The sequence below is a fragment of the Echiichthys vipera genome, assembly GCF_963691815.1.
Source record: "Echiichthys vipera genome assembly, chromosome: 12".
NCBI classification, from domain to species: domain Eukaryota; kingdom Metazoa; phylum Chordata; class Actinopteri; order Perciformes; family Trachinidae; genus Echiichthys; species Echiichthys vipera.
In genome coordinates, this window is record NC_139837.1 from 17,746,945 (window position 1) to 17,883,152 (window position 136,208).

At 41.1% G+C, this 136,208-nt stretch overlaps 13 protein-coding genes and 1 long non-coding RNA gene across 24 annotated transcripts in view; 5 read left to right on the forward strand and 9 right to left on the reverse strand.

The window, feature by feature from the left end:
• Positions 1-4,837, reverse strand: part of ccdc9b (coiled-coil domain containing 9B) — an 18,189-nt gene extending 13,352 nt beyond the window's left edge. The window contains exons 1-4 of one of the 2 annotated variants that reach the window (XM_083924343.1): positions 4,634-4,837; positions 1,951-2,058; positions 1,532-1,636; positions 1,232-1,387 (exon numbers count right to left, since the gene is read on the reverse strand). In XM_083924343.1, coding sequence (XP_083780469.1) covers positions 1,232-1,387; positions 1,532-1,636; positions 1,951-2,058; positions 4,634-4,645 — 381 coding nt within the window. In that variant the 5' untranslated portion in view covers positions 4,646-4,837. Of the gene's footprint in view, positions 1-1,231; positions 1,388-1,531; positions 1,637-1,950; positions 2,059-4,029; positions 4,162-4,633 lie in introns of those variants that run through there. The other variant, XM_083924344.1, reaches the window with a different exon arrangement.
• Positions 4,838-11,942: 7,105 nt separating this feature from the next.
• Positions 11,943-13,308, forward strand: LOC310954733. 2 transcript variants are annotated; one of them, XR_014593423.1, is made up of 4 exons: positions 11,943-12,044; positions 12,135-12,876; positions 12,976-12,999; positions 13,083-13,308. It is a non-coding gene; the product is annotated as an uncharacterized lncRNA (long non-coding RNA). The 2 variants fall into 2 exon arrangements; XR_014593424.1 differs by lacking the exon at positions 11,943-12,044 and having other exon boundaries at positions 12,124-12,876.
• Positions 13,309-15,081: 1,773 nt separating this feature from the next.
• Positions 15,082-27,549, reverse strand: mthfd1b (methylenetetrahydrofolate dehydrogenase (NADP+ dependent) 1b). 2 transcript variants are annotated; one of them, XM_083924340.1, is made up of 28 exons: positions 27,443-27,549; positions 24,933-25,017; positions 24,599-24,658; positions 24,468-24,521; positions 24,079-24,215; positions 23,716-23,816; positions 23,449-23,585; positions 23,224-23,335; positions 22,993-23,120; positions 22,714-22,811; positions 22,317-22,490; positions 22,102-22,238; positions 21,922-21,968; positions 21,719-21,826; positions 21,546-21,620; positions 21,358-21,460; positions 21,199-21,275; positions 20,637-20,777; positions 20,472-20,540; positions 19,926-20,037; positions 19,587-19,726; positions 19,191-19,232; positions 18,879-18,979; positions 17,570-17,747; positions 17,263-17,370; positions 16,958-17,110; positions 15,805-15,902; positions 15,082-15,704 (listed from the first exon to the last, which is right to left on the reverse strand). In XM_083924340.1, the coding sequence occupies exons 1-27, from the start codon at positions 27,478-27,480 to the stop codon at positions 15,813-15,815; spliced, it is 2,805 nt and encodes a 934-aa protein (XP_083780466.1). In that variant the 5' UTR covers positions 27,481-27,549; the 3' UTR covers positions 15,082-15,704; positions 15,805-15,812. The 2 variants fall into 2 exon arrangements, with proteins under 2 accessions (XP_083780466.1, XP_083780465.1); XM_083924339.1 differs by having other exon boundaries at positions 15,796-15,902.
• Positions 27,550-30,395: 2,846 nt separating this feature from the next.
• dorip1 (dopamine receptor interacting protein 1) lies at positions 30,396-34,332 on the forward strand. The gene is made up of 5 exons (XM_083924363.1): positions 30,396-30,599; positions 31,254-31,778; positions 32,223-32,312; positions 32,399-32,533; positions 33,177-34,332. Exons 1-5 carry the CDS (start codon positions 30,517-30,519, stop codon positions 33,358-33,360), a joined length of 1,017 nt encoding a protein of 338 aa, XP_083780489.1. The 5' UTR covers positions 30,396-30,516; the 3' UTR covers positions 33,361-34,332.
• A 255-nt stretch (positions 34,333-34,587) lies between these two features.
• klhl28 (kelch like family member 28) lies at positions 34,588-42,582 on the reverse strand. Its single transcript, XM_083924342.1, has 6 exons — positions 42,483-42,582; positions 40,973-41,233; positions 40,248-40,885; positions 39,657-40,100; positions 38,224-38,432; positions 34,588-38,004 (listed from the first exon to the last, which is right to left on the reverse strand). The coding sequence occupies exons 2-6, from the start codon at positions 41,231-41,233 to the stop codon at positions 37,841-37,843; spliced, it is 1,716 nt and encodes a 571-aa protein (XP_083780468.1). The 5' UTR covers positions 42,483-42,582; the 3' UTR covers positions 34,588-37,840.
• Positions 42,583-44,402: 1,820 nt separating this feature from the next.
• On the forward strand, positions 44,403-57,786 carry togaram1 (TOG array regulator of axonemal microtubules 1). Its single transcript, XM_083924371.1, has 23 exons — positions 44,403-44,520; positions 45,616-46,793; positions 48,362-48,428; positions 49,323-49,451; positions 49,712-49,969; positions 50,074-50,357; positions 50,486-50,709; positions 51,212-51,312; positions 51,397-51,561; positions 51,659-51,724; positions 52,051-52,220; positions 52,323-52,500; positions 52,746-52,982; positions 53,413-53,536; positions 53,891-53,996; positions 54,199-54,434; positions 54,593-54,751; positions 55,315-55,441; positions 55,530-55,645; positions 55,815-55,998; positions 56,098-56,317; positions 56,421-56,507; positions 56,611-57,786. The coding sequence occupies exons 2-23, from the start codon at positions 45,762-45,764 to the stop codon at positions 56,862-56,864; spliced, it is 4,524 nt and encodes a 1,507-aa protein (XP_083780497.1). The 5' UTR covers positions 44,403-44,520; positions 45,616-45,761; the 3' UTR covers positions 56,865-57,786.
• Positions 57,787-59,447: 1,661 nt separating this feature from the next.
• ccdc28b (coiled-coil domain containing 28B) lies at positions 59,448-62,307 on the reverse strand (the record flags this gene model as incomplete). The annotated part of the gene is made up of 5 exons (XM_083924364.1): positions 59,448-59,502; positions 59,629-59,651; positions 60,788-60,942; positions 61,151-61,320; positions 62,072-62,307. 5 exons carry the CDS (start codon positions 62,305-62,307, stop codon positions 59,448-59,450), a joined length of 639 nt encoding a protein of 212 aa, XP_083780490.1.
• A 3,578-nt stretch (positions 62,308-65,885) lies between these two features.
• On the reverse strand, positions 65,886-71,026 carry tmem39b (transmembrane protein 39B). The gene is made up of 9 exons (XM_083924348.1): positions 70,884-71,026; positions 70,021-70,225; positions 69,643-69,862; positions 69,381-69,464; positions 68,983-69,137; positions 66,836-67,169; positions 66,572-66,759; positions 66,355-66,475; positions 65,886-66,226 (listed from the first exon to the last, which is right to left on the reverse strand). Exons 2-9 carry the CDS (start codon positions 70,149-70,151, stop codon positions 65,993-65,995), a joined length of 1,467 nt encoding a protein of 488 aa, XP_083780474.1. The 5' UTR covers positions 70,152-70,225; positions 70,884-71,026; the 3' UTR covers positions 65,886-65,992.
• Positions 71,027-71,918: 892 nt separating this feature from the next.
• On the reverse strand, positions 71,919-77,370 carry LOC310954720 (KH domain-containing, RNA-binding, signal transduction-associated protein 2-like). 3 transcript variants are annotated; one of them, XM_083924359.1, is made up of 11 exons: positions 77,037-77,370; positions 76,531-76,658; positions 75,887-76,003; positions 75,527-75,673; positions 75,249-75,376; positions 74,837-75,104; positions 74,648-74,727; positions 74,504-74,565; positions 74,165-74,336; positions 72,331-72,390; positions 71,919-72,253 (listed from the first exon to the last, which is right to left on the reverse strand). In XM_083924359.1, the coding sequence occupies exons 1-9, from the start codon at positions 77,176-77,178 to the stop codon at positions 74,227-74,229; spliced, it is 1,182 nt and encodes a 393-aa protein (XP_083780485.1). In that variant the 5' UTR covers positions 77,179-77,370; the 3' UTR covers positions 71,919-72,253; positions 72,331-72,390; positions 74,165-74,226. The 3 variants fall into 3 exon arrangements, with proteins under 3 accessions (XP_083780485.1, XP_083780484.1, XP_083780483.1); XM_083924358.1 differs by having other exon boundaries at positions 72,331-73,302; XM_083924357.1 differs by having other exon boundaries at positions 72,331-74,336.
• A 2,291-nt stretch (positions 77,371-79,661) lies between these two features.
• Positions 79,662-83,515, reverse strand: zbtb8os (zinc finger and BTB domain containing 8 opposite strand). Its single transcript, XM_083924367.1, has 7 exons — positions 83,349-83,515; positions 82,593-82,617; positions 82,375-82,496; positions 81,408-81,490; positions 81,232-81,284; positions 80,329-80,365; positions 79,662-80,150 (listed from the first exon to the last, which is right to left on the reverse strand). Exons 1-7 carry the CDS (start codon positions 83,428-83,430, stop codon positions 80,064-80,066), a joined length of 489 nt encoding a protein of 162 aa, XP_083780493.1. The 5' UTR covers positions 83,431-83,515; the 3' UTR covers positions 79,662-80,063.
• On the forward strand, positions 83,514-88,392 carry LOC310954718 (histone-binding protein RBBP4). The gene is made up of 11 exons (XM_083924355.1): positions 83,514-83,717; positions 84,763-84,910; positions 85,021-85,166; positions 85,653-85,826; positions 85,907-86,022; positions 86,449-86,609; positions 86,732-86,858; positions 86,966-87,043; positions 87,870-88,004; positions 88,082-88,192; positions 88,309-88,392. Exons 1-11 carry the CDS (start codon positions 83,702-83,704, stop codon positions 88,369-88,371), a joined length of 1,275 nt encoding a protein of 424 aa, XP_083780481.1. The 5' UTR covers positions 83,514-83,701; the 3' UTR covers positions 88,372-88,392.
• sync (syncoilin, intermediate filament protein) lies at positions 88,264-93,470 on the reverse strand. Of its 2 annotated transcripts, XM_083924360.1 has the most exons (7): positions 93,339-93,470; positions 92,505-92,568; positions 91,643-91,718; positions 90,913-91,389; positions 89,403-89,813; positions 89,200-89,324; positions 88,264-89,111 (listed from the first exon to the last, which is right to left on the reverse strand). In XM_083924360.1, the coding sequence occupies exons 4-7, from the start codon at positions 91,381-91,383 to the stop codon at positions 89,066-89,068; spliced, it is 1,053 nt and encodes a 350-aa protein (XP_083780486.1). In that variant the 5' UTR covers positions 91,384-91,389; positions 91,643-91,718; positions 92,505-92,568; positions 93,339-93,470; the 3' UTR covers positions 88,264-89,065. The 2 variants fall into 2 exon arrangements, with proteins under 2 accessions (XP_083780486.1, XP_083780487.1); XM_083924361.1 differs by lacking the exons at positions 89,200-89,324; positions 92,505-92,568; positions 93,339-93,470 and having other exon boundaries at positions 91,643-91,736.
• Positions 93,471-93,611: 141 nt separating this feature from the next.
• Positions 93,612-121,437, forward strand: LOC310954706 (uncharacterized protein). Of its 5 annotated transcripts, none has more exons than XM_083924331.1 (8): positions 93,612-93,744; positions 102,571-102,889; positions 114,314-114,457; positions 114,623-114,666; positions 114,779-114,914; positions 115,670-115,774; positions 115,966-119,790; positions 120,503-121,437. In XM_083924331.1, the coding sequence occupies exons 2-8, from the start codon at positions 102,595-102,597 to the stop codon at positions 120,565-120,567; spliced, it is 4,614 nt and encodes a 1,537-aa protein (XP_083780457.1). In that variant the 5' UTR covers positions 93,612-93,744; positions 102,571-102,594; the 3' UTR covers positions 120,568-121,437. The 5 variants fall into 5 exon arrangements, with proteins under 5 accessions (XP_083780457.1, XP_083780460.1, XP_083780458.1 ...); XM_083924334.1 differs by having other exon boundaries at positions 102,571-102,877; XM_083924332.1 differs by lacking the exon at positions 93,612-93,744 and adding an exon at positions 94,552-94,691.
• Positions 121,438-127,873: 6,436 nt separating this feature from the next.
• LOC310954916 (sodium-dependent lysophosphatidylcholine symporter 1-B-like) overlaps positions 127,874-136,208 on the reverse strand; it is a gene marked incomplete at both ends in the record, with an annotated part of 9,502 nt that continues 1,167 nt past the window's right edge. Inside the window, 12 exons of the mRNA XM_083924605.1 lie at positions 127,874-127,916; positions 128,173-128,349; positions 128,603-128,746; positions 128,866-128,978; positions 129,063-129,146; positions 130,719-130,802; positions 131,085-131,200; positions 132,034-132,124; positions 132,215-132,363; positions 132,452-132,530; positions 132,626-132,749; positions 135,906-136,030. Coding sequence (XP_083780731.1) covers positions 127,874-127,916; positions 128,173-128,349; positions 128,603-128,746; positions 128,866-128,978; positions 129,063-129,146; positions 130,719-130,802; positions 131,085-131,200; positions 132,034-132,124; positions 132,215-132,363; positions 132,452-132,530; positions 132,626-132,749; positions 135,906-136,030 — 1,329 coding nt within the window. The remainder of the gene's footprint in view (positions 127,917-128,172; positions 128,350-128,602; positions 128,747-128,865; positions 128,979-129,062; positions 129,147-130,718; positions 130,803-131,084; positions 131,201-132,033; positions 132,125-132,214; positions 132,364-132,451; positions 132,531-132,625; positions 132,750-135,905; positions 136,031-136,208) is intronic.

Genomic DNA, 136,208 nt, shown 5'->3' on the forward strand with positions numbered 1-136,208 from the left:
TTAATTCTTTTTTTTTCTTTAAATGAACTTGAGTGATCAAATTACTAATTTGTAATGCAACATTTTCAGTTCATGTGAACAAATCAGAACATCCCCCTGCCTCCTGCTGGTCTCTATACAGACACAGTCACAGACAGACAAACTTAAAATTTGTTCCAGAATCTCTCGGATTGAACAGGATTATATATTGTAGCTCACACAGCTGCACATTATTAGCCATGCTAGTGGTTTGTCTCTTTGGACAGCTATGTATGTCTGCTGGTCAGCCCCCCGCACTTTAGTCAAACCAGAATTAAATACCCGAACAACTACTGCATGCATTTTCATGAAATTGGTGGAAATATCCACGGTGCCCAGAGAATATATTCTACTGACTTTGGCGATACTCAGTAGTTTAACTTATGACCAAATCTCTCTGCAAATCTACTGGCATTCCCATCAATCTGAGCTGTGTTTTGTATCTTGTTATTGTGAGCATGTTAGCATGCCGATATTTGCATTTAGCTCAAAGCACTCTTTGGGGTCACAGAGCCTGCTGTAGACTCTTACGTATTGTGGACTAGTCTCACAGCTTGGCTGAGCAGGAAATAGGCATATTTAGCCTATTTTGTTATCTACAATATGTGTACATGGTGATGTATTAGAAAGTTGCAGTAGAATGAGTGACGGTTCAGAGACAGAAATCTTAATATGCATTAAGTACAGGCCCAATTCAAGCACTGACTGAAGAGTGCTCTGTATTATATCTAAACGAAACACTAGAAATTATGAATTATTAAGTAAACTTCATGGAAATAAAGCACCTGCTGAGTAGCTCTGAATGGCAAGGTTTTTATTTTAAGCTTTCTCATAATTACATCCAGGCTTCAGCCATGGTTCTGATATACAGTATATGTAAGTTGTTCATATTATATTAAGATCATAATATTTCTAGTATCCTCTGATTGTCTCTGTGGTCTGACGTCTCCTTGCCAGGAGGATACTTTTGCATATGCATCAGCTCATGAAATAAAGTCTACACTGCATATTCATCATACTTTAGTGCTCCTGCTTTCTTTGCAAGTTATCATACTTGTTTTCTGAAGGATTATTACATCATGTTCAGCTAGTTATACTTATTGATTTGAACAAGAAATTGCTTTTGTGTTATTCTTTCACTTATTAACGACAGGGGTTTTGGGGTTTCCTTTATTTGTCCATGTCGCTTGAAGTAGCATTGCAGTGTATTTACCTTTTTTCCAGCCATGGTGACCATTAGTTGCTTCCTTTGGCCTCGGTCTGCATTCTGCAGAGGGCCTTCTCCTCCCTTATTGGGCCCGGCCTCCTGCTGTCCTTTCCCAGCTGGTGAACCACCACTGAACGGCTTCGTCACCACCACACGACCATCCTGCTCCAAACCAAAGACATGAACATGTTTTATAATATTCACAGAGTTTGTAACATCTTTTTCACAGTAGTGCTTTGAGGCATTATTTAATCAAGTATTTTCTTTACAGTTCTTAAGTCTGGCTTTTAATATTGAGAAACTCACATTGGTGGACTTGCTGATTGTGATGGTAAGATCCTCAGCTTTACCCTTACGGCTCTGCAGCGCCATTCCTTCCTCTTCTGCCCTTTTTCTGTCCTCCTCCACTTCCTAAATGAAACAAAAAACATACATATATGACATGGGTTGTTGGGAGGGATAGTGGGATTTATGTTGGGGTTTTTGTTTTTGTTCCCGTTTCTTTACTTTAAGGTAGATGTATTGACACACTGTACAACAATTGCACTTTTTCTTCTTTGACCATCTGCAAATTCAATAAAAAACAACATACTAATCAAAGAACCTGAAAGAGCAGCAGACTTTTATAGAAAAGACACAAGCCCCAGACCTTCATTTCTACACTTTGCAGTGATGAGATTTTGTGCTGCACAGAAGCCTCTCTGCCTGCAAGAACTTGTCCTTACCTTGTGCCTCTTCATGAGCGCCTCATTCTTCCTGCGGAGAGCCTCAATCTTCTTGTCCAGCTCCAGATCTCTCTCATGATCCCTTTTGGACATCATGTCACTGGGGGTCTGGGAAAGGACATATCAAATCAGTGATACAAAAAGGTATATACACATTTCAAATTAGCCTTACGGTGCTTTAGTCTTAGATAACGGGCCTAGGACCTATTTACCTTACTTTAAGAAGTACAAAACCTTTTGTTCATTTAATAAAAGAAGCCAAGAAATAGTGTAACATTGGCAATATTTGGATTTGAATAATAAACTATCTGATTATAATAATAATGAAATAGGGATTATAAATCTGACCAGATACTTAATGCCATGCCTGTTTTCGGTATTTGAGGGTTTTCAATGCGATAACACACAGCACTAACACACACACACACACACACACACCACAGATGGAGCATTCATTAAGAAGCTCGGTTACACAGGGAGAATGCATATGCGGAGCATCCTAAACATCCCAGTGCGGTCAGCATGGCATGCATCCTCACACGACAAGAGGCCCCATACCGAAAATCTCCATGTGCTCTCATGGGAAAACAACAAGGTGCATGTTAACGCTTCCTTTCATTTGAAATCTCTCTTTCACTTGATGTACAAACTGCAAACGTGCAAAAGAGGTGTTGAGTTGAAGAGATGTGCACAGATATTCAAAAGAGGCAATACAAGGATAATATTACAGAATGATAATGGGGCGGTATCAACTGTGACCAACACAGAGATCTGCAAGATCACAATGATTTCCTCTGGCCTGCAGCCAAGTTCCCTCTCCAATCTGTTCTCTGTATTTCTGGATGTGTGAGTGGGGAAAGTACGGTTCATTTACTTGGCTCTAGATGGAATACACTCATTCACTTTCTTGCCGAGAGTTTGATGAGAAGATAAAGATCAATCTCATGTATGTAGGTAGATATGAAGTTACAGCTAGCAATTGGTTAGCTTAGATCAGCATACAGACTTAACTTACTGAAGTCTCGTTGTCACTGAGAAGTTGTCAGGCAGTAGCAAACAACTTATCATTTTTACAAGATTTTTGTATGGATTAAACAACACACATGTTTGTAGGTGGATTTTGTTAACTCTGGATGAGCCAGGGGCGACACGGTGGAATGAATGAATGATGGATGAGCCAGGTTAGCTTCTTTTCCCCTTTTTCCAAACTTTATGCTAAGCTAAGCTAACCTGGACTTGTCGGTAGCTTCCTATTCAGCATTTACAGACATGAGTGTGGTATTGATCATTGGCGAAGGAGCATACTTCCCAAAATGTTGAACTGCTCCTTTAAATCACACACCCATGTATATGAAATGACAGCCTGAGGACTGGTCACAAGGCCGGTCCTACCTCATATTAAATGCTACATATTATTATACGCTCCATGCAATGAGATGATACTAACAGAAAACAGAAAAGTTCACTTAAATGTACCACTTTCTGTTTTATAACAGAAAGTGATGTGATAGACAAATATGTTTAAAAACTTTGAAAAGACCGCAGATCACAGTTGTCAGTTTGATGATTGCTTATTTCTCTTCATATTGTCGCAAAGTTTTCATCCAGCATCCAAACAACAGTACAGGAGTTACAAAAGAAAAGTTACCACTACTGTTTGTTTTAAACGGTGAAAGCACATCATTCATTTCAAGGTATCCCAGTATGAGTTATTTGGGGTCAGACTGTCTTGACAGAAACAGGAAGTAGATGTGCAAGTGTGAGTAAGTCATTCTCCACTGTTGCCCCAGTCACGACAAAAGTCTAGGCTGTTTTTATGGGATATTACCAGCACAAAATAATGACTCATGGCTAGCGAGCGCACAAAGACCACCACATCGGGACAACAAGAAATTCCCAAGTGCTTATCCCATCGCCGCCACGGTTACGCCTGCAATGAATAGCTGCCACTGAGATGTTGCTGACTGGATGTAAGGTGTCAGCACAGGCTTTTAGCAAAATAACAAAAACTACCCATCCCGAGCGCACTTGTGTCGAACCTGCAAAGACACAGTGAGCATGAGAAAAGTTGGGACTCACTCAGAGAAGCGGCCGGCTGGAAAGTGGTTACCTCACAGCTTCTAGTTGTCAGGGTATCCAAACACAACAGACCATGAGGACATACCACCAAGAATAGGTGCAAGGGAGAGACGCAGCCGAATCCGAATCCGAATCCCAGCGAGGCCAATGGCAGTGACTGGATTGAACACTGGCCTCCACAAACCAAAGTGGGGAGACACTGTGTGGGGACGGTACCCCTCTAGGTTCGGGGCGACCAGTTCTGGCTAACATGCAATCACACAACCACAAAACACACAGAGACGTTGTGGGTCTGCCAGCAGACAGCACCCATGCTTGGACAGGCAGGCGAAAAAGGGGGGGAGGCTGCAGAGAGAAAGCTGCCAGAGGCTGTCTCCCTACCCAGCGTTCCTGCCACCTACAGCAGCTACAACGAGGGAGAGAAAGAGCCAGAGACATAACTGAAACGCTGCATATAGCCACAGCTAAATCTGCGACAGAGCAGAAGAGGGGGAACCTAACACCAGAGAGGGAGAGAGAGAGAGAGAGAGAGAGAGAGAGAGAGAGAGCGCTGGAGAGAGTGAGATGATAAGGGAGAGGGGGAAGCTAGAGAGAAAGCACTCACGGGTCTTTCCATGTCAGCGGTGAGAGCTGGGCTGGGTCCAGGCGTGAGGGAGCCGAGGCAGCAGAGAGGGCTGCCTGGAGCCGACGATCATGCCTCGATCACAATGAGCCAAGTTGGGCAAGCAGCCAAGACGTCTAACAAATGCACAGAGCTCCCCTGTTAACGGATTTTACAGCACCCATCCACTTGTCCTCTCTCTCTCTCTCCCCCCATCTCTCTCTCTCGCTCTCTCTCTCTCTCTCTCTCTCTCCCCAACCCTCCCACCCTCCTGCACATATGCTCTCTCACTCCCTCTCACCCTCTTTAAAGCACTTGCTTTTTCCCCTCCTCACTTATCCTCTGCTCAAAGCATGCTGGTTAGATCCTGTCACCCTCCCCACATGCACACCCTGTGTAAATATTAAAGTAAGTTAGCACAATTACTTAATTGACCCTTGTTTTTTTACTACTTGTACCTACTTGTCCCAGCCTGGTCAGATGCGTACATGAACTGATGAAGCCTCTTGGATGAGAGGTGAAACGTCTTCCTAGACAAACAACCAGTCCAGTTGTTTTTGACTGAAATTGCTTTGAGGATAACGATGACCTGGACGAATGAGAACATTCACAGGCTTACTTGTACCTACTTTTAAATATTAAAATAATAAAGTGGCAGAAGGATGATAGTTTTATAATATCCATAATCTTTATTCAATTCTCTTGTCTTTCTTCTCTGAAGCCATGGTCTGTATCTGTGCTGATAAAAAGTAGCAAAAGGTTTTGATTTCCATCGAATAAACAGAATTGAGAGGTTTTTGTTTACGTTTTTGAGAATATTTGTAAATAATCATATAGGCTAGTATGTGTTTTCTTTGTGCTTTCTAACCTCTTTAATTTTGGATCTTTGTGTTCCGACCAAACAAGATGTGGGAAAAAGGGTTGCCACTAATGTAAAAAATAAAATTAAGAAAAACATAAATTTTTTGAAAAGCGTCTTCCCATTCTGATGGGGCCCCATTCACATCAAAACACGGCACAATGTAAGTCAGGACATCATAAATGAGATGCGTCTGTTTGTTCCCACTGTGGTTTCAACAGCTGCGTCTCCTACAAGCTCCAGACTACATGTTTAGAGTACTAAAGAAGCTTCCTAAAGACTAAAGATGGTGCTGATGGAGGGGGGATTGCCTGCTGAATTTCCCACAGTTCTTCATGCACGTCATGCTGCCTTTACCAAAGCCAAGTCTGAGAGCTAATGACATGCAAACAGGCAGCCTGGCAGACAAATGCCACAGGCCTCTGATGGAGAGACGCGGCAGTGACGACTAAGTCAGTGCTCTGCAAATTCCAGAGCATTATAGAAACAAACCCATCTCTGAAAGTTGCCAATGAGAGCTACATTTTAAGCAAAGTCCTAATAGCTTACATCGCATGGGTCAATCCTGCACACACACACACACACACACACACACACACACACACACACACACACACACACACACACACACACACACACACACACACACACACACACACACACACACACACACACACACACACACACACACACACACACACACACACACACACACACACACACACACACACACACACACAGAGAGAGAGAGAGGACAACACCACCAATGGGAATTTCACCCAGGAAATTAGACTAGATATGACTATACTGTATACGTATGTATATTGAAATAATAATAATAAATGAAATAATAAACACACAAGTTCAATTTATACACAAAGCAATAGACGTGGTTCCGTTTAAAGACAATTACTTTATAACTACAAACTTGTTAATTAATAAAACCATTAAAAACCATTCACACCAGGGCTTTGAGGGACAAAGGGGGATCACCCAGTCAGGGCTGAGGCTTACCAGTGTGGGAGATGAGGAGATGTGGGGTCCAGAGGAAGTGTCACCACGATCACACATGGAAACACTCGCAGGCAAACACAGTGGTGGGAAATGGGGAGACATCCCCACCAGGGACACCAAAACCACATTCTTTGGCACTCAGCAACTGAGGAGGACAGGTAAAGGAAACACTCAATTAGTTGGTCAAATAAAACGAAAACAAAACAAGCAATACAAAATAAACTACAGGAAAGGTATTTGTCACCAAGTGGGAGAACACACACAAAAAAAACAGAACAGATGACTGCAGACTACAAAACAAAATATTGAAACATGTGTTATTATTTGTTTAGCAGAACTAAGCAAAATTGAAATAACAGAAGTCGTAATTGTAAATGCCAAGAAATTAAATGTAACGTATTTAAAATAACCAGAAGCAACAATAAAGTTATGCAGCCACACCAACTGGCCTACTTTAAGAGATTGATCTTTAAAAAAAAGCTGATCTTTGCTGAACAAGTTGTAGAAGGTTTGATTAAAGCAGGTGTCTCAAACTGATCCAGTAAAAGGCCGCTGTGGCTGCAGGTTTTTATTCCATCCAAGCAAGAACACACCTGTCTAGACTTATTCAACCAACTGAATTGCCTTCACACAATTGGATTTGTTGGATCAAGTGTGTTCTTGTTTGATTGGAATAAAAACCCGCAGCCACAGCGGCCCTTTACTGGATTAGTTTGAGACACCTGGATTAAAGCGTTCACACTAACCATTACCGACCAGATGGAAGAGGGTGGTACGAGACTGCGATGCCCTAGAGCCCACTGAGCTGAGGGTCAGAGAACTCTCAAGGTTGCAGCCCTGGTTCAAGTGTATACACCATTCTGTCACCAGAGCTTGAGCCACATTTGAGGCTTGTTGGTCATGGGTGGGAACAGTATTTGCGAAAACATCAGCCATGACAAGGACATTTTCCAGCCTGTTATGGGTGGGTTCATGACTGTGAAATCAATGGCTACAATCCCATTGAGCTGGGAGAATGTCCTTTGCACCTCTCAAGTCCAACACCATTGTGCCATCCCAGAGGAGATAACTGGCCCGTAACATCGCTGCCGTAGAAGCTCCAGGGTTCTTTCCATGCATCGATGACCATGCTCCTAGTGAAGCTTGGTCAGCACCTCTTCCGTCAAAGGAAGCAGGCAAGACCAGCTGGAACACCACCTCAGCACCATCAGGGCACAAAACCTGGCAATACAAGATCCCGCTCCTTTCAGCGAACCAGTCCCATTGTTGGAGCAATGCCAATGCCAGCTGTGGCATTCGCCTTGCTAGGGATGCAATAATGCTCAATTACGCGAGGGAGATCTCTTGCAGTGTCTCTCCTTGCTGACGTCTAGAAAAGAAAGCTTCCTGCAGGGCTAGGTAGGACTGTGAACACCCATACAGCTCCTGTTATACAGCCATTATCTTAGTTGGGTCACCCTGTTCTGCACTAGAGTGATATTTGATTTCTTAGGTAAAAAAAGGTGGCCAGACAAGAAAAATGCCTGATCGGAGGTGGACAGGTGGCATGCCCTCATGCATCTCATCAAGCCACTCCATCAACCATATGTCTGACCTGCCCTTCATTCACAATCAGTCTGACTTATGACTGATATATATATATATATATATATATATATATATATATATATATATATATAAACACAGGATCAATTTATACAATAAGCAGTGGAAGTGGTTCTGTTTAAAGACACTTTTACTACAAAATTTGACTAATAAAACCATTGAACACCATTCACACCGGGACTGTGAGGGAAGACGGGGGGGGGGGGGGGGGGGGGGACACCTAGTCAGGGCTGAGGCTTACCAGGGGGGGAGATGAGTAAACACGGGGATGTGTTGTCTCGAGGAAGGGTCACCCCGATCACACGTGGACACACTCGCACACACAAACACGGTGGTGGCAAATCAAGTACCGTGGGTGAGGAACACAGCACACAGGCAGGAGACACAGCAACACCACCACCTTTGGCACTCAGCAACTGAAAAGGAAAAGGGAAACACTCAGTTAGTGGGCCAAATCAAATGGAAACAAAATCAACCAATACAAAATAAACTAAAAAAAAAGAATTGATAGGCAGCAGTCAACCACGTATGTATTATGGGAGCACACGAATAAGAACACAACTGCAGCCTACAAAATTATGTCATTTTGCAAGAAGTTGATTTGTTTAGCAGAATTAGGCAAGTTAAATACATTTGAAATCACAGGAAATCAGTTGTAACGTCTTAAAAGAAACAGAAGCAACAATTTAGCAAAATGAACAATACTTATGGAAAGAAACAAAAACACATAATGCATCATTTAACAATACACAAGTCCTAACTCCCTGTCTGCACACGTACGACCGTAAACGTGACAACCACGTCAGCATAAAGAGAACATTAGTAGTTCAACACCAAGCAGGTGCAGGCAAAACACACGATAACCACACACAGGCAGAGGGATGGTGACCCTGGAGGTGGCGGGTCAAAGCAAAGCGGTACAGTTCCTATGACAGGAGACTCTGCAGGAGCTATGATGCACATTGTAACTGGCCACGTAGCGCAAACAATCTAACAACTGCTACAATACCTGCAGAAAGTACGGCCGCAAGACGAGGCGACCCGGAGAAGACACGGGCCTTTGGCATCCAAGAGTGAGAGGCTGTCAAGAGGACCCCCCCTTTACAACATGCGGTCAGATCATGGTTGGCCAAAGGGGAGAAGAGTGCGTCTAACTCATAGACAGTATAAATGTATTTAATATAAAATATACAGTCGATGGTCTCAGTCAGCGCAATCACCCTGCTACATTAGCAGGCAAACATTTGAAATTTAGCAGCACATAATGGAAAGTATTTGGTATTTGGGCATAATTTATGGTCACATGGGAAAGGGAAATTTTGACCTGAAGATGGCGCTAGATATATAAAAAAACACATCTTCTGTAAACCATGTAACCTGTAAAAAATAATAATTAAAAAATCAATTGAAAAGCCATGCCAATGTATCTGATGTTTATCAGGTTAATGTAGGATACATCATTAGTTAGTTGTGTAGACTTTTCTGTTTTGCCTTTTCAATATTATCAAGCAGTCTCCATTTATACCATCTCAGGGCAAACAGACAGACAGACACACACAGTCACACTTGTGGGGACGATTAGGCTACTGCAGCTTGATAACCACAGGGGGAAACACACACAACTTATTATAAATGACATTAGATTTAAAAAACCTGCAGTAACTCGAAATCATAATTTGAGGAGTTTTTTTTTTCTCTATATAGAAAAGTGAGACAACAAAGTAAAACTGTACTGACCTCCACTAAACACATTAACTGGGTTCAGTTAATTCAGTCTTTGTTCATAACATGTTCAACCTCCAACACATGAAGGAGAGTCCCTCCCTCCCAGCCTGCTTTCTGAAATCACGACTTTGCTGGATTCATGGCGGCTGAGGTCGTTAATAAATATAATGTTATTATTTTAAAAGAAGAATATAGAAAATATGTGTTTTCTTATGTTCACTTTTCAATAACCTGTGAGCTGTTTTGGAGGGTATAGAATAGCAATCATGCTCACCATAATTGGCTTTACTAGAAAAAAATGTAATTAGGTGTTTAATGCCAAGATCAGTTAGTGGCACGAATGTCTGCTATTTGACACATGAGACAGCTAGATCAGTATGTTCAAAGCCATAGCTCAAACAATAAAAGAAAAACCTAGAACAGGCTTTGGGTGTCTATCTAATTTTAATGACTCAAGATGGAGAAAGGTGTGTCCGTGTAATTACTGTACTGAAAAAACCCCAGGCAGACGATGACAGTTGTGTTATTGTTGGTGCACTTTGAGCTGATGGTTACAATGAAAAACACATACAACATTGTCAGGGTTACAGAGGCAGTTCTGCTTTTGCATTTATGACTGATGAAGATACATCCTCCCTCAAGTGCAATTTTAAAATACTGGTACTTTACTAGTGTTTTCATTAAATGTTACTTTACTCCAACATTTTAGAAGCTATATTGTATATTTTTCTATTGTTTTCTACATATACATGATTAGAAGTTACTTTGAAGAACTATATTTTACATGCAAAACATATTATCAGCTTATTAAATGCGATGCATTATAGCAGGTGAACTTCCCCACAGTATGCATGTAATTAAATCAACTTGGCCCTTGGTGTTCCTGCAGTGGTGAGTTCAAGGCCTGTTATTGTGCCATTTGTACTTGCCAGATTATCAAGAAACAGTGTGTTTTGCATAAATATGCTGATGACATGCAACTATATATTTCCCTGTCCCCTGATAATCGGGGCACCACACACTACCAGAATGTATCTGATGTATGAAGATATTGATTAACAGTAAACATCCATTCATCTTCAACCGCTTGTCCCTATCGGGGTCGCAGGGGGGCTGGAGCCTTTCCCAGCTGACATTGGGCATGAGGCGGGGTACAGCCTGGACAGAACACCAGTCTATCAAAGGGCACATAGAGACAAACAGAGGCCGACAAAAACATTCACACTCACATTCACACATACAGGCAATTGAGTGTCCTCAATTAATCTAACACATGCATGTGTTCGGACTGTGGGTGGAAGCCAGAGAGTTTCTGGAGAGAACCCACGCAGACACAGGGAGAACATGCAAACTCCACACCACCGTGCCGCCTAAACAGTAAACCGTAAGATGGAAATTTTAATTATATGTTTCTCTAAATCATCTTAATTGACAGAACTGTCTCTGAAAAGTGTCACACTTCAAAACTTCAGCATCTTCCTGAACACAGACCTTACTTTCCAGCGCCATCTTTGTTCAAACCAGATTTCATCAGTTAAGAGATAATGTAAAAGTAAGGAGCTTCTAAAACCACGAGCAGCTGAAAAACTCACCCGTGCTTTTATTTCTAGTCGGCTAGGCTAATGCTGCTCACAGGATAAACACCTGTGCTGAGGTTGTTGTTATAAAACTGGCTTCCATTAAATAATAGAATTGATTTTTACTTTGAAATCTTGTTTATAAGGCCCTACAGTGTCAAGCATGCCAATATCTCTCTGACATGCTTGAGAGCTATTAACCAGCTAGTCCGATCATCTGGAATCGACTGCAAGGCTAAGAAGTTAGCCAGACTACTTTTCTAGACAGAGTTAAAAACTTGGCATCACCTGTCAAGTGGCACGACACTTTAGAAACTGTAAATAGTGTATGAAGGAAATAGAGCAAAAGCAGGCCTGTTAATGTTGAGGTTGGCCCTATTCCACCCCTTTGGGTCCGCCCCTGTTGTTACTGATCTGTGTAGATCCTTTATTTCATGTTTTAAAGAGGATACTGTCGATACTGTTGTTTTCCAGGCCGAACCCAAATCTTACCTGTTCTGCAACTATTAAGCAGTCACGTTTCAGAGCCTTGTGTGCAGAACTAACTCAACCACATTCGTCATCTCAGACAACACCTTATAAATACAGACTGAACACAAACATCAGACACAAATCATTTTGATTTCTGCACCAGGTATGTAGTGGAACTTCAGCATGGTTGATTATTTGTACTTTAAGACTGCTATGTAAATGAATTATTCTTTTTTCTTTCATGTTTTCCCAGCAAAAGAAAATCTTCTGAGCTTATCAGCGAGACAAAATGAGTAAGTCTTTCAAATCATTTGTTACATTTTTTGAGAATGATAGTTTTCTGTGCATAAACGTATCTAATTATTTCCTGAGGCATTTGTGTTGTGTATAAAGGACATTCACAACAAATGTGCACACCTGACTCAGTCTGTATTTGAACATGTTTTGGTAAAAATGATAAAACAAGTATTTCTCTGTATGTTCAGTATTAACCAGTAGCTACATGTTTGATGTTTATACTGTACATATTTGTGCAAACACAATTCGTATTTGTAGAATTGTGCATGCATCTGGCATGAAACGTTAATGTGGCATAAATAAATCAGTGTGCTGTCCTTAACTTTATTAATTTATAAAGATTATTTAATCAATGAAAAATACCATTGCCTATTATGTATTGATCAAAATAATTTTATTCTGTGCTGCAGTATGATCATCCATTTTTTTTTATCTTTTGAAAGGTAGAATTGGCTCAAATTCAACAGACCATTGTTTTAGTTTATGTATAAGTTCTTTTTTTAAGTTTGCTCATTTTTTACTTTGGTTTTGTTTTTCGTCTTCCCATCACAGGTGAAAATAAGGTGAGTAAGTTACTTACAGTGCTTTAGACCTGTAACTAAGGGCATGAAAACATGTGTACTTATGAACCTGTTTCTCTCTCGTAGCCCGAGAAGGGAAATAAGGGGCAAGGATGCCAAGGAAATGACGAAGAAGGAGTAAGACATCTTCCTAATATATTCTTCAGACTGGTTTGTCCCATTGACTGATTCAGTATCTTTGTAGAGCTCATGTTCATTTCTCATTATCTTTTACAGGAAGGAAGAGGCGAATGTGGAGAGGTAGTTTTACAACTTTTTGAATTTAAACTATACTGCCATTTTTAAGAAAATGCATCAATCATTGTTCTTATTATTGTTAACAGGGGAAACATGGAGGAAAAGGAAAAGGGAGAGATTTTGGTCAAGGAAAAGCAGGAGAAATGAGAGGAGGAGGTGCTGATGGGCAGGGTCAGAGACACGGCCAGGGTCACGGTCGTGGTGGTAAAAGTTGAAGAAATGTTTCAATCACCATTCTAAACAGAATTCATATTAACTTGTCTGTGTAATAAGAGTTTGTGAATGCATTAAAAGTCATTATAAGTACCTTAAGGTGGTTTCTGGTTTGTTTGTGTTTCTCTAATCTTGAGGGTCCCTGTGTCAAAAACTAGTTTTAAATGAATAGTTTGATATATTTTGCTTTCATTGTCAAGAGAAATGTAAAGCATTTTTTTTGCTATGCTAAGCTAACAGCCTTCTAGCTGTAGTTGCATATTTGAGTGAAGAAAATATGTTGCCTTAAAGACCATCCTTTTGTCAGTTTCTACTTATATGTTGCATATTCTAAAATGGTAAATGACTGCTTTTAGTCAGCCCTCACTGAGTGGGACAATAAAGATAACCTTGATCCTTGAACATTAATTGCTGTCACTTTGTTCTCACTGAGCCATTTTCTGCAGCAGCATTGTTGTAAATTGAGAATGAGTCACCGTTAAATGTTGTGTAAAGTCTGATCTTGTCCGTTACTGCTGGATGCTCTGACGCAGTTCCCTTTGAGATGACATTAGGGGTGCTTTGTTGCTTGTGTAAATTGTCCACATTTTGTAAATGGCCATGACTCATCGTGCAGTTCTGGGCAGTGCAGGTCGGGAGATTATCTACAATCACACTCACCTAGATATCCTTTCATCCTTTTAATGTCTTTGTTTACATGTGAAGGTGTTTTAGAAGCTTCACTGTATGGTCTTTTAATTATAGTTATACCCTCAACTATGCCTGGTCCACAAAACTCTGGTGTGTGCGTGTTAATGATTGTAACAGCGTGATTTTCACTTTCATCGTGGCTGCCTTTCTCACCAGGTTTTCGTCTGACGCTTTTTCTCTGCACAGACATAGCACGTGCAGTTTGAGCCATTGTGTCTTCACACCTCAAAGCTCCCTTTTACAGTGTTTGTCCTTGATTTTTCTCAGGAAAAGACATTGGATGAAGTCAACTTTCCCTTAACCAAATTAAATCCAGTTTGAGCTTCAGTCACTGACGTAGCTCATGTTAGAATATACATTCCTGTTGATTGAGAAGCATTTGTTTACTATTGGTATCCCCCAAATATCAGAAGACACAATATATGTCCACTCTGCAGTTTGTCACACTGATGCACCATCTGCTATTGTTTCACAGCAGACTGACAACACTGAGTCACTCTTTCTGAACACTGCTGTCCGATTAATCCACTGATAAATATTTATGCTAGTAAATAGTTACTATCCAATAAAAAACATTTTCACAAAAGTTACTGTCAAGTGTATCCTGAACACGTGCACTCACAACATTCACTCTCAATTTTTAAAGGAAATATTTGAAAATATTCAACTTTTAAATTTGGACTCTTTCTACCAATGAACACATTTCAGCTGAAGATAATACACATGCATGGATAATGGTTCCTTACCTGTCAGTTATCTTGTTGATTAGCTCCATAACACTGTTTGTATATGTATGTATATCTCTGTGAATCAAGTGCTCGATAGCAATGGGGCACATTGGTTTCCGTGGTGATGCATTGACTGATGTGTTACACCATGCGAGAAATTGCCAACAACTCTCACACTGGTTTTTGCACTGACATATGGGTGGCCTACGCATAAACATACTAATGTGCAACAATAATAATTAAAAGATGAGGATCTGTTGGCAGATTATACATTTTTAAAAACTTGTACACACAGAGACAGAGGCTCTGGACAGAGTTCATAATCCCTGATGGTCTGAGGAAATCTTAAAACTAATAGTGACTGCAGAGAAGTGCTTAAAAGTGGTGAAATAATGCAACACACAAATCCCATTTTATAACAACAGGTTGAACAAAATACAGCAAAAATATTAAATGTGTGGGATTTCCATCAAAGACACTTTATTTGATCTTTTGTTACAGAAAAGGTGAAACCACTGATTTACAACATTGTGATTTCTGCAGCATGTAGGCAGAGTAAGAAATATTCAATTTGAATACAGGGCAGACAAAACAGGACAATTTACAGGCTGTAATCAGAACAGAATAGTTAAGATTACTCAAAAATAAAAACTTGTAAGGCAGCATTTGTTTCATATTGAGATGTTTTTTTACTAATACATTTCTCCCAAAGGCACACACAATTGTAAAAGACAGTGGCCTGGACGTGGAGGACATGCTCCTGGTGTAGTGCCCACAAAATATACACATGTAGTTAATGCAAGAGTCCAGATTTAAGACTTACTATTGTCACTGGGGTTGTTTGTGTTCAGCAAGCACTGAAACAACTGTCAATAGGACACACTGGCAGTCTCAGGGGGATGAACTGTCCTGTGATTAATGAAGTTTTTTTATTTACCCACCGGCAGCCTTCTTGGCAAAGCAAATCAGTTATTTACACATGGTAGTGTCTGAGTGACAAACAAACAAAAACAGCTCACGGTGCTTCCAGTTATCACTCCATCACATTTCATTAGGGCTCAGTCGGGGGCACTGGGTCTATACAAAAACAAACCAAAAAAAAAGTCAAGACATTAAGTATGTGCTCGACAACTCTAGCATGACATTGGTATCTGTATGTCTTAACTACCTGGCTCACCATCTGCTTCAGAAGAGCCCGTTGACCTGCTCAGTCTCAGGGTCCAGGTCAATGTCATAGAAACAAGGCCTGGTGGGCAGACCAGGGATAGTGGGCATCTAGGACAGAAAGAGAAAGCAGTTTTTATTTTTTTGTTAGTCATTCAAGAGTTTTTAGTTTAGCTTGGATTTCAGATTAGTTTTAAGAGTGCAAAGTGGTTTTCAGTTTAGTTTTAGTGTACATTTTTCAAATAGAACAGAACAGAAATACTTTATTGATCCCAAGCTGGGAAATTGCAGAAATAGAATCTTTTAGTCTGTCCTTTTCTAAATGTTTATAAGGAAAGCTTGGATTTATTGTCGCTGAAAATAGGGTTAAAAGGTTTTATGGCTAGGTTGCATTGCCACCACCTTCTGGAGCAATCTACTAAAAAGAAGAAAGAGAGAAAATGAAAGAGAAGCTTATTCCACCCCCAGTTCTATTTCATTTCAGTTGTGTTGTTCATTGTATTTTTTGACTGTCGTTTCTATTTTTATTGCAGCTAAAATGATTTATCCACCACTAGCTTAATTCTTACTGTTCGTTGACTATAATAACCCTGGTACACACAAAATGAAGCCTTTGAACAAAGCAGGCACAGACATCTCCTGTGCTTACACGCAGTGAATTTCAGGTGATAACAAGGAGACTTATTAGATTATTGCTCCATTAAAAACAAGTGGGATACCATCTCTTTCTCAGCACTTTTGGAGTTATTAGTCGTTTATGTAAAAAACAAAACTAAAAAATGGTTAAAATATTTGCTGGTTAAACATTTAAAATGTGAGGATTTGTTCTGGAATATAAACTACTTAAAAATTGAATTATTTGGGTTTTGGACTGTTGTTTCGATAAAAAAAATAAATCATGATCATGAACGGATGCAGCCCTTTACTTTTAGTCGAAGAATCTATACATGCCATCTGCAAACACTGATCACAGCAGTGTGCGTTTGCAACAAAGCTGCCATTGTATGATGTCATGTGTTATTTCAATGAAATGACAGTTAAGTGCAACAAGTCATGCTTCGATTTTAATGACAGGTTTCTACTTTATAAGAAGGACAGATGAATGTAGAAAATCAGGTTAAATTGTGTTGCGGTTGGATGTCAAAACAGTGGAAAGGAGAGCTTACCGTGCCAACCAGTGGGAACAGGAAACCAGAGCCCACGCTTGCTCGGATGTCTCTGATTGGCAGGATGAACCCTGTGGGCACGCCCTTCTTGTCTGCCTCGTGAGAGAGCGACAGGTGAGTCTTCGCCATGCAGATTGGCAGATTGCTGAAACCCTGAAGGAAGAAGAGGGGATAAAGAAAATCTATTTGATGTTGGATAAAGGCCTAATCAAGCATTCTCCATTCAAGAGGAAAGATTTCCACTGACAACAAACAGGCCTGACAAGACAGAGGGAAGAAAGAAATGGAGTAGGAGAGATGCTGACCTGTTTGGTGTACAGCTCCACCTTGTGTTGAGCCTCTGGGAGAAGCTCAATATCATCCGCTCCATAGATCTTCTGGGCTATGATTCGAATCTTATCAGCAATAGGAAGCTATAAATAATAACAATAATGATAAAAATAATCAATATGTTGTCCAAAGAAGGCATTTCTTAGTGGGTGAGAACATTATTTTTATCGTCAGTGTGGCTGACGTCTTTATTTTCCTTTACAGAAAAAATAAATATACGCTTTCTGTCAAATGTATTCACATACTTAAGAGTTCATTCACAGGAAACACAGTGGCCCATACCTCCAAATCATAGAGGAACTTGAATTTGCTGGGGGCCTCAGAGGCCCTCTGGACAGCCTGGCCCAGGGCAACCGCGCCGGCTCCACCTTCGGCCCAGTGGGAGCAGCGCACGGCGTCGAAGGCCCCGGCAGTTTTTGCCATGCAGCAGACCAGGTCCAGCTCAGCCTCAGTGTCTGTCCTGCAGGATGGGTCAGAACAACAAAATACAGTAGAAATAAAAGGGGCAAAATAGACAGGGATAAAAAAAATCTACACCCATTTGTTACCTTTTGTCACCTACTCACTTCACTGATACAATTGCTCTGCTCTGAGCTAAGATACTATTGACTTGAGATACTGAGAACTTTTTAATTGCTTCTCTCCAGCCGGTCAATCCTAACGGCCAAGCCACACATCCTGCATGAGCCGGATTGCAGCGTTGTTATAGCAGCTTTGTTATTGTAGTTTTGTTCTTGCAGCCTTGTTATTGCAGCGTTGTTATCGCAGTGTTGTTAGAGCGATGCCTGCCATTCTACACTGAGTTTTTAGACGGAGCAGGTTTAGATTCTGTCCACAGGAACAAAACAAAGTGTTAAGTACAAATATCTTCATTTTGTTCATGTCTGTGACGTATTCTACATAAACACACGGTAAATGATGTCAATATGACTGTCAAAAGACAATTCAGTCGTTTTTTGCTGCAAACGTGTTGCAGTAAATCAGGTAAGACCTCAAATCCACAGCCTTAGCCCCGCTGCTCAGGCAGGTAAGTATGGCTGCTCAAACCTGGTGACATGGATGCCGAAATACAAAGCATAAGGTTGCCGCTGCTGAGGCGTGCAGTGTGACCCAGCTATAATGCATTATAATTTCAGAGAAAATCAACTGTAAAGTCAATTTAAATAATGCACTTTAAATACTCCCCTGTTACTGCCTGTCTCGTAGCCTAGACTACAGGACCACAATGAAACTAAATCTTGTGACTTTATTGAAATATTCTGAAGAACTGTATTTTAATTTCTCAAATAAAATCCAGACTTGACTGTCTGCTGTTTGGTACTGGACAGGTAGAATACAGCTGGTTTATCGGAGATTTTTTGCCATCTACTGCCTTTGGAAACGGTGAACCAAAACACTAAAGTCTTGTTAAAACTAAAACAATGAGCTGAAAGTCTCTACCAAGCTTTGCAGAGCTGAGGGGAACTGTAGGAGATTATATTCTGTGAGTTACTTGCAATGGTTTGATCCATTATTAATATGAAAATGTGGATTAGTGCAGTCAGGTAGATCATATAAGTCCATGTCTACTGTGCCGTCATCTATCACTTACTTGAAACCATTGACAGCCACCACCACTGGCACGCCGAAGTGCTGTGCGTTCTCTATCTGCTTCCTCATGTTGTTGCAGCCCTTCTCCAGCAGCTCAAGGTTCTACATGCGGGTACACAAAGACTTAACATGAATGTTTCATGGAGATGCTTTTAGTGTGTTCACTGAATGCTTTGCTGTGCTGGACACTTGACGTGTTCTTGACAAGTAAGCAGACTTGCCTTAGGTTCTCCATACAAACATTGTTGATTAGCTCGTCAACAAACAAAGAAAAATAAAGTGCACGTTTTGGTAGGCTGCTGTAATGCATTACCTCCTCAATGTATTCCTTGGGTAGTGGCATCCCAGCAGTAACCTGAACAAGAAAATGAGTCAAATGTTTGATTAATTTAAATAATCCAACATACAACAGAGACTATTTGATTTTTTTGCGTCATGATTATTCAGAAGCTAACAATTGTGTGAATATGAATGAATCATTGCTCTGTGACATCCGCTCAGCAGGTAACGTAATTACACTCCCAGCTGTGTGCAGAGGAAATATTCATTGTGACTGTATACAGTAGATGCTGATTATGTGTTCAGAATTCACAGTTGAAAAATGCAAACATCATGCAAAATTATACGTAAATGTAAAATTTGCCAAAATAAAATCACTAAAGTAATTATCTTGTAATTGGGATGCCCAGGAAAGCGCAAGCAAACTCACTGTTGGTCCTCCTCCGTGCATCTTCAGGGCTCGGACGGTGGCCACCAGCACCACCACGTGGGGTCTCAGGCCCGAGTAGCGACACTTGATGTTAAAGAACTTCTCCATGCCGATGTCAGCACCAAAGCCAGCCTCCGTCACTGTTGGGAATCGACAGAAATGGTGAGCCAAAGAAAAAAGTAACACAATCATTGAATTATACAACATCTGCTACTCCATCACTTGATCTATCAACACAGCAAAGCACCTACTGTAGCACTGCTGTAACAAATCAGCCATGTAAAAGTGAATATTGGTGAAAACATACTACAATAAAGCCATCTTCTGAGCTCCACTTACCTACAAAGCCCTCGGGTCCCACCAGCTTTAAAGCTATTTTATCAGCCAGGATGGAGGAGTTGCCATGGGCGATGTTGGCAAATGGACCGGCATGGACAAACACAGGTGTTCCCTGTGGATTCAGACGACTTACATAAACCCATAACTCCTGCAGCAGATAAACCTATACTTAAAGCCACTGAGGGGCTGCATAGACACGCTCAGCGTAGCACAGCTGTGTAGTGTTGAATGAAAATAACAAATCCGTGTCCTGCTTTTTCATGGATTATATATTGCGTATTATTTTATTACTTGCATACAATCATCCATAATGATGACGCAAAAATCTCATCAATATAAACAATTAACCAGCGTGGCGTGGTGTTCTGGTGTTAAGCGGTCAAAAACTAAGTGCTTCTCTGTCTGGCAACACAATGCTTAAGTGCCCCACAGCTCAAAGGTGACACCTCGTCGACACTTTGCTTTCTTATGACTACATAGAACTTTTCAGGCTTGAAAAGCTCTTTTCAGTGGAACTGTACAGGTCGGCATGTGTGTTACACCCACCTCCAGGGTCTGCATGAGGTTGGGCTTGATGGCATCTTTCATCAGCACAGTTAGAGCACCACTCACACCCTTAGGGGGAAAAATATATATATTTATATGTTATTATTGAGCCTTGTTTCCACAATACTTGCATCTAAAGTCCCGTCATGAGTTTACACCACTGACCAGGTCCTCGGTGGTGATGGGCTGTCCGCCACGGCTGGTGGCTACGACCATCTTTGCCAGACGCTGACGCATGTCCTCCAGGCTGCTGGTGAGGGCGAGCACCGCCATGATTTCACTGGCCACGGTGATGTCAAACTGGGCCTGGAGGACAGTGAGGGGAAATGGGTCTTATTATCTTATTATCAACAGCAAAACTAGAATAAGAGAGGGAACATTTAGCTAACAGAAAAAAATGTATATAAGCAGAAGATTTTATTTTATGATTTTTGTAGCTAAATATACATTACTACTGTGTATTATGGATAGTTTGATTATAGCTCTCTAGCTCTCCCTATCGTGTCATTGTGGTTACAAAAGCCGTACAATTTTTGCTGTAAATTCCTAGAAAAGTTCAAGCTCTTTTTTTGTTTCTTAAAGAATCTTTCAAATGGGCTGTGCGGCTGCTACCTACCAGAGTGTCTTTCATGATACAACCACAGGGTGGAGCCAAATAAACAGCCTAAAATAACCCACGGTGGCTTTCACTGAGTGAGAAACAGCTTCATGGATGTTATCTCTTTACCTCTCTTGTGTAACCCTTTTCAGTTGGCGACTGGCCGATAGTGATCTTCCTCAGGAATCGATCATTGGTATCCAACACTAAATTGACAAACCATGATGAATACATTCACACATACAGCAGACTCAATGAGGTGCAAAATATCATTAAGAGACGTCATACCTCTGTGCCAGGTGATAGAGCTTGGGTCCATGTCCAGACGGGCAAAGCGGGTGATCTCTTCTTCAGTCAGAGCGGAGGGATCGGTCTTTTCTATGCCCAGTTTCTAAACAAATACAGAAAACTCATATGTGAGATATGCAACTTACTTACAGACTGTGAGTCAAAACCTACAAGTCACAATCACTTACCTTCAGTCTGTTGATCTGGATAGGGGAGAACTTCCTCTGTCCTCCACTGAGCGGGACCAAGCGGTTATACAGTGCCTGGAGATAGCATAGAGAAAGATAATGGTCAAAATCCATCCATTACAAAACTTTTTTCAATATTTTTTAATATAGCACTGACCAAATGGTGTACCCACCTTGTCAGTTTGCGTGGACTCGTGGAACATGCGAGCATCGATGGCAGCAGCCACCAAGTTGTTGGCAGCCGTGATGGCATGAATGTCGCCGGTGAGATGAAGGTTGAACTAAAATGAACAGACTCATCAATTAAATGCAACTTTGTATTTTTACACAAGTAGTTTGAAACTATATAACTTGACACAGCAGTTAAGTTTAGTACCTCTTCCATTGGAATGACTTGAGAATATCCACCCCCTGCAGCACCACCTGTAGACAAAAGACAATACTACAGATATATATACAGTACACACACACACTGTACAGGACTCAAAAATATACATCTCAACAGCGTGTAAACCTTTTCAACCTCTCACTGAGTGTACATTATTCCACAGCTCACCTTTAATGCCAAAGGTAGGTCCCTGAGAAGGCTGCCGGACACAAGCAAACACATTGAGCTTCATGTGGGCTCCCAGCGCCTGGACCAGGCCGATGGTGGTGGTGCTCTTCCCTTCACCCAGAGGAGTGGGTGTAATGCTGCGGACAGAAAATCTTATCAGCATGGTATATTATCGTCAGCAGGGCCGGAGATTCATTTTAAACTCTGCTGCATACCCAGTGACCACCACGTATTTGCCGTCTGGCTGGGCCTGCAGGCGTTTGATGATATTCAGCTGGACCTTGGCCTTTGTCTTGCCGTAGAGCTCCACCTCATCCGACAGCAGGCCCACCTCTCTGGCCAGACAGTCGATGGGCTTGGGCACACAGGAGCGAGAAATCACGATGTCGCTGTTGGGAGTTATAAAGACAAAAAAAAATCACTTTTTCATCTAAGCAAAAGGAGGAAACAGAAAGGATTGAAAGCCAAAGAGCACAATCAGAGAGTTCTATCGTGAGGGGAGGCATTGAAGCTGCTCTTCCTGCATGTGGATTATTGAATTTACACAATCCTCCAAGTTAACAGAGCATGTGACAGAGAAGTGGATGATTGCGGGGGGGGTGGACGACAAACCTTGGTACAGGCTTCTGGAGGTTGAGTTTGGTATAAGAAATGTTCCACTTCCCAGGTTGGTGGCTCTCCAGGAAACGCTTTGCGCTCAACACTGTGTTCTACGCAGAAAACACACTCACAGTCACTCTTAACATTTATGTTACAGGAGACTAAAGACAGAAATTCCTCTGGACAAAAAGGGTAATCAACCTTGTACATTGTGTTTTCACAGTAAGCATAGAAACTAATGTTTGTCAATAAGAGTTTAGTTCATGATTTCACTCTTCAGATGGACCTTACCGCCATCAGCATGGCCACAGTCATGGGTCCCACGCCACCGGGCACAGGGGTGATGAAGCCTGCCTGTTCCTTGGCTGAGGCATAGTGGACATCACCCACCACCCGCTTCCCACTTGCTTTAGTCTCATCTGAAAGACACCGAGGGAAACTTTGAGGTCAATATCACACAGTTACCTCTGATGCTTACAAATATTACTCCATGATAAAAGCAGACTGAGAAGCCTCAGGAACCTGGGATGTGGTTGATGCCACAGTCGATGACCACTGCTCCCTTCTTGATCCACTCTCCTTTCACCATCTCTGCTTTACCGATACCGACAACAAGGATGTCTGCTTTCCCCACCTAGACAATAACAGTGATGGACATTAGCATGTTTCATGTAGACACATAATGACTTATGGGAATACAATCCCCAGACTGTACTGCCGGGTTGGGTTGAGGCGTTACTGTTGTACCTCTCCAGGGAGATCAGCGGTTTTAGAGTGGCAGGTGGTGACGGTGGCATGGTTCCACAGCAGCAGGTCGTGCATCGGTGCGCCCACGATCTTACTGCGACCGATCACTACTGCTCTCTTCCCCGCCACAGACACACCTGTGGAGAACAAATGCTCGGTCGATCTATCATATAATTCTAGACATTTCTAACAAGTACTTTCAGAGCACAAATTATCTTTTTTTTAATTGAGCAACAGATGTTTTAGGGTGTTTAATGTTTGCTTTACCAGTCTGTCTGATCAACTCCATGCAGCCGTTTGGTGTGCAGGGGATGAAGCAGTCACCCATGTCCCCACGAGACAACTTCCCTGCATTGATGCTGGTCAGTCTGTAAATGGATCATCCAAAAATACAAATTTAAGCTGTCTAATGATTAAAATGATCCAAGAGATTTTTTTTTACTTTACTAATTTTTAATCCAGGTCTGTGTCCCAGAGCAACAGAGCATCAGAGAAATGCCAACATTACCCATGACTCAGTCCTGAGTCATGGGTAATATCTCTTTAACCAGACTCAAAGGAAGCAAAGAAACACAAATAAACAAACCCTAGAAATGAGCACCCTAATCTTTCGTTTATGTCTGTACCTACCCGTCTACATCCTTCTCTGGAGCCACGGCGTTGGTGACCTTCTCTGTGTCGATCTTGTGGATTGAGTCTAAGGGCAGCTGCACGATGAGGCCGTGGACAGATGAGTTCTCATTCACCTCTGTGATGCTGTGAAGAACCTACAGACAGACAGCCTGTTCACTCTCAGGTACTCTCAATTTGCCATTTACCTTTTTAACCTTTCCTACAATTGTTGTTTTTTTTACGGCACCAACAGAACTTCAAATCCCAAACTTTACCCTGGTCTTACACTGAAAATCATCCTTCAGCTATGTTAAGTTTTAACAGTGATGTATCTTACTGTGTGTGTGCACATACAGACAATTAAAGACCAAGCTACACTATTACTTTCTCTCCTTCTCCATTCTCACCTCCTCCTCTGTTGCAGTTTTGGGAAGTCTCATGTGTGTGGCATTAATTCCAATCTGCATACAAAGAAAAACAAATTAGACCAGAAGTTCAGTCTGCCTGCTAAGAGTGCACAGTAGAAGTGTGTTTTTACCTCTGCTGCTGCTTTCAACTTCATGCTGATGTACAGATTTGAATCCTCGCGGTCTCCAACCTGCAAAAGAAACGTAGCATCACCTCACCTGTCTGTATAAAAGATAAGGCCTCCTATCATACAAATTCATATGTGTTGACAACAGAAGACTTGCATAAATGTCTTCAACTACAATAAGGGGACTTCAGTGGAACACATTATACAATCTGGATCCATGCAAGGGCACACAACGGCACACGTGACCAAAATCCAGGGGAAAGGTACAATAAAATACATGGCTAAAATTAGTGAACAATTCATCCAAATATGTTTTAGTTCCCCATCTTACACTTACCTGTAAAACCACTAGACCAGGTCTGAAGTTTGGGTCCTGAAGCTTCATCTGCTCTACATCCTTCTTTAGACCCTCCCTCACCTTCCTGAGAACACAAGACAACAGAGAAAACCCAGCTTAATTTGTAATCTATATGCAACGAAAGGCATTGTAAAATAAAGGGATAGGACCATGTGGGACAAACCACTTCTAAACCATTCCCCTCTCTTGCAATGGTTACAGATTTTCACCCAGATACATGCCATTTGGCTGCTCAATGAAACGAATATTACAATTTTGGCTTCCAACTATTATGACAACAAGATAATCGAGACAAGCAATTATTGTGCTAAATTAAATTTCACAACAAGGCTTTTCTTTTGCCCTGTGTTATAAATCCAGAAAATTGAAAGTAAGTTTAGGAGTTTTCAGTAGGTTGAATTAAATTGCTGTATTGTATTTTTATAAAACCTCCTTTAACTTTTTTTAAATTTGTTTTTCAGTTGAATTATATATCTCTATAAGTTTAAGAAAATCCTGTTTAAAAGACATGATGTTGTATGAGGTTTCCAAAGTAATGAGAAATGGTCAAAATTATCACAATCTCACCATTGATCAAAATAATTGTGAATATGATTTTGGCTATAATCAAGCAACATTTGGATTTCTTATTGTGATATTGGTCAGAATTTTCCAGTCCTCAGCGGTCAATCTCCACTTCACATGCAAAGCCAGGGCATGGGAGAGTCAGTTTAGGAGAATGAGGATCTTATCTTTGATCTTTGTTCTTTGCTTTATCTTTATTTGTTTTATAGTATGGAGGTTTATCTGTCTCATCAACTCATACTACGGTTGATTGAGTAAATTTAACTAATAAAAGACAAGACAGACAGCAGTGACACAAAGTTACTGGACTCATAGCAATTCAAATATTTTAAGATACAGCATATCTGTCTAAACAAAGCTCAACCCTGACTGCATCTCTTTTGTACCTTTGTAATCATTCACGCAACAAATCAGCTTTCTTGATCTTGTCAAAAAGCTCATAAGACAGACAGGCGATCGAGTGTCTTTGTGCATCACATGAACTTCATTGGCATGAGTGATGAATGATTACATATACAGAACTATTGTGAATGCATGACACAATGACACCAAATTGAAACACCTTTTAATTACACAAAATTCGTGTTTTATATATGAAAAGCTTCATCCAAAGGTTTGTCCAAAATAGTGTGCCTTAATACCCCCAGCCTTTCTACTTTCTACAGGTGAGGATGCAGAGGAAACAAATGGCACAATACATATTTTAATCAATAGAGCAAAGATTAGAAAACATAAACCTACTGTTGAAACTCTGTTATTTAGGTGCAATATTTTACATATTACCTACACTATGTTGCTTTTTATTTAATCAGCACTGGAGAAACTAAAATATGTTTTGATAAAATCAAACATATTGCAGCATAACAACAATCCTAAACTAATTCCTGGTCATTGATTAACTAGGGCCATATTCCTATAAACATTAATACAATACAGACTACGGTTGCTTTGATTGTCGCCCCTTTGTCAATCAAAACACATTTTGTGATAACTTTGGGTTAGGGTTAGAAAAACTACACTTACACGCAGAGACAATCTCCACAATAAAGATTGGTCTTGATTAGTTGTATGTAGGCCTTTGTCAAGATTCAGAGCTAATGAATGTAAACCCTCCATCTGAAAGCTGAAATCTGACAGCAGGTCTGTGGATTTGATTTAACTAATAAGTACCGCGAGGAGCAGTTAACAAGGTGCATGCTTGTGTCTTGTGACAAGCACATGCAACTAAATTAAAGGTTTTGTCTCTTTGCCAAATATGTGGTCCTCTTTTAGGAGTAGTGTTTGGATTCATGCAAACATTTGAACAATTAAAAACACAAGAAATGCAAATTGTACTGTACATATCAAACAGTGACAAATACATGACGTTTCATGAGACACTGGACCAATAGGACAAAGATCATATCACACCACCACAGCATCTTGCACAATGCTGCAGCGTTTACTTTGCAACCATTCATTTCAAAAAGTTTTGCAATGATCTAAGCTAGCACCAAATTAGAAATGTGACAGTCACAAGTGATTGTATTTCGTGTGAACACATTTAGACTAATCCAACTATCAAGAAACAAACAAACCCATGCTACTTGAGAACCAGTCTTCTGTGATTTACCAGGCTGTTTACCAGGCTGTACTGTAGGTCGTTATCCAGACTGCTGCACACTTCACTCACGTGGACAGCATCATGTACAACTAAATGACGAAGTCGTGCAGAGCGGCTTCTGCTCGAAATATATAACAGTTGCATGTAAAGTGTGCATAAAGCTGGGATCATCTTTAGATATAAACTAACTGTTAACTCAAATAGCTAGTTAGCTGGCCAGTTAGCCAGTAACGTTACACAGACACATGTTTCACCAGGGTGGTTGCACCTATTTGACTATCAATGCATCTATAATGGTACTGGATAAACTCTTGATACTTACGTTGAAACCTCTTTCCCGCTTATGATTTGAGCTGCCATAGTTTGATCCTGAAAGTCCCTGTTCCGCGGTGCGTTTTGTCTCCTGCGCACACTGACTCGCTGCTTGACAAGAAGAGGAGAGAAGAGCGCTGAGGACTTGCCAAAAACTAAAGTTTGTTCACAAAAGCGTTGGGTCAAAGGTGGTTACGCGAGCTCCATTCACAAACGCAGCGCTATGGCTGAAAATCAGCGTATTCACTTTCAGGAATAGCGTCGAACGTAGCCACCCTGGGTATGACGACGGAGAGGGCGTGGCTATTGACACACTGTCAACTCCATAGACATATAAAGAGTAGACGCCGCATCGAACGTTGGGCCGCGAGAAATGCGGCCGCCATCTTGGATCGGTCATTCTACCAGATCAGTTCTATGAGTGACTCGTTGAGCCTATGAGTTGAGCAGCAGAAGGAACAAGATGCCAGAGCACTGTGCAGCGTATTCCTGCTCTAATCTAATATTACAATATTACAATTCATAATCAGTACGGTACAGTACAATTTTAAACAATTATACATAAATCCATGCATTTTTTAATGTTATAGTGAGTCCCTCAGGCTGTGGCAGGTAGATACATATTTAGCTGCCAGAGGAGCTGCTGTCCCTTATTATATTATTATTATCTTGTCACAGTAGAGGCATGGAGATTAGGAGATTAGCCTCTGTGGGAATATTAGTTAATTTACCCCCCGGCCAGATGTGTGTGTGTGTGTGTGTGTGTGTGTGTGTGTGCGCGCGCGCGCGTGTGTGTGTGTGTGTGTGTGCGCGTGTAGATATGAAAGGAGAAGCAGAGAGGAGAGGGGTTGTCGTACATGTGGTCTAGTGTAAATGGATTGCACATTTCCAGCAGTAGGTCAGCGGAGGATGTGCTGTGGTTTCATGAGAGGAAGACACTTCAGAGACAGTTCATCTCAGGTCACCTCAGATATTCTCAGTTTTGTTTTTTTAAAAATTGAACATGACATTGACATGAATTATGAGATCATTTTTCATGTCATGTCACTTTTTTTTTAAAGTTTAGACTATCAAAGGAGAAGTGACAGAATCTGACCAATATCCTTTGCTGTTAAACTGTTTCATCAAACAGGAGCAACATGATGTGGGGTTTATTATAAAGAATGAATTAGAGATTTAACATGTGTTTCCACTCTGTGCCCGATATTCTCACAGCTGAACAAAATGTCCCATACATTTTTACTTGGTTCTCCACATCTCCACTTAAAGCAGCACGAACGTCACATGTTTGTAAACCAGAGCTGATGAGTCCAGGCTTTTTTAGTTCAGTTGTACCACAGAAGTTGAAACAGTCTGAAAAGAAAAAATCATACATTTATTTAACTAAGGAAAAATCTTAAATGGTTTGTATAATTTAAAATGGATATTACTGAACTATGCCCCGTGTTTTTGTTTGCACATTAAATACAATTACTACATAATTAAAATATGTAATAAAGACATTCAGATAATTAGACCTTGCCTAAAAACAAAGGACACAGTCATTTTAGATACTATACAAAGTACTCCTCCAACATCACTGTCTTTACCAATTAGAGCTACACTCTAAACAAGAACAAAACAGTGTGAAAATGACGATTTAACAAAATGTTATATATATTTTTATACCACACACACTCGCTCAAATTCAATTCAATTCAATTCAATTTTATTTATAGTGTCGAATCATAACAAAAGTTATCTCAGGACACTTTACAGAGTAGGTAAAGACCACACTCAATGACTTATTTATGATTTACATAGACCCAACAATTCCTCTGTAGAGTACGGTGGAGACGAAAACCTTCCCTATAACAGACAGGAACGTCAGACAGACCCAGCTCTGTGGAGGACGCACATCTGTCTGCACCGGTTGGGGAGGAAGAAAAGGAGAGAGAAAGGGAGAAAGACACACAGATGGACAGAGAGAGACAGACAGACACACTTCCAGAGATGCAAGCAAAGCCTAACAGTAACTATAATATTTATAGTAATGTGAATAAAACGTATATGTTAAGACAGTTAACACAACAGAATAGTAGAAACAAGCACAGCTAAGTTGACAGAATATGAAAATGATAATAATTATGGTGGCAAACATGATCAATGATGAGTAGTGGCAATAGCAGCTAATGTGGACCCTCCCTCTCCTCTCCACCATGACTATGCGACTGGCAGAGCATGGATCATTTCTGAATATTTATAAACATAAAGGGTTCGGCTCTGGGTTTTGTTTTTTAGTGCATTAAATGGAAGTGTGTCTGTTTGACTTGTATTTAGATGTATCCAAAATGTCATCTCTCTCTCTGACCTAATTGTATTGATACTCTTGATTTATATGTATTTTAATTTTCTGTGTGTGTGTGAGAGAGAGAAAGAGAGAGTGAGTGAGAGAGAGATGTATGTATTCATGTATGAAATATAGCCTATTAATACTCTATAAATGATTTCTCTTGTTGTGTTTATATTTATAGTGTTTGCAAAACACCTATCATACATCACATATATCATATATCAGAATATTCTATTACTGTTAATCCCACTGTGAATATTAAAATACGCTGAACCGTGTCCTGTCCTTACACTGAGTGGAGCGGGCGACCGGTCCAAGATGGCGGCTCCACCGCTCGTCAGCGCCAATAGGCCCAACGTTCGATGAGGCGTCTACTCTTTATGTCTATGGTCAACTCTACATAGACGCACCTATGATGATAGGCCAGAAGAATCTCTAAACCAATAGCATTCGCTGTAACACTGAGGGGTGTAGAAAGGGGAGGGACTTCAGGGTGTGTGATGTCGCCGAGCAACAGCAGAGGGCAGCACTCACTTTACACACCGCTTATATTATCCGTAAAAAAAAAAAAAACATACAGCAGTGTTTATAGGTTTATATTATATGGGCCCGACTTGACGTTTGTTCGGGATTGTTTTGATCCTTGCAGAGACGTCATCACTCAGAAACTCAGACAGAAGGTGCCAGAAAATACTATACTCGAATATCAAGGCTACAAGTCCGATGCAAGACATGAAGAAATACAGAGAGCTATGGAGAGTAGATTCTGTGTTTTGAGCGACACCGAAGACTTCCAAACGCTAAAAAACACTGACAACAGTCTGCACTTCGAAAGGTGAATTCACAGCAGCTGCTAATGCGTTGAGCTAGCGGGGCTTTGGGTGGCTATGTCTAGTCCCTGGAGGATAACGACGCCTCTTTTCATAGCATGCATTGTTTTGCTAACTTCCAATCTGTTTGCATACCCTTAGATAGCGGTAAAGCCAGCCCCGTATCTCAACAGTATCCAGTCCGCGTCCATCTGTGCAACACACATCACCACCTCCGTCTAATCCTATGCTAACTCGTACGCACATTTCTTTCAATGTGAATCTACGAATATATTTTTATAGTGAGATTAAAGTGACTTATTAAATCCATTTCCCTAAACAACAAAACAAGCAACAGATTTATAGACTGTTACAAGAATGCATTTATTGAACTTCCTTGTCATTTCATATCGGGTCATTTACTTTATCCCCTATTTATTCTTATTGTATAATGAATTTACCTCTTTCGTGGTGTGATTTACTGTATATATTCTATTACCATTGTCCATTTCTGTTGCATGTACAGTATGTATGTACATACAGTATGCATGTCTTGTGTACATATACTTTATGTGATTTATTCTGCTCTCTGAAATTGTATTGTGTATTTGTTTGTCTGTCTATGATTGTTATTTTGATGAATAAAAATAAAAAAAACTCATATGCACATGTCCCTTTAGGTCTAAGACACTGTTTGATGAAATCCGTGCCTCTATCAACAACAGTGACGAAGAGGACCACTCCTTCTGGAGGCCCGTGCTGCCATGGGGCGGCGTCTTCACCATTAAGGCAGGACGGAAGGCCATATCATGCACCCCTCTGTACGTCAAAATCAACCTCAAAAACACCTGCACCATCGATGGCTTCCTCATGATCCTGTATGTGATCCTGCGGGACAACCAGGGCTTCCCCAGGGAGCTGGCTGTCTTCCTGGGCAAGCAGTTTGTGGAGTATTTCCTCTACCTGATGGACTCCTGTGAATACACCACAGTGAAGATGCTGTGGATCTGGGACAGGATGTCTAAAAGACAGTTACGGACTGAGATCCACCACGCGGCACTGGAGATTGACCTGTTTGGGAACGAGCATGACAACTTCACAGAGAACCTGGAGAACCTCATGTCCACTATACAGGAGAGTCTGTGCACCAACTGGAGCTGCCCGGCCCACTTCCAGGAGTTCATCAAGACTACAATCAACATCAGGTATACTGCCCACAGACAGTGTAATATCATGATGTTCACAAAGTGAACTTGATGCAACTTTTTCTCAGTTTAACTCTGTGAAAATTAGCTGTGTTTGTCAGGACTTAGTACATTGTGTACATTGAACCAACAGCTGCCTTTACCTAGTGTTGTTATGTATCAAATGTCTTTATGGACTTGTCACATAGTTAGCACTTTAAATAATACTAATGGTTCAGGTGAGCTCCTAAAAATGTTTTTTATTTTCACCTCTCATCAGACTAAACTTTAAAAATCTCAGCCTATGTAATTGAGGTGACATAAAAGACCATGCATGCCTTGCCGTCTTTATGTTAATCTGCATGTTCAGTGAACAGTGTATTATCTTAATTGTCTCTGTGAGAAGGTCAGTGCTATGCAATGGAGTCTTTTCTGATGGTATAATCTTAAGATTTTTCCCTCCAGCCCTCCTCACGAGCTGCCTCACAGAGACCCCATTCAGTCGGCCGTGGACGAGTTCTTCTACCCCAAACTCCTACTCTGCTCAGAACAGGGGTGAGACATAGGGAGGGTGTTCATCTTTTATTTTGGTCCAGTCTAATTCCACTTCCTTGACAAATCAATTACCTTTTTTTAAACAGGTGTGACGGGCTAAGGGAGTTCTCTCAGAGGGTCTTTTGCCATGGACCCCCACCCTTTGTTATTCTCAACATGCAGCAGTGGAAGTCAGAGGAACTGTCCTATGTTCCTTACCATCTGGCTCTCTGCCAGCAGAGGTATAGAGCTTTTACTGTATGTTTCCATTGGCTTCCATTGTATGGTTAGTCTAAGCAACACAAGATTAAAAAAAACAGATTGACTTTTCCCATATTAGTAAATGAAAAGAAAGCTCCTTTTAGACTAATAACTCAGTTTAAAGACACATGATTAAAAACTGGCTAATTAAAGCTCAACCTGTCATTAAAGAAGGAGTTTCTTGGTACAGGCTTTGCACCTGCAAGATGTAGTATGTAGAGGGAAAAAGAGATACTTCTTCATCTACAACTTCCTGCCTTTCTTTGTCTCAAATCAAAGAGAAAAAATGTTTGTTAGTTGAAAGAGTATAAGTAGAAACTGCATTTTAAAATATACCTATTTTTTTTAAATGGAGCCTTTTGTGTTTAATAACATAATGTTGGCAATAACTTCCTCTCAGTTTTTTTTAATTCAACAAGCAGTTTGTCGTAGTTTAGCACTTTATTGAAAGCAGCCGAAAAGCAGAAGTGATTATACTTTATTTTGTTTGTAAGTAATATTGCTATCGTTATCACATATTGTGTATTTTTCTATGTCATGCAGCCCCCAAAAATACGTTTGTGCTCTTACTTTGAGTTTCCTGGACATTATAAAGAAATATGGTATTAACTCTTTTCTCCACAGGTACTTACTGGAGGGCGCCACACTCTTCAACAAGGAGGAGCATCACTACTCTGCAGCCTTCCAGATAGACGGCTGCTGGATGCACTATGACGGTCTGAGGAGTGACAACCTGATCCTTTTACACAAGCCACCAGAGCTCCTGCTGCTGTCCTCTCTGGTCTACATCCGCGCCTCCGACAAGTGAACTCGTCCTATAACAAGTGGACACACAGATGAGCAGGAGTGAAACGCGTTCATCCACCTTTCCTACGGTTATTTTGCCTTAAACTGTTACTGTTTTTTCTATACTTATCTGTAAATTTCTTGTTGATTTATCATGAATTCCTATCAGCTGTTGCTTCCTCTGCTAGCTGTTGCAGAGTGCTGATGCTCCATTTCACCTGAATGCTTGCAGAAAGCTTACTGTGCAAATTACTTATTTTTGGGCATGCTTGGAATCCAAGAATATAATGGACTATAATAGTTCTGGGTTGATCTGCATAAATGACAGCAGCTGGGGTAATGCACATTGTATGCATTTACCAGACACACAAGGGAGATAGGTATGATTTTAAAAACATCATGGTTGTTACATGGATTACACTCTGAGGGTGCATTTGCTATTAAGCAGCTTTGCCTAGGTGAGACTGACTGTATGTCACATTTCTATCATAATTGCAAGTGTACAATTTTAGCAGTCTTATTTTTACATGTATGCATAGCAACCCTTTCTTTAAATTAAATTGGTGCTTTTTCTATTTACACTGGTCTGACGGTAAAAAACAACCAAACAAAACTCTGTTTTTGTTAAGATGCTTAAATTGAAGGCAAGGATTTAATACAATGAGTGAATGTTAAAATACAAAGTTCTTATAATTATATATAGAGGTTGAGAGGAGTCTGGTATGCCTGTTTTTTGACACTGCAAACTCAAATATTACTGTCTACACTAATTCAATTCAAGTATTTTAACACTATCTCAGCACACACTGCAGTCGCAAACACAGGAGGTATGATTATTAACATGTTTTTTAACCTTAAAGAAGAACTGAAATCACACAGTGCCTCTGCCAAGGAAAGTTTGTGAAAGGGAATCCTGTCGAGCATAAATCCTTGATCGTGATCAGATGTTGATTATTGTTTTTTTCTATGCAAAATACAAATATTTTGGAGTACACTTGTGTTGATTTATTTTGTTGCACTTGTATGGATGTGTAAAACAAGAGCCACATGAAAAGGAGAGAGTACCTTTTAAGGCAGGCATTTATTTTAAACTGGGTACAACTGCACCACACAAACTGACTTAAATGTATGTGAAATGTCTTCAATCAAAACATGATCAAATGTGAAAAGCTACTGTCTCTACATCTAAGGTTATCTTGTACTTCCAGTATTAATCCACAGGATATAAAATTCAAGATCATCACCTTAACTCCAGATGCAATGAGAAATGTAAAAGAAGCAGAGTGGTCATTTGGCTAACATTGACATCAGGATTCTTTTTTTCTTTCGGACACAGAGTGGCAGTTCATTGCAGACCAGGTGTTAGTCATCCATCTGCTTTCTTTGAACAAGCACTTTGGTGAGAGTGGTGGCAAAAGCATGACATTGGTTAGGCCATAATGAAAATGCACACAAACTCAATTTTAACATCCCTTCTTTTTGCAGATTCACGTTTGCAGATTTTCATCAGCATCACTTTCAAAATTCATTAAAGCAGTATTAAATATACACCTCAGAAATCATGACACTGTATACAACTGATGCTAGATGAATCATGGCAGCAGCAGCACATAATTACGCCAGCGTGATTTGTGCTGTGGCTGTTAAGTGACTAACAATTCTAGTGCGTAATAGACAAAATTAGCAAATCAGGTTACAGAACAGAAACAATACAAATTATAATTATAAATACAAAAAAAATAAAAATCACATTCACATCTTTCTAAAACAAAATGACATATTTGCAGGAAAACGCTTGGGCTGCTTATGTGTTACTACTTTTTCAAAATAAACCAGAAAGTACACCATATGGTGATGCAAATAATCTGCAACAAACTAAATGTCTCACCAGTGACACCCTGACCAATTTGCAAGGCAAATGTCATTAAAGTTCCCATCTGTAGTAATTCTTACCCTAATCATTTCACAAACACATGACATATAGAGTACGAGTGGAAGAGCACGTCCTGTCTAACGTTTACAAGACCTACACGTGGTGAAAGCGGCTGAATTTTTAGAAAAGTTGTACACCTCAAATTTGGCCATTAATTAAATTGTGAGCAATCCATCTTAATCTGCCTCAGTAAACATATGCTTCATACAAATGAACCTGTGTTCACGACAAAATGACAACACAAGATGTCTGGTAGGATGAGGCAAAGTCAATGGTAACATTTGATGTTTCATCAGACGTCCACATTACCAGTCAACAGTGTGAATCAACATACATGCCATGTGGGGTTCTGTTACAGCAATATGAGATGCCTTGGCTTTTTAAAGAGACAAACACAAAAGACATATTCATCCACAGAAAGAACAGAAGTCTTATTGCATTATCTAAATGCCATTATTCTAAATTAAAACACGTGTACAAATTACAATATGTATCAAATCGTTTGGTAAGTGCAATGTAGAGCTTGGTTAAAGTTTTGTGAACTTGTGTGCAAACATCAGTGCACAAAGCAACTCAAAGTAGACTTGAACATTAAGTGACTCAACAAGACACACCACACCTAACCTTTCCTAGTCTAATTCCCCCTGTTTTGCTATGCTTGCTTGACTGGTCTGTTAGCCACATAGTGACACCCTCAGCCAGCCTGGAATCAAATGCAACCAGGGGAGCACTCTGGTCGCTCACCCAGGACACTGGACTGGCGACAGTGGGAACATGGCCTGAGTTGGCTGGCACAGCCCTTGGTGTTCATCCATCTCCATAGGACAGCATGGAATAATGTCATGCCAATACATTTGAAATAAGTAACTAGAAGAAAATGTTTCAATTGTGGCACACAAAGGAAGCCGTTTTAAGCACTGGAGGTGGGATAGATGCAAAAAAATACGAAAAAAGCTCATGTTTTGGCACTTCACATGTAGCTGTGAGCGGATTACCTAAAACCTGAGCTTGCAAGCAAGACCTTGGCCACATGAGGATCACATGTTTGGTAGCAAGTAGGTGAGCAAAAAGAGCAAGTGTCAGACTCTATAACGGGCAGAGAACGCCTCGTTTGACGTTGTACTGGGAACAGGCATTGAGAAAAGGACGAAGCATGCTCATACCCAGCAACATGGACAATAGGAGGTTGAGGAATGCTGATGTTTTTAAATTAAAACAGGAAAAAAAACATTGTGCTAATTTTCAGACTTCTTAAATGTTTATGGAGAAAAGGAGTTTGTGGTTTTCCAACCACAGGCTTCCCTTTCAGTAGGACTTTTGTTTTATTGCATGGTGAGGGGCCATTACAATTTACGCATTTAAAATGCACATGAATTAAATAACCAACATTTTACACAGTAATGTAGCAGAGGCTGAACAGAGGTTGACCTATTTGTGTCAGGCAACACAGACTAACAGCTGAATCCTGAATCCTAAATATAGCACCAGTTGGTATTGTGTACAGACCAAAGGGTGAAGAGAGGGCCAAGGTCGATTTCAACTATTTTGAAGAGTAGCAAGTGCATGACCTGACCTTAGGAAGATGTAACAGAAGCTAAAACATGGGGGTTTCTAAATGGCTCCGAGGATAAAGCAGAAACTTGTGGCAAAGACTCTCAGGAGAATTTGTCACTCACCTCTACACTGAACCTTGGAATCAAACTACACATACATCCGCACGCACACTAGTGACCCAGTGCAGAAAAACATTTACAGGCATTGCACTAGAGGATATATTTCGTATCTATATATTTTATTTAGACTACTTACACGAGAGAAAAAGGTAGCCCTTTTTGAAAATATAAAGATTCCAACTTTTCTCTTTTTTGTGAAGCACTGATTTTGATGCAGAACTCCTGTGTGGCTGAGCCGGAGCATCAGCTCTGCACCCGGACACGTAACAAAACAAACAATCCTATCTGACATGCATGTACCCCTCGAGCATACACACAGACATACACACACACTACATGGCCAACAACCACATATTCATACAAATACACCAGCAAACTGCGGTGTTCTACAAAATCTGAACACATGGTTCCAGTTGCAGCAGGGAAATTAATTCATAAAAATAAAAAATGAGAAATTGGGGTGTTAAAGACAATTAATGGCATGAAGGAAAACAGTAAATGTCTGCTAACATAACAGAATTTTGAAACAAAAGTGACAAGTTTTCTCCTACAATCCTCTGGGAAATGGCTCAGAGTCCTCATTGTGGTCCAGCAGCAGTAGAGCGGTCGCCTCCTCGTGCCTGTGACAACAGCTGTCTAATCATCATCTTCTCTGTTCCGCAGAACTTTGCAGCTCTAACTCATCTCTGCAACCACATCCGTGGTCCCCCTCTAGCCAGCCAGCTAGCCCGGTACATCCATCCACCCAGCAGGCTCTCTCTCCTCTGGTGTTCACGTTGGGTGTGCAGCGCTCCTCTGCACCTGGGAGGATGAATGTGGGGAAGGAGGAGACAACAAAAAAGAAACGTCTTTGTGTCTAAGTTCTCTTATTGGGTCCTAGCTGGCTGGGCCATGGGTCAAAGGGCAGTCAGACCAAAGTTGCAACGGCAATACATCATGCCGCTCGAGTCCAACCAGCTGTCTGAGATGGGGTCATAGCGCTGGACAGTGTTCAGGTAGGATGACCCGGAGTGACCTCCCACCACATAGAGGTAGTTGTCCACGATGGCAGAGCCCACACCTGCAAGATGATGTCACAGTCTTACATAACTTATTACATGCAATTATCACCATTTTCTGAACGCAGTTCTCTCAGTCGGTTCACAAATGATACAGAGTCTACACACACAGACAAGATGCAATTTCTATTTTAGCATCCATGTGTAGTCTCTTTAGATATTATCCAATTTGTAAATCCTTTAAATAGCTAAGAGTTCAGCTAAAGTATGATGTCACTCACCAGTGCGCGGTTCATTCATTGGCCGACAGGCTGTCCACTGGTTCTGATGCGGATCATACCTCTCAATGCTAGACAGGTGAGACACTCCGTTGTGTCCGCCTACAACGAATATGAAGCCGAGCATGACGCCTACTCCGAAGTTGATCCTCTTGTCTGCCATGGGGGCTACCATTTCCCAGGCATCCTTGCTGGGGTCGTACCGCTCCACGCTGTGTGGAGACGACGAAGCACAATTAGCAAGTCGCACAATGGTTTAAATAATCCAAATGCAAATTGATGCAACCTCCCTGCACTCTGCATTTCCTCCACAGACCCCCATTCACATTCTGTAATGAATGATTTAGCAATTCTAAGTTTCAAGAAACTATTTTTATACTCTACAGGCATAGTGACACGATATCTGGAAAATCTAACAACATGTGGTAAGCTTTAGGAAAATGTCTGAAGTAAGTTTATGCAATTAGTTTCTTTAACAACATGCAAAAACAATTATGTACCTTTATAAGATGCATTTCAGGAACGGTGAACCTATTTCATGTGCAAATGTAATTTAGAAATACAGTACCTAATGGGCTGATATTTAGTTATCATGTTTAAATGTATTAACAGTTCAGGAGGTCTGATCACACACATGGTGCAACTTGTAACAGGGCCATCAACGGTCGTGGTGAATTACAAGAATCAAATGAACCCCCTGACAGCAACTGGAGCATTGGCAATCAGGGATTGTTTTGCAGTATGCAAGGACATACAAGCCATTGGGGGAAGAAAAAAAATAGTCCCCAAAGACTCTCTTTCCAAACACATTCTCCTGAGGGGTTTCGGGAGTCAAGGAAACAAGCAACAGAGACACTGCTCTCTCGAGATCCACGGCAACAACAGAGGTCCAACCAGCAGCACACAGTCAGGAGCCCTCTCCATGAAACATCAGCAACCACTTCTGTTATGACTCCTCGTCACTCATTAACAGGGCCCTGGCCATTTTCTCAGCAACACTTGACATCCTTCACTTGATTACCAGGTCTATTAAATAACTAACAAGACCTTGAGAGAAAAAGCCAGGTTTGAAAGGTCTAAAATAGCTACAAGCTATTCACTGAAATCAAAGAGTTTTCAAAAACCAGTGTAGTAGCGCACCACAACCTTACGCTACTGATGTCAAATGTCATCAGGTAGGAACACAGAAAGGTTAGTTGTGTGTTCTGAACCTTTTTTCACATTATACAGAAAATTGAATGAAAGAGGTTACAGTAGAAGGGGAGGTTTACCATGTCAGCTATAGAATGAATGATTCAGTGGGTAATCTACAGAACAAGATATACTGTAGTTATAAATAACTAAATACTCCCATTGTTAATGTTCACCAGCCAAAAACAAACTATATTTCCACAAGTAAAACAAAAAAAGATCATATTCACTCCAAGTGGTATTACCTGTTCATATGGGCTGGGCCATAGCCTCCAATTGCATACACCATGCCGTCCAGCACAGCAGTGGCAAAGCAGCTGCGAGACTTGGTCATGGGCGCCACGGGCTGCCACTCCTTCAACTTGGGCACATATTTCTCTACCGACTGGAGGTAATACTGGCCATCATAGCCTCCGAGGGCATACAGCTCACCAGCCAGGACCACCACTCCAAGTGTACTTCGGCACTCTGCCATGCGCTCCACCGAGGACCAGGTGTTGCTTTCGGGGTCCCAGCTTTCCACGGTGCTCTCGTGTCTCCGATAGCTAATGCCCTGTCTCATGTGTGTGGCGATGCCTCCCACCACATACACCTTGTGGTCCAGCACTGCCACTCCAAATTCATATCGGGGTACGCTGAGAGGGGCCAATCCTATCCACGAATCTGTCCGAGGGAAATACATTTCTATGCTGCAAGAGAGAGACAGATATTATTGGATAGGTCAGTTTGTTTTTAAACATGGAGCATAGTGAAGGCATACAGACAATAAAGAATTTGGAAAGTTGCCTTTTCAGAAGGGCTTAAAATTATTATCTATATTATATATATTACTTTACCTCTCTAATGTTGCAAACAGTCCAGCCTTGCCTCCTACTGCAAGCAGCACCTTCGGGGCACACCTGGGCCGTGCCGACAACACAGTCTGATAGGAGAGCCGGTGCTCAGGCATAAAATGATATTTGAGGGCCTCATTGAGCAGGTGCTTGCATGCGTGGTCATCTCGTATAAGGTGGTTGGCTTCATATAGGCGAGTGAGAAACTTTACGCTGAGGAGTGGAAGGCGAACACAGTGCAGCAGCTGAGCCAGATGCTGCTGTCTCTCAGTTACATCATATTTGATCCACGATTCCAGTGCGAAAAATACAGTCTCCTCTGTGACCACCTTAAGGCAGTCATTAGACACAATTTCATCCAACTCAGCCCTTGTTAGTTCAAAAAACTCCTCTGTCAGACAAACTTCCTCAAAGTTCTCACAGATGAACTTAGTTGCAGCCAGGCACAGGTCATGACAGCCATACGTCTCTGCGAAGCGGGAGATGCCTATACAGTTTCCAGCATCTAGTTGGCTCTCTAAGAAGGAGCAGCACTCCTTCAGTACTAGCTTAACCTGGAGTAGGTCGGCAGCCGGTAGCAGAGATTCAACTGTTTCCTGGGAGATAAACACCGTGCCAGTGTAGGCATACTCAACAATGGCCTGAAAGAGGGAGAGTAAAAGGTTCACATAAACAAAAAACTATGGTACATCAGTTAATCAGTATAATTAATACGTCTTCAAGCATACCTGCAAGGCAGTCTCATCGATGCACTGGAATTCCACCTCAGAGGTCTCCTTTTCTGACAGGTTACCCGTGAACATGGCCTTGAAGTAAGGGCTGATGCTGGCCAGCACTACCTTGTGTGCATGGATCTTGGCATCACCGACACGCAGGACAATGTCACATAGTTCGTGATCCTGCCGCAAGAGCTGGAGGCCTTGCAGCAGCTGCTCCGAGTGAGGCCGTTTTAGACTGGCAAACATATAGGACGGGTCCTGCTGGTCCATCTGCGAGCAGGAAACCCACACATCAGTGCATTGTTGACATTTTTGAAAAAGCTTCTGATGCAACTGATTAACTGACATTGGACCAATAGCCAATGGAAATACTGTACACTGATCATTTGTGTGCATCCCTGAGACTACAAGCCTGAAAAGTCAACTAGATATAGGCCTGTGAAACATGATGTAATTACAGCATGTGTTAAGGAAACATGCCTGGGTAGTATGATGCATTCAGGGATGTTTTGTAGTAGAGTGCAGTAGCTATTCCGGCCTGCTCTGTTAGAAGTCTACTATGAGGATCTACTTAATCCACTGCTAAGACTACTTAAAGTTAACCAACCATACTGGCTGGTAGTAACTAAGCATACAATGTTTTAGGTTAAGATCAGGGTGGCTACACCTCCTCCAAAGTCAAATTCAAGCACTTTGCACTTATTTCAAGGTTTTCGGTAAACTACATATATGTATCCAGTACAATACTCAGTATTCAGTCTACTTTTTATTGCACTTGTTCATCACATTGAACTAGTTATCATTGTCCTATAAAATACCAAAACAATGTTTTGATGCAGCTTTCTATAGAAGGACGTCAATTTTCATGCAAGAATTCTGTTTTAAGTCCCTCAAATGTAGAGATATTCTTTTCTCTATTTTAAAACATGCATGCCATCCCATATAGCATATATTTCAAGCAGTTTCAAATACTTCTTTCAAAATCCAAGCACTTTCCAAATCCTTGAAAACACCCCACTAAAAAAGTCAAGTGTTTTCAAGGATTTCCAGCACCCGTAAGAACCCTGATACACGCTTTCGGTGCATTTATGCTTTTTGACGTCCAGTCCTAATAACGGGAACTGTAAGTTGTGTTGACCGGGGCCTTGGCTTAGCTAACTCTTAGCTTAACAGCGACAGACAGCTTGGATTTTTTGCAGAAACACATTTTTCGGGATATCATATTTATATCAACATCCATGTCACCATCGTATCGTAAAAAATGTCCGCCTCCAGCATATCACACACCGTGCCTAACTATATATGTATCTATATATAGATATATATATATATATATATATATACATGTTTCATTTGCACTGCAGTCGGCGCAGGTTAGCTGCTAAAAATAAACACGGTTCCTGTGGCTAGCTGCATCATTGATTGATATACAGTAACATGGCTGACAGACACAAAACGTGACGTTATAGCTAGCTGTCAGATAGCATTTGTATTCCGTCAAATAAAGGTAAAAACAGACCTGTAGCCTATACGTCCGTCTGGTGTGCCGCTGTAATGACAGGATTTCTGCTGTGGCGTTCAGCGGTGAGTGGGAACCCAGGGGCGGCTATCAAGAAAACAACCTACTGCCAACCTAGCCACAAAGCTACAGATGAGCTCTTCTAATGACGACCTATCGGAGCAGCACACCCACTTCCGCTTATTTCAAAATAAAACCACATTCACGGTTATTTCTAAGGAAGAGTTACGTTCATGTTACGTTTTATTTAATTTCATTCTTTTTTTATTTAATTTATTTATTTTAAATCTGTATTATATCACAAAATTATATATATATACACATTTTCAACGGAATTGTATTGCTAGGCAACAGCCTTGGTCCTTGGTAACTTCCTGTCAGTTGATGTCAAATACACTGCAATAGGAAATAAATCAGGACTGTTTTGAAATGTTTATGTTTACATCCTTGAAAAGGTCTATATGATATATTTAATATGCATATATATGAGAAATAAGTGTATTTTGTAAAATACTTGTTAAGTAAAGTTTAAAAAATGGTTGAATTTGGAAATAATAATAATAATAAAGAAATAAAAAATAAATATATGACAAAGGAAGCAATGGATTATGGAGAAGGGGTGGGATTAAATAAGTGTCTACTTCTTCCCACTCCTTTTCGGACATGTCAAAAAAGAAAAAAGAAAGAAATCCAAGTATTTGTTATTCATGATGATTCATAGGAATGATTGATTTTGTTATTTTTTTACTGCAGTTTTGTACAGTGTAATTTATTACATGTCATAGTGTCTTTTACAGAAAAAAATATGTATCTCCATGCTTTTAGTTGTGTAATATTATTATTTTCTTTATGAATTTTTCTGTTTTCTTTTTTATATGGTTGAAATCAAAATTTAAATCAAATAAAATCAAATGTGAGTAAGCGACAAGCCAAGAAAAAAATATTACCAATATTTTTTTAAAGGAAATAAAGACATTAGTCCAAATACCTTTTCGTAAAGACAACATAGAGTGTGTGTATCTAATATGACAGAAAAATATTTGAACATACACTGGAGATCAAAATTTAAGAACAGATCATTAATACTTGATAGATTCTGAAATACTGTTATTTTTCATTATTCAGAATTTGACACAATTTTAGCTGTGGCTACGCTGACTGAACTAGCATGTTTTTTTAAATATCCAAGGCACTCTCACAAAAAACTCTATTTTGTGAAAAAACAGTGAGCAAAATTAGAGAACAGTAACCACTGTGTCAGAAGAGAAGTTTTAACAATGTTGTCTTAGGGCTATAGGATTCAAAAATGAATAAAAAGTGCAGAGGCCAATGTTTTGAATGACTTCAGTACATCTGCACCCACAGGACATCACTAGTTTCTCACACTGCTCTGGTTTTGATCTTGGTCCATTCTTCTTCAGTCTCTTCCACAGCGGTAACTGTAGTGGGTTTCTTAGACATTACTATGTTGCCATGGGTTTTCCAGAGATTCTCTATTATATGTATAGTGTCCAAAAATAAACAAAAAATAAAATGTAATGTTAATGTAATGTAAATGTAAAAAATATGTGTGTGTGTGTGTGTGTGTGTGTGTGTGTGTGTGTGTGTGTGTGTGTGTGTGTGTGTGTGTGTGTGTGTGTGTGTGTGTGTGAACCAGTCAATGTCTTAAAACATATTCCACACCTAACTAAAATAATTTAACACATAAACACTCATGAGATAGGTGTTATACATATATTCTGGTGAAGTGATGATGCCGCCTAGAGGAGCCTGGAACTCGCGTCACCATGGAAGCGCTCAGTTTGCGACCTGTATTCGCCATTTTGCTGCCTCGGTGTGTGGATGTGTGTGTGTTTGTGGGTGAATACCTCTGTAGCTCTCAGATATTCGGCACTCCAGATACCAGCTGAAACAACCAGGGTAAAAATGTATGTCTCCACTTAGTAGGGAACTGTAGCTGCCGCAGCATGACATGGACATTTGGACGACATAACATTAGATAGTTTCGTCGAGGAAGAGGACCAAGGAGAAATGCAAGGTATATTTTCTTGCTGTTTTCCCAACTTTGCTAGCACAACACAGCCAGCACTTGACCACTGTTACAGTTAGCGGAGTAGCGAGTTAGCACCGTTTGAGTGGTGTTGCAGTTAGCTACAATGTAGCTAAGTAACGTTAATGTTGGCTGCTTAACGGTAACGGTGCAGTCAGGGATTGATACATTGTAAGCCCATTGAGTTACCTTGCATTGTATAACTGGCTATCGGGCTCCAATCGACACATCATATGAACTAATGTCACAATAGCAGGGAATAATGTAAGGTACAGCAGTATCGTTAAAGCTTATCTCAACCATTGTGCTCATAACTACCGTGCTTGACAGCCACAAGTGGTTGTGTCCATAACGTAGTTCACCCTGATCGATCGCAGCCTAATGTTGCGGAGCAATTACACACTCCTATGGCAAGCAGTTTAAACATTAAATAGCTAGACTGGCTATGTATTGCATCTGTAATTCAATTATTCCCAGTCAAAAAGAACATTTCAGATATCCACAATTACATTTTAGATATCTAGAATGAACATTTGTGATATGTTATATATTTATATTCTCTCGGAAAAACTCACATTTTAGATATACAATCCGATTGTTAATGGTCAGAATTTGAATCCCAGATGAAAAATCATTACAGATATCCATAATGTAATCTTGACTATCCAAAGTCTGACTGGTAAAAATGTCATTACAGATGTGTACAACTGCAATTTTCCTCGCATAAATAGATATTCAGCATGTTCATTCTAGATATCTAAACTGTTATTGTGGATGTATAGAATTGAAAGCCCAATAAAGATGAATGGCAAAAGTGACGTTATTTGTACTAGTAAAAATGATATTGTGGATATCTGAAATTTACTTTTTGACTAGGAATAATTGAATTACAGATATCTGCAATGCTTATCCATTCTAGCTATTGAATGTTAAAAAAAAAACCTTGCCATACACTCCCTTGGTTAAAAAATATGACATTTGTGGCTACGTGGCTATGAAACATGTTTATTATATTGCAAAGCCACATTTCACCCCAAACTAATTGATTCAGTCATGGTAATTCTCTATGTTTTGCATTCACAGCTTGACAAATTGGAGAGTGGTTTTTCCATCACCAGCCACTCAGGATGAAATCACAAAGCAAAGAGGAGGAATATTATTGTCCTCACAGGATTGTGTTTGCTTCTTTGGATTCTCAGGTTTGACCACAACCATAAGAACCATCAATAATGATACCTGGATTGATCTCCCAGGAGTTACATGAGCTGCTTCTGGACCTGAATAATTACCAAAATCGCACAAATGGGGTGGAAGAACTCAAACAAATCCTCTCAGAAGTGGACATGAAATCAGTCCAATCTGGCAGTATTGTGGAGTTCATCAATTTTCTCCGTCGACTTCTGGATGACAGTAATTTTAAAGTGTTGTATGGCACCTTACAAGTTTTAAACTTACTGATTCAGAAACTAGATACAGCTGTAGACAAATACTTAAAACAGATAGTCGTAGTGGCTCTGACAGCCCTTGGGGACACTCGCACTGTCACCAGAAATGAATACATGAATGTTTTTCGACAGCTGATGAAAACTGTTGCTCCACAACAAGTATTGGATCTTCTCATTGGCAACTTGAAACACAAGAATTCAAGGGTTCGGGAAGATGTCCTCAACATCATAATGGCAGCTATGCTCACTCATCCTAGAAAAGATTTCAACATCCCCACACTTTGTTTTGAGGTTGCTCCATACCTGGCAGACAGCAAAAGAAAGGTCCGCCATGCGGCACTTGAGCTGTTTGCTGTCTTTGACTATTGCCTTGACACAGGGAAAAAGCAGCCCCTAATGAAAGCTGTGGACATGGTTGAACTTAATGAGGATGCAGAGGGTCTAATGGCAGCTGTACAGGCAAGACGAGCAAGGCACATCCTTCCCAAACTCTCCTCAGAGGGGATAGTGGAGTATGGCCTGGTGGCCCCCAAACCAGGACATCGATCCTCCCTGCAGTATGGTTCTGGAGCAGATCTGGACTGGGTGATGAACGGAGGTCGAATAAGCAGTGCTAGGAGCCACAGAACTGAACCAGACTGTGATCAATTGTATGGTTATGGCAGCTTAGGCTCCCTCACTGATGACCTTCCACTTCAGAGGAGGATTGTCAGTGCGGGTAAAGGGAAGAACAAACTACCCTGGGAGATGTCAAGCTTCTTATCCACCGAGAACAACCAGCAATGCAGTACCCTGAATGGAAATTACTCCGAAAAGGTGGGGTCCATCATCACTCGACTTGCATTATTCCTGCTTATCGCTTTTTAATAATGATTAAACTACCTGGGACCACCCTGAAATTTAACATTTATTTTTACTAACTCTATGATCTCTCTGTTATAAGACAGCTTACATGGATATTCTGGTATATTGTAGGTTGATTGACCCAGGGAACTGATGGAAATGTTGCCCTTTGCGCAGCTGTTGACTCAACAAGCAGTATTCACCATTTTGCCCTCTCAACATATTCCTTGAAAATCCAGCAATTAGAGCTTAATCAGTCATTTGTTAACTGTACAGATGGTTTAGGAGCACCGGAGTGCTTTTATATTGACTTTTAAATTACAAAGCATCTCAGTGACCAGGCAGCTATGTTGAATTGCTCCCAATCAGTCGGCAAGTGCAGTCATTGCAAAGACCCTGAAAGGAGAGGCTATTTTTGTATGCTTGCTTTTTCTGCCTTCCTTTAGTCTTGTTTAGTTTACAGGACGATAAAGCTAAACCTCGTTAAGAATAGATTTATCTTTAACTGGAGACCATCTCCAGCTGCGCTGCCAAATCGGACCAGGGGCGCAGAGTGGTGAGGCAATGGCCCTTCTCTACTTATTACGCCGCTACTTCCGGCAACCTTGTTGAACCTTCATTTCGATCTCAACGTCACACTTTCATGACAATAGTTTGCACGGTTTTGATGCAATCGCCAAATCAGGCCACAGGCATAAAGTGAGTGGGGCCCTTCCCTTTTTATAGCCCTCTACTTCTAGCGCCTTTGCTAGGACCACCGGAAAACTGATTACCTGCCCTACAAACGGATATTTAAATAGTCTTTGTGTGATTGCATTATTGTCTACTAAACTCATAATGCTTATAATTTACATTATAAGAAATAAACCTGTATTTGTTGGCAGGGTAACAATAGTTTTAATTGTATACTTAAATATAGGTCTCTCAATTCATTATAAACAGAGAGAGGGGAATAGATTGGTAAAATCTGAGAGCACTCTGGGATCACTGACACTATTCCAGGAAGAAATACAATAGGTGACTCATATGCCTGCACAGTGACAATGACACTGCAAAGGTTGAGCATCCAATGTCTTGAGTATAAGTTGTGTAGAAAAAGGTTAGCCTACCACTTTGTTGGGTTAAAGGATGTAAATTGGAATAGATGCTATATCATATTTTATTAGCTAACATCCTAGAATGATTTGTTAAACATAAGCCACTTTCAGCTCCATTCTAATATTGTCCACTGGTTGAGATAAGTGGCTTTGTTTCATAAAGTATTAATTAACCATATTTTGTTCTGGAAACTATTATCCAGCTTAGGGCCTCCATTTAAAAAAACCTTCTGTTTACAGCAGTGTCTGTTTCCCAGCAACCCCATTACGACGCAGCACACTTACCGAAGTGGGTGTGACACATAATTGGTAATATCGCAGGGTTATGCTTGTAAAACATGGCTTATTTACTGCTCTAATGTTGATTGCGATTACACTAAGTGCTCCACAATGAGTGTTAATCAGGTTGTAGGCAGCTCTCTCTAATTTTCTGCCCACTAACAGGTCGCCAGGGAGGATTTCCTTCCTCTGTCCAGGAAGCGGAGTCCAGAGACCTACATACCAAGTTTCAGTATGTGCCTAACACTTTCTTTTTCTCAACATGACACACACTTTTATTCCATATGAGGTGACAAGTACAGCTGACTGGTTGTCATGGTCAACTTCAGCTGGACTGAATTTAGAGTGGCTTTAAATTGGATTAGCATGTTGAGTCAGGGGAGTCATTGTGCCACATGTCACCAAATGCCCTGAGTTGTTCACAGTTGCAAGGCAGATAAGTGTTATACCAGTCTTACACCATACCAGAAGAGGCCATTACATTTACCAACTGCTGGAATGTTATTGATCCTAACAGAAAATAGTCCTCATACTTTATTAAATGTACATTGATTTGTAGATATACTCTGCTCTCCATGTAACAACTTTTACCTGCCTACTGCCTAGTACATTCAGTAAATGGTTTTAGAGCATGTCGCAGTGAGGCAGGATTATTGTGTGAGCATAATTCACCCCTAAATGTCACTCATGTTGTAAAACATAGGTCCTACCACTACATATTTATTTGGATGAAGCTTTTGTAATTAGCCTACTGCAATCCAAAATCAAGCCCAGCAAATGTGTGGTGTTACTGTACGAAGGGGTCGTTGGTTAGATTTGTTAAAATTAGTTTCCAGTTCTTAACAGGAATATGTACTTAATTGCTATCCCTAAACATAACGCTTCAACATTCTCAAATAATGGTGTGGAAATATTCCCAAAAAATGTATAATTTACCATTTTATCATAGAGCTTAATGACAAAACGTAAATGAGTAGTGTAACCGTAAGAAATTTAAATAAGTAAAGTATAGTATTTAAAGTTACAATAAAGTATTCCGCCTTTGTAAAAAAAAATATTGTGTATCGAGTATTGTGCAACCCTGTCAGGTTTAAAGCATGAATGGCAAAATATACTTTCCATCTAGGTTCTGCACAGCCTCAGAAGCCACAATCCTCCAGAAGGAGGGAGTCCTCTGCACGCCTCAGAAGAAGCGGAAGTCTCAACTTGGACCCCGACATTTTTAAAAACACCAGTTTCTCTGATCAAGATGTTGGTAAGAATCCTTTATTTTATCAAATGTGAATCCCTAACTTTAAATGATCAGCTATTTTTCAAAAATCTCCAACACCAAAAGTTCTTTTTCAGAGTTTTTACTTAGAGATGGCAAGAAAAAAGTGAGGATAAAAAGCCATTTAGTCCTTTTTAAATGGTCAATTTTCCACATCCAGCCAGTCATGAACAATATTTCCAACTTGCTACCTTTTTATCTGCTCAGTATTTCATGGTTCCTGACGTGTAAATACTGTCTCATAGTTGCACCCAAGGGACGCATGCTCTCAAGAAATCCCAGTGTTGAGCGCACATTTTCCCTCCCCTCCAACCCCACTACATCCGGATCCTTCCTTCTGCCCTCCTACCCCCTGGCTACACTCCCAGGAGGCATGCTTACTCCAACACTATCCCGTCGCCATGCAGACTCCTCCCTCTCTATGTCCAACACATGGCCCAACAAGAGAGAAAACACCCCTCGAGATGCCAGCCCCTGGAGAGACACAACAGGCCCAGCAAAGGGTAATTTAGTAAAAAAACCCAAGTTGACATGTGCGCTGAATATAAAAATGTTGTGGCCTCTGTTGATCATCTGATTTTATATCCTCACCGTTCTACCACTGTAGGAGACCATCTTTCCAGCAGATGCTCTCCCCGGCCCCTTCGTGCCTCTCTTGTGAGTTCTTCATCCACTTCATCTTTCCGCCGGGCTCTGAGCAGCCCCAGGGCAAACCTGTCTATCTCGCCAGTTGTCCCAACACCAGAGCAGCTCCAGTCCCATAATGACCAAAAGTCCAATGCTCTAGGCAGCCCTCAGAATAAGCAGCAAGAAAGGGACCTTCATCTGGACCCTGATAACGTCAGTGTGGCGCAAGATCCTCAAGAGGATGATCCTCTGGACATTCAGGAGGTCAGCAAACACACAGTACATTCTCAAAATAACACACTGTCTGTCTTTTGGTCCAGGGGTTGACGTTTGGCTCCAACAATAATATTTCTATCCATGCTCATGTGTGCCAAATTGTGTGTGGCTCACAGATGCTGAACTCTCTGCGCTCGTTGCGCAACAGTGCTGCCAAGAAGAGGGCCAAAGTGAGCCTGAGCAGTTCAGATCCAGACAGCCCCGACTCAGCTGTAAGGCTGGACCTGGGTCTTGACTCACCATCACACACCTCTCAAATGCTTACCAGCTCAGCCAGTGAGAGTGGTCTTTCCAGTCTGAGCTCAGTAGCCAACTCCAGCTTCAATGGCATCAAAACCAGGTAAAGGATCTGCATTTTGCTGTACTTAGCACATATTTCTTTTGAAGTTCCTCCACCAACACACATGTTGTCTGTCTTTGAGTTGACTCAGACTACAAACTACAATAAATTGATATTGTGACACAAGCTTAATGCTTACACCTTAGGTTCCTCCTGTAGACTAGATCGGATTCTTTAATATTAATATTGAGGGGGAAAAACCTCTGCATGTTTTATCACGGGGGAGTTTTATTTTTGCATGTCTTATGTAAATACAGGCAATTAGGATACTGTATAACATGTTTTCATTTTATGAGGATTACTACGAGGATTACAGTATGTCGGGACATTAGTCAGCCCAGGTACCTTGTAATATGTGAGTTAATTAAATAAATGTTGTCACAGATATGGTGACAAGTTAAAGAGTGATAACCTGGTATCCATCTGGTGGTGTTTGACAATTTGTTGAACAGTGCAAAGCAGTTTTCGAGCATAATTTCTCACTTGTCATATCTGTCAACAGCTCCGGGAACTCTGCACCTTCAGGAATGAAACCTCGCATTGCAAGAGTGCCTTCTGCAAAACTGAGGTCTTCTCTGTCCATGGACTTCAGCAGCCTTCAAGGTATAAAGGGGATATCGTGGTTTTGTCTAATCAGTTTTATTGTTAAGCTTATCTTATTTACATTTTTGTTTTCTTTTTTTTTAGGATTGTCTCAGAGAAACGAACTGGCGTCTGAGGTGGGTGTCGTTGGGCAGAGAGTCACTTACTCCAACGGAACAATCAAAACTGAGGAAGAGACAACAAGGCCGTCCCCTCCATTGGTCAAAGCAGTTTTCCGTGAATCAGTCAGAGCTCTGAAGCCTGCAAAAGGTCAGATTCAGCGGTAATGTCAAACAGAACAGAGCTTTTTCCTGGATCTACCCGGTAATACTTTTTGCGTATACCTTTTTTTTTTTATTATTCTTAGCATCTCAGAGCCACAGCAGCAGGAACTCACCAGCCATGGATATGCCTGAAGGAGTGATTGGAAGAGGTCAGTCTCTGCGGATCTTGATTTGTGCCCATAAGTCATTATTTATTTGTCCAATATTCTGTTCTGTTGCCAAGGCATTCTAGCGGAGTGCTGTTTTACAACAGATTGAAAAGCAAAATACATGCTTCACAAAGCCCTGTCTGAGTCACGTAGAAGCATAGCCAAAGTTATTAATGGGCATTGTTTTCCCATAATCACACTGTCCCCTGTTGTGAGTCTAAATACATCTCATTACAGATTATTTTAGCAACTGAGAAGGTTTTATGTCCACCTGTCTGGCAATAAATTTAAGTTCTCTGCACACATCCCTCTCATGCTTCTTTTAGGCATGTTTGGCACTGCAGTATCCTCCAGCCGTCCAGGAGTCGCCTCGTCACTGGAGCAGGGTGATTCTGTGGCCCGACCCCCCACTGATCCCTCAGCAGGCGTCTACAGCCATACCCTGTTAGGAGGTCATTTAGACAGTGATGACAGCCCACGTCCAGATGAGGTGCAGGTTAGTCACACTGTCCAATGGTAAATCATAGTACATCAAATCACATATCACAAAAGTGTCCATTTACCAAAGTCCCACCTGGTGTGTTTTCTAACAATGCAGGTGCAGCAGAGGGTGAAGAATGCGAGGTTTAACCGGGATAAGATGCAGCTGCAGTGTCTGGATCAGCAACAAGGGCAGTTCAGTCAAGAGGACCACGCACGAGACAAGATTCGCCACCGAGTCAGACAGATGCTGTCAGACTCACCCACGGAGGACAATAGAGTATTAATCATCAAAGGCAAGAGAAAAAAATGGAAACCTTTTAACTGTTTTTTATTTAGCCTGAATGTATATTTCTTCATAATGTAGAACTTAAGTCAGTTTCAATTCTAGATAGTTTTACTTTTTCTGAATTATCATATTAGTTATAAGTGAGCAAATAACACAGCTCATATTGGATCTTGCTGTGATGTATTTAATTATATCCTCATGCAATGTTTGCACACAGAGACTTGAAGTGTGGATTTCTTTTTCCTGATGTAGATTTGCATCTGAACGGCAGCCAACTGACTTCCCCCAAAGCAGACCTTGTCTCTGATGAGTCCCCTATCAGCCCCACCAGTCCTGTCAGCCCACCAGGACCCCAAAGCCCCATCAAGTGCTTCACTCCGCCTCACCAGCCGAGTCCCCCTACAGTCCCGCCCAACCCCAAAAACCTGCCCCGTCTTAGGAGGGCTCCTAGTCTCAGCAGAACCAGACCGTCGCTGTCCCACAGCTCAGGTTAGTGAATCTAAAGACCTAAGACTTCCACTATCTGCTGCACCAAGTGTCAAGCTCAATCATCTGTTTTTTAAGCAAGCCAAAAATGTCACTGTGTATCTTTATCATGTTGCTATATATCATCTTTCAGTTAATCTGACGCTGGCTCGCAATTTAGCAATTTTCGACAGCATTATAAATAGATGAACCAGTGCTTCAACAGGTCTTTGTATATAGAAAATGTTGGAACATTAATTAGACTCTCAGAGCCATCAGAGCATGGGTGAATAAGATGTTTGCTTTGGTTAATGTGCCACAATGCTTTGTTTTGACAACCTACTGTTAATGCACCACCGCCCACACACACTGCTTGTTTTCAGACTGATAGAGATGTAACATGAGACCGAATCTGTGTGCGTGTGTGTTGTGTGGTGTCTGACGGGCCATTTAGATGAGCTGTCCCCTGGTACTATGGTCCAAAAGAAGAATCTCTCAGAGCCTCCTGAGCTGCGTCCGTTTTCCAAGCCTGACTTGGCACTGGCACAGAGCTTTAACTTGCTGAGCTCCGAAGACTGGTGAGAAACACTTTCATATTTCAGTATCTTATCTGCACTGCATTGAATAACATAGTTCGGATCCATCATACTCATAACCCTCATATCCAGGGGTTCTTTAGAGGTTCAATAGAACAGCGGGTATTTATTAAAGATAATGGGAAAATATTAAATTACAGCCATTCCAAATATCATGATATTTGTGGGTTAACATAATCTTCAGGTATAAATTTACTGTATGTGAAAGGCATCTACAAAAAGACACCTCCACTGTTGGCATATATCATACTTAACAGGAACCGTATCTTTAAATATGGTCAAAAAAGTCTACCAAAAATGGCCACCGACTGTGGGTTTTTTTTTTTATAACTTCAGGGAGAAGAAGATTGAGGGTCTGACGATCATGCGCAGTTTGGCTCACTTCCACTCAGACACACTCCAGGGAAGGCTTCATGATGTCTGCCTGTCTCTCATTCAAGAGGTAGTATCACTTGTTGTATAACACTCCCATATTGTTTTACTTTTACTACTCTATCTGAAGTCGAACTGCTTTGCTTCTAATTTATATATACACTTCTCAGTGTCTAAGAGCAGTATACATATTCTCAGCTTCGACTGACTACTAGGAATGCTGGAATGACCCTGTTTCCCCATTAGGTATTAATACAAATCCATCTGATTAGGTGAAGAACCTGCGGTCAAGTGTCTCCAGGGTTGCGGTGTGTACGCTGGGTGATCTGTACACCCACCTGCAGAAGGCAATGGACCAGGAGCTGGAGGGGACAGTTAAAGCCTTACTGCAGAAGGCCGGGGAGAGTAACGCCTTCATTAGGCAGGATGTGGATGCAGCACTGGGCTGCATGGTGCAGCACTGCACACCAAATCGTGGCATTAATGCTTTACTCTCTGGGGGACTCAGGTCAGTATCTCTACATACACACTCACACACAGTGGAGTGCTGTTTCACAACACTTAGAATTCAGAGTATTCGTGGGTACCTTTGCACTATTTTCAGCACCAAATCATTTTGACATTTTTAATATTTGATTGCTGAATTGGTTTAATCTCTTCTAATAGTCATTTGAACGGAGTGGTGAGAAAATGCACCGCCCAGCACCTGGCTAATCTGGTCGAGAAGGTTGGTGCTGCCCGTCTTCTGTCTGGAGGTAAAGACCTCACAGACAGAATCTTACCTGCCATCACCAAACTCGCACAAGACTCCTCACAGGAAGCCAGGTACGCCACTTTGTTTTGGTTGCTGCATTCTTTTTCAGTGAGGTTTTTACAAGTTGGAGCCATTGGGACACTAACTTTTGCATTGCACACATTTTGTGAGATCCATAAATGTATGAATGAAGTCAAGTGGTTGGCTCTACCAGCTGGGTCTACCAGCTTAGAGATAATCCTAATCATGGTTTGTGGAAAATTCTAGGCCATTGATTAACACAACTCATATGGGAAAATAGGAAACATGACATTTTCCAAAATATAGGTGTTTTCAACCGTTGTAACTTCTCTGATGTTTTTGAAAGGTTTGGTTAGTAATAGTAAAAAATTAGATAGAAGTCATCTGTAATCTAATATGCATTATGTGATGCCATTGTATTTTGTGTTTGTCTATTGGATTGAAGTTGCCCCGTGTATGTAAATTGTAATTCCACTAGGGAGACACTTCATCTGCCCACACTGCCATGATACAGACCTAGAATAAAATCAGCAAAATATCTCTTTAACGGCTGTTTTAACACCTGCAAGGCCAAAGAGACGGTTAATATTCATCATAGTGGTTTAACCCACAGGTACTTTGGCCGTAGAATGCTGCTGTCCCTGTCATCCCACCCTGACTTTGACAAGATCTTGGAGAAATATATTCCCACCAAAGACCTGCCGACTGTCAGAGACACCATCTTTACTCTTAAGACAAAGGTTCAATGTTTTTCCTCTCTGTTCATGACATTTATGGTGCCGCTGCTAAAGGTCACATAGTCATCTTACCTGGAGATTGTTCTTTTAGGGTCTTGGTGAAATGCCCCAAGACACCCAGTCAGCCAGGGGTCGACGCTCCCTGCCAGGCAGTGGTACAGTAAGGGCCTCATCTCTCACCAGAGAGCCACTCAACCAGACCAACAGGTTGGTGTAAATATCAACCACACAACACTGTATAACTTTAAATTCAGCCTTTTAAGCTGAGGTGTGGCTAAACACAAACTGTATAATGCATACAGAAAGTACATTTTTCATACTTTACTTACAGATTTATTTTAAGTAAAACACTTAATGTATTTTGCATCATCTACAGGGACTCTAATAGTCACTACAGCTGTAGATCTCAGACACAGAGTATTGCAGACAAGACTGAATACATACAGCAGATCTCAGGTTTGCTGGGTTCAAAGGACTTCAGAGAGAGGATCAAGGGAATCGACCAGCTAGTGGCTGACTGCCAGCACAACCCTAACATTGTCATCAATAGTATATTTCCGGTTAGTATATTTCTGTCATGCTTCTCAATTACCATCATACAACTCTGTTGAAAACATCACCAAAGTGTCTCTCTGTCACCTTTTGTTGCCTTCTTTTAGGTGTTCGATGCCTTCAAGGCCCGGCTGCAGGAGTCCAATAGCAAGGTCAACCTGTATGCCCTTGAGACTCTACGGAAAATCATCCATTTGTTGAAGGAAAACCTATCCCAAGTGGTCAATATCCTGGTCCCAGCAATCGTGGACAATCACCTCAACTCCAAGAACAACGCCATCTACTCTGCTGCTATTGGAGCTATTAATGCACTCATCTTAAATCTTGGTACTCATTTTAAGCATTCAGATGTTTCTGGTAGAGGTGAAATTAGAGGCTCAGTCCAGTTGGAGAATTGTCTTTGTTTGACTTTTCTTTGTTTCCATGACAGATAATGCGCTTCTTCTACAGCCTTTCTGTACCAAGGCTCAGTTTTTAAACGGCAAAGCAAAGGTGGATCTTATCGAAAAGGTTGCAGGTAAGTTTGTTTGTAATAAGTCTGATAGTTAGTTTCATCCTTGGCTCTCAAATTGGTCTGTATTTCTGACTACCAATTGTTTCTTCTCGCTTCCTATTTCCAGATCTTGTGACAGAACTCTACCCTCGCAAGTCCCAGATGGTGGAGCAGAAAGTGCTTCCCTTGCTGTGGCACCTCCTAGGCACCTCTACCCACAGTGGTACAATTCATGGCCGGGGCGGTAGCGTGAGGGGTGCTACCGCCAACCTGTGCCAAGCCCTTTATGCCCAGATGGGTCCCAGCCTGACTGAGTTTGCTGCATCCCAGCCTGCCAATGTCCATAAAGGTTTAAATGAGGTCCTGAGGACCTTCTCCTAAAGGTAAAACAGAATCCAAGCACAACCAAATGTTGGAACAGAAGAACATTAAAACTGACCTTACTTGAAGACAGAGATGTTCTACATTTCTTATTGTGCCTGCACTTTTATATCAATAAAGAGAAAGTCCTTTGAAAAGTAGGAGCTCTTAATCTTATCTCAGTGAGATTTCCTCTGGTACAGAAGCATGGACAATTGTAATATACTGACATCAGGTCTTACACACACTCAACCTGCTCTCTTTGCACTTTGAAAAGGTAGCTCATTATCATGATAGACTTCATGAGTTTTACATTTTACCATCCTATGATTGTCATAGCTTTTTTTCCTAATCTAAACATGTACTGTAGTCAAATCAGACACTATTGCAGAATGTAAGATTGAAATGCACAAAGACGGGGACCTGAAAGGTGTATATTTTTGCTGTTTCATCAAATGTGATGTGATGTTTTCATGTAGTTGGTTTTTTTTGTGAATTGAGATTAATAACAGTACAAAATACGTTTGTACAGCTCAAATGTGTATTTGCACAGTATTAGCTTAATCTGTAATCGTATGCTGTATAATGGTACAGTTTATAATTTATCTATTGTGTACTGGTTTAAAAGTCTTGTTAATGATATGCTAAGCTGGTACCGTTTGTCTTTTTTTTTTGCATGACAAAAATTTACTGGCAGGATCAAAATTGTTTATATTTTTGTTAAGGAGATATATATGTACGCTGATGCCTAGATCAAGGTTGGGTTGGATCCAATTCTCCTGGATGATGACAGCATGAAAGAAAAGGAGTTTTACTCCATCAGTTGCCTAAGAAACAGAGAACATCCAGATCTGATTGTCTCAGTATAGTGCCAGTCTTCAAGTAGCCTTTTAACTCATCTATTGTTAAATTATATTGAACCAGTTTGTGGAAAAAAGCAAAGACGGATTGATCTATAAATAAAGTGTTTTATTTCTGTAAAACCAACTTCCAGGTGCTTTATTCAAATTTGAATGGGATTGGAAAAGGGTCATTGAGGGGCTTTGACCACATCTATTAAGGTCTAATATTGACCGTTACATTTTGTTCTGAAAAGGGACTTTTTATCCAAGAAACACACATTCTATGCCTTTATAAGTTACATAATGTATCTTTATTAATGGGTAGATAGTAAATATACACAATATTCTTCACAAGTTTCCAGTTGTTTTGACTGTGCCTGGTACATATGTAAAGATAATGTTGATAATCCCTCATAATGTGTAAAATAACAGAAAATTACTGACTGTAAAGGATCTTTGTCACTATAGAAGCTCTCCAGGTCAAGGCCTTAGAAAGAAATGTTAGGCTTAGAAAGCAGTTGTTTAAGTCTCTTATCAAACTTTAAATAACCAAATGCACTAATACTTTGATGTTTCAGATTGCCACTTAATTTGGCTTGTCAGGGTTTAAATATTATGGCCATGGTACATCGCTGTCAAGCTTGGAATTAGAATACAACACAAATTATCTCACCCCCTAAACATTTAATTATAAAAGTAGCTGCCATTTTTTAAAATGGTACTGTACAGAGATTTATGCCAGCCGCATTACTCTGTAAGTGTGACGTCCAACAGAGTCTCATGAGAGACAAGTGAATGTCTTGTTGTGACAGACTCCCTGTGACCTGCATGTTACAGTGAGGGATTTTACAGCATTTCATTAGCAAGGTTGACTAGCTTGTGCTTTGAGGGGGGCCTCATACACAAAAACAAAGCCTCAAGGCAACCCTGGTAAAGCACTAACACATCCTTCAACTCAAGTTATTTTAACCCATTAGAGTCGACAAATACAGTAGCCGGCTTGCACATTGGTAAAAGATAACCTATATAACATGTAAGATTACCAAACATGCATTTTGAATCTTCTCACTTAGCCCCTTTAAAAATGCAGTCATACTAAAGAGTCACCCATCTTATTTTAAATCCAGTCTGCTTTCCGGTATTAAACTTTAAAAGCAAAGCTATAAAAATTAGTATTAAGAATAATAGCAAAAGTGAAAACTCCCTTTTAAAGTTCAGAGCTAACCACAGTGGCATTGTCAACAAGGGACAAATATGTTTGCTACTTAAGTATGGCTCACATTTCTCACCTTTGCTAACAATAGACACATATCTTCTAAAATGACAAAAACAGACAGGGCATACTATGAAATAAACAGTCACAAAATGTGCTTTTGATGCTTCGTGATGGACATTGGAACACAAAGAACTAAAGACTACACTTGGATTCAATTTTATGTTCCCAAAATGATGTAACTTGTAAGTTGAGCCAAGAAAATGCTGAGAACTTAGACACAACCTATCTCATATAACAACCGTTCAGTAAACATTTCTTGTGCCATGAATGAGGAGTTTATGGTTTTGGTTGAGTATTTCTTTTAAATGCTCTGCTGCTTTGAGTCACTATATTGTTGCCCTCTGCAAATGGAAAAAAAAATAGCTCCCCCTCCTGTGTCTTTCCATTTCGTCACTAAGGCAGCTGGATCTATGCCATGGCAACCTGGACTGGTTAGATGTTGGGAGAAGTTGAGTGTGTGGTCTCCATCTTCCGCACCTCTCTTTGTCACGGACCAGATGTCTTGGGCAGGTCCTGGTTCTCAGCCAAGTGGAGCTTTTGTCTAAACGCGGACACATTAAGGATTCACACTGACGTAGTTTGAGCTGAAAACATTATTATTTAAATTGTTTTTGAGCATTTAGTGCAACGTGATTCCCATATAATACATTCAATTAGAAAAGGATACATTGAGGTGCTGAGCTCCTCCAGCTGCAAGAAGAAATGGGGGATGTTATCAAAAAGAAAGACAAAAATAGAACATGATGTGGTAACACAGGGGACTAATCACTGACTGTGATCATATTACATCACAGTATGTGTGTGTGTGTGTGTGTGCCAGGTCAATATTTGAATTAAACTCCCATCATCCGGCAACTAGTCAACTTCCGTTCTTATCCACACATATAGGAAAGTCACTTCACAGTCAATCTGCTCTGAGACCCAATTATCCACCGCTGCTACAGCGAGCAAGTATTCCTGGCAGCAGTATCTGTCAGGAGCTGAAGGCCTTTTTCTCACCTCCCTCACATATAACACTGCAACTTCCCCCTCATCAGAGAACATACCAGCCCCAGACGCTGGTTACTTAGGAGCCACACAACATGCTAACAATAGAAACTCTTTCGAGGCATTCTTGGACTACACATCACTGTTTGTGCTGAATAAAATGTATCATTTAAAACAAACTAGAAACCTATCAGAGCATACAACAGTTGCAAGTTTTAATCATTAACACTGCATACATGTGTTACTGCCTTACTCTCTTGACCCTCAAGGCACTTAAAACTTAAACATTTCACCATGGCCCTGAAATATTACATGCCACTTTGTGGGCAGTTAGTAACTAAACTTCCATTACTTAAAAATGTAATTCTCTCTTGGTTTTATATTACATTTCTTTAAATAGTGGTTTGTCTGTGGTCGGAGTTTAAGTCATAGTAAAAAAAATGCCCTGATGTTCTTTGATGGCCTTCAACCCATTGAAGTGCATTTTTAAAAAGTGAATCTTTGGTTTAAAATAACAGTAATTTGCTAATGAATGTTAATGGAGGGGTTCATTGTTATTTCAAGTGTCTCACAGGTGAAATAGTTTCAGTGTTAAGTACTTTATTCCATAGCCTCGGGCCTCACAGTTTGTAAAACCAACAGTGAAACCAACTAAATACTTTCAGTGGACAGCTTTGTTGTCACATGATACCATTTCAGTGGCTTGTCCACCTCGGCAGAGATAATGATAATGTCATTTAGGGGGCAAAAGTTGAGATTAAAAAAGTACTGAATATCCAAAAATGTTTGTAGACATGGTTAGATGAAGGTGACCTTTTGCTGCTGTGGTTGGTGCTTACATTACAGAGCAGGTGCTCCAAGTTGTGGTCAGAGGCACACTTCCTCTGGTCCTCTGAGAGCTCCTCCACATGACTGTCGAGGCTGAAGTGCAGTCGCGCCAGCTTCTCCTGCATCTCACGCACATGCTCCAGTTGCTCAAAGGAGCACACCTTACCTTGAAAAACAGAGGAGTTAAATCAGAAAGGTGGGAGGGGATTACAGTAAATTCATAAGTATTTCCATGGCACCAGGTGTGTAAAAATAGCACCCCAGCTATTTGATTTCAGTCTGATTCGTTTAACAAAGCCACTTTTCAACTGGCTTTATCTTCAGCCTGTAACAAAATATTCCCTCGGTGGCCTCTCTAGTCAAGGTTGTCTTACCAAAAGCCTGGAGTTTGCCTGAGTGGAAGTCATTGAGGAGGTTGAGGAGGCCTCCCTCCATCTCTCTCACGTCGGAGACATCTGTGAGAAAGGAGTGCTGCAGGGGGGAAGACTGGACTACTTTACTGGGTCCTGCAGGCTGGGGGGCCCTGGGCTTCTCCTTGTGGGGCCTGAGGAGAAAAAAATGGAGTAATTCTTTTACTCATTCTTCTAAAAAATCAGTTTAAATTGTCTCATCACAGCATACAGTACAAAGAACCCTTTGAGTATTTGTTTCTTTCTTCTGTCACATTTTAAAGTGAAATACAACCTGCCTCATCTATTTCTGCCAGAAGGGCTTCTGACAATGTGAGACTACTGTATGTAGCTTTCACATAAATAATAACGCAATCTATCCTAAAAACAACCATTTTCATAAACATTAAAACCAACCCATGCTTAATTCAACACACTCAGGTTTTTCCGCCGCAGCCTTACTTGGTCTGATATAGCTCATGGAAGCTAATATTACAAATTTGAATGCATAACAGACATAACTGAGTCAGGTGGCTGATTTTCTGACTCTGTAACAATGAGCTTAGCATTATAGATAAATGCTTAACAGTAGTTTTACAATCACCCTGTATCCAATAAATGTCAGTTAAAAGTCACACAGCCATGACTTAAAGAACAATTCTGATGCAATACACCGATGCAAAGTTGGTATTTCCCTGTATTTGTAAACATCAGAGCAAAATGGTGGGTGCAGTGTCACTTTTTCTACTGCTTTATAGTCAGATATAGCTGTGGTGGAGACACTGCACACTGCATGGGGTCTGACATAATCTAATAGAGCCAGTTACTTCCTGTTTGAAAATGACTCAGATGATACTACTGGTGGTTTCTGTAGGAGTTTTCCTGTTAAATTATAAAGACACAAACCTGGTGATCTTTGGTGGAGCTACGACGGCTGTGAACACCTCTTTGGGCTGTCCTGGCGCTCCTATGGACCTCTTATACTTGCCTCTGTTCTTGGGGGAGGGGGGCTGCGGCAGGCCCAGAGAGAAGGTGGCACTTTTGCTGGCAGGCAGGACGGGGAGTTTGCGAGGGTTGATGGGGGGAGGAGGGGGCTGTGGGAGAGACACCTTTGGGCTCCGCTTCTTGCGTTTGTCTTCCATAATTTATCTTTTCTTATCTTTTAAGATAAGTTGTCTGGGGTACGACCCAGGGTGGGGGAGGGCACTGCCTGGCTGGTGTACAGGACGTCCTGAAGCAACAATAGGTAAGAAGTTCAAAAAAGCAGCAGCAGCCTTCCCCTCCCTGAGGAAAGGGGCTATGTGGAGGATGACAGTGCCGAAATCAGTGCTGCAGCTCTACACCAAACAGATCAAATTAGTGATGCTTTTATTAGTTTAGCAGTATCCCCAGGTTATCACAACAATATATCTGTCAGATAATCTAAATCATCAGTACATCTTACACACTAATCTTCCTATGTCAATAAGATTGCATTTAGATGAAAGTAGGAAGCAATTTTCTTGCTTTTTTACAACTCTACCTGGTGTAAAACTAAAAGGGGGAGTGAAAGAGTGACCGAGAATGATATTTTTAGAGCAGCCACAAAGTGAAAACCCCCTAGACAATGTGTGTGAGCTGAAGGACACCCTCTCCATTACTGTTTGGAGGACATTTTCCCAAGCAAACCAACTATATGATTGATCAAGAAATCCAAACAAGCTACTGCCTCTGAATAACTGAGATGCAGACAAGTAAGTTGAGTCCTAAGAGGAGCACACTGTACAAATGGGCTTTCAGATAAACTTTCAGACAAATGGCCGAAGGAGAAAATCAATATACTGCATTTGTATTAAGACTTATTTGAGTTTAAAAAGGTCTTACTCTTAGATATCTACAGTGTGAAGTGATGCATACATTCAAATATTTTACTATAACTGAAAGGCAGCATTACAAGGCTGGTAATGGATTGCATTTAACACCCTTATGTATGGCATTCTATATTAGGCTCTCATATTACAGCAGTGGAGTGAATGTGTATTGTATTATCAACAGATCATGTGAGTGCATTGCAGCCATTGTGGTCCCTGCACTTGGCCTAGATGTTTATCCCATTACAATGAGCTGAAATCACAATTACAGCTGGTATCTCATTAACACTGCAGTAACATTAGAATCCAAAGATGGCCACTACAGTAATACACAATGGCAACTTTATACGCTGAAATCCGTCTTTACTGGAATTATATCAACCTTGGAGAAAAAGCTGCTTCATGACCAATATTTGTTTGTTACACTATTATTGAATTCAGTGTGAGAGGATACAATAAACAGATTTATCGTATACGAATTGACACAAACACGACTTACCGTATCAATTACGCACCGGAGAGCAAACCGGCTGAGTACAGCGTCACATCATTTAAGAAAACGTTTAAGTACACTACTTATAAATGAATCTTTGTAAACCACAATGGTGCTGAATTCTCCCCGCAGAACCACAGCAGCCTGTAAATCACTGGTGAGATTTAAAGCGCGGCATCGATGCGCTCGGCTCCACCGTGCATTTGTCTTCTCTTATCCGTCTTAAAGGGCCAGTCCGCCAGCACTGCGGGGTCATATCACCAAAGAGTCTCTATACGCAGGAGATAGTACACTCCAGGCAGCGCCAGAGGGACGATATGACACTCCTTGTCTCTTGCGGATGGATGAAAAGTTAAATGTACATTATTTATTTTTATTTTTATTTTTCTAACATTAGATATCTGTACAGCTAGCATCCAGTTAATTGTCTAAATATCAAATGTTAGTAAATTCAAAACGTTTTTTTCCTTCTTCGCGAACGTTAGTTGACGTTTAGCCTAACGGTTTTCACAGATCTCGCGAGATGTTATTGCTGAGACAAAAACAGGTCTCAAACAGACTTTATTTTCTCCCGATCCGTCGGTCTGAAAATTACTGTTTTGGTGTCAAGATGTTCAGGCGAGATTTGGCTTGTGGAAAATGGGTCCGATATTTACTTCAGTGATTATGGGGCTAAGGGAAATGGTATAATCTGTGTTCACGTTCACTTATCCCATTGGGGTCAATACACTCAGGACATGCGCTAGTCTCCTAAAGAGGCGGTGCAGTGACGGATCACTAGTGACATAAAAACAGGAATTTATTGTGAGTTTGTCTTTTTTTTTTTTTTTAATCACTGTATATTGAACCATAGAGTTAAACCGTCTTGCTCCTAATCTTTTTGTTTACTTCTTCTTTATTTTTTTATACAAACTTTATTTATTTCATACAATATTAAAAAACAAATGTATAGGAAAAACTTTTCAAAAGTACATTTCCTCTTGCTTATAATCCATAATCCATAGTCTCTGATATCACTTATTTACTGTCAAATGCCACAAGATGACAATCACTCATTCCCCTTGATTAGAAGCTTCAAAGAGGATTTCATACATTAAGACCCCATACTCTTCATAGCCATACACTGCCAGTGAAAGTACTCTCATAATTAAAAATAGAAAAACAAGTGTGGAAATAATGTAATGTAAAAGTCATGTATCAAAACCTCACTTCACAGCAAAATAGAGTATCAACAGAAAAAGTACTCATTATGCAGATTGGTCCATTTCACTGGGATTTGATTAGTGATGCCATAGTTGGTAAATGTGGAGCTAATTTCAAATACTTCATTATACAGCTGGGCCTCTTAATATTATAATAATACATCATATTGTTTTCATTGATTTCCATTTTGTATCAATACTCTGAGGAGGAACTACCCGGTGAGTTCACTGGTTCTCAAACTGTGGTACTTGTACCACTGGTGGTACTCAAGCTCTCTCTGGTGGTACTTAAAGGAATCTTCAAAATATAAAAAGGAATTCATTTCTAAATTAATAGAATACTAAGAAAATACTACTGAAATGTAATTTAAAATAAGTTTAGCATTTCCTGTCATATTTTTGTTTTAATGTCAGCCTGCTAGTCACGGTCATGAATTAGGAGCTAAACTGTGATGGAAGAGAGTAAGCAGAGGTAAAATGATTGGTTTGAAAACATCAACATGTCAGTTCTGATGCGACCCTTTCATACAGCGTGGCTGAAGACAGTCAATAAATAATCTTCTGATTAGGAATAAGCCTCCCTGTCTGTAGCTGAATATTGTCGGCCTACACTGCTGTATTTTAACATTGGTCTTAGTGGTGGCACTCGGGCGCCTGGTTTTAACTGAGGTGGTTCGTCACGTACAAAGTTTGAGAACCACTGATCTGGTTGATTTGGTTTGGTTCATATTAAACTTCAAATTTTGGTGTTTGGATGTCACCAATCCAATTCGAAGTATTTGTGGACTTTCGACTTAAAATTTTCAAATCTAAGAATGACCAACTGAATTTGAGAAATTAAAAATATATATACATGCTTTAAGTGTTAAAGAGCAAAATTCAAACCTTCAGTTTTCAGTGGTGATTAATTAGGTAATGAGTTTTTAAAAAACAGAATCCTCAGCTGTTCTTTGCTTCCATAAATACCGGAGAGCTGGAAAAACTCATAAAACATTGTAATTGCAGCAATTGTGCAACATATAACATTAACCTTTGTCCTCTGCAATTAAGAGTCAAATAGTGCACCAACTCGACTGAGGCCTCTTGTGGTCAGAATGGAAACACTTTTTTAGAACCGAATAAAACTAAAGCAAACATTTAGAGGAATACAAAAATATGTCTTTTTATTATGGCAGATCAGAACAAAAACGTGACACAAAATGCAGTTTGTAGAAAAAATACAGAGCTCTTAGGCATGTTTGTGTTGTTCCAAAGTGAATGCGACCAACAAGAACTCTAAAGTCTAACTGACCTTCTGGTCTGAGGAGCTGTTTGAGTACGAGTATGCCTTTCCTAGAACTATTCTGTCTCTGAGAAGCTTGAAAAAGGCGTAGTAGTTGCTGAAGAGAATCAAAGCCAGTGATATTGTCTGATGCCACTTTTCTGAACATATCAACGAGTAGAGCTGGTAGAATATCATGGCGCCTTCCAGGATGATGAGTATGTTCAATATCCGTAAAGGCTTGTTGAAGAAGAACTAAGGGAAAGGGAAAGACACAGTCAGTCATCAGATAAAGGACGCAAATATTTAACAAAACAGGCAGAACATGAAATCTCTGGGGTGTAGTGTTGTTCTCCAGGGCCTGTTAATTTAGGAATACTCACATAGAAGCGATAATGGGATACATCTGATGGAACGGCAACATTGTAGTGACCCATGGCCTTGTAGACGTTCTTATTATGTTTGACCAGGACTCCCTGTGGCCACATGTACTCTTCCGTCCATCTGTGCAGAGGGAAAGCAGAGTGAAATGAGGATTAGAATCAAATTAGTCCTAATGGACCTAAACCCCCCCCGTTATAAACCATGAGCACTACATACATGTGCTGAAGAACATTGGAACAGAGCGAGGGGTCTACTTTCTGCCAACAGCCCAGGTGAGCTGCAGCTTTGTGAAGCAGGTCACAGTATCGAGGTGGCAACAAGTGCCTCATGAGGATGACTGACGTACTGACCGACACCAGGATGAACAGCTCGCAAGACCAGCGCTTGTCCACATACTGTGTACTCTGAAGGAAAACACACAGGCGTAAAAATGAGGAAATATCAAATGATTATATTTAAAAAGTTAAGACAGTTTCTTACCTTGACAAACCAGACGGGTACAAACGCCACATAGTAAGCACTGAGCATGGAGCTGACCAGAACCTCCTTCATCCTCCAGTTGAAGTCCATCTTCAGGTACTCCACCTCCTTGCGAATGAGATCCGGGGAGAGGCAGCAGGCATGAGTCGGCATGGCCTGGACGCCGTACAGCTGGCTGGTGTGCTGCTTCCACGTCTCCTTCAGCACGGTCAAATAGTCCCTGCCTCGGCCCATGCTGCCCACCTCTTTGGAGCCGATGCTAGCGATGGGGGAGAGCGGACCGGCTCGCCGGAAGTCACAGCTCAGTCGGAAGAATGGAATATACATCCCGAATCTGCAGAAAACAACAGCTTTTACAATACCTCCCTTCCTGTCAACTGGCTTTTTAGGTGATACTTTAGGGTAGGGCTGGACGATGTGGACAAAATCTTGTGTCCCGATAGAGGGTCTTTATAACAATATACACTCACCGGCCACTTTATTAGGTGCACCTGTCCACCTGCTCGTTAACCCAAATTTCTACTCAGCCAATCACATGGTGGCAACTCAATGCATTTAGGCATGAAGACATGGTCAAGACTATGTGCTGCAGTTCAAACCGAGCATCAGAATGGGGAAGAAAGGTGATTTAAGTGACTTTGAACGCGGCATGGTTGTTGGTGCCAGACGGGCTGCTCTGAGTATTTCAGAAACTGCTGATCTTCATGGTTGTGCGATTTTCACGCACAACCATCTCTAGGGTTTTTACAGAAAATGGTCTGAAAAAGAGAAAAGATCCAGTGATCGCAGTTCTTTGGGCTTCTGGTTGGAGCTGATAGAAAGGCAACAGCAACTCAAATATCCACTGGTTACAACAGAGGAATGCAGGAGAGCATCTCTCAACATGACCTACTTTCTAGCAGATAGGGAACAGCAGCAGAAGACCACCCTGACACTTTATTAAGCACCAGGTGCACCTTATAAAGTGGCTGGTGAGTCTCATCTCATCTTCATCCGCTTATCCAGGGTGAGGTCACAGGGGCAGCAGCTTTAGCAGGGGACCCCAAACTTCCCTTTCCCGGGCCACATTAACCAGCTCTAACTGGGGGATCCCGAGGCGTTCCCAGGCCAGTGTGGAGATATAATCTCTCCACCTAGTCCTGGGTCTTCCCCGAGGCCTCCTCCCAGCTGGACGTGCCTGGAACACCTCCCTAGGGAGGCGCCCAGGGGGCATCCTTACTAGATGCCCGAACCACCTCAACTGGCTCCTTTCAACACTAAGGAGCAGCGGCTCTACACCGAGTTCCTCACGGATGGCTGAACTTCTCACCCTATCTCCAAGGGAGACTCCAGCCACCCTCCTGAGAAAACCCATTTCGGCCGCTTGTACCCGCAACCTCGTTCTTTCGGTCATGACCCAGCTTTCATGACCATAGGTGAGGGTAGGAACGAAGATTGACCGGTAGATCGAGAGCTTTGCCTTCCGGCTCAGCTCTCTTTTCACAACGGTGCGGTAGAGCGACTGCAACACCGCCCCCGCTGCTCCGATTCTCCGGCCAAACTCACGCTCCATTGTCCCCTCACTCGTGAACATAATCCCGAGGTACTTGAACTAGCATCTTCTCTGGAAATCCAACAAATAAATAGTCTATATGAAATAACCACATGACAATGCCTATATTTGTTTACTCCTCCTTTGCTAACACACACACCATGGATAACAGTATCCAAACACATGCTATCAGGCCTACCAGTTAACGGGGTAAATCATTCAAGCTTCATTTCAACTCGCTGTAAGTTATTGCTACACTGTATTATAAACCAAATGTTAAAAAGCTCTTCACTCAAATGATCAAGAGAAACACCAGGAGAGAACAAGCACCAGGTCACAAACACCAGGTCACTTTCACCTCTCCATTCTCGGCCTGGACTACTTTTAAGCGAGCACAAACCTTAGCCAACCATAGCTTGTTGCCGCAAAAACACATTTCATATTCAGATGAATCAAATCTAGCTAATGACAGTTGGTAAAATATGAACACACGAGCAGGAACCAAAACAACCGAAGCTGGGTAAACACAAGCTATGAAATACAAGCAACATGCACTGGAACATCAATATATCAAAAGTATTTCCTAAGTGGACTCCCAACTTCTGTGGATACTTACGGGTAGCAGAGGAAGAGCAGGCTGAGGACAGAGTAGGTTCTGAAGAGGTAAATGAGGGAGCGGCACAGGCTCCAGCCCGTCAGCGTTAGCGTAGCAAACCGAGCCATCACTAGAAAGATCGAATGAGGGAACGATAGTTTCCCACTCTGTGATGCCTAGTGGAGGGGGCAGAGGAGGGGAGAGGAAGACTTGTCATATACATTATACAAATTTTCTAATCAAAGATGTAAGAGTGAAAAACAAAGATAAACTAACACAGTACACTGTGTTTCCTTGAGAGTAGAAGTTTAAACCATTCACTTTGCACCCTTGCATCAAATACAGAGGAACAAGACTTGTGGCCTTTCATATTTGAATGTAAAGAAACACAGTTAAGGGATATAAGGCAATGTTCTTACCTCTTTAACAATTGCGGCAATTAACCTCCTTGCCAGTATGATGATTGTAAACACCAGCATGTTATAATCAATAAGGTGGAAGTTCTGTAAATAATAAGACTCAGATTCAGCATTGTTGTTCTCACAGCCCTAGAGTATGAGATCAGGCTACCAGCAAAATATGCACATTTCAAAACAATAGAGATACAGTGATCTATGACAGACAAAACAACTGTTGAAAATAACAATAAACATGATCATCAGTCAACAGCTGAGTGCTCACCAGTGATGTGTGTGAGGGAGGGTGTGACGGGGGGTACCACCAAACGGTCTTGTAGATGTTGACATAATGGACAAAAAGGGCGATGAGGTGGCAGAAGAAAAGATGGAGCTCGAACAGCACATTGCGATCCATCGATAACTCCGGGATTTTGCAGTGCTTCAGAGGAACCACCGTCTGCGCAGCCAGTGGGGGGCTGGACATGCACGTCCCCGAACCATTCCTGCAGGCAAAACAAGCCATATCTTATACATCTGTTATAATGTGGGACAACTGGAGTAAGACACATACATGTCACATTGCATTCCAGCAGGCCAACTGAGAGGAAATCCTTCCAGTCCTCTTAGGCTGCAATGATCCTTTGCCTTCACCGTAGCTTACCTTGTACGAGATCGCACCCCTGTGACCGGGGAGCTGGTCGAATGGTTGCCATTGCTAACTGAGCCTGGTTCACTGCTTAGTGGAGGTCTGCAGTACGTGGTACGGTTCGCCCCTCTCCTTCCACCAGCCATCGCAGACACACCCACGGCTTCGCTTCTCCCAGCTGTGCGTCTAGTTTTTAGGATTTCTCTCCTTATTCTTGTATCTGTTTCACAACAAGGAAGCAAGTCAGACACAGTGTGATTGAATAGGCTGATCTAAAACATCCAACAAATAAGGAATAATATTTATTGACTAATATGTGTAAATGATTTTTAATCGGTCTGTGATATGTGTCACATAGGGTTGAATTCACTGTCACAGCATCAACCTGTTGGTTATGTAATTATAAGGATAAGACACAAAGCTGATAATTAAAGGAGTGGTTCACACACAGAACCATAACAAACAACACAAATCCATATTTGCATGATTGCCTGGCCAATCAAGGCACTTGCAAAGTTGAATAGATGTGCAAATCGTCTTCCTCGCAACTATGCATGACGCTCAGCCAGCAGGTTTGCACTAGCTGCATATGTTGTATCTTTTTAATATGGTGCAAGTTTTTGCGGAAGCTGATACAAGCTAGCTAAATAGCAACAGACTTTGCTATCTTCATGGGTCAAACATCATTTCATGAGTGTCGTTCTGAGCTTGTTGCGACATGAGGCATAAAAAAACGTGGACCGGCACAATGAACGACGGATCAGTCCGCCAAGAAGAGCATGCTTGATTAAATACAAAGATTGAGGCCTATGCTAACAGTAGCTAGCTTCCAACCAAAGCTACCAAACAGGCTAGACAAGAAAATACATTAAGCTTACCCAGTGGCAGCCTCTGTTGTCTGTGTTATACGCTGCTTCGCTGCATAGGTAACGAGTTAAACGCAATATATTTTCAGAATATTTATTGAAATGCTGGCTTGTTGTTTCCCATTGAAATCAGCGCAGACAGTCATTGTTGATGTGAAAGTGGCCGCTGATAAATTGGGGGCGCGGATTTGCAGCGACCTGTGGGAGGAGAACCATTTAAAGGGACATTCCGCCCATATTCAGACAAGGAGGGGGAGCTATTCGTTTTGATCAGAGTTTATACAGACCTTTCAACATATGTAGAAACATAGACATTATAAATGTGCCCGAATTTATTTCCTGTTGCGGTGCATGTGAATGACATCAACTGACAGGAAGTTAACAAGGACTAAGGCTGTTGCCTAGCAATGGAATTCTGTTGAAAAGATCTATATCCGTTTTATAGTGTATGGTCTGTACTTAGAGAAGTTTCTTTGATACTGTGTTCACAATTCTGCATGTATGTTGCATCAGGTTATGGGCCCAACCTCTGCACTGATTGAAGAAAGTGTATCATTCATCATTATTTTGGAAATGTTTATTAATGACTCATTTCTTTCTCAATTAGCACACATTTTGTGTGACTCATAATTGTATAACCTCCTCCTGCAGGCTGTCCCTATGATGAACACTTAATGTATATCCATAGTGTCAAGATCCCAATCCCAATAAAGCCTGTTGTTTATTAATCCCATATTACAGCACCCTTTGCACTCATGTTTACAATTTTATTGCCGTTTTTTATACAACTTCTATCTATACCAGTACACAGTAGTTAAATGTTTATGTTGACCTTTGTTCATTTTTATTATCCTTGGTTTTAGTTGCATGTCCATTTCTGTGTATGTAAATTGAGAATGACAAAAGCCAGACTACATGATTAATGTATTAGAACTGATCTTTTACTCAATGAAACCTTCCTACAACCAGCCTAATACATACACAGCCATCTGGCTAATACAGGCAGAGATCCAGTCAAAATTAAAGACAGAAGAGCACAATTTATACTAAAAAAAATCTTTATTTTCTTTTTTTCATGAAATAACCATTTAAAATGTCTTGGGTAAAAAATATTGCAACTTTGGACGCATTAATAAAAAAGGGATACATTCCAAATGGTCTCTGATCACACAGCACATTCTCTTAAAATGTTATAAAAAAGTAAAAAAAACATCGCTACAGTATTATTTCAGAAGAACAGGGCACTTTCTCAGTGGTGGTGGAGAAAGCTCCCTCTACACTTTAAACCACATAAATCCCTTGATGGACTACTATTGTCAGAGAAGCAGTCAATCGAAGAGACACTGCAAGGCCTCTGCTCTTTCCAGAGACCTTCAATGGACCTGTTGAAGAAAGAGGGGGGTATTAATCAAAATCAAAACTGAAGAAGTGATGCATGTCTACACTCTTTTCAACTGACCATAAAAGCCTGGTAAACTGGTCTTCAATGTGTCAACTGCACCTACAGTTTTCTGACAACCTAAGAAGAGAAACAGAAATGAGATCTTGGACAGACCAGAGCCTACAAGCACAAAGTGATTAACACACATGCAAAACTAACTTTATACTACTTAAGTATCATGCAACTCAAGCTGAAAGGTTTTTGTCCACCAATAGGATGTTTTTAACGCTTTGAGTGCAACTACTAATTTTCATTAATCTACAGTCTACAGAAATTATCAAGATGGAATTTGGTAAGTATTGAGTGAAATGAATGGACCATTGTTGGTTTTATTTGAGCAAGAGTTGCATCACAACCATTTCTGATTGTTTTGTACGGCTTATTTTGCTCGGTAATAACTACAGATAGCATAATTTTGTAGTTCAATAATTTTGAATATGTTTTGGATGACTTGCATTACTTGGATGTTTTTCACAGAACAAAACAAAAATCTAACAAATGAGTGTTGGGGTTAGTTTTACCTTCTTGTGGCGATCTTTAGGCTTTTAGAATCCTCTCCTCAGCGATTTTTTTCTTTTATAAAAACCAGCCAGCATGACTTTGCATCAAAGTCAAGTAAGATCCCTGCAAGCTTGATTTGAAATACTGTTGAAATTCAGTTATTTCAAGTGGCTGAAGATACATGGCTCTCTTGAGAGCTTGAATAGATACACTAACTTAAGATTAATCACAATACATGTTAAAGCACTATATCATTCTCAAATCAAACATGTATTTGGCAGAACATTACCTCATGGAATGATGAGCTTTATTTGTTTTTGAAGGTGATATTACAAGTGTCATTTAGATACGTTTTGCAAACAGACTAAGAGGATAAGCTCATTGTGAAAACAGTGCTTTTTTGTTTTGTCAGGCTGACGTGTATACATACAGCTTTTTCAGCATTGTTGAGAAACCACTGAGGACCACTTTCACAAACTGAAGGCGTTCCTTTGGTACAACAAAGGCAAAATACCATGTTTAGATTGATTAAAAAGAAACTAGAAACTTTATTGAAACACGCACTGCAGACAAACATTTTGGGATATATTTAGTATCCTATTTAGCCAAAAGGTACACAAGCATTATGCATTTTGGAGACGGCACGGCTTAAAGCATACACAGTTGCCCTAAGGTTATGTACAAAATATTGAGTTGGCTGAACCCTTCCTAACACACAGTAAGGACCGCTTATCCTCCAAACTTTACAAGAATTAGTCGATCAGCTGATTTTGAAAGTAATAGTCCGACAGATCATAAAATACCAATTGTAGAGTGTGGCAAAAATAGAAGCATTTTTCTTTGTCAAATGGATTGCAAATCATATTTTAGGAGATTATATAACTTCACACAAGACTAGATTTGTATTGTAGTATGAACAAAAATATGATACGACTTTTGTTTTTTATCAAAATCGACTCAGGGCTGTATTTGAGTTTGCGACTTAATCTATTCTAATTATAATAAACTAACATTGAAGCCTTATGAATATTTTGTGTCCAGTCATAAAGCACTTTTTTGAACAGTCAACGTGAGAAGAATTTATCGCCACAATCACATTTTGTTCAGGAACAATTAAATAAAATATGATCATCAAATATCACTATAAATGTTTTCTTGATCCTTTGTTTGGTTTATGTAACTAGGACCTGCCAACTACGCAACTGAAACATTAAATGGATACAGGTAAACAACGAAAAACCTGGTGTCCACGTTTCTCCACTGGCACTCTGATACATCCAAAAAAAGTCTACGAGTTTTAAAAAAACAAAAAATAAACCATAAAAAAAGGAACAAACGAGAGGGAAATTACTTTTGAAAAAAGTGAGTTACAATTGGAGACAGTTGCCATAGCAACTCTCTACCAGTAGCCGTTCAGTATCTTCCATACGGATGCTCTCTATACGATCCCTTTGACTGCCTGGCTGCAGGGGTTTTGCCTCCAGCCCCAGAGTTGGACCAGGAGTTGTCCCAATCATCCTGAGCTACAAAGACAGAAAAGGAGAAAAATAGTGAGGAAAAAATAAATGTAAAAAAAAAAAAAAACTGAGGTAGACAGGAGATTCAATCACTCCTTCACAAGTGTCATCACTGTATGCATGTGCTATTGGACAGAGAAAATGAAAGACAATTTAACATTTTGCAATCTTACCATATGGCTCATATGAGGTTTCCTGGGCTTCTCCATGTCCATAATCATAATATTCTGTGTCCCTGTGGGCAGTAAAGATGTGTTAATACAGAAGCGTTTCACATTTAAAGGACAGGTAAGGTCACCAAATTTAATTTGACCTACGCAGGTGCAGATTGCTGATTGTAGTAATTGTCGTATCCCTCGTAGGCAGGCTCTGCGCCATATGATTCATCATATGGGGGCTAAAAAAACATGAAATTTATAGTAAGACTTTGTCAACTGCGTCAGCAGCTAGAGATCACTAATCACTTACTAAGACAATTCATGCAAAATGAAGAAACTGAAACTTACATAGTCCTCATAACCATCAGCTTTGGGCTGTGACCCTGAAGGACCCTGGTGTTGCTGGTGGGACATGCCAGAAGAAGGGAGCATCCTGGGAGCCCCTGCTGCAGGGGGCCTAGAGCGGGGAGCAGAGCCTCCTCTATTAGGAGCAGAAGGGAGTCCGCCCCTACCAGATGGTGCACCCCTAGGACCGTTGCCACGCCCTAATCCTCCCCGTGGGCCGCCACCCCGCATCGCTCCTCGAGGAGCCCCACGTGGCCCCATCCCTCGACCCCTGTGGAAAATCAGCCAGGGGTTAATTGTGATCACTGAAAACCCAACAAAGCAAGAGACTAAAGTAATAATATCACTGATATGCTGTGTGTGATTAAGTGCGTTGTAATCATCACCATGACATATCTACAGTATATCTTATTACCTTGGACCTCCAGCACCTGGGGGTCCACCTCTGCCCCTTCCAAGGTGACCACCTCGCCCCCTGCCTGAACCATCCTGAGATCCATTCAGGAAGTGAGGATCCATGTATGGGTCGTGCTCACCGGGCTCCTACAGGGAGGGACAAAAGTGTCAGTTATGCATGACATTCCCCTTGGGTAACCAGAGAATAAACTTGTCGCCTATCTGGAATGCAAATCATGGGTTTGAGGAACACTAAGTGTTTCTGTAATTGGGATGTGCATGGTTCTCTTGACATACCGGGATAAGGAACTTCTTGACCTCCTCCATGGCATGAGCCATGCGCATATAAGCCTCGGGTATGGGTGCCATCACCTCGATGAACACGTGCAGTTCCATGGACAGGTGAGCATACTTGGCCTCACCACTCTTCCTCAGCTCTTCCTCCTGATGAACACAAAGCGTTAATTAAGATACAAAACAATGGAAGGGGCTGGTTTCACAACGAGGTTTTAGACTGTTTTTAGTGTTCACTTTTGACAAATATCTTAAGTTTGGCTAGCAGTCAGATCTAAGCTGAAGTATCGATGTGAAACCGGCACATGAAAAATATCAGGAAGCGTCCTTTGAGACATGCCAGGAAAACGTTTCTACACGTACCTTATTCTTGTCCCTCATGGAACCTTTACCCAGAACTGAAATTTTAGCACCAGTCTCTTCCTGGAGTCTCTTGATTGTGCTGCCCTGGGGTCCCAAAAGCTTACCAACAAAGTTGACCTGTGGGAAGAAAAATAAATTGCATTATGATTCATTACAACTAACAAAGACAAGCAGATTATCGGAGAATATGGTGGCAGGTGGTACAGTCTGCATTATTAAAGACAGAGTAATGGCAGTTAAGTTCAGCACATGGATGCCCTTCTGGGCTCCATATTAAACGACCCACGTCCCTCTTTGACAAACCGCATTTCTAGACCACTGTACAATTGTTCATGCACAAGTAGGGCACTGGCCACATGACTTAATTAATTCTGGAACAGCAACGCTGGAGGAAAAGAGCTGCTTCAATCAGACAGACAGGATTAGTCTGATGCTACCAGGCTTACGTGCAAATGATGTTTACGATCAAAGGCCTAGCGCTGACCAAGAGTACTGCCTCCATTTAACCCCAAAGTAGTGAATTAAAACCACAATATATGTACTCTTATTGGAACCACTTGGCTCATTCACTAAACAAAGCATCCCCGGTTAGCTGATCTGCCAGGGTGATTCACTAAACTAGGAAACAGAGATTAAACACTTACCCTGGGGTACTGCTTGGTAGGAATGAGAACCCGCTCTTTCAGTTTGTGATTCTTGTTTGCAAACAGATCCAGGTACGTTTCCTTCTCTGGCTCTTTCTTGATTTCACCTTTCTGGATCCTATCAACCTCTGCAGGCGAGAAGTGATTTATAAGCATGCAGGCATTTACTAGCACGTATTACTTTATTATACAAGCCATAAACGACGCGCCTCGCAAAAAAAAGGAAAAGGGGAAAATTTAAGCTATTCATTCAAACTACATGTTGGGTTAAACAAAAAATATTTGTACATCTTATCGAATACGTCGATTGTTAACTAACAAGGCCTGATATATTTTCAACAATGGAGGGTTTGACCCACATCGCTAAGAGCCACGTGTTTATGAAACCATTGTTCAGGCCGCTTTAGGCTCGTGAAGAAAAAAAGACACTAGGCCTCGCGCCATGCTACCGTTAGCTCGCCTGTTAGCATCGGTAAAAAAAAAAAAAAAATAGTAATCATATTTACCTGCAGAAATAAGTTTCATTGCATGGGTGAAAGACGAATCCAGGCTGTCTTTCTCAGCCAGGAGCTCCGGTAGGTACTTCGTGTCTTCCATTTTGTTTTTCTCCTGTGGGCTCGACTCCGTGGCGGCCTCCAAATTAAGCATTCGTGTACTCGGTAGATTAATGTTAGCTTCGCCTTAAACGAAACTATTGCTAGCGCAGAATCGGGGTTCTTTTTTCGTAATGAACTGCGGCACAATTGATGACCTAGTTGCAACAAAACAGGCTCCTGTGTGTTCCCGTTGCAGCAAGTCACGTCGCTCTCTTCAATGGACAAAGGAGCAATGGCGCAGCTGTATTTCAGTTCGGAGCGAGGAAGAAACAGAGGAGGAGACAATGACGTCGCCCCCAGAGCACACACCCAGGTACACACTCTGCCTTTGTGCCCACGTCTGCTTCTGCCAAGCTGTTTTAGAGATCAACATTTGAGAATGTTATTTTTAATATTATTAATATATATATTTTTAATTTTATTAAGAAAAACTGTGTTCCCAACGAAACCAGAGAGGTGTCATTTTCAATGATACACCTGATTAATCCTGTAAATCGGGTGTTTTCAAGATTCAGAGATGATATTAGTGGGAATTTGTGGATTTTTTGTAAAAACGAAATTGAGTCTATATGCTACTTTTAATGATTATTTATCCGTTGAATTATTTTGATTAGATATGGGATATTTTTGTAAGAAACTGACTGGTTGAATGTGTTTGTCGTAAATAGAGATATTGTATTTCTTTCTGACAAGATTACTTTGATAGTAAACAAAATGTTTTTTTTAACCTATTTATTTTATATTGAAAGTCCTTCATTCACAAATGCAAATGGTCTGAACAGAAACCAAGAATACAACAATTTAAAACAGATTTTGGACATTATATTCAACCATTACATGGACTTCTGGAAATATTAAAACCGTTTGTTTCATAGTTTCTGCTTATTTTCCTCCATAATGTAGGGCCACTCGTTCAAGGTTATTATCAGGCATTAAAACAACTCTAACCGAGGCAGACAGAGTTTGACATCAGCAAAAATATAAAACTGAAACAAATGCATCTTTTCCCCAAATATGAAGTGGTATCCGATTGGTATATAGGGAATATTAACTAAATGTGCCTAACATTTGTTTCTTTACTTTCTGTTTTAAACATGGTTTTGCATCATAAGCCATACATGCGCACCACAGTGTGTTGGGGCCAAGCATGTTTTCAGGGAAAGGCAGCAGGGGCGTGATCTCATTGAGCCATTAGCCTGCCGGTGAAACCTATTGTAGTGGATCCAACATCCTCCACAAATGAAATTTACATACTAGTTGATCAAGGTTCTTTATACCCAAAACAGTCTTTGAGTGTTTTGGGCAGCAGCAGCTAGGTTTGGTTCTGTCAAGGTTTTTTAATTGTCACATATTTAACATATATCTATTAAGCAGTGAAATGCTTTGATGGCCTTTCCAGTACTGCTTGAAATATATTAATATAAAATGTACCATACAATATATAGAGAAACAGACAACAGAGAAAATATACCCTTGCTGAAAGCAATAAGGAAACACTAGTGACACTTATCATGTTTGCTCACTGTGCCAGATGCCCCATGGCATCCACACCTTTCCCAAAAGAGAATTTGGCACAGATTAATGGAGTAGTAAAAGCACAGGTGAAATTATGACTCAGTTCCAATAAGTGTCCCAGTGAGCTATTCCAGTGTCAGCATGTACCAGGGCCTCCCCTAAATTAAATGCACATGTCCTCACAAAGGCATTTCTTTCTGCCTCTACTTTATTAACCAGAAAACTGCTAATTTCTGTGAATAAAATTTCCCCTCACATCATACTGGATACATGCATTTTACAGAAATTACTATTAAACTTGAGCATTACATCTTATATCCTATCTCTTTGTCGGCCTGGACATGAACATCCTCTATTATATAATGCAGAGTGATGTCTCACTGCAGAGGACTTACTGTGGTCATGCTTGTCTTATTGTTTTTTTTCTGGCTGCCTTTATGGATGTGGTTTAATGTTGGATAGTAGTTAGGACATTGGTGTATTGTATCCTAAAGGAACCAACAAAACCCAGGTCGAGCTGGGATACAATGGCCAGAAAGAGGAATATAGGATCAGTATGCTATAATTAATCTATTTCAATTAAGAAATTAGTCTGTTTGTCTTTGGCATCCAGGCAGTGTACAAGAGAAACCCCCTTTGCTATAGTTCTGTTGCCTCATTGGAAGCAGTCTTCCTTTGAAATGACAGTCTCAAGTTTCAATCCCTTTGAACAGACACACCACAAATCCTCAGTGCATCTTTATCTTTAGTGCTATCAACACATATCAGATACCGTGACTGGATATCTGCATGTTGAACAACTTAACTCTTACTTTTATCAACAATAATAAGGCATATTCTACATTTACATGTCAGTTCTCAACATGTTGCTGTTATTATGTACTTATTGGTTCTGCTATGTCATTCTAAAGCTGCTGTTTATCTGTTTATGTTCTCCAGAATGATCAAAACACCCACAAAATATTCAAAAGCAAGATTTTATTTCAAAGTACCAGTAAACATGATGATTTATTTACAGTGATTAAAAAGGCATCAACACAATGAATGTGTTACATAAGAATTTGCAATAGCGCTTTAAATAAAACTGGGTTTACAAAAGAATCCTTTTAGTTTTACTTTTCAATAGTATCTTTAAGTAAAGATTTCTATTATTTCAGTAGTTTTTGATTTCTGAAATAAAGCAATTTATAATCAGTGTCATATATTAATAATCTGTAATCTGGTACGGTGTTTACCCATAATCACAAGAAATGTTCACAAGAAATGTTGGGAAATGCTCCTGTTCCATGCTCCAATTCACCTTACAAGTAAAAAATCAGATTGTACAGGTCAATAATCAGTGCCTTAGAAAAAGGGCCACTTAAATTGGCCAAGAGGATATTCCAGTTCCATTGAACCAGGACTGTGGTCTGCCTCTGCAGGTCAGATATCTACGATGGCAAATATCTCTGGCTTTTCCTTATCGTGGATCTGCATTGCCGAATATGTGATGGCTTTCACCTCAGTTCCCTGGATTTACAAGACAGGACATAACACTTAAGGTAAACTTTTTTTTTTTTTTTTACATAATTTTCCTATAAGTGTAAAAAAAACAAAAACATGATTCCATAATTTCATTATTTATAGAATTATAATCTGAATAAAGTTACATTCAAGAGTAATATCTTCAAAAGTTTAACTGTCTCACCTGTGGATGCTTTACCAGAGAGAATTCTTCACCCCAGCTTTAAAAAAACAAAAATAAATTAAATGACAGTATAGGAGAGTAGCTCAAACATTACAAAAATAGGAAATTAAGGTGAGATAGCTGAGGAAGGGCACGGAGAGAGGGGCAGCCAAGATGTCACAGAAAGACTGGTCTGGGAGGGGCACACGGTAGGTTTTAAAATCTGGAGTAAAAGGCGTTGAGTGTGTTTGGGACTGGGAGAGAGGAGTCAACTGCAGTATTCTGAGGTTTATAATCTGCGCATGTCTGAAGTCCCTTCCAAAACAGTCACCAGTAGAAAATACTGTTCCAGAGAGTTCTTATAACGTTGTTTCACAGCCTTATTATAGGCCTGTTTTGCACTTTTTTACCCCACATGGCAACCGATTATCCTCCTTCTTGTGCTGGATACCTCTTATAAACTGGTCTACTATTGAGATTCTTACAGAGTGGGGCCACGGTCTGCTCTGTACAGAGAGAAGCCCAGTAGATCAAACGCGGCGTCGGGTGTGATGTACATTTGTAAGAAACGCATCAGGAAGTGTTAGTCGGAAGATGCGTCTCCAGAGTTGCGCGAGTCATCTTCCTCGTCTCTCTCCTAAAATTTTGTGAAAATGGGCCTCCAACTATTTTTTTTTTGATCAAAAGTAAACCAGGTGGAGTAGCTGGGAATTTAATCAAAATCAAAAAAAAAACAACACTGTCGCTGCCTCTGGGGGGGTGTCATCATAAAGTCTTGTAAAGTAATGTGTATACTAAGGCATTTGTGGTTCATAACATTTTCACGTCTGTTTCATATATGATTAATTGTAGGGCAACTAAGGTTTACCCATCCTTGTTCTGCTATAACCTTTCATGTTATTGTGAAGAGGTAACCAAACTTACCCAATAGAGCGGATCTTGAAGTGGATTCTGTCTATGTGCAAAACTTTGACCTCCTGTGGGATAGATGTAACAAATAATTGTGTCAGCAGAAGAACATAGGTAACCATACCTTCCCTGGATGTTTTTTTTTAAACTACATGTAAAAAATTACTGAGATAACTGACCAACATACTCACCCTTGGAACAAAGAAGAGATCTGCACAAAACTTGTATAACCAGTCATCTAGGAAGTGGAAAAGAAGGGACTCCATGTCGTCACCTTTTGAGAAGGGAAAAATGATGTATATGCATTTAAATGTTCTCATTTGTCCAGGTCATCGTTATCCCCAAAGCAATTTCAGTCAAAAGCAACTGGACTTGGTTATTGTCTAGGAAGACATTTCACCTCTCATCCAAGAGGCTTCATCAGCTTCATCAACAACTGTCGTTAAGTTGGGTCGGCAGTAGCTCAGTCCATAGGTGACTTGGCTGGGAACCGGAGGGTCGCTGGTTCGAGTCTCTGTGTGGACCATGAATGGAGCATGGACTGGTGGCTGGAGAGGTGCCAGTTCATCTCCTGGGCACTGCCGAGGTGCTGTTGAGCAAGGCACCGAACCCCCAACTTCTCGGGGCGCTGGTCACTGGCAGCACCCTCATTCTAACATCTCTCCATTAGTTGCATGTATATAGATCCTGTCTGTGCATGTGTGTGTATTTCAGGCCTGTGTGTATGTAAAATGAAAAAAATAGAGTGAAAATTGAATTTCCCCATTGCGGGACAAATAAAGGAATTCTTCTTCTTCTTCTAAGAGCCATTAGAGCACTAACAAAGTCGAAACCAACTTCCCTCCAACAACGATCGTTGGCACGTGGAGCACAAATCGGCTTTGTTAAAGGTTAAATACCTGGATCTCCACACAGGGGATAGTTGGACTATCCCCCGCCTGGTCAGATGTGTACATGAACTGATGAAGCCTCTAAGATGAGAGGTGAAACGTCTTCCTAGACAAATAACCAAGTCCAGTTGCTTTAGACGGAAATTGCTTTGGGGGTATATGCATGTGGTTTTAGTTTCAGTGATTTGGAAACAGCACAACTGACTACGGTATAAAAAAGGTTGATTGTTGCTTATATTGAACAGACAGCGACAGACTGGGCTCTCACCCTCTGATTCCACTTCAACAGTATCAGTCGGTTCCACCGTCTCTGTGTCCGTCATGTAGCCGAACATCCCCATAGCACACTGCTCGAAGGCCTCCTCTAGAGAGTTTCCCCAGGAGTGAATTCTTGGAAGAGAACATAAAATATAAAAATGATGACTGAACAACACAGCAATGTGAGATCTGACAAACAGTTTACCATGATATCAAAAACACACTCACTGCACATCTGCTGTATGATCCAGATCTGTAGTAGCAAAACATAAGGTGACAATAATGAGCTAGGGCATGATGTCAGAACAGCTGGGCAGATATGATAACACTCTTCTCTCTCACTCTAAATAAACATTGTCATTTAATTAAAGTGTGAAACTCATGTTTACTACAGTTAGCTTTAGTTTGAGAGTCTATGGCAAGCGGTTTAAACATTTCATAGCTAGACTGGATATGTATTGCAGATACATAGATAGATATATAGTCCAGTTCTTCCTAGTCAAAAAGAACATATTAGATATCCACAATGTTCCCTTTTAAATTCATGTGTTTTATGCTTTCAATTGTAGATATCCAAAATAACATTTTAGTTTCCAGAATGAACATTCTGGATATATCTATAATGTCCTTCTTACTAGGAAAAAAACCCCTCTCATTTCAGATATCTACAATCCAACTGTTACTAGTCATAACTTTTCAGATATCCCAAATGAAAAACACTCCCATAGATCCATCATGTAATGTTGTCTATCTAAAAAACATTCTGACTAGTAAAAACGCATTACGGATATGTACAACTGCAATTTTACTAGTAAGAATTACATGACGGATATCCAGAATGTTCATTATATTTATGTAAAACATCTAAAAACCGCTTGCCATAAGAGTGTGTCAATAGTTTCTTTCAGTGTTCAAAGCAGTTAAGGAAAAGTAAACAAGCTAAGCTAAACTATGTATCATAACTTTATAACTTTATAAACTTACACTCATATTTCTTGTTGATTGGCGGGTATTTTGACTTGGTAGCTTTCTGTGCCTCTGTCAGGTCTAGCTCACGGTCGTCCATTGTAACTGTAAGTTTTGGTTCAACGGTTTAAAACATATTTAATCTTTACCATGTCGGTTAGCACAACCTTACAACATGCACTAGGAAGAGGTGTACCGGATGTAGTCATGACTATCATGCAACTTCCTGTCTGGTTTTAGTGAACGCTGATTGGCCAGTCGCGCTATGCGGAGTTGGCGCCATTGCAAGCACCCGCGCTGTCTACAAGAGCGCTTCCCCCTAAGATTTTCTACTCTTTTTGGCCGGTATAAGTGGTTTTAATCACAACACAATGGCGGATAAAGACGGTAAGGGGTTTTAACTTTTCTTAATGAGCCGATTACATGTGTCTGTATGTTGCCCAGCATGATAGAAAGTACCAGTCAGGGGGATGGACCGGTGGTGGTTGGCGCGCCAGCCTGAAAGCGTCACCTTTCATTGTTATAAACCTGCCAGCTAGCTGTTAGCTAGCGGTAACTGATAGCAAGTTGGCTATGCAGGGGGTTAAATAATAAGTGCAGGTTCACTTGTTGATGACACATGAAGTGGTGTATTACTGAAGCCCTATATAGTTATTTGTAACCATGCCAACGTCTTAATACACTTCAGTGCTGTACGAAAAAGATTTTCCTGAGCAGGACTTTTTTTCTTCAATTGACATCAAAATTGTACATCAACAGCACAACATCTATACAGAGTATTCTCTTTTAATAAACTAAATAATGCAATTAAATAAGTATTAATTGAAATATAGTATCAATACATATTTGTATTATATATTAATATATGCATTAAAATAAAAAAATACATATACACCCAACCATAAACACGTACATAAATATAAATGAGCGAAAAAATATGATAAAAGCGTAGGGCGAAAACAAACAGACCACTCCATGTTAAACCTAGTGACACTATTGGGCAGGAAAGGCAAAGATACCAATCAGAATCAGAAATATTTTAATAATCCCATGGGGAAGTTATTCAAATTATTATTATTATTATTATTCAAGCTGAAAATCAAATTGTATCTTGTAACTCAATACACTAACGTTTGCCGCTAATCCATCTCCAGACTGCTTACATATTTTTCATAATCACTTATACATGTTCCACTGGCTCTCTGAGATAAAATCTGTATGCTCACAGTAAAACAAGATTTAATACTGTTAGGACTTTTAGGAAGGAAGAAAAGGAGATAAACTATAAATCAAAATGAATAAGCAAACATAAAAGGCTCCTAATTGTAAGTGTACAACTTTTATGTCACTCTTCTATTGAGCCCAAACAAATTAGGTGCTGCACGACTCACATCATTAAAACATAATTCTGTCTTAAATGTCACTTTTGCAGCTGCGTTTGATGATGCTGTGGAGGAGAGGGTGATCAATGAGGAGTACAAGATCTGGAAGAAGAACACCCCTTTCCTCTACGACCTGGTCATGACTCACGCCCTTGAGTGGCCCAGCCTCACTGCTCAGTGGCTGCCTGATGTCACCAGGTGAGAGATGACCCGCCTGCTGCACTCTGAAAGCCACCAAAACATGACATGAGAGAAGGATCCGTTTGTTTGTTTTATTTAAATGTATTTATATGTATCCCTCTTCACAGGCCAGAGGGGAAAGACTACAGCGTACACAGGCTGGTTTTGGGAACACACACGTCTGATGAGCAGAATCACATTGTAATTGCTAGTGTGCAGCTCCCTAATGACGACGCCCAGTTTGATGCGTCACACTATGACAGCGAGAAAGGAGGTGAGGGATATAGTGTGTGTGGGGAAAGAAGCTGTTTTCTGTAGTATACTATACATTGTGCCTGGAGGCTTATTGCTCAAAATAAATGGATTGATATAAGGACATATGAGATATTGGCCAACATTCATATACAATTCCATGTCACATGGAGTAAAGAAACTGATTCACATTGTGATATTTCAATATTAACATTATTGTCCTTCAGTGTCAAATTGTCTCAAACAAGTTATTGTATTTCCATATTGTTGCACACAATCCTTCTCAGTGAATGAATGAATACATTTAAATCTTGCCGAAATTTTTAAGGCTTCAGAAAATTGGGATGTATTTTTGTTTTGGATTACGTTCTAGGTTATAAAATACGATAGACCATACTTGTATTTATATATATATATATAATTTAAAGAACTTAAGTAGAACAGGATTTTATTCGACACATATTCATTTATAACAACCATGTTATGTAACTACTATCTTTAATTTCAGAATTTGGAGGCTTTGGATCTGTAAGTGGGAAGATCGAGATTGAGATCAAGATCAACCACGAGGGAGAAGTGAACAGGGCGCGCTACATGCCTCAGAATCCCTGCATCATTGCTACCAAGACCCCCACCAGTGACGTGCTGGTGTTTGATTACACAAAGCACCCCTCCAAACCCGGTAGGATTACAGCCCAAACACATTGTCGGCAGAGTTGTTAGACGATTTTTTTTGTAAAATTAATTGTATTTACATTTCAGACCCTTCTGGGGAATGCACCCCTGATCTGCGGTTGAGAGGCCACCAGAAGGAGGGCTACGGCCTCTCCTGGAATCCAAACCTCAGCGGTTGCCTCCTCAGTGCTTCTGATGACCACGTAAGCAACCTGAATTCTTCTGTCTAGTTCTGTCTGCCTTACCATGTTTTGGTTTTCCTCTCGCACATGGTGTTTTTGACAAAAAAAATGTTGGTAACTTTCAAGCCTTAAATAAGATTGGACAGACAGGAAATGGGGGGGCAGGTCGTGAGTCGAACTTGCTGCTGCTGCCTCAAGGACCCTCAGCCTCTTTACATGGGGCGAATGCTCTAACCACTGTTCCCCCGGCCGTCCCAGCACATGTTGTTTCTAACCATCACTGTTAGATAATGAAATATAAACTAATTATTGTACTTTTATGCTTAACTAGTCTTTTGTCTGTGTTGACCCATCTGTTGCTGTTATTGCAAAGCATTGTGTAACTTAGATTGGAATTATTTTTACTGTTGTAAATACATTTCCTAACCCTTCTCTACTCTTTTACAGACAATCTGCCTATGGGACATCAGCGCAGTGCCCAAAGAGGGAAAGATAGTGGATGCCAAGACCATCTTCACAGGCCACACAGCCGTGGTGGAGGATGTTTCCTGGCACCTGCTCCACGAGTCGCTCTTTGGGTCTGTGGCCGATGACATGAAACTCATGATGTGAGCAGCTCTTGAGTTGGTAACAAAATTCACAAGTAACCACTGTGATGACTCACAAAAAAACAAAGTTGCTTTTCAGTTCCAGTTTCTAACAATGCTGCTTTTGTCTGTTTTTGGCACAGCTGGGACACGCGGTCCAACAACACCTCCAAGCCCAGCCATGCAGTGGACGCCCACATCGCTGAGGTCAACTGCTTGTCCTTCAATCCCTACAGCGAGTTCATTCTGGCCTCTGGCTCTGCAGATAAGGTGGGTCCACTCTTTCTCTGTAGAGCTGTTACATAGCATGATAGTTAGAAGTTAGTATGATGGATGCGTAGTTGAATCGGTTGAACTGACTACTTGTATTTTTTTAGACTGTGGCTCTTTGGGACCTGAGGAACTTGAAGCTGAAGCTGCACTCGTTTGAGTCTCACAAAGACGAGATCTTCCAAGTAAGAAGTGACCCTCTGATCACTTAACTTCATCTGGAATAGTTTGTTGCAGATCTGGAGTTATGTTGAAATTTTGGTAAACAAAGCTTCAACTGAAGATGAACAATGGAATCACAAGAAGAAACAGAAAGCACATCTGCCTTTTAAGCACATTTTCCACTCCTATGTACAGTATACTTAGCTTCTGACTAAAATAGTCATGGGTCATTGGTACTTTCTACACCACTTGCCACATTCACACGCACGCACACACACACGCAAATGCATATTCTGATGACAGAGACTACATCTGGATCTAGTCTAATCATCCAGATTACACATTGACACACCGATGGCACAGCCCTCGGGAGCAATTTGGGTTTCATAGTCTTGCTCATAGACACCAAACCACTGGTCTTCTGATTGGTGCACGACCCACTCTACCTCCTGAGCCACAGTTGCCCAAATCATGGAAAGTGCTTGAAGTGAGATATTTTGTGCAAGAATTTAAGTTTCACTTAATGTTAGTAAAGGCTGTGCTGTGTTAGAGAAGGCAAGATACCACATGCACAATTGAGTGTTCACACATCCACACTTGTCTCACTTTATAATTGCTGTCTGTGAGCTTCTATAAAGGCTGCTAGTTCTATTGTAGAGTAATTAACCTAGATCGGGCCGTGTTGGGGTCTTGAATTTGAGAGAACTGGGCCTGAAAAGTCCTTGAGTTCGATGTTTAATTAGAAAGTGTGGGGACCCTGGTTGGGATCCAATTGATTAGACCCATTTTAAACCGACCAGTTTTGGTTTTAGTTGTTGTTGTAACTTTTAGCCCATCTCCACCCAACAGGTTCAGTGGTCTCCTCACAACGAAACCATCCTGGCCTCCAGCGGCACCGACAGGCGGCTCAACGTGTGGGACCTCAGTAAGATCGGAGAGGAACAGTCACCAGAAGATGCTGAGGACGGTCCTCCTGAGCTGCTGGTCAGTTGTGACCAAAACAATTAATGCGTTAAATTTAATTTAAAGTGCTGTATTGATTCCTGCTGCTCTGTCTATAGTTCATCCACGGCGGACACACAGCAAAGATCTCAGACTTCTCTTGGAACCCCAACGAGCCGTGGGTCATCTGTTCTGTATCAGAGGACAACATCATGCAAGTCTGGCAGATGGTTAGAGCTTTGATTGTCACATTATGTCCAATGGATATCAAACACAGCATGGATAGATATTTGAAGTGCATTTAATTCCATTGAACACCAGTTACAGTTGATCTATTTTTTTCCAGGCTGAAAATATCTACAACGACGAAGACCCAGAAGGTGCTGCAGATTCAGAGGCCCAGCCATGAGTCGAGTCTCCACATCTCTTCATTCCATCTTCTTGGTAAAAATGGATCTCTTTTCCAGTGCTGGGAACATAAGCAGTAATCTCTTTTTGAATACATCTTGTGCGACTGTTTTTCATTTTCTTGTTGTTTTTTTTTTTTTTAGACAATTTCAAGAATAAAATGCTGCATTGTCATCATGTTGTGTAGTATTTAAAGGAAGTCCGTATTGGTCAGATTTTTATTTATTTTCAAACTCCCAGTTCTCAACTCTGTCTTGTTATCAAACCATCACAGATTTGCTCAACATTCAGGTTTGCTTTTGGATAGCTGTATTTTTTTCTTCCGGATTTAATTGCGCTGAAAACATTTCTACCAAGATACATTTTTTAATACAATTGTACATACTGTTGTTTTTCGTTTGATATTCATAGTGTTACTTTTCCAGATTGTGTGTCACTTTTATGTGTTCCTTTTCTCTGCATTTATTTTTTTTTTCTGTGCTGCATCTCTTGTGTCCTTAAGTATATTCATAATAAAATATTTACAGTAAATCTGTTTGATTTGGGGTTTTTTTGCACAGTATGTCAAGTTGTAGGTAAGAGTAAATTCTGTAGAATGATTGACTTATTTGCTCTCATCTTGCCTATATATATTATATAGGTGGTTTGACCTAGTGTAGGTAATTCCCTTAAGAATATGTGCTGGCAACCGAAAATTAGGGATCCTCCTCTGCAGTGGTTTCACTGGGTTCATCACGGCCTCTATAAAAACAAACCATTTGTTAGTCTTTTTTTTTAAATCCAGAAGTTGACATTTAAAGTAAATTAAACAGTACAAAGTTCAGAGTACCTCAGAAATGTCAGCTCTTTTAAAAGTTGATCATTACGATCCTCCAAATCTTTCTTTGATTTTCTCTGAACCTCAAACTCCTCCTCTAGTTCTCTCAGAGACTCTTGTAGTTTCTCCACAGTCTCCTGCCAAGTTTAGAAACGCCTAGTTTTACAAAACATCCTTTATATGTTTTGTGTCCTACCTGACTTCAGTCACCCTACCTTGTGTTGTGTGACACTCTCCTCCCTCTCCCTCTCCATCAGAGCGACCCTCTGCTCGAGACAGGCTCTCTGCATCTCCAGTCTCTGTATGTCCTCCCCCAGGGGCCCCAGGCTGGCCCTCAGGTCCATAGCCTGCTCCCTGCTCTTTCTCAAGGCGTCCTCCCCAATCTGCCTTCTCTTAAGCAGGACCATGAGTCGAGGCTCGTACCAGCCCTCCAGTGCCATCACGCTGCCACTGAGCCGCCGCTGCAGCCTGACAGAAGCCTGGCGGCACTGGCTGACATCACTCATGGTCCTGGGCCTGCGGGGTTTGGAGGACCTGTCCCTCAGGGTGTTTAGCTGGTTCTGCTGGGCCTCCTGGAGCTGGGACAACTCCTGGGTCAGACTTTGGATGTGGGCCTTGAGCTCCTCCTGTGGATGGAGGTAAAATTGATTTAAAAAAAACAAACACCACTTGACACTGGCGCATAAGGGGACAGTTTAAGATTTTATTTGAAATAAGGTATATTACCATAGGTGATTAAACAATTAATGCAAAAAAGGGAAAACAATATACACATTTACAACATACAAACATTTTTTTAAACTTACAAATTGTGTTACATGTTTAAGCCCCTTACTGCAGCTTTTCCATAAATTCATTTTTTAGAAACATAATTCCTGGTCCTGCATTTCTTACAGAGTTATACTGACTTTCTCTCATTTTCAAAAACTTTGGGATCTCTACATGCTGTCAATTTTTATTTGTATTTATTCCATACATATTTCCTCATATTTAAACACAGCATGATTAGTATAAGTTAACAATATAACATGTATAATTACGTTTGATTATATCTTATTTATTTATCATTACATCATTATATATTTTATATATATTTCAATAGTGTTGTTTAACAAGTTATTAGTGGTCTCCAACACATACATTTGTGATGATTTAGCTGTTATCGTCCCCAAAATGTTGGTTTCAGACACTTTCAATTTATACATTTATGATCAGTATAAGTCAGCAGTTGTTGTGAAATGTTGGTTTCAGTATTTGCTGCAAAACCAATTCCCCAGTTGGGAAACAATGAAGAGAAAATAATTCACTTTAACTAGATGATGGAATGGAACAACTCTTGGGTTTTTACTAGAACATGTTAACATGCGTTAATGTTTAAAAAACATTTTATTTTCCTCATACTCTGTCTGAAACATTCTGTTTCAGCACCTGTCTCTTTAAGCCCCCCAGTCTGCTCTGATTGGTCAGCGTTTATGGGTCTTCCACATCTGCCTGTCACTGCAGCCGGGCAATCACTGTAACGGCACTTTCTACCTTTATAGTATAGCTGTGACATCCCAACCATACAGAGGTCCTGACGGCTCGTTTAAGGACACAGCTTCTGAATACGGACTGTGTGCATTTTTTACAATATGGGAACTTTAAACTGCAAAATAAACCAAAGTTATCTGCTATAACCTGCCACGGAAATCAATCGTCCAGGCGTCATCGAAACCATTGGCTGACCTGTGTAACAGCAGACTGAGCCACCTCGTACTCCTGTTCAGTCAGCGTCACCTGGCTCTGGATGCAGTCTCTAGCTGTGGCAAACAGTTTCCTCTTCACCTCCTTCACTTCCTCATAAACAGCGATATAATCCAGTTGAGCCAGCGTGAGCAGCCTCTGTGTCTCCACCAGCTTCCCTCTCAGGTGCCCCACAGCTCGCAGGATGGGTTCCTGTAGGCGGAGGAGCTCTTGTATCAGCTCGTTCCTCTGCGTCTCCAGATGGGACACTTGGTGGATGCAGTGGTCGAAAAGCTGCCCCAAATCGTCCATAACCTCCTGGTTCATTTGTAGCATGTCATGTGGTGTAAACTCTTCCAGGGGGATGATCGTCTCTGTTTCCGAGTCAGTGGGGCTACTGTCTGTGACTTCCTCAGCAAGTCCCATGTGTGAGTCCTCCATCATAGATGTCTCTGCTGATGTTTGACTGTCCATAGCCTTCTAAGAGACAAGCAAGAGAAAAGGAGGAGCGAACGACCGTTAATCAAATATCCCGCTATAACTGATGAGATTATGGTTTCAAAATCCTTCTTATTTTTCTTTTAGGTTGTTTTGCATAACAAAAGCAATTTCGTGTAAATGTAATCATGGTTCAAACTCTGATCATCCACACAGAAGAGGACTTTAGAAACCTTCCTTGTCAAAATCTATATCTTATACAAATCAGTAACAATTCATATCGACATTTACTTACTTTGTTTGGAGATGACAGTCCATACAGCTATGAACACAGTTTGCTTTTAAGGACAGCTCAGCAGTGTGTCCTGTCTCTAGCAAAACAGAGGCACACTTTGTGTTTATTAATAACACTAGAGGCACAGGGGAAACTCTATCTAAGACTCTCTCATACCCCCGCAGGGGATCACAAACTGTGTCAGTGCTGAAGGCTGACTGGCCTACATGATCTGGATGCAACAGCTAACACATGTCTGGACCAGCCTGGGTGCCAGCCAGGGCTATATTTATACAGCTGTTTTCATTTGTGCATCTATGACGGTGGAGGCAACATGACTGGAAAGTGTTTGAGCAATAATGTTCCTCAACTTTTTGTCTCAGACTTCTGCACATAGGTGGTAACATGAGCAGGGCTATTCTTTTAATAGCTTCTTTCAGTATCTTGCTCAGCTACCCGGAAAGTTTGCATGGGTCATAAACAGTATTTGATTGGACCGTTTGCATGCTGCCTGTCAAATTCCTCACATAAATGGAAATATCACATACACCAAACACACTAGGGTATGCAAGGGGCATTTCATGAAGGAGGTTATTTGAGAGACGTGGAACAAATTAAGAAAGTTATATTTAGTATTATATAATGTCCCATATTCTCCATGAAAAACACTAAAATAATGTAAAAGAGTGTTGAAAGAAATAGGCACTGTGTGTGTATTCAGAGTACCTTTATGATTACATGACAGCATCATTTGTGTTCATGGAAACATGGTGTCATTGTTAACTAAATATCATGGTGACCATCCATCCATCCATCTTCAACTGTGAGATCATCATAGTGACATGTAGGCAAATCTCTACTTGTTTTCATTAACTAGAAATACCTGTTTTTCACAGGACAGCAACATATCCTTTACAGTGTGGTATAATTTCATCTATTTTCTTGTTCTGCATAAAAAACAAAAAACAAAAAGGATTATGTTTACAAATAATAGAAACGGTGTTGAATTTTAACTGTAGACGTAATACTGATCATAGTCAAAAATATATATATATGCAATACAATTTACATATAACCTCATTGTCCCTCATATGTTGTGCATGAAAGCAGTTCATATCCAGATGTGCATACAACATTTTAGGATACATTTTCTTTGCACAAAAAAGCAGTGGTGGAAAGTCACTAAGTACATTTACTCAAGCACTGTACTTAAGTACAAGTTTGAGGTACTTTTACTTTACTTGAGTATTTCCATTTTATGCTACTTTATACTTCTACTCCTCTACATTTCAGAGGAAAATATTGTACTTTTTACTTCACTACATTTATTTGGTAACTTCAGTTACTCTACAGATTCAGATTATAAATACAAAATATGATCAACAAATGAAATAGCACAACATACTGTTATAGATTAAGCTACACAGCAGTATATAAAGCAAATCAAATTAGCCCCACCTTTATCAGCAGCAACATTAAAGTGATATTTACATCATTAATGTATATATATATTGATATACTATTCTGAAATGGGCCATTCTGCATAATGAGTACTTTTACATTTTCTACTTAAAGTACTTTTTGATGATAATACTTGTGACATTTTGAAAGCAGGACTTTAACCTGTAACAGAGTTTTACTACTCTTACTTAAGTGAAAGCTCTGAGTACTTCTTCCAGCCCTAAACAAATGCTGCAAATACAAAACTAAGTGTGACCTGTTGTTCTGCTGCCTCGCCGCTAGATGGCGTCCCAACACTGAGCGCATCCCCCGCGCTCTCACCTGAGCGCGCCCAGCTTCCTCCAGGTGGGAGCTGCTGCAGGTCGACGACAACTTCCCTTCACTTCCCCCTGTGCGGTCCCCTGGAGAGTCCGCAGACGCCACTGACAGCGGGACAAGTCCGTAGAAAGACCGACAGCTCAAACAAAACGGAACTGTTCCTCGCGGGCACAAAACAAATCCACACTCCAGTCGCTTCCTGAAGTACTTTTTTTCACGGAAATGATTCACCTGAAGTTTTCCTTCGGACGGTGAAAGTTTGGAGCTGGAGAGGAAGGACTCAGCAGGGAGACGCTTCAAATGGAGAGAGGCTGAATCAATCTGGATCATAAAAGTTCATCAAGGTATGTGTTGGTTTTCTTAGTCGTTTTAACAGAAAAGCACAGCCATTAATAGCCTCTGTAACTTTTAATCCCAATCCTCGTCCAAGTTAATTTCTAAGTGAAGTGTTAAATTAATAGTTCAGATCAGACTATAAGATAAAGAAAATAGTCCCCCATATGTGAAAACAGTGTTGTGTAATCCGATCGTGAGGTGCAAATGGATGGCAAGAGATCCATGTTGAGTATAGGCATGCATGGAAAACTAGGTGTGGGAGATTTGCTTAGCTTGGCCTTAAGGGATCCTAAGCAAAAGGTAATTTAAGACCTGTAGTTCTTCTCTCAGTTTATGACAATGAACACTATTGTATTATTTCCCGTGTCTGATCCAGCAGCTTGTCTGCAGTATGTAGTCTGACATTTGCTTTAATTAATGCCAATTAATGGCAGTCTATGTTCTTATATAGACACGCCGCTTGTTGATTAACCTGACCAGAGATAACAGGACCTCCTCTCTTAGGGGTCCCCCCCCCCCCCCTGTTTGTCTGCTGTCTCTCCTGGACTTTGAACTGGAAGTTCTAAAAACAAACTCTTCTGCAAACTCTGCAGCACTTCCAGCGATCAAAAGTTGACTGCTGTTGTGCTTTTCTTTTTCCTGCTCCATGGCTTCAAGTTCTCTTGTACCCATGGTAGGTGAGGCTGAGACATAGACATTTGTTTAGAAAGGGTGTGTCCCGCTCCTTCTTCGCCAGCCATGCCAGGGCTTGTACCCATGGAGATTACAGGTGTGTTATGTAAGCAATAGAGGCACAGCAGCACCTGGTTAGATACCTGAGATTCAGAGGTTGATCAAGGTAGAGACTGGGTGATAACGCAGAGGCAGTGAGAGGTGAGGGATGGGACAGGATAAAGAAGTCACTGGAAAGAAGGACAGACAGCTACATTCTGTATTTGGGACATGGTGCAGGCAGGTAGGCAAACTTTTCAGTTGTTTGCTGTTCATCCGTCAGTGATGAAGCGGCAGGGACGGGGAAAGCTGTTAATCAAGACAGGACAACAGGAGGAACAATTGGTGTTGTAACGGACAATACACATGACCATGTGTGTGAACACTGAGTGATGTGTGTGTCATGCAGGGTCTGCAGTGAGAGGGAACTTTCCTAAAGTGAGTTGGACACAATGTGCTGTTAATCAGAAGGATGGGCTGATGAGTAACTCATCAGTCAGCCCTGATAAATGTAATCAATAGCTGTTAGGGGCATGATGGCCGTTTCTGCATACTCTTTCTTCTCTTGTCTTTTTGAGAGTTCATACAAGTTCTGGTCTAAATAGGGGACTTTTTTTATCCCTGTACTAAATATTTATTTGACAACCTTCCACAGTCAAACTGAGTGAACTACTGATTGAAATGATTTCAAAGCGGCTACACAGTTTCTGTTTTGTTGTCTGGGATAGGGTAGAGACACTGAGATGCCACGATGTATTTTTAAACCCCAGTGTCCAGTTGTGTTTGCCTTTCGCTGCGAGTTGGTCACTGCTGCTGCACAACACTTTCTTTTTTCAGCCCTGACTGACCTGTCAGTTCAGGGGTCTTAAGCTCCACAGAGGCTGCAGTCCAGACTTAGACCCCTGGCAACCCCTGGAAGCAAAGCAAACAACACACTTTACAGAGCTCTGCCAGTGTCACTATCATGTAAAAAAGGGAAAGTGCTAGAAGAAGCTAATCAGCTGTTGAGCGGGGGGTGGAGAGGAGGCGCCAACTCTGAATGCTGTGTAAGTAATACTTCCTACATATTACACCTTTTGATGAAGAAACCTATAAGCATATTCATCGTTAATGAAAAAGATTGTTGGTTGCAGCCCTAAAAAGAAACATTTGAGGTTCTTAGGCGTGTAATACATACATCCTGGGGTAGGCAGTTTGTTTTTGTTGGCGATGTTGGGCAAAAGATCCATTAAAATCTTTTAATCATATTGTAATTCAAATGTTCCGGGAGAGACTTTTGCACCTCCTCTTGGCTCGGTTTTCATGCTTTAGAAAATCTAGTCCGTGACAGGAGACTTTGACCAATACCGGTCGTTTCAGAGAGAGAGAGCTCATTCCTATTGGCTCAGGGCAGAGAGGGGAGAGAGAGAGCTGCAGGAAGAGATCTCACTCTACTTCCACTTTTTTTCTGGCTTTTTAATACTGCAGCTTTAATGCGGTTCTGTAAGTGAAAATCCCATTTATATTGGGCATCATGATTTTGAATATTAGCCATAATATTTGAATGTTTAAAGAAAAAATATGTTTTATTCGGGATCTCATGCAGAAGTACTGCACTACCCACAATCCTAAGCGTAATAGCGACGTCTCTGATTGGTGGAGTTTGCAGTTACCATGGTTATGTTGACTGGACCCAGGAACGGCACTAAACTCTACGGTTGTATATGTGCACAGCCTTTTCTTCCGTTTTTCCAGATCAGTTTTAGCGCCCAATCAAATGTTTTACGGTCACGATTGATCTCGTAGTGGGTTGGCTTGGTGCTGGGCTTAAAACTCTTTATGGAAGGTCTTCCTGAAATGTCAATGGAGTCAATGAATGGGGAAAATCACTTCTGGAACCACAGCTGTTCAAAGATTGGACAGTGTTGAGCTCTATTGGCTCTATATATTCAAGTAGTATGAGATGTTTTTTCATACTTTGATGCCCAGTTTTCCAAATGTTCCTTAAAAGATACATCTGTCCTGTTTCCAACGAGGTCAAATATTTGTGACTTCTCTCTAAAAAAGAATACACAGTGAGCAATTGTTATCTTGGCCACTGCACACAACCTCATGGTATAATGTTATCTCAAAATAACTCTCATGCGCAAGTCATTATCCTTCTTCTTTCAGGGCTCGGCCATCTTGGTCACTGTACTGTATGAGGGATGTGTGTTAGGGAAGGAGGGGTGGTAAAAGGGAGAAGGAGAGGAGGGGTGTATGTGAAAGCAGATTTGGAGTGAAGAGTTCCTCAGTCGGTAATTATCAATCTCTCAGGAATGCAGCCGCTGCTCTTTACCAGACAAGCTGCTGCATGGCTACAGCGGCCTCGCAGCACGCCAACTTGCATTATGCCCTCCACAGATCTATACACACACACACACACACACACACACACACACACACACACACACACACACACACACACACACACACACACACACACACACACACACACACACACACACACACACACACACACACACACATACACACATAGTGTCTGTAACCTCAGTGAGTTCAGTTACATAGCATTTTGGTTTATTTGTGTCTTTATTGTCTTACAATGTTTATTTTTATCAGTCATTACCTAGATGGTCTTTTTCTGAAACTTTATCCTTTCTGCAGCAAACAAAGGGACCGCATAATGTCAGTATGGGCTTGAGTTTCTGTCCAAGTCCTGTCACCACAGTGTGTTTATGCTGATATGTTGGTATGGAACCAAATCGTAGGAAACTTGTGGCCACCCTGAAACACAGAAGTTACAATTAGACTTTCATGAGCTATTTGGTCTCATTAGTTACATATCTTGTAAGCCTCTCTGTCAGTGAAAAAAATACCTCCCTTAAGATGGGAAATCTTTCATTGTCCAAATCCACAAAGCTCTCATAAAAAAAAAGACGTGGAACTGAGTATTTCCACTTTGTGTGTCGGTGGCCTCGTCATCCATCACAGTCGCTTCTTGTACGTGGAGTGTTTGAACACGAGTGTGCAGAGCTGGGTTGCTTAAGTGAGTAGCAGTGCTCGTCTTTGTTTTGATAATGCCTAAAGAAGACAGCCAACGCCCTGATTGAGGCCTTCAGGTGCTGCACAGTAACACCAGTTTTTAGATTGCAGAACACTTGCAATTTAGTTACAGAGTAACTCTAAGCGTGGTTTAAAAACTGTTATTGCCAAAATGAACTGTTACTGTAAAGTCTGCGTCTGTGATCGCAGCAGGAAGACTTGATCAGAAAAAAGGGAGAATATTAAGCTTGTTGATCTTATTTCCGTCTTGCAGAGACTAACCACAATCAGGCTGACCTTAACCCTGCTCAGTGACTGCTGAATCATGTCATGTGAAACACAGCAGGCGTAGATGTGAATGGCCTCCTGGTTAAACTGAGCCAGTCCTAATTCAAACAAAGGTGGCTGCCTGTATCACTGCCGCTCCCTCTTGGCTTTGCCTTATCCCCATGAGGCATTGGAGTCTGCTCCGTCCGCTTCCTTGTGTGACTCACCGCAGTCAGAGTTACAGTTCCTGGAGACCCTCCCTCACCCCTCTGCCAGTTCCTGTGCAATTCACAATGTTCATATTGGCCAGAGTTAAGGGTGTCAATACAATTGGGGATCAAATCAGTTTTGTGTGAGTTTACCATACTTTTTGGACTGGATCTTAACCTACTTTTTATGAAATTTGTGAATGGAATTCAACACATGGTTGACGTTACACAAAACAGTGGGTGTCAAAATGTTCACAATCGTAGGAAACAATTTCAAAGTCACTATACTTTCCCAAACTGTCTTGTGGAGTAAATCCCTAAAACAAATACAGAGAATTATTTGCTATTCCTCTTTCACATGGATCCGTTGAGGGTGTGTACAGGCTTAAGTGACCTAAAGTACTTTTTAAATATGACAAGAACTGGCTTTACTTCATTCTTTTTGCACAGAAGTTTGTCAGCGAAAGGTACAGTAGAACGCAGTTTAAGATGGAGATCTTTCGTTTATTCCTGTATTTGGGTTTGGATTTGCCAGTAAATTATGCTTCTGTGCTTTGCTTTAGGCAAGGCAGGTGTCAGTGCTTTGCTCTGCTGGAAGTCTGTTGACCTGCCTGCATAAAAATGGAAAAAAAAGACGCACATTCGCTCTGGAATTTATGTCCTCAAGCTTCACTCCAGGACATATAGCAGTCAAAAGTACACAATTGATACATTTCCAGATATGCTCGCAGTCTCACGGTCTATTTCATGACGGTGCATAAACTATTATTGGCCCCCAGTTTACTTCATGCTGATGTGTACACACTGCTGTCAATGTCAGATAATCAGTCAGTGCTGCAGGTATTGACACACTGCGAGGAGGTTTGCTGTGTTTGAGCGGTATCTCCCGTCCAATGTGAGAGCCTGCCGTCTTTTGTAAAGGATAAGTAAACAGCATGTTGGAACACATGCCTGCTCCGGCAAGGCTGGGGCTGGGCTGGGAAACTGCAACAGGTTTCATGTGTGTGTGAGTGGCAGACAGAACATACAACTTTTTTTTCTAAACCAGCTTAGGGCACATGACTTGATCATGATCTTTCTGATAATGTGACTACAACCCTGATGTGGTGTAGTGTAGGCAATGCTGGTAGAGGTTTTAAACTAAGTTCATGCTGCAAATCCTGAAAAAAAATGATTTTCAATTCTTCCTTTGTGTCTATGGTTTGTGTATCAACTTTTATGAATTTAGGGGTGAGTTAAGGGGTTAATTAAGTGCTGGGACAATAAAGCACCTCTGTAACGTAAGATCTTGGCTATTGTGCTTTTAACTTTGAAGATGGACTGTGACAGTTACCTTTTACCTAAATAAACCCCAGAGATGTGGCATTTTCTTCTTTAAATAAAAGACAAGACAACAAAAACAGACATCATCAGACAAACTGATAATTTCTAAAGACGTCACCTCATTACTTGCAAAACTGAAAATTGCAGGTTGTTATGGGTAACCACAGCAATGGTAGAATGAGTCAGCTCCTTGTGACCAGATTGCACAGACAGCGGTCTGCTGGGTGGTCCTCCGCCGTGCCCCGAGCCCTTAGCCTTACTCTGGTCCCTCTGTGCTGGATATTCAGATGAGGAGTTGTTACACTTAGAGCAGCATGGGGGCTATAAATAAATGAGCCAGCCCCCTCTTCTCTGGAGAGAAGCATCTGATTTTTGGCGACTGTAGCAAATACAGATGCACAGATCTTAGTCATGCCCGAATGACTGTAATTTTGAAGCAGGAGAAACACAGGGCTCAGTGCAGGGAGAGGTCTAGTTCTTTTCTTCTGGAGAAGATGGATGCTCATTCTTGTTATTGGCCTTTCACTACAACTCACTCCTCACGTCTACGCCATACACACCGTGCCACATCAAGATATGCTTAAGTTCAGCTGGGCTACACTAAGATAGCAAATTACTTCAGAAAACACCAACATACTGTATGTTTAAAGTTTAGAGAAGCATTCAAGTACTTTCAAGTATCTCATCTTAAGCCTCTCACGCGGGGCCACATACCTCTCTTCCTGGACAGTGCAAAACACCATTTTCAAAACATTGTGTTTTCATGTAGACGGCCCCTAAAAGGCTTCACAGTTAAACTTGCTTATCATTACTCAACCATCCGACATGACAAGTCTGATAAACGTTTCAGTTGTCAGGAGTAGGAGTGGAGGTAAGGGACGCCCATTAAATAGTTTTGTCTGACTTCTGATTCCCTTTTTGCTACACACTCTCTCTTAAACACAACTGACCCATTTTTGTGTTTCTGTGATTGTTTCTGTGCACATTCTGAATCAAAACATGATCATCTGCAAGTTAACTCTAATAAGTTAGTCTAGGTTCTTAACACAATGCTGTGCATGTAGTAAGCACGTGGCAGTAGATTTCCCTCGTGTGTGTGCTAAAACCAAAATGTGTGTGTGTTCACGGTAAAGATGGTGTTGAAAAATTAATGGCAGAACGTGACACCAGGGACGGAGGCGAAACTGAACCCCTGCTCTTAATTATGCATGACTTTAAGCGTAGCTATAATTTAAAAGGTTAATTTAAATACACATAAACGGGAAGGTTAACTATATTTGTACCAGGCTGTGAACATGTTTATTTCTTCTGTAAAGTTGGGCATTTTAACCTGGGGGTCTATGGGGATGGATTCTGTTTTGGAGCCAGACTCAAGTGGCCATTTGAGGAACTGCAGTTTTTGACACTTCCGTATTGGCTTCATTTTCCAGCATCAGATGTTGCTGCTTGCAGCCTCACAGAGCAGCTAACATGGATGTAGATTTACAAACAGTGACGACAAATGCCTCACACTCAGTCGCCGGTTTATTAGGTGCATTTTGCTAAAGCTAATGCAGTCCAATACCAACAGACCTACAATATACAAGACATTCATGAAGGTTCAGTTTAGGGAGTCAAGATTTGACTGAAAAAAAGTTAATTTATGACCATCTGGCTTTAAAAAAAGTGTCTCGAGTAAATCTGCTTGAAAACTTTACACGGTACATTCCAAACCAGAGCCTGTTCACTTCCCATCACAGCTCCCCCTGTGTATTACACAGAGCTGGGATGACGAGGAGCATTTTGTAGAAGTCACATTTGTAATCCTCATGACATAGGTTTCTGTGGTTTAGCATCATGTCTCGTAGAGGCCGGGAAAGTATTTCTAGAGACTGTGAAAGCTATTTTGTTGTAACTGCTCACACACATTGCTCATGCTAAACTCCTGCCTGAGAGTGTTTTTCATGCGTGGCAGTGAAGCAACACAGCAGCCAAAAACTTTTCATGAACTTTGTCGACAGCAAATCATCCAGGGATTCATAGTTCTCTCACTCTGACTCCGCTCCCACCTTCCTCCGGTCTTTGTGTGCTTATTTACAAGCTGCGACTCCTGTCATCTTAAGAGCTTGCTCCTGCTTTTAGCCTGTGATTTTTGGAGATAAGTATCTAATAAAGTCGACAGCTGGAAGAAGCCCGGGGTAAGCTACAGATCTCCAGGAGCAAGGCTGGGAAACCTGCCTCAAAGTAGAGGAATTCAGCAAGGTGAAGGGGTGGAGAAAGGCGATGAGCTCATTCTACTGAAAAAAAAGGAAGGAAGACAAGGAAACATTAAACAAAAGCTACATTGATATATAAATGGACGCTTTTCGTAAAAAAAAAACACATTGGTGACTGTTTATTTGTCTATTCTCTCGCTCTTCCTAGTGTGTAGTTGTGTCAGTGTGCAAAAGTGCAGGAGTCTTACGGGTGCGGCTTTGTGAATTATGACTCCATGTTATGGAATGAAGGGAGCGGTGCCAGTTTTCTTTCTTTGCAGAGCTGTGAAGTTTGGTCCGGAGGCAGGAGGGGGTCTGTGTGGGCTGTGTGCCCACGGAAACACACAAACATAGTCATAGACGCACGCACACACACATACCAGTTGGGGTTTTCTAAAGAATATAAATGTGCAGCTATGGATGCCGTATTTATCTGCAGTACAACTGGATCAGTCAGATTTTTTTCACTTAACTTTATTGACAAGCATTTTCCAAAGGATACCTTACTTGATTTTAAAATATATAACTACTTTGTTTTCTTTTATGTGATGTTTTTATCGTCTTTTTACCCTATCATCTGTTAATTTTATTTTATTTTTAGTTAATTATTTGCTGTTTTTACTGTCCTTTTAAAGGTGTCCTATCTTTTATTTCCATATTACAAAGACGTGTGTGTATATATGTGTATGTGTATAGATATGTATGTGCTTTTATTTTTGTTTTCAAAGTGTATTATTATATTTGTTAAAAATCATCTTACTAAGAATTGAAACCAGGCATAGATGTAATCCATTATCGTGAACCTTGGTGTGTTGTATCAACTACATCAGCTGTAGAAAAGCATGCAAATAATGGCCTTTGATGATGGGAAGTGAAACCTGGAAGGCAGACAGCAATCAGATACCGTCATTGTTGTAAGAACAGTGAGTTTGGCTGCTTCTTGAGTTAAAAAGGTTTCTTTGCAGCAGCTGACATTCAAATATCATATGTTGCACATGTAGTGTTTTGATGATGATGAGACTAAAATTTATTTCTGCATTCCCCTCTCTTCTCTTTCTTATTTCAGGACGTATCTCCAGTGTGAGGTGGTATGTCAAACCGTGACTCAATGGGGTTTGGGGACCTGCTTCCCCAGGATGTGGTTGATATTTTTGCCCATGACAAGCACGGCAAAAGGGCCCGGAAGAAGCGCAGTCACTCCCTGGGCCGGGCTCTGGGCTGGCTGAAGGGCAAGAAGAGGAAGAATCTCGGTGCTAAGGGACACAGCCTGGGTTTAGGTCCTGCACTCGACTTGGCTTTGGATTTCCATCCTGCTGGGCATCAGGGTGGACACAAGGCAGGGCAGAAGTCAGGAAGGCAGGCTCATCCACAAGGTAACGGTTATGGTAAGAGCCTTCAGGATGCTCGACAGCCACGTTATAAGTGTGTTTGTAACTACTATTTGACAGAAAACATGCTATATTGCTAACCCTAACCCTAACCCATGCTATATTATATTATATATTGCTAGATTGTGGCCATATCGCCTAGCCCTAATCTCTATAAACATATTCTACATAGGAATGGGACAAGATTTGGGTAGCTGAATCATTCTGGTTCCCGTTTGTAGTCCGAGTAGTATTTACCAATCACGTTTGAGCTGGCTTTGGTTGCATGCAGGTAAACTGTCCGTGTGGAGAGCAAACAAGGCAGAACTCATCGGCCGTCATGCAGTCACAGAACCCATCCACTGTTGTCTGACGATGATTTAAGTTTTCATTAGCGTTTTCTTATTATTTATCTGCATTCATGTGCAGATATGTGTTTTAAAAAGATGCCTTCTCACAGCTCCAAGAGCTGGATATCCGCTAGCTCCACCTGAAAGCTCCTAATATTAGCAGTTGCCCCAGAGGCTAAATATTCGTCAAAAGATTACGAGATTGGCACAGCCCCAATCTTAACAATAAAACAATAAATCAAATAAATAATGTACAGATTAATTGAAATTACTTACCAAAAGACAGTGTCAGCAGGTGACAGTCAGTTTTTAGATGTTAGAGTGTCCTTGAATGCATCACCGCAGAGGCTCTACTTGCAATTGTTGTATTGTACAAGATAAGGTACAAACACAAAAAAGAACATTTAAACCAAAACTGTGGTGAATTCCCTATCTCAGTTGATAAACATTTTGTTCTGACCTGAAAGAAAGCATCGGGGGATCTCTTTATAAGACATTTGAAAACATCTCTATGAGTAGGACTTAGTTCCTGGGAACCATTTGAAAAGCTGCTCCTTGGCTCCCAGGCATGTGTGTTTGTTCACTGGAGGGATGTTTGAACAGACAGACTTCCTTCTCCCCCTCTGACCTTCAGCTCACTTTGTTTGCTATGAAAAAAAAAATCTCTGTCCGTCCTGTTCTGTGATACTATCACTTAGCTTACCTGGTCTTCAGGTTACGTGTAGGGTGCTTCACTGTGGCTTCTATACGCATGAAGTGGAGAGTGTTTTATATTTGAATCTTTGTGAACCCACACTGTCAACCACTAAAGTCAAACCCAACTCACACACATAGTGAACTTAAAAAAACATTGTATTGTTCACACGCTCCTGGTGAAATGGCAGAAACACACTTTTCCCAGAGCTGTGGGATCTTGTTGTAGCTTGCACATGTGCGCTCATATCAGCACGCTGAGCTATATCCGTCTTGTTTTTTTCCAGAACTGAAAGTACTTACTTTTACACCCTCATTAATCACACCTTGATGCAGTCAGACCTGAAACGCAAAAAAACATCAACCAGCACAACCATGTTCTACTCAGTCGGCTTATGCAAAAACAGCAAAGTACACACAGCGGACGGTTCGGGCTGTTCTATGTGTTTGTGTGCCAGTGCTTGTGCTGTCTTGGCTAATTGCTCTACAGACAGTTGAGGTTCTACCTGTTTCTTTTGCTGCGTCTTATCCATGTGGAAGCTCACACCTTTTAGCTCACCTGGGAGGGTGTCGGGGGGGTTTCCACAGGATTCACACTCATTGGCGCAGTCAGCCTATACCCACAAATGAAGGTGAATGTGTATAAACATGTTCTCAGTCACATCTCTGGCTCTGTAGGCGACGGGTGCATAGACAAACACGCCAGTGTTGACTGGAGCATGCGTAAGTAAACTGCATTACACAATCTTTGCACTATATTGTGCTACTTATGGTTAGTTACAACAGAAGTGTGAGGCTAAGAGTTTTGTAAGAGAAAGTAAACTGTGAAGAGAGATAAGGCTTTTTCTCCTCTGCCAAGGTCGGCTTTAGAGGCTACCTCCCACATCGGGCAGAGGCCGTGAATTCTTCTCCTTTACTTTTCCACACATGCACCTTAAAAGAATTACTAAAAAGGGTAGATTTCTGGATTTAAAAAAAATTGGCCCATTTTTGTAATGACAGCCACAATAAATATTTTAATATCTATTGCCAGAGTAAAGGATTTATGAAGATCTATAGGCAGTAATGGAGTATAATATTCAGTGTTGTGCATCATTGTTCGTTCATTTAACATGCTCATGTTTTTGGTCTACGGTGAACTGTCACTTTTGGGACAGTTAATGAAACCTTATCCTTTAGTCGCGGAGAGTGCTTTGCATTTTAACAGGGTGGGAACCCTATTCAACAGTGCAACAGACTTCAACACACCACCTGTGTTAATGCAGCTACCGGTACTGCTGTAGCCAGTTCATATGAATATTTGAAGGAATTTTATCAACAAATCAGTGCAGATTCCAACAGGGAAAAAATGCAATCTGGAATCTCACCGCTAGATGCCACTAAATCCTGCACACAGGTCCTTTAGTGTAATAAGGTTTCAGAAATATATCACTGCACTACTCTTCAGTGTGACCTATGTGCCAGGTATAAACATATGCGGCTATTGAGCCCTCAGTAATCAACGTGTTGTGTGTGGCATGCAGATTGTTGATGCTGGCAACAACAGCAGCAACTCCTCGCCAGACGTTTCCTATGATTTGAGAAGGAGCTCAGCAGCAGTTCCCAAAATGCATCCAGAGGAGGTTTATTGCAGGAGCAGAACACGGTGCAGTGAACACGTTTGCCCAGAAAATTGAATACCTCCAGCTGAGCCCCTTATGATGATCGGTATTGATGCCAGAGGGGCCTCCTGCCCACTTAATGTCTGGTATGGCAGGCCCAGTGCCAGTTAATTAAAAGCTATGCCAGGACCGTTAAAGTGAGGGAGGAACAAGGGGTTCTGTTTTTTCCAGAACCCTCCACACCCACTGTTCCTCCTCACACCGAGACACTGGTACCATAGAGGATCACATGTATGTGTATGCAAGATTGTCGTAGTGATAATGATCATTGTAGTATCAGACCTCAGACTTTTTTGTGACTTTGAAAATGACCTAGACATGAAGTGTACAAAATGCATATAAATATAAATAAATAAATAGTAATATAAATCACCATACAAACAAAACAGAAGAAATGCTGAATGTTCCCTAGTTCTAGTTTCTAAACTGTCAAGATTTTCTGTTTAGTTTTTTTGTATGATCTTAAACCGAATGTCTTAAACAAAATCAATGCAACAAGCAATTGTAATGTTATCACCGTGGGCTTTATGAAATCTTAATGGCCTTTTGTTTTTCACCATTTTCCAGTATTTTATAAATTAAACATTGACTCGGTTAGTTGAGATGAATCAGCAGGTTGATTGATAATGAAAATAGTTGTTTGGTGCAGCCCTAGACAATGGTACAACCAACTTTTCTAAAAGATTTGTTTGGCCCATCAATACATTTTGCTGTTTTTCAAAACACAGTGAAAACTTTTCCATCTCTCAAAACTTCTGGACAACCAAAACTAATATTGAAGGTAAACTACAGTTGACTTTAACTCAAGTCTGAAATTGGAAAGCTTTAAGCTTGGGGAAGCTTAAAATAATCCATGGTGCCAAAAGCTGTTGAATGCTAGATGTTTCACGATTTTTATACTGATACATCCCTGCCAAAGTAACCCCATGTGTTTTTCAGTTTCATTGAAGGATGACAATACAGGTTGATCTAGTTTCCCCGTCACAGTGGGGTTATCTTATCCTTTGCTCTTATAGGAAAACATTTTCGTAAACATGGACCGTGGAGTTTGACCAGAGAGGGAACTGCACAGTAGCAGGTTTTAGAGCGATAAACTCTGACCTTTCAGTGTGATAAACCCATTAACTGACCATTGTCTTCTGTGATTACCCCGAAGTTTCATCCTGAGCCAACAGACAGAGATTATCTGTCATCACATGTTAATTCCCTCGCATTTCCTTACACTGTTAATGTGCAACATAAATCTCTGTCAGTTTACTCGACGCTTGGCCTCTCTTATGCAACGCTGTTTTTTGCTTCATAAGGGGCTTAGAGGGGAACGTCTTTGGTTCGGTAAATAGAAATAGGGTGAAGGGAAGACTGATTAGGTCATACAGTTCTACCAAGGTTCGCTCAGAAGGTCACCTGTGCGCTCAAAACACTCCCTCAGATTCCTCACATGTTACATGTTATTTCAATGGTTTTAAGACATTTCAACAATATAAATATAAATATATAAATTATTCAATATATGAACAACATTCTCCCAAATCCAAAAACTAGAGAGCAAAAATAGCGCTCTGGCTATTTTAAATCGCTGATTAAATGACTTATTCTTGTCGCTCTTCTCTTTTGAAATGTTATCGGACCGAATGGACTAAATCCTAGGGAAAACAAGTAATTTTGTCGGGGTTGTGATGCTCTAGAAAGTATATCCACTGAATTTCAGACCCTTTTTGCCATGTAAGTCAATGGGGAAGAGGCTGTTTGGGTTCACGTGAGAGACCTGGTTCCACTGTTTGGCCTCTTTGTCAAATTGGCTCGAAAGCCCGTTGCACTTCCTGAAGGCCTCGCTGATGCCTGCAAATAAACATTCCTGCGCAGAATTCCCATGTTTTCTTCGTCACATCTAGCGGATTTGCGATCTAGCATCTACCTTCTGGCTCCGAGTAGCCCAAAGTGGCAAATATTGAACTTTCCTAGGCGATGGAAATAACCTATGGGAACTCTTAATTAAGTTGGTGAACAACAATGATGTTGCTGTTAAACACTGTAGTTTTGTGCATTTGTGGTTATGTTGTGATGATGACACGATAACAATGAAAGGCAGGAGAACAGGTTTGAGAAAACTGATATCTGAAGTGTCAGTTTCTTTTTCTCATAGTGGGAAGTAATCAACTAGCTCGCCTTTTTATACACCGTCACGTCAGGGAGCTGTATGCCTCTGAGAGATATTATTTAGCCTGTTATATGAACAGCAATTGTTGATTCTGTCATGAGCTTTTGTAGATTAAAACACTGTAGTGGAGCTAGTATTGGGTTGATTTCTGTTTTACTTGAGGTTGTTTTTGTCACTTTGTGTATAAAATATCAGAAAATTAAGCTGACACAACAGGAGCACTCATCCTCTCAGTTGTTGTGTGAGAATCAAGCCGATGCTGACGTCGTGGGAATTTCTGTACATGAGGACTCGACTACCTGTATAGTAAACAGTTGTACAAATATGTGTTTACATCACAGGGTTTTGGGGGCATTTAGTATGATTTTATTTCAATAGGTGAAGAGTAGCCACGCCCGAGTGGCTCAGGAGATCATATTTAGGTCACTCGAATGGTGAGAGAAGTTTTCCAGTTTGCCCTCTAGTCCCAAATCAATAATGCTCTCCAGTTTCATTTCATCAAGTTCCCTTCATTCTTTGCAGTCATCTAAATGTTTGGTGTCAGTATTACCGAACCAAGCAGGATGGCCAAAAGCAACAGTCGTTATTCATGAAATCATACATTGTTAAGATGTGCAGATATGCTACTGTGACTTTGCACCAGCTGAACAGACTACTCTCACGATTGGAAAGTGTTTGCTAACAAGAGACTGACAAATATGTGCTTGGGAAGCTTTGTGAGTCACAGGTCATGACTTTTTCTGTCAGATGAGGCAGTTTTAAGCAGCAGGTCTAACTGTACAGAGTAGAAATTGACCGTACTGTGAACCAAAACTTTGTGAAGGTGCACACACATGTTTGTTCCTCTGCAAGAACATACTGTTCTTTCGGGATGTATTCAAGGACTGGATCTGTGATAAGCCTACTTATAATAGAGGGAAGTGCTCTAGCATTTCATTTATTCTGTAGAATTAATGAGTCTAGCAGCTCTGTGAGGCTGCATGTGCAACAGTGTATTGAGCTAAATGCTGATGTTTACATGCTGGCATGCTCACAATAAGAATGTTAACATGCTGAGATTTAGCAGGTAATATTTACCATGGTCACCCACCATCTTAATGTATTGTGTAAGCACCTTATCAGAAGACTCCTCGCACCCAGATGACCTCTCGGTAATTCAGACTCAACCACAGACAATCTTGGATCTTGTATATACAGTACTTCACTACTGTGAATATTCATTTCTGTAAATTCAAATTTGAGTCTGTTCTAATATATGTTTAGTCTGTATAATATTTGTTGTTTGTATATCGGGAGTTTTGTAACAAAAAATAATTCCCCCCGGGGATTATTAAAGTATTTCTGATTCTGATTCTGATGCTGATGCTAACATTTCCTAATTAGCACTAAACCAGCTGAGGCTGACGGGAATGTCATCAGTTTTGCAGGTATTTGGCATAGACTGTATAAAAGCAGTCTAAGTGACTCCACCCATAGGTATCCGAAGAGCCAAAACGTAGCTCAGTGTGGGTGGCAGACAGAGCCTGACTCTGCCTGCTCCCAACTAATCAAAATCGGCAAAGAGGTGGATCTGTAGAGCTGTGGCGGCCGGATGAAAGCACCCACCTCTTTCTCCTTAATTATGTAGATCTTTACGCTTCAATATGGTTTAAATGGATGAGTTCACCCTCTGTACATTTGTCATGAACGGGTAAATTAGCTTAAGAGAACAAAACCGCCTTTTTGTACCAGGCTGTAAACATGGTTTGGGCATTTTAACATGGGGGTCTATGGGGATTGACTCGCTTTTGGAGCCAGTCTCTAGCGGCCACTCGAGGAACTGCAGTTTTGGCACATGCCGGTGGCGCTAGAGGAAAAGTCAGGGGTTGACCTAAGTCAATAAGATTCCTCCTCTGGGGACCATAAATGTCTGTACGGAAATTTCGTGGCAATTCATCCAATAGTTGTGTTAAAATTTAAGTCTAGTCCAACACCGCTACCTGCTAGCATAGCTAAAAATGTTGTAGCAGTTTGTTTTTTATCTTGTGCTCTAAAGTAGCTAGTAACAACAAATAAAACAGTGTTTTTTGTCTTTAATTCTGATTTAACTTGCTAAGTATTGTACCTTAAATACACCAAGTACACTATTTCTGTCTCGTTCCACTAATAAGACTGTGGAGCTGTTTTAATCACATATAGTGGGAGCCTGTGGCAATGATTAGCTAACGTTAAAAAGGCACTAGCAGGCCTGAATATTTTACATTTTGAATGTGATTTGATTTGTTGCTATTAAGAGAAACCTCATCGCTAACCAACTATGACTTTGCGAACGTGAGTTTGCTCACTCTTCACCTGTGATGTGACAGATGAGGGCTGTTGAGAGGTTCAGGATGTAAACTGATGTAATGATGACATGTGCATCTGTGTGCACCTTGAGATATATTTCTGGAGATATGTAATAGTTAATGCTTTATGCTTGCATACAGGCTGTTTTGTCTTGCAGTGAGTTAGAGTGTAACCCTGCGTGCCAGATGATATAGGTGTATCTGTTACCTGGATTGCGGTCCTTGTCACATCGTGTTTCGTCCTTCCTTTCTTTCAGCTAGGATGTTGATATTTAATTCATTGAAAACCAAGAGCGTGAAAATGGTGAATGGCGCACAAAAGCTTTGACCAGGATGTGTCCAGTCAGTGTATCGAGACCGGACTTGCTTTTAGAGGAACTGTGAGCCTCCAGCCCTTTTCTTTTCCCACTTTCATCGCAGTGTGTTCAGTTGGGTTTGTGCTGATTAGAGGCTTAAGCACCTGGCAGACAGCACCCTCAGAGCTGGAGAGAGCGTCTCTGCAGGGTTGTCTGCCTGGCGTTGCAAAACAAGAGAGAGGGGCAAGTTAGAGCACAGACGTGAGGGGTGTGTGGGGGGTATTTGCATGTTCCCATGAAGCCGTTCTAGGTAGAGTCCGATCAAGTCAGTGGTTGACTTGACAGTGACTTGATGTCCACTTTCCTTCTACTCTTCCTCGTTCCGGGCTTTCTACCTGTTTAGTAGATTTAGATTGTATAGCTTGAATGATATTAACAGCAACTTCACTAAATATAATCAGTTGCCCATAGGCAGAGCTGTAATCATTGAGGACAGTGAGAGTTCAGTGATTTAAGCAACCCGGAGGGAGGTTTACATTCTACATTTAAAATAAAACATCATATTTTTAAAGGCTGTCACCAGTATTTCTACACTGAATAAAGTTAGATTTTAGTCTCTTTTAGATCAAAATAAGTTAAGGATTCAGTGATTGCTACTCAGAATCTTAGTCCTGGCTTAAGCTCAGACTGCTGCTGTCATGGATAAACTGTTCGTGTTGCACAGCTAGTCAAAGGTTACTTGAATTCAAATGTTGAATGTGAAATGTCAATGCTTTTAAAATTGTTTAAAAAAAAAGAATTACATTTCTGATACTTTACTGAGTAATTTATCGGCCTTTTTTTTTTCTAAATCAAACTGTATTCACAGATCAGCGCTCTTCATCTACAATGGGTAGTCACAGCTGAAATTACAAAGTATTGCCATGGTTGCATGTCATAAACACTCTTCACCGCCGTCTGTGTCACTGGTTGTAATTTGTTTACAGAAATTGATGACGCAACATTTCTCTTGATCCCTTCTGTCTCTGTTTACTGCCAGAGAAGCCAGATTTTACCAAAACAAACTTGCCAACAGATGTTTTCTCATTTAAATTGTTCCACTTTAAATCCACCATTAGTAACATGTTATAAAATGTAATCAAAATTCCCACCATGGAGCTGATTTTGGGTTTTTTTAACACATTGTTTTCTCTCATTAGAGGCTGACGTCTGAATGAAATGGTCCCGGAGTATCACATGCATTAGATTTATCCAAATCCGAGATGTAAACATCAGTTTTGGGTTCATACATAATCACTACCAGCCTGTTAATACCGCCAGCTTCAGCGGCAGATGGTGTCTTTAATATGTCAGTGATTAATTTATACACAATTACAATGTGATCACAGAACCAGTGAGTCCCTCGTTAATGTACAGCCGTGCCCCACCCATCACTTCGAGCCTCTCCAGTCGAGTGTGGGCTGTCATGGTAACCAGATAAGTGTTGTTGTCCTTGACTGCCTTTACCGTACACATGCATATCAACTTTCTATTACAAACAGTGATCTTTTCCTACTTGTTACTGTGTACTGGAAACACATGCAATTCATTTATTTTCTTTTCTTTGTAAACTGCTTTTGTCTTGAGTCACTTGGTAGGATCACGACCATGGGAATGTTTTCCATTTGTTCAGATGGGATACATTCCATGTCGTGTCTGCTCAGAGCACCAGGAAGTGAACAAACCCCCATAACCGCAGATGTGTTTGAGGTGACCTAAATGGAAAACAAAAAGAAAACAAAAAAGATGAAGAAATTGACTCAAATCCAAGATTAAAAAAACATTTTTAATGCTTCTCCAGATGACACAACTCATCTCGACATAACAGCTCTTGAGTAATCTAATGAATCCTCTGTCATTCTCTGTGTTCTTGTTGCACAGTAACAAATCTAATGTAATGCTGTTTGGAACAATAGGGAACATTTTTCATGAGTGACAATGTTCTGTGGAGCTACAGGCCTCTTTTTAAACATGTTTTTAATCTTGTTTTAGGAAAAGATCCTTTAGGAAAAGATTGTTTTAATTCACCTACTCCCCCTTGTGGAAAAAGCAGTAAAGTTATTTGTCTTATAATGAAGATGGCGTTTTCTCTGAAATTCCACAGTGAAAACAGTGTATAATCTAACACAGCAGTGTAGTGTTATTTATTTACAGTGCTAAAGCTTTGGCTCAAGAGACAGGGAGCCACCCGTGACGCCCTTGTACCTCAAATCCCTGACAACAGCTTTCTCTTCCCTTCAGTGTTTACATGTATGATCCCAGTTTGATCTGACTGGCCAATCGGGGGTTGGCAGGCCTGCAGATGGGGGGCAACAGGGATAGGATGCTGGGTATCTTGTTGAGCAGCAAGTGGGGGAGATACAGTAGAGAGGGATGGCAGGAATTAGGCTGCTGAGGATTAGTGTCTGAGCTCTGATTGTCTATTGGCTGTATAGACCTTCAACGCTCAGCATGGATCTGAACTGACAACAACAACTTCATCAAAAACAAGCAAGGCTATCATCCTTCTGTGATCACTCCAGGATGTTTTCTTGATCTGACGGACTGCACATTGAACACAACTTGGGCATAGTTTCTGTGTACTTTTGGATTACTTTACAAGAAAACATGGTAGTGCTTCTGACTAATAACTCCAGTACTAATTTCTACTGCTTTCCAACTCTCTTCAAGAGGAAAGGTAAGTGAAAAGCAGCACAATTCTTTGAAATTACAAGACAACAGATCTGGTTGGTTTATGACTTAAACCAATTGCTGCTGCAGTGATTGTTAAAACTGCTATTCAAGTATGGCCAGGACAGGCTGGATAAACTGGCTCGCCTAGGATGGGCAGTAAAGTAATTAAAGTATGGTCATTCACTGTAGCTGTGGACCATAAAAAACTACTGTCAGTTTATGTTCCCCTGAAATATGCTTTGATTTATAGGATCTAGCAACAGCAATGGTCTTTAGCAGCTAAAACTCACTGGGAGGTTATTAGAATTTAGCATATTTATAGATAATTGCTTATTGGGAGCACCTCTAATGCTGTTACAAAAGAGACAGTGGTAAAAATTAGTATCACTCGCCGAGCACATGGTTGCTGATGCTAATTCCAGCGTGGTCTTACAGCAGCAGTCAGTAGGTGGCTAAATGTGGAGCAGCTGTCACCATTACATAAAAGTGTCCTAGCAGGTTGTTAGCCCAATGATCCCAGACTGTGTCATGGAAGCGTGAGGACACCACGGATCACAGTTCAATCACATGCCAATTGGTCAGCAAATGTAGAGCGTGTAGTGTAACATTAGCCTTTGTCTTTTATCTGGATTTCCTACTTTAATTTTGATATAAAGTCTCTTTTAAATGCACATTTATACACAGAATTTTGCACTTTCTAAGTAAAAGTATTAAAACCACTAACTAACCTCGATTGATTTTGTATGACAGCAAGTCATTAGAAGACATTATTCAAGTGCTAATTGTCAATTTTTGGATGCTTCATGAGATGGTATTTCAGGTGTTTTATAATTGGTTATTGAAAGACCGAACTGATGTACTTTGCATGCTACAAGATGTGACAGCAATTGAATTAGTGTCCTTCTCACCGCGTAATTAAATGATACTCAGGCTTGAAGAAAATAAGTATAACAGAGCATACATTTCTGATGGTAGATTTTTGATGTGATAATCCCTTCTTAAAAGTCACTGTCAGAGTCACTGGATTTTAATCCTGCATGAGTGGAAGGAACAAGTTCAGCCTTTTTAATCGGACACTCTTGTCTAATTAACCCTCAAACATATTTACTATTCCTGTGCTTAAATGTCCCTAGCAGGCACCTGAATGCACTCATCCTGTCCATATGGCCCCCTCATGTACTGTCACAGTAACACAGAGCTTTGGAGTTGATCCAGACTGATCCCCCTCTCCCCTCTCTCTACTTCAAGCTGTCCCAAAGCGAGATGACGATGACAAGACCCCGGCTCCGCCGTTGCTCCAGGAGAACGTGTTCATCGAGGCCAGCAGGCCTAAATACCTGGAGAACCTTCACACTGAAGCCCTGGAGGGATTGAAAATGATGCAGCAGGAAGGTACAAAGCACTGTGGTGATACATTCTTACTAAATTATAGAGGTGTGCCCTGCCAACATGTTGACAACAGTCTGCATGTTGCTTATGAGGGTGTGCACCAGAGGATATAAACACTGCTAAGACTGTTAAATGTCATTATAAATCTGCATGTTACTCTCCTTCCAGAAACCAACAATGGAGTGGAGTTTCGGGACAATGAAAGTACAATTGTAAGTGACACATCACACCCAGAATTGGAGTTTCTTATTGCACTTCCAGCAAATGCACAGTCCTTATACAAGTGATTTCTTTTACAAAATGATTGTCTCTTTTTTTTGCCAGTCGACAATGACGGTCCACACAGACGGGGAAGGTGGAGGGTTTATGACGGACAGTACCATTGCTGACACATCTTCTGTTGTCTCTGTGCAATCATCTGTGTCCACAAGATCTTCCCGCTCTGGACTCACCAGGCAAGGTAACTTCACCACAAGCGTAAAATACTATTTACATCCCATCTTGGTCAATATACAACATTAGGGCCCGACCGATATAAGATTTTTGAGATAGATACCGATTTCAGAGGGGGAAAATTCACCAATTAGCAATATGGCGGCCGATATTGTGAATTTTAAACAATTTTCTTGGTGGAGTGTGCACCAATATGACTCTGCAAAGGTACTCGGAAGGCTGCTTTCCTAAAAGTTTTATTAAATTTTATTTAACACAATTATACACTGAGAAAATAAAGTTTAAAAAAAAAGAAAAAAAAAAGTCATGTTCAGTAATTGCTGGCAATCGAAATAAAGTAAAAATGACGATGATGATAATAATATATTTTATTTATATAGCACTTTTCAAAACACAGTTACAAAGTGCTTTACAAACATAGAACACATTTTACAACAGGGTGAAATGCACTTAAAGCAGAGATAAGACACAAGATGAAACAGAATAAAAACAGCTTAAATGTCATTAGAAATCATTATAATCACAGAAACATTTAAAAAAAAAATGGGTTTGTAAAAAGGGATTTATAATACAAGACATCTTGCAATAAATAAAAATTTGAGAAAATCTGTGGTAAGACTAATATCATCTGATTATATCTATATCGCTCTGGCTCTTTACATCGTATGGTGATGCACTCACATAAAATGAAAACTGAATGTCTTAAGGAACATGTCTGGATCATTTTTTTCTCTCTTTTCTCTCATGCCCCTGTCTGCCCAGAATCAACATTCAGGCCCTTAAACTCTGGAAAAAAGTCAGAAAAGAAGAGGAGACGACAAAGGAAAACTGTTGGGGGTATACCTCAGCATGTTCAGAGAGAACTGGGTATGCAGATTATTATTTTCAACATATTAATTACAAAAAACATCTGTCTATGAATACATTTAAATTGGATATGCCACATTCAGAAATATCATGAGATAAAATATGTCACTGTCTCCCATATAGAAGATATAGAGGATTTCTTTGCATGGCCATTTCCTTAATTATTATGAACTTCTCCTGTCTTCTCTCAGGCCTGGACAGAGCGGGTTGGTCACTGACTCAGAGGTTAGATGAGGAACAGCTTCATAATGGTGACACTGACGACAGCCCAACCACTGATGGCTCACAGAAGGGAGCCAGTGGCAGCCATCAGGACGCAAACATGATCCATCCCCTCAACAAAGACCAACTTAAGCTGCTCGGTGCCACCCATGCTGGTCATAGGGATGACCTGGCCCTGCTGCACCGCATGGACCCTGACTTGTCAGGTGATCAGAGGCCTCGGTCCCTGGCTGTTCCCTGGATGACCACTGCCAACAGCATCCAGCAGGAGCCGCCCAGCCCTGTCATGTCCATGTCACCCCAGGCTGCCTACATGTCCAAAATCATTCCCAATGCTGTGTTGCCACCCTCCATCGACGTGGTGGAAATCAGCCGCGGACGGAGTCGCAACAGCGTCCGCACTGTCAGCAAGAGCAGTCTGCTGCTGTCCAGCCCGGCCCCTTCCCGTGCTTCCTCTAGAGCCTCTTCCAGCAGAACCACTTCTTCCAAAACCTCCACCATCACCTCCGCTTCACGCAATAACCTTCCAAATATGTCTGACAGCTCTGGTTGGAGCAACTCTGAGTCCTCGGAGACCTTGGTGTCCGACTCCTCCACTATCTCCAGCAGCAGCACCCCCAGACAGAAGAGGTCACAGGATGGAGATGCCTCGGCTAGAGAGGACAAAATCAATGTTCACTCCTCCAATGGCAAGGGAGACGAGGTTAAGAAAGAGGGGCCGTTCGCACGCAGCCTCTCTGTCATCAAGCCCAAGAGGGCTCCTCCTCCTCCAAGCCGCTCCTATTCCCTTCACAATAAGATGAAGCGGCGGTCACGTGATCTGGCAGAGGTAAGGGTCAACTCAAGGGAATCTTCTCTCCATAACGTCTCAGCCTCTGGTGAGGAAAGTGATAAAAACAAATCAGGATCTTCTCCTACGCCCATAGACAGCCCTGGATACAATGCCGACACCAGTTCTCTGGACGACTCTACAGGTTCTGTGTCATTCAGTCCCATCAGATCCAAGCTGCTGGCAGCAAAGGCAGAGAAAACGGATTCCAAAGATGCTTCACAAGAGAAGCAGAAACCAATTCAGGAGAATAAGCTAAACAAAGTAATCTCCCCATCCAGTGGCTACTCCAGTCAGGATGGCACAGGCTCAAAGGTTTTTAACCAGCCTCCCAGTTCATCTCCAAGGCACAAAAGAGGCATCTTCGCAAAGCTTCAAAGGCTCTTTCCTGGGTCCACTCCGGCAGCTACAAATGCATCCCCTCTCTCGCAGCCAGAGGACACCACAGTCGATACTGTCAGTGTCAGCCCTTCTGTAAGGGCATTAAGAGAACTCTTCAACATCCCTCCGCCACCTAAAATCCATGCACCTCCACCCCCTCCTCCAGAGGTCTGGGCTCACAGTAAGCGTAGCATTGAGCTGCTGCTCGGACCCCCAGCACCTGATAACCTTTACGCCATCATATTAAAGAAGAATCCAAAGGATAGGAGACAGCAGAGGCAGTCTCCCACTGCATCTACAGAGGGCTCTGTGAAAAGCTTGGTGGTAGAAAGAAAACACAAGAATCCAACCGTATCAGCGGAGTCCATGAATGGATCCCAATGTGTGGTGGAGACAAAGAAAGTTCAAGAAAGTGGGATTATGAGTGCAGAGATGCACACGGTGAACAGTGACAGACTGGCTGAGCAGAATGTAGATGAGAAAGAAAATAGCAAGGAGACAGAGAAAGTACGAGTAAGTGACTTAATAAATGTGATGTTAGTGAAGGCTGTCGAGAAACGTGAAGGAAGGCTGGCAGCAGTGAGAGAAGAAGAAGCCAAAAAGACATCCACGCAAGCTACAGAGGTAAAGACCAACATGGATACGTTACCTGCCATTTCATTAGTGCGCAGTCCTCCATCTCTCTCTCCTCCTACGGTGCACCAGCCTCCCCAACCCCCCAACCAACAGACCACAGATGTTGTTTCCGGGCGATCAGTTGTAGTTGTGTCCCCCGAAATGTCCTGGCCCCCGCCTCCTCCACCAATGGCACCAGTGGGCGTCAATAGGCCTGATGAGGTTGATATCCCTCTTCCGCCTCCTCCAATGTTTGGTGAAGGAGCGTTAGTTGTAGCTGTTCAAGTGCCACCAGAGAAGACCATTCCTGGTGGTGACTCCTCTTGTCCTACTCTGTCCCTGAGTATCCCACCTCCCCCATCATATACTGCTCCCCCTCCACCAGTTCTATTAGTCTCCCTTCCTACGATTAAAGAGGTCTCTCCTCCAACGCCACCAAAAGAGATTTCTCCTCCGCCCCTGAAAGAAGTCTCTTCTCCGCCACTCAAAGAAGTTACTCCTCTGCCACCACCTAAAGAGATTTCTCCTCCGCCCAGGAAAGAAGACTCTCCTCCACCACCTAAAGAGGTTTCTCCTGTAAGGCTCAAAGAGTCCCTTCCACCGATTCAAGAGTCCCCCTGTCCACATGTTGATGACGTCTCCAGCACACTGGTTACGGTGGTATCTCCTTCACCAGTTAAAGAAGTCTCCCCTCCACTGGTTATCGAGGTCTCCACTCTGTCCACTGAGGAGGTTTCTCCTCCACCTTCTCAAGAGAATGCCTGTCAGTCTCCTGAAGAGGCTGCACCTGTTAGCAGGCTCGCTCCACCAGAAAGTATTCCACCTCCACCACCTCTACCGTCACAACCCAAGTCATCAGAGCGGGAGGTGGATCTTCCACAAGAGAGCATCCCATCCAAATCTGAGACTAACCTAGTTTCATCTAACAGTATTCTCACTCCCCCTCAGAATATTCCCCCTCCACCTCCCATACATCTTCTCCACCAACCTCAGGCTGTGCCCACGAACACTGAGGAGGAGCCCTCCCCTTCACCACCATCTGAAGTCTCTATCCCACCAGCTCTTCAAACCTCTTCTTCACCAGAAAAGGCAGCTGCTCCGTCTCCATCTGTAAACATTCCTTTACCTCCACCTTTACCTGTGCAAGGTTTTGCCAGCACTAAGGAGCAGCCTAGTTCTGCAACCACAGAAAACAAAACCCCGGAGCGGACCTCTGCCCCTTTTGTACAGGAGGGACCTACTCCTATTGTCACCCCCTCCCTTCTGCAGATGGTCAAGCTGCGGTCAGTCAATAGCAGCCCTGAGCCTCCTAAAGCTCAGGAGCCACCAGAGGTTGAGGTCACGATGAGGACGCAGCAAACGAGCAATCCGGTCCAGACCTCACCTGCCAGTGGTGACGCTCCTCAGAAACCCGCCAGAAGGTCTCTGATCATTATCTCTTCCACACCCACCTCTCCACCACCCACCTCTCCACCTGCCACAGTTACTGCACAATCAACTCTGCCCATGTCCCACTCTGTTTTGGTTCCACCCGTGTCTTCATCCACAGTCGTCTCTCCGACAAAAAAGTCTCCTCCTGCCATGACCCCCTCTCCTTCCATGAACCTACAGGAAGCCATCCGCCTGAGGACAGCAGCAAGATCAAGCGCCGGCCCTGCATCCCGCCTCAGCTTACACTCGCCACCACCACCATCATCATCACCAATAGACCTCAGTAAGTCCCCCACCAGCACAGCAAGCTTTATCTTCTCCAAGAGCAACAAGAAGGTGGTGTTCGAGACCAGGCCGGCACCAGACACCACAGTTACCGTTCAGAAGATGGTGGTGAGTGAAGCGGAGTCTCTGAAAAAGGGAGTCAAGGTGCCACCACCTATTGCAAAGAAACCCAAAACGAAGGGCAAAGAGATTGAGACCAGTGAAGGGACGGAGCCAACTGCAGGACAGGAAGCACTGCAAGAGAGCATCGTGGGTAAGAGAGACTTTTCACTCTGAGTCAAAGTCTATACCGCCTCGTTAGCGTCTCTGTTAAGCTGCACTTCAGCAATCCTTTGAGCTTAATAGTAACTCAGTGCTCAAGATGACAGTGCCAACATGCTGGTATTCAGGCCTTGTACACGTCATAACATTCTGACCATAATTAAGATCAACCAAGTCAGAAAAACAGTTCACGTCAGCTCCAATTGCAATTCCAAGTCAGTGATAATCGAAATAAAAGATGACAAATCGAATCAATTCAGCTCAGTGAGTCAATTCAGCTCAGTGTTGTTAACAAATGCCAAACATGTAACACTGCAAAAGTAGCTCCTTGCAATTTAAATGAACTGACTACAAGGTTAACAGTGGTGTTAACTATCGTCAGCTAACTAGATCTAACTAGATCAACGGGAGGTTTCCCTGTTCTTACCATTCTCCCAGCATTGCATGAATGCACCTTTAGCAGGTTTAATATTTAGCATCTTTGTTAAGCTTGTTTGCATGCAACACAAAGTATGTCATAAACCAAAGTAGTGGGACAAATTGAAGAGAGATTAAAGTGATTACAATGCAATGCAATCAATCCAGTAGTTGTTGAGATATAGCTATTAAGCATGGCTAAAAATCCAAATCATTTTTTAAATGTATTGTACAACAACTTGTTTGCGCTCCATTAAACTTATACTGCCTGAATTTTCCAATCTCAGATGCTGCGGAGAAAACAAATGGAACAGCAGGTATTGTTGAAGGAGGAGGGATGCCATCGACATGATTGTAGAGACTGAAAGAGACCTGGGAAGGACTTACCAAGAACACTGAATTTGCTGCAAGAAACAGGATTTTGATGATGAGATGAGATGCTTATTGAAAATATTGCATTTGGAGAAGTTCTTGATTTTTAAAGAAAATCGTTTGAATTTGATGTTAATGGTGTTGGTCTTTTTTTCCCTCAAGTACTCATTTTGATTTTTTGCTAAGAGTGAATACAGCATATTTTCTTTTGCCAGAGGGTCTTCTGAGCTTTACTGTTGCAAGAGATGGGAATATACCGCCCTCTAGTGTCAAGCATTGATTGTACAACTTGTGTCCTGCTCAATCAATAGTCAGTAATTAAATCAATGGGACTTTTGGGCGCTCATCTGTAAATATAGCAAAATTTGTACATTTAACATATCCAGTAATGATGGATCTGTGCTATAGAGTTCTGTTCCTGTATTTTCTCCAAAAAAGTTTTCCACACCAATTATATTTGTTAAAAAATATATTAATTATCTTAAGTTATTTTTCCTGTTTTCATGTTCAGGAGGGTCTCTACAAGTAGAATGTCTTCTTTGCAATGTCGTGTTACAACCTAATACCATTTAAATCCAGTTTGTTTGTATGTTCTCAAAAATTCCACATATTATTTTGTTATGAGTCAAAGCTCTATGTGCGTGTCACAAAAAATATTGAGCACACATGTAAAGCATTATTTTCTGCTGCTTTTAGTTACTGATCATGGAGGCATTGTCTTTCCTCAGTTATTGCTCAAACTGTGGGATATTTCTGTGTTGAACTATAATATATTTCAAACTGGTTTCAGACACTGTAATGTAATAAATCATTTACAATTGAAAGAATAAAGATTTATGGACAGATCAAATTGTCACATTGACTGAGGAGCTTTTTTTTTACTTTCATTTTCTATTAGTCTGTCATTCACTGTTGCATTGTCATGTTGCAACCTTCTCATCCTGAATCTCATATGATACAAACAAAGGTAAGTAGTGTGTGTGAAATTGTCCATGTTTTTGACGTTTGTAATGTCAGGAGTAATCATATTGACACTGGCATCTATAATGTTGAAGATCAATAAAATCTTTGAATCTAGTTCGAGTTAAAGTCCTCCAGTTACATTTTAAAGTGTATATCTTCTATGATCCATATTTGGTTTAACATTGTTTTCCCACTTTAAAAGTTGTATAAATAATTAGAAAAGGGGCTGGAAGTACATCTACTTTTGGATCTGGCCTCGAAGCCCCGCCACCATGGCTGCCATGGTTACGTTATGGAAAGCCCCAGCCACGGGTTGACAGGATTGGTTCCTTAAGTATGTCAAGGAAACTCTTCACAAAATTGCTTGATGCTGACTGATGCTTATCTAAGGCCCTGCTTATATTATTTTTAAAAACAGAGACATTTCCCTGCATTTGTTCCCTTCGTTTACACGCAAACTGAGAATTTGGCTCTGACAACGATTTTTCCTAAAAACTCAGGCCAGGGTGGAGATTTTGGAAAAACTCCAGATTTTTCGTCAACAGGCGTCACTGTATGCCCCAGAACTTGCACCTGCGTCGTAGGTGTGACCTATGTTTACATTTACATTTGGCTGCGGTGATAATGGATCATTGGCTAACGTAGGCTGGAGCTTTACCTATTCACGGCCACCTACAGGTTTGGCAGGCTCTTGACGACGTACTGTATATACACATGGGTTAGTTTAAAGCAAATTTTTCTGAAAACGGACAGGTGTGCACAATGTCATTTTTGAAACAGAGGTGGCGAAATGGCCGTTAATGAAAATAGCCTGCCATGTGTAAACGTAGCCCGAATGTGCACGTTTGTTTTACTTGTTATTGGTTTCCAAACAGAACATGTAATCCCGTTAACACTACCAGCTTGGCACCAGTGACGTAACTCTTCCTTCTTGGTTCCTCGAGGTATGTGATGTATGAAATCCCAGCTGTCTGAATCCAGAATTTAGAGACTCATCACTGCGTTACAAGGCAGAAATGCTCAGCAAAGGCATCCACTGCTCATATCGCTCATGATGTCTTGTAGCTTATAAAACACCATATAGAGTTAGTACATTTTCATTGAAGGGGAAGGGGGAGGTCTTTAAACATTTAGAAAATAAACCGTGAGTTGATTTTTAAGTTACGACAAAAGAGTCCATCAACTGCAGTTTCATGTTTTTATTGAAATACGTCAGTCTGTCTTTGATCAGGATACTGATTGATTCATTAAACCAATGTTACCTCCATGTGAAATACCACGTCATCTCAGTAGCATCTACGAGACCTGCCAGACCATCGTCATTCTTCCGCTCCACCTCGGTGGCTAGCACCCTGTGGTCGTCTTCACCTCCACCTGTATCCTTCCTGTTTTCTCCCTCACTCTCAGAGACCACTGTCGGTAACTCTCTCTGTCGGCCGACTTCTGATGTGAACATTTGCTCCAACTGCTCCCAGTGACGCAACACTTCAGCTTCCTTCTGATTCCCATGGATTTCATCTTCTCTTCCCTCAAACCCCTCCTCCTGTACCCCATACCCTGACCCGTCCTCTTCCAACTGATGTGAATCCTTCACTTCAGACTTTTTCCTCTCCTCCACCGAGATTCTCTCCCCAAAACCCAACTCATCTGAATCAGGTTCTGTCAACACTCCAACATTAACCCCACTTTCCTCTTCATCTTCTTCAAGCTGCTCGTCCTCCTCCTCCTCTTCTTCTTCTGTGTAGTCTTGCTCTTTGTAATCGTCGTCATTGTACTTTACTCCCTCTGCACTTTCCCACAGGTTCTCATGACTGTTCAGCTCATCGATGTAATGATATATTGTGGCCTTGCCTTCTCTGCTCATACTGATTGGTAGAAAGCCGTCTTCTGCTGCGTACGGCTGATCAGAGACCAATAATGACACACTGCTGGAAGAGCCTTTAAAAACAGTAGAGACGTTGCCATTCTTATTCATCATTTTCATTGACGTGGTTGTTTTGTTTTTGTTGGTCTTAAGAGAATTGACAGCTAGAGATGTGACAGTTCAAGTTAAACAACCACAACAATCCAAAAGAAACCGGCACTGACCTTCCATCATGGCCCTCCGGGTCTTAGAAGTCACACATTGTGAATCACAGCATTCACATACGGAGTCGTCACCGGTGAGGGCCTTCCACCTGTCAAGGCAAATGCACAACATATGCTCAGTCTGCTTGGAAACAGCTGAACCACGAAAGGGAATTGAATTCAAAAGTGTCAACACTCACCCGTTCCCTCTGTAGGTGCATGATTTATGTGCAGGATCTGGGTCCTCAGGTGTGACAAATAATTTGCAGTGAATATTCACCTAAAAGACGATCAAGAAAAAGAGGGTTAAAATACAATTAAAGCTTTGTGAATCCAGAGAATGACACACCACGCTTTACCTCCGTGTCAGGATCAGAAGTGAACTGGAAAGCCTTTAGGGAGAATCTCAGGGTCTTGTCTGTCCGAGAGATGAACTGAGAGGCCCCTGGGTCGCTCTTGCTGTCCAGCATGCAGCTATTGATTACAACAATGACGCCAGTCCCAGTTAAACACAAATCAGGACACCAAAACATTTTTAAGCGTTACTGTCCATAGTTCTCACCCAAAATTGTCAATGATGGTGTATTTGAGGGAGGATTCAGAGCCACTGGATGGTGAAGCATAGCATCTATTGATGTACAGTTTTCCCCCAGTTGATGCATGAGGAGCAGAGACCTGGAAATTAACACTCTTTCCGAGCTGGTACACTTGAGACTTGACCGGTCTGCTCCATGAATCTAAAGAGTTCAAACATATTGCATGAAATGAGACATTTATCAACACTTTAACATATTTTAAAAAAACGTGAAAACTGAAGTATTACAAACATACCATCCATGAGCTCAATCTGGAAGTCGTTTGAGCTTCCTTTAAGCCTTCTACGCATGACAGCAGTTTCCCAGGTGGGCTTCACGGTCAGTTGGTACACGTGATGGTTACTGGACAGGTTTTCAGAGATTGTAAATGGCGAACGCTCACATATAAGACGTTAAATATGACTAAGAGTTAAGTCTAACCTTTGATAACGGCATACAATGTCGACATGCATCCGGTGCGCTCTGCTTGGGAAACGCTTTGGCGAAGGCTCATAATGGAGCACGTATTTGTAGAGCAGATAACCGCGGGGCGACTGTCGAGAGGGGTCAGACATTGTGATTTCCACATTATGCAGAGAGAGGGAGAGAAAACGAATGACACACATCTTACCTCACGCACGGCATCACACGCTGTCAGAGGATACGTGAAGAGTAGGTCACCGTACGGTCTGAGAACCCCGTTGCTTTTGCAGGCGCTGCCTAATTTCAGCTCCTCTGCATCTGCGCCCAGACCGTAGAAAGCCGGTTTGACCCGCAAGACCAAGTCAGACGTGGAGCAGGTTACAGACACGTCAGGGAGGTAAGCAAAGTCCGACTGGGTCTTCGCCTCAGGCTGCCCTGGACGCACGGATCGAGGTCTCGGAGGAGGGTACGGCCTTTGGGGGCTGAGTTGAGACATTGGAGAAGTGCTGGCAGGTAACCTCGCAGAGGATTTCCTGTCGTCTGTTCTTGACTTTTTGGTTGATTTGCTTTTGTGCGTACCCAGTTTGAAAACCTTTTTCCTTCTGCTAAATGGTGATTCATAAGTGTCCACTACGCAGCTGAGGAGGCCAAGTGATAAAACGCTCCATAAAATATAGAGATGCCACTTTGTTTTCATCGCAACAGACCGTTTTCTTTCTACCTTTCCCTTTCAATCTGCGCGTAAAACAGTCAGCTCAGCTCAGTCACGGCTGGAGGTAATTAGGGGCGAGGGTAAATTGGCAACCTGTTGGCGAACTGGCTAAGTTACTTCAGTGGCAGTTTTCTTTGGTTGCACATTTTACCATTTGAATGATTTAAGTCACAATACCTCGATATAGTTTTTTGGAAACGGGCTGAATTAGACAAATAAGAGAATGATTTAACATTTAGGTGCAGTGAGGACGCATGCCTTTGTTTTCAATTGTCTTTACAACACAACACTCAAATCTGAGAAGAGATGATGTTCCCTGTTAGTAAGCAGCTTGTGTTTATATTCAATTATCCAAAAAGACCAAAGAATAAATGTGAATATATTTGATGTGATGCAAAACGAGACTAATTATTTATCTGAATGTTGTATACATGAGCCTTGTATTTACATTGTCTACTGTAGCTTACTGAAAAATATGTAAAAGGTTTGACACTTGAAATTAAATCTTCAGCTTTGATCAAGGGGCCAAATATTTTTGTTGGGACACACACATGCCACTAGTTGCCAACCATTGCAATGCTTTATGCCAGTTTAAATTAATTTCATTCTTCTACAAATATCTGGCAAATTAACCTCATCAGGGTGTCTGCTGAAAAAAACTGGTAAATCTTTTAACCATTAAAATCTGAAAAAAAAAATCAACATGTTTTCCCTGTTTGGATGAATTTTATTCACACTTGATATTACAAATGTACAGCACATTAAGTCGTCTCTTTGCTGATTTTTATATTGCTCATCAAGGTCAAACTTTGAAAAAAGTATTTACATATTGTACAGCAGCATATAAACACCAAGGAGAGATGTACAGTGCTTCATTCAGGTGCAATTTCAAATGAAAACAGGAATATTATGATTGAAAGATATTTCTCTGAAATCTTAATAACTTAATCAATAAAGACATAAGATCGTGTGAGGTTTAATCAAGCCATCTAAAGTGAGGACAAATGCCACTTTATAATAGAAGATCTGGGTTTGGGCAGCTGTTTGAGAGTCACAACACTGGAAAGGCAGCTTGTATTATAGCAACTTGTAATATTTTCTTAGAAAAAAATAAAAAATAAAATCCACCATTTTGATTTTCTCAATGTTTTCCACAGGACTTGAAAATCACAGATCCATCGATAACCGTTCACTGTAAATAAATTATACACATGTGCTTTCATAAGAAAAGCAAAAATAATCCCTTAAATAGTTTGTTTAAATAAATAGTTAAAGCATTCTGTCCTTCCCCCCGGGAAGTGAGTCCATGCTCGATTAGATTACTTCATAGTGGAGTTGACTTCACTGTGAAAGAACATTCAGAAAGGTCTATTAAACCTGACGGAGATTGGCTGAAATGTGTAAGCACAAAAAAAAAGGTGGGATGGGGAAATCCTTCTCAGTAAAAACAGAAAAACAAATCAGACATGTTCAACAGAAAATCTCATTGCAACTGAGAGTTCAAGATGTGCGTGTAAGGCAGTGATTCATACATACAGCACATGACACCAACATGGGCTTTTTTTCCCCCATGAGAAGATTCAAGTACACTTAAAGTCTTTCTGAAATGATCTATAAGAAACAACCACATCACATGAAATGCAGAAATTGGAGCACATACAACTCCAATTAGTGGAATAGTGGTATGCCCTTTTATAAATAAGGGTTGACACTGTAAATCTCCTTCAGAGCACTGTCTGAATGGAAAGTCATACATAAGACATAGGTAACATCACACTCCAGTGTGTGTGAAGTGAAGGTCCGATCTTGTAAACCAGCAAATAAATACTTCATAAACAATACCACAAATCACAAGCTGTGTCCAAATTCCAACCAAGTATTTCAGGATGTAGTACACACACAGTGGAGGAGTGTAAAAGTAGAGTCGATGAAAACAGTGTACAAAAGAATGTCAGAGCTGCTAACAGCTAGGTAAATAACGCCGTAGACAGCTACAGCAGCACCTCCCAACTCTTTGGAAAAAAAGTTTGATTTCTCTTTGTCGAGTAAAAGATAAACAAGACTACATCTCACCTGAGCCATACGCATACAGGAGCTGTAGTTGTTGAAAACAAAAATGTTTTATTCTCTTTAAATGATAAGGCGATCAGACTTTACTGTCCAGTGCAGTAGTAGACACCCATTTAGGTTCAAATATGGACAGATCCCAGTGCTGTGTTTCAGCTAAATGATGAAAGGAAACCTCTAAAAAAAGTATACACTGGTGATTTGTAAAGTGTGCATGCTTTTTAGTTTCATTGTGTCACGGCTGCAGATAAAGACCACCAGAAAATAATTGACTCGCACATGCAATGCCACTGGCTGGCCACTAGAGGGCGAAGTAAACCTGTATGATTCACTGGAGGGAGCTGCTTAATGCTGATGATGTTTGGCCAGCAGCGGTCTGTGGTTTCTCTTCTGTTAGTCCAGATAGTTGGCGGCTGTGTCCCTCAACGGCCTGTGCAAACATGTTAAAGCAGCTGTGGTGGCTGGCTCGTCTTCTGCGGCTACACGTTGCTCTCAAGCGCTGACGTTTCCGACTCAGAGTCCCTGTTTAAGGACGGGAGAACAGCCAGGAGTCAAACATAAAAGGACTTGACCTGTCCACACAGGGTGAATAATGCATGCCGACGCTGGAGCAGGTATACAGAACTGAATTTAGCATCTCAGCTGTTTAATTACTGTGGTCATACACGAGTCCTGCTCAGCAACAACAGGTGTCTAGCCTCTGTCGGTTATCCTCAAGCAGAAACTTCTGTATAATCGTGTGTTAAGTGCTTGTGTGTGCGTTTGACTTTTCACTCACAGCATTTCCTGCAGCAGTTTTTGGTTGCCCTTCCTCCTTTCCTCATCAATAGGGTAGGTACTCAATATCAACAGTCCCAAAACAATTAGAACCACAGGCACAGGAGAGACCAGGATCTTCAGGGTCAAACTGACCGACTCGGGTTGTAAGCAGCCCCCGGTCACATAGCCGGCAAATCTGCGAAAAAATGCAGAAAGGGGGAGAAACGTTGAGCTGATGTGAATACAGTTTGGCAACACTGTTGGAGGTGAAGGATTATGTGATTGTTGAACACATGACCACTGGACTGATGAGCTGCAGCAAGGAGCTAATCACTTATGGTTTCCTCTGGTATTGGAGACATTAACTGACTATATTTTAAGGATGATAGTGAGGATAAAAATGTACATGAGAATAATTTACGGCTACAGATATGGATCAGTTAACTCACTTCAAACTAAGTGTGGAGATACCCATAGACGCTCCAGTGGCAAATTTGAGGAAGAACACGTAGAAGGAGTAGAAGAGGGCTTCGTGACCATGGATGTCTGGGTTTTTAACCTTGAAGTCATCCACTACGTCGGGAAGCATTGACCTGCAAGCACAAGCGTGACATTAGGAAGAAAACCTTAAGCTCGCTACTGACGACACAATTAACAAATATCATCTGCATACGAATCCAGAGATGGAACCTGCGGATAAACTCATGCTCACCAAGGCAGGAGGAAAGATGCCGCCACGCTCACACCTGCCGCCACTGAGACCAAGTAAGAAATGATCAGGTGGCTCTTAATGGAGACGATTAGTATCATGAAGGGTATTGCCCACTATGGAAAGAGACAGCAGGGTGTGAGCAATTCCACAACAACATATCCTTTTTTGAATTAATACCAAAAACAAGCATTACTCACCGTGGTGCCGAAGTAAACTGCCTTCATCTTCCCAAACCGGGTCAGAAACCACTGCCAGAATGGGATGGTTAGAGTCCCAGATAACTAGAAAAAAATGTGACACACTTATCAGTACTGTTGTTTCATCAAATATCTTTATGCATGCTTGTAAAAGAGCAAAAAGACGAGGGATGTACCCATTAATTATTCCCCATTCACATCAACCAAAATTAATAAAAAGCTCTGATTTAATCATTCAGCCAGATTATCTTTATCAAAAACAAAAGATAGACATTATATTCTTAATGCAACATGGGTGATTTTGTTGTTTTCTTTCAACTTGAATATTGAAACAATTGAAACTTGAAGTCAAGGAAAGGATGGCCACTTGATGTTGATGTTGATGTTGATGTATGATCAGAGCCTTAGTTACACCGCGGTTGTGTCCTCTGTGTTTTGGGTTTGACTTTGAGGTTTTGCTTTGTTACTATACTTTTTAATTATGTAGGGGTAGGGAAGAAAGTCTGCCCAGATAATGATCTAAAATTAACTTTTAGTTTGAAATTTAGGTCTTGTCTTGGTTATGTTATGTCTTGTGGCATATAGTGTTTTTGTAGCTGAAAGCTATTATATAGATGCCACATTAGATTTTTTTTTTTGTAGTTCCGTGCATGCATTTTTCTTTGTAACATTTACATAAAAAAATATTAGACCTTTGACTTCTTAAGAAATAAATCTGGGAATCATGAGATATTATATACATATAGTTGGTAAGTTATTTTTCTGACTAAAAAACAAACAAACAAGACACAAAACAGCTGCAAGACCTCTAAGATCTTAATATATATCTAAAATCCTGGCTGCAGCTCTGGGCACAATTTAAAATTCCCTAAATGATAACTTAACATTAAAAAACAAATAAACTGTGAAATGGTATCACACTTCCATTTAAATCAATCAGAATTCTGACTGGGCTTCATTAAAATTCTGGAAAATGTGGGAACCGGAAAGAATAAAAGTGACCACTGCAGGAGGAGGGCATACTATGTTTTGTCTAGTCTCCACTTAACCCTGCAGGGGGCAGACAACCTTTGAACTAGAGGTCAAATTTGGTCAACGGGTGATAAATGACCACACAAGAACAAGCTCGCTACTGACGAATTAGCGGACTGAGAATTAACATGAACATCGACTGTGGGCAAATACATTGGGACATAATTCCTTTCTTCCCTTCCACTTCCACCTCTCCGAGGAGGAGTGGAAACATTTTCGGGCACCATAGCAGAAAGCAGCGAGAGGAGGATGGTAAGGAGGGCACATCCAATGGTGGCAGTTCCCATGGTGGCAGGGAGATATCACCAGGACAACAAAAGCTGGATTGTGTGCCTTGCTGCCTGTCTCCCCCTCAATCTCCTGCGAACACCAAGCCAGTGTGTGACTGGGAGACAGGTTCCCAGGAGCCCGAACAACACCTCCTCTCACCCTGAAAATCTGCCCTTTCAGCCCCGGTACCATGTGCCTCCTCATGTGAGGAAAGTCCTCCGAGTACGGGCTGAAAAACCCCACACACACTGCCACAAGGCTAGCCAAACAAGGTAGATGTCCTCCAAATCTGGTACTGATTGGGGCTTTTACACAAATGTGAACAGTCCTTCAGTAGTAAATAGAAACACTCACCATGATTACCAGGAGAATATTCTGGAAGTCATTCCTGTGTCCAAGAGCGTATGTGATGAACAGGGCAAAGTTTCCCTCCAGTAGCTGTAAAAAACAAATGAAGAAGAGTCATTTTTATGCAAACTACAGTTACAGATAAAGGAATAGTTCCAAATTTTAGGAAATACCCTTTATATTTCGTTTGACCATCCAGACAAAAGCCCAAGAGGTGGTTTTACCCTTTGATAGTGGTATCAATCTTCTCTAACGCTCGCCTCGACCACACAGAAAAAGCTATTTCCCAAAATGTTGAATTAAACCTTCAACTGTGACTTTGTGGATAACTTCCATCCCCAGTGTGAGCCAGATCATGAAACACAGTATTACCATGAAGCCCAGATTGGTGAAGAGGAAGCCGAGGACCAGTTTGATGTACGGTCCGTGACTTATCACCAGCCACAGGCCCTGACCGAAGGTGAGCTGGGATTTCTTTCGCCCACTCTCTATAATAAAGTGAAGGAGAAGAAAACAAAAGATAAGAGCTATAAAACCTTTGCTGTAAAGGAATTTAATGCACAGTCCAGTACCATAAGAATGAGAAACAATTTTCGGGCATGCGTCTTATTCTCATCTTAAGAGGCATTTATCACATTTTTTTTAAACCATCAGCGATAAGTAGTTCCCAAGGAAAAGAGACTGATACAAACTTTAAATCAAAAGTTGGACAAAGTCATGGTTTTGCAAAACACTAGCAAGTCTTGAAGTCCTGAATCAAGTCCTAAACAAGTCATTATGCACTAAATTCACATTTTTAAAAAGGGTAGTAGTGTGGTAAATTTACAAAACTAATAGGTGCTTTTTAAATGTTTCGATAATTCCAAATTAGACTTTAAAACATATGAAAGCGAATAAAAATCATATTGTTTTCCCCGTGACACAATTACGATTATTTTCCTTTTTTTTTGGCCAAAAGTTCTGCATGCTGCCGTCTGCTTTTTGTTGACTACATGTATCATGTCTTGTCTGTACTGACAAACGCATCTTTCCATCCTGCTTGCATAACGTGATTGGCATTGAGTATATCCATTGTCATAAAACATTAGTTGATTGAACATTGAAATTGATTTGCTGCACACAATCTTAAAATATAATCATGTCAAAGGGCAATGCAGTCACAAGTCATTGGTGTTCAAGTCTTTATTTTGTCAATTTTAAATCCTCATGTCTACAGTCAAATATACATGTCTTGAGTCCACAGCTCTGCATTAAATTTTTTAATATTTCACCTTGGCATTGGACAATTGAGAACTTCTCTGGACATTTCATAGATTCATACCTTTTAGCTCCTTTACACCCAAAAGCAAGACTGCGGCACAAAGGACGTAGATGGCGCAGATGACCCCTGAAGCAATCAAGTAAGCTTGTTTCTGAGGACAGAAAAGGGAAAGAATGAGCTTGGACTCTTTGAAAATCTCATCATTTATCTGACACAATGCAAAAACACTCAAGAGACTCACCGTCTCATCCAGTGAAACTCTGGACGTGTTGGTTGAGTTACTGCTGTTGCTGGAATAATCTGACTCAGTGGGACAATTTGTGGCGCTGCCTACTATCTGTCCCTGGATTGCCGTGCCCAGAACTGTCCCCAGCACCTCCACCATCATACCTGAAAGCAACACAGAAATACACTGTTACTTAGCGCATGAATGACAACATATGTAAAAGAATGTGATCACACAGGCGAACTGACGTACGATAAGCAGTGGCAGAGTCCCGCTCTGTCCGGTCGTTGGTGATGAACATGGTGAGGGATGAATATGGCACGTGGTAGCACTGCAAAATGTACACAAACACACAGTTAGGCAAAGTGTGCACACTGAGGACCAAGGAGAGAAAAGTGCTGGGGAGTGTCAACATGGCATACTAACCGTCTGCATTGTCTGGTAGAGGCAGTAAAAGATCAGGTACCAGACGATCTTCCCGTGCTCAACAGGAGGCACGTACCACATCAGGAAGTAAGTCAGCACCGAAAACGGAGTAGATAAGAGGATCCTGTACACAGTATGATAAAGAGGCATTTAAAAGTTTAACATTTGCAGTGTTTTCAATAAACAAATGAGTATGTTTAAACAAAGCAAATATGGTTTTAGTAGTTTGATGAATTCTGCCAACTGTTACTGTAGCTTTACCCCCTTCTTTTTAATTGTATCCTCCCTTGCAGTCCCTTCTTTTCTACTCTCTCCCTGCTGCTTTGTGTACAATCTCCCTAATCCTGCCTTGTTAGAGTTTGTGTGCGGAGAAAGGGCTCAGTCTGGGCTGCAGGAGGGGATGAAGGGTGTGCTGGAAGCACAGTGAGGCCCCTGTTGCCCACTCATTCAGTTTCAGCCTTTTCTTCAGTTTTGTGTGTCTTCCATCTGACCTCAGTCAGAGAAGCTGGTGCCACTTCAGAAACTTGTTTTCAAGACACGAGGACATGATGCAGTTTTTCAATTCAAGGACCCCACATGGCATAGTTTGAGAAGCGGATCGAGGTGAATTACTGTTACAACACAGAACTGTTATCATGAGAACTAGCCGGCTTTACAGAAACTGTAAACCAACAAGGCTTGAATATGTTAACGCATTGCTAAATATTCACTTCATGTTGCCGTTTAAGCTGCATCATTCAACTTCAATCCCTCATTCTTGGACTTTGGTGGCATGTAAAACAATGTCACATGCAGCTGAATGTAGCCCATTTTCTTACATTAAGTAAAAAAATATCAAAATAATTTGCATTTCTATTCTATATCAAGTCAAGAAATAAATTCAATGACCTCAGTCTACGCATGTCCATTTTCAAAAATCTTTAAGGCCTCGATCGCCCCTCTCTCCCCATCAAATTCATAAACTTTTAAGGCTTTATACTGTTGGTCAAATAAAACAGAAGAATAAAGAAGAACAAGCAATTGGAAGAGGGACGATTTTCTGACATTTTATATTAATGAACTGTAAAATATAATTAAATCAATATATTTGCTTGTCATTTTTGTTTTTGAGCAGCCATGCAAGACATATAAGTGCTGACACTCCCTGAGGGCCATATCACTGAACACAGAGAGAGGTTTCCTTATTGAACGTGACACTTCTGCACTCGCCTGTGGTCATATAAACCCCCCACCCCCATTTCTTGTGTGACACGAGAGCAATAAGAAAGCACCTCCTGATTCCCTCTAATGAGTGAATTAGGTTAATGAGAGCTAATTTATCTGGAAATGGAGGCCAGGTCTGCGGCTGTCTCGTACACTGACATTGCTGATTGAGCACACACCACAGACTCTCTATTTGGAGGTCAGTAAAGCACAGGAAATGACCTTGAGGTCCACGCAATAAATGGATTTAATTTAAGGTGTTTAATGTGCTGACAGTGCTAAATGTCCCATTCTAGAGCCTTTGTCAATATCTTTATTTTAAACATTATCAACACAGGACGAGCATGTGGGGACATAAAAGACATCTGTGTGTTCTTGTTCTTATCTAATGGCTGGTTGTTTCCCTTTAATTGGAAAAGCTTCACAGGCCACAGAGGATCATGCACATGTTGCCATTTCTAACAATGACCTCCATTATATCAACCGAGCATGCCTCTTGACCCAAGGTTACCCCTCTCTTCTTCTGCAAAAACCCCCTCCCAAACAGTCTGCTGGGGAATCACACACACACACACACAAAGATGTGGACACACCCCTATTGGTTTGAAGCTGATGGTGTGTTGTGGGTTGGACCAATCGCAGCAGAAGCTCAACATGCAGCTTGTGCACAGCCGGCTTTTCTGACTCAAATAACCACGATGCTCAAGATATCACCGTGACATCATGTTAGAGAAATGCCAGTAAAAGATTTAGATCGGTTCATGTGCATTCACTTCCCCAATCACATCCCCTTTTCACTCTACGAACAGAATGTCAGGTCATCTTTCTTTACAAATGGACTCCCTCAACATTTTATTAACACACAAGGTGAAATACATAAAGACATCATGTCTGTCTATATGTTCAGGGTTGCAGGGAGCTGGGGTCAATCCCAGTGGGCTTTTGGCAAGAGGTAGGGGGATTCCCTTAACAGGACGCCAGCTGTGTATGACAACATATACAATAGTCAAACACATTCAAACTTACACAGGATGGACAAAATGTACTATCCTGTATCCTGCCAGACGAGATTTACTGTACGTACTGTACGTATGTTCATACCAAGTCATATATCTTAAATCTTTTGTTATTAGATATTTGTAGAGAAATCTGACTGAAATTTGGCTTTAATGTGATTTTATAGGTATTTAATTCACCAGATTAATGAAAAGCAAACATTTTCACCTGGTTATTTTTGTGTGTGTGTGTGTGTGTGTGTGTGTGTGTGTGTGTGTGTGTGTGTGTGTGTGTGTGTGTGTGTGTGTGTGTGTGTGTGTGTGTGTGTGTGTGTGTGTGTGTGTGTGTGTGTGTGTGTGTGTGTGTGTGTGTGTGTGTGTGTGTGTGTGTGTGTGTGTACGTAAAGTCAGATATAGTTTAATAACGCTTTTTATTTTACATACACGTATAGGAAATTACACTGTGGAGTTTTGTGAGGTTGAGCCAAAAATCTTTTTATATATATATTATTTTGGATTAATATGTAAATTAAATACTTGACAAATTAAAAGCACAGAGTATTTTTCATTTCATGTATAACTTAATTGCAAAATGAGTTAAGTGCAGAATGAAAACTGTTTTTATTCCCTGAAGATATTTCACATCAGATTTTCTGAGAAATTTGAGCTTCGTGCTTGTAGTTAACAATTTAGGCAACATAATCGTGCATCCCTATATTTTTTATATATATTATCTGAAGTCGATAAATCATCATCACTGAATAGACATATGCCGTTGTGAACATGCATGACATCTACAGCCAAGTCACTTCAAAAAGTGAAACTCACGCGTGTGAACTGAAAGTAAAAACAGCTGGAAGAAAACTGGATTTCTGACACACACATTACTTGCTCCTGTTTGGTGCAGACTACATTCTCGCACTCTTACCACTCACTATTCCTCAACGGCCACCCCTGTTGCCATGGTTACTGCCAACGGCTCTTGAGCTGGTTTTTGTCAGTACATTTGCCTCACATTTCTCACCCAACTCGATATCCTATCCACTCATTTTCAGTATTTCCTAATATCCTCTAACACTTACCAGGGCATCATGCGACCGATGCGGGTCCATCTGGTCCGGCTCACCAGGAAACCCACTGTGGGGTCTGTGACGGCGTCCCAGGCACGGCCCACAAACAGGATGATAGAGGCATGGAAGGGATCCAGCTACAGGGAGAAAATGGAAAAAAAAAGAGTGAGCCATGAAACCAAAACAAAGAGGACGCTAAGTACTACCTCATATGGCACGGTTAGAGAGTGATTTCCAAAAGAGCCACGACGCCGATGAGGGTATGGAGACACGTGTAACTGCGGCAGTGAAACGCACATCTGTGTCACTTGTTTA

Bases quoted from the DNA above. Each gene is read 5' to 3' on its own strand.
- mthfd1b (XM_083924340.1), bottom strand. From the start codon at position 27,480: ATGGCAGCTCAAATCATAAGCGGGAAAGAGGTTTCAAC. The intron at 24,659-24,932 runs GTAAGTGTAAGA...TTTCTTTTGCAG, and splicing joins CTGGTCTAGTGGTTTTACAG to GTTGGAGACCGCGAGGATTC. The intron at 20,778-21,198 runs GTAAAGAGATAA...ACTGTCCTCCAG, and splicing joins AAAAGGGTTACACAAGAGAG to GCCCAGTTTGACATCACCGT.
- dorip1 (XM_083924363.1), top strand. From the start codon at position 30,517: ATGGAGAGTAGATTCTGTGTTTTGAGCGACACCGAAGACTTCCAAACG. The intron at 32,313-32,398 runs GTGAGACATAGG...TTTTTTAAACAG, and splicing joins CTACTCTGCTCAGAACAGGG to GTGTGACGGGCTAAGGGAGT. The intron at 32,534-33,176 runs GTATAGAGCTTT...TTTTCTCCACAG, and splicing joins CTGGCTCTCTGCCAGCAGAG to GTACTTACTGGAGGGCGCCA.
- klhl28 (XM_083924342.1), bottom strand. From the start codon at position 41,233: ATGGACCAGCAGGACCCGTCCTATATGTTTGCCAGTCTAAAACGGCCT. The intron at 40,101-40,247 runs GTAAAGTAATAT...TCTCTCTTGCAG, and splicing joins CTGTTTGCAACATTAGAGAG to CATAGAAATGTATTTCCCTC. The intron at 38,433-39,656 runs GTAATACCACTT...GTCTCCACACAG, and splicing joins GGCCCAGCCCATATGAACAG to CGTGGAGCGGTACGACCCCA.
- togaram1 (XM_083924371.1), top strand. From the start codon at position 45,762: ATGATACCTGGATTGATCTCCCAGGAGTTACATGAGCTGCTTCTGGAC. The intron at 46,794-48,361 runs GTGGGGTCCATC...GCCCACTAACAG, and splicing joins ATGGAAATTACTCCGAAAAG to GTCGCCAGGGAGGATTTCCT. The intron at 49,452-49,711 runs GTAAGAATCCTT...ACTGTCTCATAG, and splicing joins TTTCTCTGATCAAGATGTTG to TTGCACCCAAGGGACGCATG.
- tmem39b (XM_083924348.1), bottom strand. From the start codon at position 70,151: ATGGCTGGTGGAAGGAGAGGGGCGAACCGTACCACGTACTGCAGACCT. The intron at 67,170-68,982 runs GTAAGTATCCAC...TGTTTTCTGCAG, and splicing joins CTGCTCTTCCTCTGCTACCC to ATTCGGGATGTATATTCCAT. The intron at 66,760-66,835 runs GTAAGAAACTGT...GTTTTCCTTCAG, and splicing joins TACCCGTCTGGTTTGTCAAG to AGTACACAGTATGTGGACAA.
- LOC310954720 (XM_083924359.1), bottom strand. From the start codon at position 77,178: ATGCTTAATTTGGAGGCCGCCACGGAGTCGAGCCCACAGGAGAAAAAC. The intron at 75,674-75,886 runs GTACGTGTAGAA...TGTGTTCATCAG, and splicing joins CCATGAGGGACAAGAATAAG to GAGGAAGAGCTGAGGAAGAG. The intron at 74,566-74,647 runs GTAGGTCAAATT...TACTGCCCACAG, and splicing joins AATCAGCAATCTGCACCTGC to GGACACAGAATATTATGATT.
- zbtb8os (XM_083924367.1), bottom strand. From the start codon at position 83,430: ATGGACGACCGTGAGCTAGACCTGACAGAGGCACAGAAAGCTACCAAG. The intron at 82,618-83,348 runs GTAAGTTTATAA...TTGCTACTACAG, and splicing joins AATCAACAAGAAATATGAGT to ATCTGGATCATACAGCAGAT. The intron at 81,285-81,407 runs GTGAGTATGTTG...TCTATCCCACAG, and splicing joins ATCTCTTCTTTGTTCCAAGG to GAGGTCAAAGTTTTGCACAT.
- LOC310954718 (XM_083924355.1), top strand. The intron at 84,911-85,020 runs GTGAGAGATGAC...CCCTCTTCACAG, and splicing joins TGGCTGCCTGATGTCACCAG to GCCAGAGGGGAAAGACTACA. The intron at 85,167-85,652 runs GTGAGGGATATA...CTTTAATTTCAG, and splicing joins CTATGACAGCGAGAAAGGAG to AATTTGGAGGCTTTGGATCT.
- sync (XM_083924360.1), bottom strand. From the start codon at position 91,383: ATGGACAGTCAAACATCAGCAGAGACATCTATGATGGAGGACTCACAC. The intron at 89,814-90,912 runs GTCAGCCAATGG...CTCCATCCACAG, and splicing joins CTCAGTCTGCTGTTACACAG to GAGGAGCTCAAGGCCCACAT. The intron at 89,112-89,199 runs GTACTCTGAACT...TTGTTTTTATAG, and splicing joins AAAGAGCTGACATTTCTGAG to AGGCCGTGATGAACCCAGTG.
- LOC310954706 (XM_083924331.1), top strand. From the start codon at position 102,595: ATGTCAAACCGTGACTCAATGGGGTTTGGGGACCTGCTTCCCCAGGAT. The intron at 102,890-114,313 runs GTAAGAGCCTTC...CTCTACTTCAAG, and splicing joins TCCACAAGGTAACGGTTATG to CTGTCCCAAAGCGAGATGAC. The intron at 114,667-114,778 runs GTAAGTGACACA...TTTTTTTGCCAG, and splicing joins GGGACAATGAAAGTACAATT to TCGACAATGACGGTCCACAC.